The 121,896-nt window shown below is 42.7% G+C and overlaps 1 protein-coding gene across 4 annotated transcripts; it reads right to left on the bottom strand.

The window, feature by feature from the left end:
• Positions 1–35,685: 35,685 nt before the first annotated feature.
• SRPX (sushi repeat containing protein X-linked) lies at positions 35,686–111,968 on the bottom strand (the record flags this gene model as incomplete). Of its 4 annotated transcripts, XM_084870685.1 has the most annotated exons (10): positions 111,857–111,965; positions 65,829–65,888; positions 62,362–62,553; positions 60,682–60,858; positions 56,890–57,016; positions 51,032–51,153; positions 49,636–49,815; positions 45,991–46,124; positions 39,415–39,536; positions 35,686–35,869 (listed from the first exon to the last, which is right to left on the bottom strand). In XM_084870685.1, the coding sequence occupies exons 1-10, from the start codon at positions 111,930–111,932 to the stop codon at positions 35,686–35,688; spliced, it is 1,374 nt and encodes a 457-aa protein (XP_084726811.1). In that variant the 5' UTR covers positions 111,933–111,965. The 4 variants fall into 4 exon arrangements, with proteins under 4 accessions (XP_084726811.1, XP_084726808.1, XP_084726809.1 ...); XM_084870682.1 differs by lacking the exon at positions 65,829–65,888 and having other exon boundaries at positions 111,857–111,968; XM_084870683.1 differs by lacking the exon at positions 60,682–60,858.
• Positions 111,969–121,896: the final 9,928 nt, after the last annotated feature.

Consider the following 121,896-nt stretch of genomic DNA (forward strand, 5'->3'; position numbering starts at 1 on the left):
CAAAGGTGCCAGACGGTAGCAGGCCTAATCAATGAGCTGGCAAAGGTGCCAGACGGTAGCAGGCAGAATCAATGAGCTGGCAAAGGTGCCAGACGGTAGCAGGCCTATTCAATGAGCTGGCCAAGGTGCCAGACAGTAGCAGGCAGAATCAATGAGCTGGCATGCATGCCAGACGGTAGCAGTTCTACACAATGAGCTGGCATGCATGCCAGACGGTAGAAGGCCTAATCAATGAGCTGGCAAAGGTGCCAGACGGTAGCAGGCAGAATCAATGAGCTGGCAAAGGTGCCAGACGGTAGAAGGCAGAATCAATGAGCTGGCAAAGGTGCCAGACGGTAGAAGGCAGAATCAATGAGCTGGCATGCATGCTAGCCGGTAGCAGTTCTACACAATGAGCTGGCAAAGGTGCCAGACGGTAGCAGGCCTAATCAATGAGCTGGCAAAGGTGCCAGACGGTAGCAGGCCTATTCAATGAGCTGGCAAAGGTCCCAAACACTAGCAGGCAGAATCAATGAGCTGGCAAAGGTGCCAAATTGTAGCAGGTCTACACAATCAGCTGGCAAAGGTGCCAGACAGAAACAGGCCTAATTAATGAGCTGGCAAAGGTGCCAGACGGAAGCAGGTCTACACAATGAGCTGGCATGAAGCAGGTCTACACAATGAGCTAGCATGCATGCCAGACAAAAGGAGTATCTCGGACAACTGAGCTAAAAAGCATGGGGGTCCTCACATAAATAGATGGGGTTGTGTATCTGCTGGACACACAAAACACTCATTAAAACAGAGCAAGCGGGACCACTGTAATGAGAGAATACACAAGCACTGATGACACTCATATGTACCTGTCTCCATCCATGGGGTGGGAAGCCTAGGGCATCCATGGGAAACACCATGATTGCGAACAAAGGGAAACATGAAAAGGGTGGAACGCGGCTGACGGCGATAACAAAAACAATGGTGGGGAGGGCACCGTGGAACACGAACCAGCAACACTGGAAAGCGTACCTCTTAGCTACACAAGCCTTCAGGACGACTCTGGGACAACGAGGGAAAACACAAAACTGGACAAAATCTAAATCCACACACCTTGTCCAACGTTTAGTCCAGGCAAGGACGCTCGTAAAATTGGGAAACAGGCATGTGGCCACACACACTTACGTGACATAAAAGTCCATGAGGTGGGTGGAAGTGGCAAGTGCACTAAGGGGAGGAGTGATGGCAGAAGCCTGAGGGGGACACTTTAGTGGAAAACATTGTCCCGGGGATGGGGACGATGAACCAAGGTGGGCACCCTGGACTTTGGTGTTGCGACTCATGCCTTCAAATGACAAGAGTGCGAGTGGTCTTTTACAGGGAGCCCCACTTTTGAAAAGGACTACATGGGCAGGAATGCTGGGGTTGGGGGTGTATGTGATACCAATGCTGGACGTGAATGAGGAATCACACAATAAAACCAGTATTCTGCAAGTGCTCGGACATGGTGGCCTTTCTGTGACGGCAGCAACACAAGGGGTGGAAAGGGGCACTACTTTTGGAAAATTAACCTCTGACAGATTGGAACGGACGCAGACTCGTGCATTGCTGGTCAAACAACATGCACTGTTCAACGCACACTGATAGGCTGAAGTGAAAATGGAAAGTCATGCCATGATTCAAATACTGGATAGCTACAACAGCTATCGATCATGCCTAGGGAGGCAGAGGACTTTGGTTCCCACACTAGGTACCACGGCCAGGTCACGAAATACACTGACCCAAGGCCTGGCAGCTTCACAGCCTTGTGCACCTCCCGCCGTGTGGATACAGGTCAGCCACCACCAGCTGTGCAACTCAGGCTGATGCGGGGCGGGGAGCCTACTAAACTTGTGGAGTATACAATACATTGTGGGGGGGAATAAGCATGACCAACTGCATACAATAAACAGCGTGACTACACAGCATACATACAATAAACCAATAGGATGGAGGGGCTCCTGGGCTTACTGCTGACAACCATGATATCCCATTACAAATGATAATGAGCATCCACAGTATACGGATACTTAACCCTAGGAAATGCCATCCACAAGGGCACACACCATCTCTGAGGTGATGAGTACACACTGCTCCCCAGAAAAATAGCAAATAAATGGTACCTGATGGAGTCAATTAGGGAAAGGGCCAGTACAAATGCAGGGATGGGGGGCTAACAGGACATCCACAGGTTTGAAGTAACAAGTGAGCCCTTTTGCAAATACTCCACAGCACCACAGGAGCTTAAACACATGTGACCAAGGAACGGGGGGATTTGGCCATACATATTACAGAGATTGTCTTCCCCCATGAGGATACAGATCAGCCACCACCAGGCTGTGCTACCCACCCAGGATGATGCAGAAAGGGGGGGGGGGGGGGGCGCGCGAATACAATTCTGTGGATGCTCATTGTGGGTAGGAGGTACCATGACTACATAGAATAAACAGGCTGGAGGACCTCCTGGGGTTACTGCCACATGACCATGGTGGGAATATAACCATGGTAAATGCAGACACCGACAAGGGCACATACCGTCTTTCAGCCAATGAGTACTGACTGCTCCACAGCAAAACAAATAACCTGTTAGTGAGCAGGACAGGGTTCCATGGACTCAATTAGGAAAAGGGGCACTAGATATGCAAGGGGTGCCTACCACCACATCCACAGGATGGTAGCCTGCACTTGGCCCTTTCTCAACTAATCCGTACCACATTGCAGCACGCCATGAGCTCAGAGCAATATGACCGAGGAACAGGGAGTGATATGGGCACACATGGCACAGGGATTCAATGGTTTGTCAGCACATGCACATATACAAAAATATCGCAGACAGGTTTTTGCAGGCAAAGCAGCGGCCCTTTAGGGACCTGGATGAGGCCAACAAGGGTACTGCTACCAGCAAACTCACATATGGTGACACAAGGTCATCTAAGTCCAAGTGCTGGGACACATGGCCCATACGTAGTGCACATCCCCATGAGAAAAAGTGGAAACTAAGACGGGACACCTCAGGATCCAATAATTAGCAGCATAGACTGACAAGAGTGGGCTGCACTTACTTGGCTGCACCAACCAAAGGACTTACAATACCCTAAAAGCTGCATGATTTCTACGCTTGAAAATTCAGACATTGAAGGTGAAAACCTTCATGAGTGCATCACTATATCTATCACATCATGGGATTGGGTGGTAGGGAAGGATGGGTTCATGACAGCAACAGGAATAATGCACCAATCACAGTTACCTATGTGTTCCACATGGGAAGGGAAACACAACCTGGGCACTGGATGTCAAACCCTTTCTCCTAAAATGCACTGAATGCATGATTACTGTCCCTTTAGCAGTTTCACAACGGGCCCACATTTTGACACGCACGTTAGAGCAGTAACCACTATCCAGCAGGAAAGGGGTGGATACAGGACACTATCTACTGGATTTCCCAGACACTAGAGCTGGACATGCATGAGTCAGCACACAACGGAAACGATTCTAGGATGGCTTTCACATGTGGGCCTTGGTGTGAGGGCAGCACCACAAGGAGGTGAGCAAAGGAGCGCTACTTTTTGGAAAAACCGGCCCTGGCACATTGCGAGCCGGACAACGGACCTTTGTCAAAGTACACATGTGGACGCTTGACCGCACACTGATAGGCTGCAGTGAAAACAATGGTACGGGGATGGCATCGTTCAGTTACTGGACAGAGACATCAGCTACCGGTCAGGGAGACGGAGGGCTTTGGTTCCCAAGCTACACAGCACACCCACACGACCAAATAAACATCCCAATCCCTGTTTTGCAATCTTGGGGGACCTCCCCACCGCGAGAAAACAGGTCAGTCACCATCAGGCTGTGCTGCACAGGACAATGCAGTCAGGAACAGGGGCCACCAAACTGACTGCACGAGATGTGAGAGACAGTTGGGAAAAATAACCACATGAAATGAACATAACCTGGACAGGCTCCCAGGGTTGCTGCAGCCAGGCAACCATGACATGGCCAGAACAAAAAACAATGGGCATCCAGGGAATGTGAATGACACAGAACGCAAGGGTACACACCACCTTTGACAGTAATAAGTACTTGCTGCTGCACAACAACCAACAGAAAATAACCTGTCAGTGAACAAGCAAGGGTCTGGTGGAATGAGGTCGGGAAAGGGGCAATAGAAACAAAGGTTGCTTGGAGCATATGCACAGCATCGCATGAGGTATTAAAGTTAGCACTTATTCAAAAACTCTGAAACGTACACTCCACATACTATACATTAAACTTAAAGATGCCTAACCATGGAACAGGGAGGGGTGTGGGCATACATGGTACAGTGATTCCCAAGGACAATAAAGGATGCTCAGAAAATGCACATAGTAAAAAAAAAGAAAGAAAATGCACATAGACAAAAAACTCACAACGAAGTTTTCACATGGAAAAAACAGCATTTAAGGGAACTCAGTGAGGCAACAGAGGTGCTGAAATCAGCCAAATCACAGGATGGGAAGGCTATTGCCAGCCACAGTGCTGCAACGATCTGGTGTGGTGCTGCCTATCAAAGTACAACTTGTGGAATAAATGGGCTATGCATGGTACAGTTCCATGAGATCCCCCATAAAATGAAGTGCACACCGTGGTAAGATAACTTGCAATTCCAATCATCAGGGGCACAGAATGCCAACAGCAGGCTACACACTAATATGTACCTTGTCATTCAGACATTGAATGCTGGCATGCCTGGCAACAACAGATAGGGGACATGAAAAATAACACAATCCACAGACTGTAAAACATATGGCTTTCAGCATGCTGCAGGGCAACACTATTCCAATCTCACATACAATATTCCACGCCCTCTCACAGCTGTCCGTCTCCTGCACTGTCAAACCTTAAAACCTTAAAGCACTGTGGCTGCTAACAAACTCAACGGAACCTGCCACCCACCCACCAAACGATGCGTTCCATACACGGGTGCATTCACATTTCCAATAAACAAGCCACAAAGGAAAGGGAATTCTCCTCACGATTGCAAGGAGCAGGGGCAAGGGCGGTGCCATGGCCTCGAGTGCCCACGGGAACACGTACAGAAGCTCATCATAACACATTCAAAAAGGACATTCGAACATGACCACACACAAGCAATGCTAGCAAGCATAGCCACTGAAAAACAATGGCCACTTTGGGAAATACATTAAATAATACATAGATTCAAAATACAATTTTAAAAAGATGGTTACTTAAAGTTGGTTTGCATCAACATTTCTTTAGATGAAAACCTCACATGACTTAACCTGCCAATGTCGACATACATGGCACAACGTGGCGGAGCAAAATGGGATGCCTCGGTGATGTGTTTTAGAAAGAATATCAGGGCTCATGGACATACACACTCTGACGTTACCTTGTGCTCATCCTATGAACAACAACGGCAGCATTGAAGGGAGCGGAGGCCGCATACAAAGCCAAGGGTCAAGTGGATACTCCGGGACTTTGCAAAGCATCGGAGACCGCAGGTGCGCGGCCTAAACCTTCCTTGTCCTGATGCTACCGCTGTTCCTCCGTCCACAGAAATCTCTCCATCTGCAACACATTGCATCAATAACTATATCAACCATAAACTTCCACAAGCGCTCCAAAAATCAACAGTGGCTTCTGAAAATATCATTCCACAATCACAGTGAAATTTAAATAAATAATAAATACAGAGATACTTTACACACATGTATTTTTTCAAAAAAAAATTTTTTAAATGCGTCAAAAACATTTTTAAATTACCAACCTGAACGAAAAAGAGACGGCAAACACAAACACTTCCTTGAAAATAACTTAAATCTGCAACGTTGAAATCCACGATACTGAAAAACATGGACACCGGTCGTGGAGGGAAAATGGCCAAGGACAACCATCATTATTTTCAAGAACCATTGAGAAAAAAAAATAGGACTGATGACACATCATACGAAAATATGGTTTCTCTTTCTCTCGGGGGCACCATTCGGTGGCTGTGACGGTCACAATTAAAAAATGCACACGGGACCCCTTCCCATAGCCATCCCCTTCCGACACTTCAAAAATCTCAAACTAACTCCAGAAATTTATACACAAACATGTGCCAAAACACAAAATATTGAATACAACAACACTTATAATTACCTTCACGCTGCTATGCACACTCCTTTTCCATGGACAACCTGCAGCTTCATTCTTTTCTGGCTTCACAGAGTCACTACACGGGCCTTGCACAAAACGAGCCATATCCCACCCACGCTCACTTGTCCGGGAAGATGGATGGCCATCCTTTATTGGGAGCAAGTGGCACTTCTGAGGGAGAGAAAACATAGGTGACGTGAAATACTAACAACGAACACATCAACAACATCACCATGCTGTCCTTCGATCACGGACGTACTGCGTACATACACACACACAGAGAAAACACACTTGCTTGGGTTCACGCTCCACACACAAACTTGGCACCTCATCTGCCACTGGAACGATGACAGGGGAAAAATAAGACACGGATACCAATTCATACACCATACAAACACTATGGGCATGCAATACTCTCGGCATGAATGTATGAAAATATAATGGGTGCTCTGCAGGAAATACACATTCACTTACTCAAAAGGATTTGAAAAAAGGGCTCAAAAAATTCATAAGTCCTTAACTAACTCAACTAATCACAAACCATACAGACACCAGGGAAACCGCCAGGAACACCCATGATGCGAAACACACTCAAAACTTTAAAAATCATTGCATGGCCACTACCACGCACAAAAATACATTGCCGACACGGGCAAGGGACATGGCCTCAGATACATTTCTGACACGGGCAAAGAACAAGTCCTCGAATCCAAACTATGGATCACGTGCACACACGATAAACAATCAACAGGTGGCCCTCGCTTATCACACACATCTGATCAAAAGGCAACATCTTCACGCTTCCAGGGCACAACACCCAGGACACACAAACACACTCCATGACAAAAAAAAAAAATAATCAAATCCAAATATCTTACTTTCATACGCCAGTGGACATCGCTCAGGACTTCAACAGACAAAAGCCATTCCACATCCTCCACTATGCACGGGGACTATGTGCTCACCACGATATCCCCTTCCCTATATCCCGCTCCTAACACAAAGAAACCATACCAAACCACTTGGATGACTCGGGGAAACTACAACAAACAAGGAAAAGGACATTCTGCTCAGTTCCCTTTCCTAGATAAAAAACATCCTCAATGAACTAAAAGTCAACGACACACAACATTTCACAGACAGACCTATTGCTAAAAAATAATACAAACTACTACAACAATAGCTGCTAAACTATTACATCCTTTATTCCATGCGGTTCACCCACGAGAAAAACTCTAAAAAAAAAAAAAAAAAAAAAAAAAAAAAAAAAAAACACCGTTTCTCAGGAAATAAAACACTCAATAAGGAACTTCTGGCAGATTTCAGGACGACAACAACAAAATCTATTTTTATTTCACTGACAAACAAAACACGGTTTCTACACCTAACGTGACAAATAACACCTGTGGCTGCAATAAGCAAACAACCAAGCGGCACACAGAGACATTGCAAGCACACTCCGAGACCATACAAAATGTCAATGAGACACTAGGGTACTATGTAACACACAATTCAAAATATACAAGAAAGAAAGCTAGCCCTGCGGGGACCAGGGAACCACATGGGCACAGAACTGTGACCTCATCCCTCCCGCCAACGGGGGGCGCAGTTAGGACATGACTGGCAGCTAGGACAGGACTGGCAGTTAGGACAGGACTGGCAGCTAGGACATGACTGGCAGTTAGGACAGGACTGGCAGTTAGGACATGACTGGCAGTTAGGACATGACTGGCATTGGCCAGACACACCCCAAATACATTCAGCCATCAATCAGCATTTGCTGAAATGCCCTGGAACACACCCACCACTTCCTGTTCTACCCAAGGTCCAACCATTTCCTCTTTCTCCCCTAAAAAACACTCCCCACTCCCCTCACGTGTCCATTCTCTCCATGTCCATTCGGGGAGATGGCCTGGTTGGCTCCTTTCTCCTCTACCCAATCCTTCAATTCCAATTTCTCTACATACTCAATGAGCACGGCTCGTGAATGGAGAATGCACTTTACTTCAACATATCTTGGTGGTCACTCTCCTGTGCCAAACTACTAACGAAAAACCTATCAAAGAAAGAACGAAATGGCATCTTCTTTCCAAATTCAAAACATCTTGCCCATCTCATACAACAGGGACACCACATAATAACCATCAAACACTTGCAAAAATAACATCTTTCACAATTAAGAAAACAACAAAGGCAATGTCACTAGGGATGCATTCTTCTGCCTAGGCTGCAAGACGTCATAACAACATTAAGGGACCAATACCTGGTGGGGGGGATAATCAACACGCTCCCTAAACCATGACACACGCATTCCACCTCATGACAAAAACTGACGCACACAAGACCAAGGAAATAGACATGCTCTACACAAACACCTAGCCACACCTCTTCCTCTCCACCGTACAAAATGGACATGGACCTTCCTCATTCTTCTAACACACACCAAAGCACGGAAGGCCACAACTTGGCGATTATCGCTCACAAACGCACACGTCCACACAAACAGAAAGGGCATAGAACTCAACAAACATGTTCACTAAAACACCCTTTTGATCAACACAATCAAAACACATCAGCATGGCATCACCTTCCACTGGTTCTCAGCATTCGGTGCCATTCTGGCTGGCACAAACATCCGCACACTACACACTTCTCTCAACAGGACAATGCCAACTTAGCATGAACGCATCAACTCGAATCATTACATCACTTTAAGACCATCAGTAAGACTATCTAACCATCAAGCTTGCTTACCTGTGGAAAACAGGAAGATATGGGCACAGGCTCACAATGGGTCGACACGTAGTGAAGCCACAACCCAACAGACAATTCACTTACAAAGACCTCACTTGCATGCAAAAAACAGACCACAACAAATACCAGATGACACTTCACCACACATGATCCAAAGACTCAACAAAAAGCTCACAAAATACACAAACAGACCCTCCCTCACCTACCTGCACAAATTAAACACCATGGGGTTGGACCTTACTGTCCAAAACCACCTCCACGCACCCACTAAAAAGATCCACAATGGCTCCTTCAAACACATGCACACAGCCCACTGCAAGGAATAACACAATTAGGAGGATCTTACCTGGCCAAACAGCGAACGCACAGCACAGGGCCAAAGACGTCAAGGCTGGAACTTTACGGTGGAGACTTCTTCAACCAATTCCAGAGGGAGCGGAGACAATACAATGGACTCACCTCTGGGAACAAGTACTCTTGAACAAAGGGACTACTAGTCATAATGAAATCACTGAAAAGGCCACTTCCCGGGAAAGGGGGGAAAGGGAAAAAAGTACATAGCCCAATCAAACCTTACTAGATGACCATAAAAATTACACACACACACACACACACACACACACACGCATGCACACACAATTCTACAAAGAGCACTTTAACAACACTTCACATAGGCAGCTGCTGACCATCTACACAACCACCATTTCATAAGCCTTAAATATTAAACTATAACAGCCTACAAACATATCTATGCAGATAACAAACACAAATCATCTATCTCTCACTTCACCATTCCCGCCCCCTCTCCATACATCCCGAACACACACTCATTTACAAGCTCCATCACAATCAATGGAAAAAATAGCCACTGGTGCTCACTCAGGAACCAAAAACTCTACAGACAATGCTACCATGTCCCTACTTGAAATACAAGCAAAAACAAATCATAACACAGACAAGGGAACACAAAAATTGCATATCACATCAATGCCAACATCACCTCAAAAATAAAACACATGTACCCTGAAAAAAAATCATTTCAAATAACAGGCTCCACACACTAACGAACATGCTCTCACACCGTGTCCCTGAAGATGAACACAAGCAAAGTCAGCACGCCACTTGCAGAATCAGACTGACAACAGCCAAAAATCATACACACACTACTGGCTCTTCTCACTTGGCCGCTTTGCTACACAATCCCTTAAGATGACCTGCCTGGTTCAGGGACCACTCACAGTCCACTTTCTGCACAAGGACAACACTAAATGAATACATTGCAAAACACTTCATTGGGGAAAATGGGACGGCTGTCTGCTCTGGTCTTTTACCATTCCTTTCAGTGACATTCTCACACTAAGACATCTCTTAAGGGGGAACTTCAAAAAACAGAAAATCAAAAAAATATTAACATAGCATTAACAAATTAAACTGGCCTCAACGACCACTATATCAAGGACAGAATGAGTTAATGACTCCAACCATTCACAGCCATCTAGGTTCCCCAGCTATTTTTACATATTATTAACAATGACAATGTTGGTTTTCTGCAAATTTGCCACAAGAAACCTTACCACAAATCCTGTCTGTCTGCAGGTCTGCCTGCCTGCCTCCCTGCCTGCCTGCCTGAAAACAAAACGCACAAACACCTTCAGAAAAATAACATCACAACTTCCATATGCTCTTGCATTCTTCACTTGCCCGTGACAAAAATCAACAGCAACACAAACTCTCCAGCATGTAAAAATACACAAAAACCACACCCTACCCTCCATTGAAGCCCATTGCAAGACACAAAATAGGCTGCTCAAATTTCCCTTTTGTGAGGAAACCCAATACTGACAATTCCCACCAAACATGGCCCCGGAGAGCCTCACTCGCATTACCAACCATCCCACCTCACTTACACAAACACTGCCATCAACACCTACTGCACCGACGCCACCGCTCAACCTTCTGCTTCCTTACAAAATCAACACAAAACACTCACACCTTGCTTGCCTCCTCATAAATCTGCCTACACTCACGCCTCAAAAACACACACATCCTACCACAACACACACAACGCAAACCATCGTCCACGCTCCTTCACTACCATCAACACGAACCAAAAAAAGACACTGTGCGCACACACACACACACACACACACACACACACACACACACACCTCTCTAAGGAAAGGAGGGCCAGCAGGACACATAAATCCATCCACAAAGCCTAGCAGGACACTTCCTCCCTGTTTCAAAAGCCCTATTATCATGCAAACATCAACAACTTCCAGCCTTTTCAACAGCCCCAGGCCTTTGGTGGCATTAAGCCTCCACCCTGCTTTCCTCAGGATGGCCCATCAGAGACTCTTTCAGGATTGCCCTGGGGAGGGAAAAGCACTAAAAATTCAATAACACCCTACACACACACACACACACACACACACACACACACACACTTTTTCGGGGAAAAATACACAACCATGCCCTGCCTAAAAAATGGACAATTTCTGATTCTCCTTTCAAAGCCACTGCATTGTGCTCAATGAAAAACCACACAGACTCCACAACACGAGCACCAGCATCAATAACAAAAATCAACCATGATGAATGGAATTTAAAAAATCAGCATTTTTAAACAACAAAAACATTCTCAGCAGAAGCTGGTTTGGCTCAGTGGTGGAGTGTCGGTCTGTGGACTGAAAGGTCCCAGGTTCGATTCCGGTCAAGGGCATGTACATTGGTTGTGGGCACATGCCCGGTAGGGGGTGTGCAGGAGGCAGCTGGTTGATGTTTCTCTCTCATCGACTTTTCTAGCTCTCTATCTCTCTCCCTTCCTCTCTGCAAAAAAAAAAAAATAAATAAATAAAATATATTTTAAAAAATCCTTAGACACATGACAATCTAACATTACAAATGCATCCACTGTCTACCATACAGGCCAACTGGGACACCACCTAATCAATCATACTACAAAGGACATGGACAACACTTAAAAATTAAAATGTCACACACAAAATACCACTGTCTCAGGACTCACAAATGCCTCCACCTCCTCAACAAACAAGCTCACCTCACCGGGACCGGTGCCTCACCTCACTTCTCACAACAACACGCTTGCATGCTCGCACTTACATCAACCAGAGCACCACAGGCATGTGGGCTACACCCTCAACACCAAAACATTCCAGGACAAGGGTCCTTTACAAACATACCCTCAGGGAGGTAAAATGGGCACCGAGCAGGATAAATCACTTAGGACACAAGCACAAAGGAACAACAATTTGTTGAATGGAGCAGAGACCACCCAAGAGGCAGAGACCCCTACCGGGGAAACAACTCCAAATAGCCAATTGCGGAGTCAAATAAATTTTATTACAGATTCGAATTTGGGCTGCCGCCGCCAGGATGGAGCAGGCAGGCAAAAAAACAGCAGCAAGCAGTTACAAATCCAGCTTTTTTATACACATTTCAAAAAAGGGGGGTGGAGGTCGTTTCTATGGTTGCATGCATCGGCCAGATGGCCTAATCTCCCTTCTTGGTTTGTTCTGTTCTTTTAGCCTTGACTAACCCAGCCTGCTGATTTGGCCTTCAGCCTTAACTACCCCAGACTGTTGATTTCGCCTTCAGGTCCAGGAGGGGTTAGTAGCAACTTTCTACCCTCCAGGCAAGGTCAGTTATTTTCCATTCCTCACAATTAATCTACACTGAAAACTCATGCATGCACCTACTGACTCAATGCCAATCAATCTCCTCGGACTCTGGTAAACAGGCAAAAAAAATTGCAAGACCTTCCACATCTCCATCTGGAACCTGAGCTAACGACACTATTCGTTAAGCAACTCACTCGCTGCACAAACCACTATAGCGGACCGAAAATTCAAACACCACTTTTCAACTAAGGATCCTTGCTACTGTTAGGTCGAGGCAGGGGGGAGGCACAGGGCCGATGCAAGCATCTGCAAGGTGGATGGTGGCAAACATAGCTGGCTAAATGGGTTGCAAACCTCTCAGCTGAAATCGTATACCATTCAGAACTCAAGAGACTACAACAAACATGGAAAGAGCCTTTCTGCTCCCTTCCCTTGCGTACGTACGTACATCAACAACCGACTAAAAGTCACCTACACACAATACTTAGTATACTGACCTGATGCTAGAAATTAATGCAAACGACTACAACAAAAGCTACTGGACAATGACACCCTTTGTCCCATGCGGTGCATCCAAGGGAGACAAGCGGCAAAGACACACCGGTTCTCCAGGGAGGATACATTCCACAGGTCACTTCGGGCACATTGCAGGACAACAAGAAAATTACTTTCTATTTCAGTGACAAACATAATGCATTTCTTAGACCTACCGTGAAACAATCAATAAAGGACACAAAAAAAAAAAACAACTATGGCTACAATACAGGTATAAGGTTCTCCCTCCTCCAAACTGGTGGGCGGAGTTAAGACATTACTGGCATCTGTCACAGAGACATCTCCAAGACATTGAGCCATCAATCAGCGCCTGCCAAAGTGTCCTGGAGCCCACCCCTTCCTATTCTGCCCTGGGTCCAACCCTCTCCTGTTCCTCCCCTTAAAAAGACCCCCATACCAGCCACGTGCTGCTGATCCTCCATGTCCAGGCGGCAGCCCGGCTGGGTCCATCCCCCCTCCCAACTCCTTCAATTCTGATTTCTCTACCTCCGTAATGAGTCCCGCTCATTACTGGGGAATAAACTTTACTTTAAAACTCCTGGGTGGTCAGTTTCCTGCACCTCAAACCTTACAACAGGAACATGCAGCAGCACACGGGGACATTTCCTGCACACTCCGCTACCACACAGGACGTCAATGAGACACTTCGGTGCTGCACAACATAGAATTCAGAAAATACCAAAAATCATGCAAGCCACGTCGGAACATAACCTATTAAGGCACAACATGGCGTCTTCTTTCCAAATTCAAACGACCTTGGCCATCTCATATACCAAGAGGGCAAGAGGGGCAACACATAACAATCATCAAACAAATACCATCTTTCACTATTCAAAAACCAATCAACACAATTTCAATATGGATAGTCCTGCCTGGGTTGCAAGAAAAACATCTGCCGGGGGAAGGGGTGGAAATTTAGCAGCCTCTCTAACCCCTGACACACCCATTCCACCTCATGCAAAAAAACTGCACTTAAGGGCGACGAACTAACCACACTCCGACAAAGGAATGCCCAGGCCTCTGGCTCTCGGCCATCCAAAACCAACACGGACCTTCCTCACTAACCAAAGCAAGGAAGGACAGTTTGACCGATTCTCAATCTCAAACACACGGTTTTACACAAACCGACAGGAAGGGATTGGACACAACACACAAGATCGATAAAACAGCCTTTTGCTCAACATGTTCACAACACATCAGCATGGCATCAGCTTACTCTGTTTATCAGCATTCTGTGCAATTAAGGCACAAACGTCAGCACACTCAGCACTTCTCTCAACAGCACACTGCCATCTCAGCAAGGAAGCATCATCTCAAATCATTCCATCACTTCAAGTCCATCATTCACACTATCTAACCATCAAGCTTGCTTACCTGCGGAAAACAGGAAAAAATGGGCACAGGCTCACAATGGCTCACCACGTGGGGAAGGCCGAAACACACAAGAGAACATGGACATTGCCGAACAGTCAATTCACTTACAAGGACCTCACTAGCCTGCAAAAAAAGACCACAACAAACATGACCACAGGACATTTCACCACACCACACAGGACACAAACGCACAACACACAGAGCACAAAAAACACAAACGGACCCTCATCTACCTACACAATACACCACAGGGCTGGCCCTGCCCACAACTGCCTCCATGCACCCACTCTTACAAACCGATCCACAACGGCTCCTTCAAACACAAGCACACGGTGCAGTGCAAAAAATGGGATGAGGACGATCTTACCTGGCCCAAGGAGAAACACACAGGGCCAAGGTCATCAAAGCTTAACCATGGATTCTGTCAGCCAGCCACACAACACAGAGCTGAGCCTGGAAGGCTCAGGCAGCCAAAGACGGAACTCACTGACTTTATAAAGGACTTTGGACGGCAAGTTTAGGGGTGGGGACTTCTTCCTGCATATCCGGAACTAACGGAGACAATGCGATGTCATTACTGAAAGGGACAAGTACTCTTATACAAAGGGAATAGCCTGAAAAAATGGCCGAAAAAGCCACTTCCACTTCCCAGGGGAAGGACAGCAGCAACTCCATGGCCCAACCAAATCGAACAACAGAAACCCATGAGAATTACACACTCACACTTCTACAAGGAGACGCTTACTGACACTTCCGATAGGCAGTTGCTGAGCATCAACACAACCAACATTTCATAAGAAACCCACCAAACAGGCCAACAGAACAATACAACCACTAAGGACCTGGGGAGGGGAGCTGGCAGGCTCACAAATGAAAGCTTTAAAAACTAAAGGATACAAGCCTACAAACAGGTCTATGCACATACAACAACACATATATCTATCACAACAGCGTTTCCTATCCCCATCTCTCTAGGGGAGGACTACCCCCTCCTCTGGCCTTTTACCATTCCTTTCAGGGACATTCTCACACAAGCACATCTCTTAGGAGGGAAAATGCAAAAAACAGAAAATAAACAACAATTTACAAAGGATTAACAAATTAAAAGTTGCCTCAACTGCCACTATCTCAGCTACATATTGATTTCATAGCTCCGACCATTGAGGGCCATCAAGGTTGGCCAGCTCATTTCACATATCATTACCAGAGAGAATCTTCACTTTCCAGCACTTCGGCACAGGAAGCCTTACCACAAATCCTGCCTGCCTGCCTGCCTGCCTGCACCAATAAAGCACAAACACCTTCGGCAAAATAACCTCATAACCTCCATGTGCTCTTGCACTCTTCAGTTGGGCATGCACGAAAAATATCAACAGCAATACAAACTCTCTAGCATGGAAAAAGATACTAAAAGCACACCCTCCCCTCCCGGGCCCCCTCCAAGAATTACACAAGCCCATTGCAAGCCACAAAATCATCTGCTGCAAGTACCCTTTCACGTACAAAACCAATACTAACAATTCCAATCAAACGTGTCCCCGAAGAGCCTCACTCACGCTCCCACCCATCCCACCTCCCTTCCACAAACACTACCATCAACACCTAGTGCACCCAGGCCACTGCAACCACTGTCTGCACCTTGGCTCTCCCACCACTCTCAGCAGCAGCAGCAGCAGCAGCAGCAGCAGCAGCAGCAATACAGGCCCTCAGCCATTCAGAAAGGCGCTCACACACTCACACAGTCCCCGATTCGGGACATGAACCTGGACAGCTCAGAAATGCACATTGCCATCAACCCTGCAACATGACCAAAGCTCCATGCTCCACACCAGCAGAACAACACAAACCAACTGCAAAAGGCCCTGTCCCCAAAAAGCCCTACACTCACAAACCCACAACCTGCAATAATAATAATAATAATAATAATAATAATAATAATATTGATAATTACTCTCTCCCGTACCAAAGAGACAACTGTCCTGGCACCTTGCCCACCAGCTCGGATGTTCACCGACTCCGTGACCTCATCTGGACACTGACCGACTCCAAGCCCTATACCCAAACTGCCCTCTCAGCGGTCACGGCCGAAAGCAATGAAGGAAAACACATCACCTGAACCTGACAGCCAGCTTCCGGCTCTTACCAACACTCCTCCCACTATCACCTCACCAAATCCCCTTGCCCTTCTCCAGCTAGGCTACAACATCGATAAAGCACAGGGACGTCACCCCAACAACACATGCCATCCAAGATGCCCTTCAAAACACATGGCACCCACAAACCACCTGTCCTCACACCACACCACTCAACCTTGGCATTCCTTACATCCAAAATCAGCACAAAACACTCACACCTTGCTTGGCTCCTCCTACACCGGCGTACACTCATGCCTCACTTGCACAAACCTGTCCTACAACAACACACACACCGCAAAGCGTCCTCCATGCTCCTTTAAGACCAACAACACAACCCAATGCAAAACACTAGCCACACACACCTACAGGTAAACATTGGCTCACTGGATGATGGATCCACACCCACAAAGCCTGGCCAGGAGACTTCCTCCCCGTTTCAAAAGCCCTATTGTCATGCACACACCAACAACTTCCAGCCTTTTCAACAGCCCAAGGCCTTTTGCATTCAACCTCCACCCAGCTTTCCTCTAAATGGCCCATTGGATACTCCCTTTCCGGAATGCCCTAGGGAGGGAAACAGTGCTTGAATATCAATAACACCCTCCACACAAGAGACTTCTTTTAAAATTCTTAAAATTGGAAAAACTAAATCAACACAAGCACAGGCATCAGAACTCATGGCCTGAACACACAATAGAAAACATCAATGATTAAAACGGCAATGAAAAAAAAATTAACATCTTAACACAACCCCACAGTTAAAGGAAACATTACCATCAAACATCACAAATGCTTCCACTGCCTAGCACACAGGCCATCCGGGACACCACCTAACCAATGACACAACAAAGGACATGGACAACACTTAAAATTAAAACTTGCAGAAAACGGTTTGGCTCAGTGGATAGAGCGTCAGTCTGTGGACTGAAGGGTCCCAGGTTAGATTCCGGTCAAGGACATGGACCTTGGTTGCGGGAACATCCACAGTAGGGGGTGTGCAAGAGGCAGCTGATCCATGATTATGTATCATTGATGGTTATAACTCTCTATCCCTCTCTCTACCTCTCTGTAAGAAATAAATAACATATATTAAAAATATAAAAAACTTAAAACTTGACACAACACATACCACTATCTCAGGACTCAAAAATGCCTCCACCTAAACCCCAAACAACCTCACCTCATGCCACCCTGACCAAGACCCATGGCTCACCTCACCTCTCACCACAACACAACCCTTGTGTGCTCCCCCTTCCAACGGAGCACCACACGCACGTGGGTGGAGTCCACACTAACAAACGCACCGTTCCAGGTGGACAAAGTCCTCTCAGAGGGATCAATAAACACTATTTTTCTTACTTCGAAATTTGAAATGCTGCCAACAGCACGCACGCAGGCTCCTTCATACACACATCCTCATGGACGGAAAATGGGCACCTGCCTTGCCAAACACACACTGAAGACTACACAAGCACAACTCAGCAAATTTCATCTGCACTTTCAACTCATGGAGCTAATGAGTCAATGGCAAGCAATGTCCTCTGCTTATGGCCCACAGCCAAGGAAAATTACCTCACCATACAGGTCTCCAGCTGGAACCTGACTGTTTAAGCAAGCAACTGACTGCACAAGCCACATTGCCAGGCTGAAAATTCAAATACTACTTTTGACCTAAGGATGCTTGCTACCATACTTTCCAGATTAAGAAAAATTTTTAAATGAATCCAAATTTTAAAAACAAACACACACACAAACAAGGAAACGATACAACTTCATCGTTAAAAACAACCATGGACCGACTGGGACGATCGCGGCACTGTGCCTGGGAGAAAAGTCAACAACATGTGGAGATAAAAAAATAAATAAATAAAAATAAAACATAGTGACATACACATAGGACAATTTCATAGCATTGTTTCTGTTGTGGGGTCGAACGCTGGGTTCAAAAATAAGACCACCGGAGGCTGATTAATTAATTTAAAAAAGCAGGCAAGGATTTATTGACTGGCCAGGACAGCCACAAGAGCACCACAAGCAGGTGGACTCCAAATGACTGCACCATTTCAAGGGTAGGCAATTCCTTTTAAAGGTTTAAACCTCAAGAATTTTCCTTTTGTTCCTAAAAGCCTAAAGACTAAATTCTAAAGACTGGGGACAGCCCAGCAGGGTCGGTTCCCAGTCACATCCTGCTAGACATTGGAATGTGGCCCTATCTTGCCCATAATACAAAAGCAGAACTAAAGGTTATCTATAGTTTCTACCCCTGAAGCTACTGAGTCACTGGGAGTCAATCTCCTGTAACTACCCTATTGTTTAAGCAAGTAATCGAAGGTTTAAGTCAGATAGCAAGGTTAAAATTCCAACAGCAGTTTTTACCAAAGTATGGTTCCACTATATTTCAGTTTCTTTAAAAGAAAAATCTAAAAATCACCTGATAAAAATCTAAAAGCTCACTCATACAATGGCCCTGCTGCCACTATAAACATCTCTCCTCAGACCTTCTCGCTAACACGGAGCTTTTACACGACCATGATAACCACACAACAGAAATGAGGCACAAAACAATTTCCACGCGTGGACACACTGCTCTACAAAATGCCGCTTTGCTACACCTGGTGTCACACATTGTCACTCACACAAGGACACGCACATGCACCAGGTGGAAGAAACCCAACCACACAATTCTGGGCACTGGGGTGGCTGGGCTATTTGGCAAAAACAGAACAAGAAAATTAGGTGGCTGCAGAGGACTAAACAGTCACGATTCACAACAAGAAAACCACTTCTCAGCCCACACAGGGGCCCGGTGCTGCGCCCTCAGGGGGACCAAAAACGGAACTTCCAACCCAATACCACCTTTCACAACTAGGTCCTCAAAGATGCAAAACATCAATGGCCCGCTCAAAATGCAAATGGCTTGTCCTCAGAGAACACATTGCCAGCCCCAGGATGCAGATATCCAGGAACTCCTTTGCATTTCAGTCTTTGCATTCAGCCACAGCCTTGGGGGGGCGGGGGAAGGGGGGGGTGACGAATTCTCTTCCTTTGGCAATGTACAGAGCACCACTGCCCTCAAAAGGCCAGAGAAACTGGCCTGAAAACAGCACAGAAAACACAACCACAACTCAACACACAAATAACACCCCAGCTGATTTTTCACTACAAAAAATGTTCAGGGCACTTCCATGCCATCAGGGAATCAAGCCAACTCAACACAAGATCCTCCCACTCATACTGCATCCTAGGGTTTGCCCATGGTGGATGCCAGTAAGCCCAATGCACACCACCGCTTCATCCAGCAAACCTTCCAGGCACCACACATCCCGGAACAGGTACTCAACAAACGGGGCTCAAACAAATGCTGATGGCTGCCTTCACAACGGCAACTCTGTGGGGGAAGGGGGGACATGGGTCCACAGGAGCTGGGACAGGGGAACATAGCCTCCTCATGCCTCAGGGACATCGCCTCCCAAACACAACACTCACTCCACAGAAAAACATTCACATTCTTCACGTGACAATGCAATCTTCTTCGCAAGGAATCCCAATCTACAAATACGCCTCTTACGGATCACACATCACACTATTTCATTTGCAATAAAAATAAAAAATGAAACTTCCGCACAAGTGGCTTTGAACAACATTTAGGAAACCACAGCTAGGTTTGAATACAATTAGAGGAACACAACCTTAACCTAAACCAAAAAATGCACAGGGTCACCACATGCATCGAGGGATGTCACAAATAACAACACACCTTTACCCTTACCGGCACCTCACCTGGGATACCCCCTTGACAAGGCCCCCCACATCGGCCCCATCAACATCCCCACATCACACATCACACGGAAATCTCGACTACAAAACAACACACAAACATGTCTCATCGGCGACACCTGCTGGCGAACACGGGAAACGCCTTTACAACCACAGACCTCTCAGCACCATGGACAGAGACACAAACATGTCTCATCGCCTAGCAGTTGGCGACACCTGCTGGCGAACGCGGGAAACGCCTTTACAACCACAGACCTCTCAGCACCATGGACACAGACACCGGGGCTCGCACCCAGATTCCTGGGAGCTAGTTGACAACAGGATGGTCTTCTGCTCTCCTACATCATTCTATTCCAACAAACATAGCTTCAATACCAGAATATATTGCCTTTAAAAATTCGTAGCTTACTAAAATAACCTTCACACATGGAGTGCAACAAAATACTATACAAAAAGGAAAACCTTCACGTTTCATCACTTCTCTTGCACCACTTCATTTCAAACTATGACTCATTTTGGAATTTCGATGTCACACGATTCACAAAATTCACCAATGATCACGCTGACACATTTCAAAGACGGAAAACGGCACATCAAGCCCAATTTACAAAATCAAAAATTCAACTGAAAGAACTAGGGATCACACGTGCTGCAAACACAAGGACAACACCTTCACTCACACTCAAGGCGCCTGGGACGCAAGGCTTGCAATGCCACATCTTTACCACTCAATAACACCTCCATCCCACTGCTGCTTACTCATCACACCATCAACTTACAACTTGCACAACTCTCCACTTCACTTCAAAAAGGACACGGGGGGGGAGGGACAACATCTCGCTCAGGGTGCCACTCGGTCATCTCACAGGGAACTGCCATACAAAACCCTACGGATAACCCTTGGCAGCCAGCAGGTAAAAGGGGTGCACAACCCACAGCAAGAACGCTCACGAATGCAAATTCTCCCTCATCAGGTATTCTGCAGCAGCATCCATCGATATTTCTCTCTCCTCTCTCTCCCTCCTCTCTCTTCCTTTAACAAATAAGAAAATAACTTTGCAATACATTTTTAAAAACACTAAATTTCAACAACAAATTACTCATCGCAATCTTTTTAAAAGATTCCACAATTCCTTGCTCACCTACTTAAAACACATTAGCATGGAAAAAAAAGCATGTGACTACCATAAACAACCCTCAAAAATAACATGCTCCCCGCCATGGACTATCCCTACATCGGCTGTCTCCAAAGTACACAAGGCCTCATCAGGGACAGCATTGCCTTCCAGAGACAACATAAATAAATACATACAGAAAAAAATACCTACACAATCGTGCCCTCCAGCTTCATGGCTCATGCCTGATTCGCTCAGGACCACCTACAACGGACTGCCTGCCTCAACAAGACCGCCCTCCAGGGCAATCCATGCCTCACTCAAAAATCACCGCCTCTCCGGGACCATCTCTGCGACAACATCTTCTGGCAACACCCCTACCACCCCATCCACTGGCTGCTCCACAATGGAGGCCTCCGGGAACTCCTGGCACCACAGATGCCCACCTCTGGGGAAAAAGCTCACTTCCTCAATGCAACCAAAAGCCATGCCAGTGCACCGATCCGAAAAGCAGCCCTTGGCGTGGCTGGGACGAAAACAGCTCACAAATTCACACCTGCCACTTCAGTCCATTCACCAAACCAACCATTGCACCCCTCGACAACAAACATGATTGCCTACCTTTCCTTGGGGCCTTTTCCCCCCCTATACACATCTTTGCGGACCTCACGTTTCACCACAAAGGACAGAGCACAATGGCTGATTCCAGGATGGCCCACAAAACGCAAGCAGAGGATCGCTTGCAACCACAAAATAACTTACAGCCATTGCACCTTTCCTCAGCCAACCACACTCTCTGGGTGGTCCAAACACAACAAAAACCCTCCAAAATACAAAAACACAAAATAGCAATTCCAACAGGCACAATCACGGCACTTAACACGTAGGGTGCTCCTTACCTTCACGGCCCTCCCTGACATTCACCTTAGCCTGCCTACAACACCCACAGCCTATTGGCTTGACAACAACACTTCTCCCACTCTCACTTCCAAAAATTGTCACATTCACGCACTTAGCTGTGTATCTGCTTCATACTCACACAAACACATTTTCTTCTTTCATCTTTCACAAAAACCGCATGAGAGGCAGGAGCAAGCATCCAGATCAAGGACACGCACCCACAATTCCTTGCTCACCTACTCGCAGGGGATCAAAACAAAAAAACATAAAAGCGGTGCCAGAAAGATGAAGGACATTTGTGTGGCAGTTCTCAATACAGGCATCCAGCTCCTTGAGGACAAGTTACACAAGGCTCGAGAACCACTGGCCACGGCCCTGCACAAGCTAAAAGAAGCACAAACGGCTGCCAATGACAGCGACACAGGAAGGAAGGAAATACAAAACCGGGACAAGAAAGAGGAGGACCACATGGACATCCAAGACTTGCAGCTAAAAGACGCCAAGCACATGGCAAAGGACGCTGACCGCAAATACAAGGAAGTAGCTCAGAAGCTGGCCATCCTGGAGGGCCAGCGGAAAACAGCAGAGGAGTGCCCAGGTGTCTGAACTTACATGTGCTCACCTAGAACAACAACTCAACAATGTCACCGACAACCTCAAATCGCTGAAGGCTGATTCTCAAAAGGATTCTCAAAAGGAAGAGAAATAGGAAGAAGAAATGAAACTTCAGTGTGACAAACTCAAACAGGCCAACACCCATGTGGAATTGGCAAAGACAACACTTGCAAAACTACAAAAACCGACTCACGAGATGCAAGAAAAACTCGCTCAGGACAAAGAAGACAATGTAGGCTTACATCACACATGTGAATCACACAATAAATCAACTTAACTATATAGAACCACAACACAACAATCTGCTTCCAACAGAACCTCCAGACATCTGTTTCTTTCTCTTCTCTTGGAACAACTTTCTTTTCTTACTGCATCAAAAGAAATTAAGACTATGGGACCAAATACTTTGGATCGCAGAAGCTTGGAGCATCACTTAAATTGAATTCCTTCCCCTCTTCCACAAATGGCACCACATTTTTAGCTCTATTTTTGCCTAAAATCCCATGGATTCCTAACATAGGGTGTTTCCTACTAACATTAGTGTCTTAACACTCAGGGCATATGCTTGTTGGGACATTAAACAACCCAACACTTCCAAAACACACACTCTAGTATCTACTCACCTCCCAATTTAAAAGTTTCAACAATACAACCACTGTGCCACCGTGGCACACACTAGAGGATGCCAGGGAATATCACATCACAATGGCTGGGAATTTGCCATCCAGAGAAAAAAAAAGTTGCGGAGAGCCTATTGTTGCGGAGAGCCTAAAGTTGCGGAGAGCCTAAGTCACAAACCATACATACATTCATCGTTCTGCCTCTTTGACACACTCTACTGGGCACAACATCCTTGGAGCAAACAGAATGACAATGCTTGTGAAATACAACATGGACTCTGATTTCAGGACATCCACTCAGCAGCAATTAATTTGGTCCTGTACACAAACCCATACCAAATCCACTGCTAGTCTTCAAGAATTAAACAACAACATTTTTCTTTTTTTCTCTCTCTAAAATATTTTATTCATTTTTTACAGAGAGGAAAGGAGAGAGATAGAGAGCTAGAAACATTGATGAGAGAGAAACATCAAACAGCTGCCTCTTGCACACCCCCTACCAGGGATGTGCCCACAACCAGCGTACATACCCCTGACCAAAATCGAACTGGGACCTTTCAGTCCGCAGACCTACGCTCTACCACTGAGCCAAACCGGTTTCGGCCAACAACATTTTTCTAGTAAAAATGGGCCACAAGGGTCCTCTCTGGCCCAACACAGAATGAAATTGCCATAACTTATCTCCTCTGCACTTTGGAAATGGTAAACTAAACGTTTACTTACTTAAGCCTTTCATTCCTGTGTCAGGAACAAGTTCATAACAGACCAGCAAACTCCTCATTCCACTGGATAGGCAGCATTTTTACAGACAGGGCTGGCTGCAGATTTGGGCTTTCTTATAATTTAGCTTTCTTGCTTAACATGTCACCTGAAACATTTCATATTTCCCAGCAGTGGACACAATAGTGCACACTTCTGCCTAAAAATTACCTGAATGAGAAATGGAAATCAAAACAACAATGCGGTACCATCTCACACCTGTCAAAATGGCCAACATCAACAAATCAACAAACAACAAGTGTTGGCTAGGTTGCAGAGAAAAAGAAACCCTCGTGCACTGCTGGTGGGAATGCAGACTGGTGCAACCACTCTGAAGAACAGTATGGAGCTTCCTCAAAAAACTGAAAATGGAGCTCACATTTGACCCAGTAATCCCTCTCCTAGGAATATATCCCAAGAAGCTAGAAACACCAATCAGAAAGGATATATGCACCCCTATGTTCATAGCAGCACAGTTTACAATAGATAGGATTTGGAAACAGCCTAGGTGCCCATCAGCAGATGACTGGATCCTAAAACTATGGTACATCTACACAATGGAATACTATGCTTCCATAAAAAAGAAAGAATTCTCATCATTTGCAGCAACCTGGATGGAATTAGAGAACATCATGCTGAGTGAAATAAGCCAGTAAATGAAAAAAAAAACCACCTCATAACCTCACTCATTTATGGATGATAAAGAACATTATAAACTGAAGAACCAAAATATAGATATAGAAACAGTAAAGCAACAAGCCAACTGTCAAATTACAGCCAGGAGGTTAGAAAGATCTGGGGGAGATAAGAGATCAATCAAAGGTCTTGTGTACATGCATATAAGTACAACCAATGGACATAAGACTGGGGGGGGGAGGGCATGTACGGGGGGGGCAATGGTATATGTACAAATATAATAATTTACTTAATAAAAATTAAAAAATTAAAATAAAATAAAATATAATAAAAATCACCCTAATTCTTTTTTGACTCCTCTGACTCTCACTCCAATGTATTATGCATCACACTGCCCAGGAGATACACTGGAAAAATGTGCAATTCAATAAAACCCACACCTTTCATTTACATTCTTGCAACTTATCATATGGAATAGGATCACTTTTTCGACATTTGGGTCAAATACATTTTTACATAAACTATAAAAAAATTGTTCCTTTACTGGAAATCACACAAGGGAACCTTCTGCATGCAGGCACACACTCTACACAATCAACCCACTTTCCTGTTTAGACCTCACAACATTCAGGACTCCAACAACCAGCTGCAATGCCCAGGCCCTGCCTACAGACACAATGGAACATGGGACCATGCAGCTAAGGACATGGACACACAACTGCTGCTCCACATGCTGCTCTTCAGCTGCACCACGTGCTCCACAAATGTGCTCGGGACCACAGGAAACGCTTCCTAATCTACACCCCACCTCTACAATCGGCAAAAATGCACAATGCTTCACCTTCACCTGGGACCTACTGTCCGGCTGGGACACTCCCAAAAACAATACTTTTATGTTCACAATTTAGGCAGGCTTTAGCAACATTTACTATAACTTCTATGCTGATCTGTTCATTACCATGCCAATGAATGCAAAAAAGAATACCTCTTAGGGGTTTGGAATACATACATATGTTTTGGGAAATGGACAAGTAGGCTCAGACTGAGAAAAAGGGAAATACACTAAAACCATTAAACGATTTCTAAACACAAAACCACAAGCAATACAACATACACAGCTGGGTGTGCTCAACAGGATCCTCTTAGCAGCCTGAACACAGAAATCTCACACATAGACGCTACAAACAAAAGCAAAGCCTCACCGCCATCACCTGTGCCCCCACACCCAAATCCTCCAGGATGCTGTGGACCCTACCCTCCCGCATCACACCTGGGGGACTGTGCTCACCTTCTGCATGTGCAGTTCACCTCACTCGTAGCTTCACACATGGCCGGCCGGCGCTCTGACCACTGAGGACACACGATAGGACTGTAGCAGCTCCTTTTCTCAGGGATGTGCTGCTTCACTCTTGTCACAACACCATTGATTAAAGAATGCAGTCTTTAGAATGGCCTCAGAAGAAATATTCACCATAAAAAATAAAAATCTTGCTGAGCCGAAATCTGTTTGGCTCAGTGGATAGAGTATCGTCCTGAGGACTGAAGGGTCTCGGGTTCAATTCACAGTCAAGGGCATGTACCTGGGTTGTGGGCACATCCCTCCTGGGGGTGTTCAGGAGGCAGGTGCTCCATGCTTCTCTCTCATCCACGTTTCTGCCTTTATAGCCCTCACCCTTCCTCTACGTAAAAAATAAATAAAATACATTGTAAAAAATAAAACAAATAAATATTTGCATTTCGAGCTCTTCAAAAGCATTCTACTCATTTCTCTAGGAAGCCTCACCAAAGTGGCTCAGGGCTTCATCAACAACCTACAACCACAATGAATCTCGCTTCATTGCTTTGAAACAACAGCAAAAGGATCAAGGGTGGCATGCTCACCTGTTTCTCTGCATATGTGGACACAACTTTTAAAGTGACATACTGGGAACATTCACGAACCGAAATTCTCAATAACAATAAGGAACAAAACTTAGGCGTGGTGGCAGTGAAATACAAGATCTTTTGGTGGGGAGAAGAGGATGAGAATCACATGCCACACATTACCCACAACACTTCACTGGGTACCAAGACACAGTGAGACTTTACAAGTTGACAAACATTTCCCAACTCAAGCATTCAAACGGATCCACTTTTGAACAAGATCATTAAAGTACACTTACAAAGGAAACTTTGGACGACAAATCTCATTCACTCAAGTAAAAAGGATCGACAATACAAATGGTTCACATATCAAACACATCACTGGAGCCTACGATTTAGTACTCAAATAACAACTATAGACAATACATTGGACATCACTTTCCAACCCAATGCTGTGCAAATGCATGTCCAAAGACCTCTGTGTCTTGCACAAAGTCACAGTGAAGTAGGTGGTGTGTGTGAAAAGGAAATACAGGGTTCTGCGGTCCTCAACCAATCACAAGGTACCTATGAGAAGATACAGGAAACCATCGTGGTAGTCACAGGTTCACATAAGTCATCTCTCCAAGACACTGTGGCATACATTGACTATTGTCCCTCTATTTGGCCTTTGTCAAGTATGTCCCTCAAACAGTGACACCAGCTTGGTCTGCTCACATCTCACAGGGGCTGGCTCTGTAGTTTACCCTAACCTAACCCTAAACCTAACCCTAACCCTAACCCTAACCCAAACCCAAAACCTAACCCTAACCCTAGCCATAACCCTAACCCTAACTGTAGTTTTGCTTTGGGATGGCTAAGAAAATAAAAATAAAAAGTTTACACAAAAGACGCAGTTTCATAAATGTCCACAAGACAGCGACAAAACATCACACAAGTGGTGCTACCCTGTTTCCCCGAAAATAAGACAGTGTCTTATATTAATTTTTTTCTCCCAAAGTTGCGCTAGGTCTTATTTTCAGGGGATGTCTTATCTTTCCATGCGCTAGGTCTTATTTTTTTTATTTTTAAAAATATATATTTTATTGATTTTGTACAGAGAGGAAGGGAGAGAGAGAGTTAGAAACATCGATGAGAGAGTCATCGATCAGCTGCCTCTTGCACACCCCCTACTGGGGATATGCCCGCAACCAAGATACATGCCCTTGACTGGAATGGAACCCGGGACCCTTCAGTCCCCAAGCCAACGCTCTATCCATTGAGCCAAACCGGTCTCAGCACGCTAGGTCTTATTTTTGGGGAAACACGGTACCAGGTATATAGATGAATAACGGGGATTTTTCCCACAATAGATGCCGTTATTAGTAATGAAATAAAACTTCCAGCAAATGCTCTTTTTTGGCATAAAACTACACATTTTTAGGCGTTAAAATATCTATGATGTTAACGCCTTCAGAAAATATGACATGAAGTTTTGCAGATTGTTTACTGAAATTAGCATACGTATCAAATCACATATATATCCACATATGTGCACTTGCCATTTTGCTTACCGGGTTTTAAGGAAGTTTTTTTTACAAAAAAAAAAAATGTTATGGATCTCAGAGGGTAAAGGAGACGGAGAGAGAGAGAAATACCAATGATTAGAGAAAACCTTCCATTGGCTGCCTCCTGCACGCCCCACCCTGGGAATGGAGCACACAACCGGGCATGTGCCCTGACCGGGAATGGAACCACATGACCTCCTGGTTCATAGGTCGAAGCTCAACCACAGAGCCACACGGGCCAGAGGGCATCGGTGGATTCAATGGTCTCCTCTGCAGTCAAAGATCCAAAGAACAGACACAAAAAGAACATTTACTCGAGAAGCAGAGGCGAACTTACAAGGCAAACTTACACTGGAAGCTACAGGTCCTTCGGGAGGAACTCTGCTCTCCAACCCTCACCCCCAACCTGTGACCCTGCAGCCACGGTCAGGCGGCCCCAGAGACAGGGTCCTCCTAAGAAACCAATTTCTCTGCCTCCTGAAGTGCCTCCTCCCAGGCCTCCTGCCACCGCCCCCTCACCTGACAGGCAGTCCCACCAGCAGCCATGCAACCTGGCACAGCCGCCACTGTGTTTCCCTTAACAACAACAAAAACAAAATTTAAATTAAATAGATTTCAGGGCGGGAGAGGGATCAAAAGAGAAACATTCATGATGATAACCATTGGCTGGCTGCCTCCTGCACCACCACACCGACGATGGAGCTTCAATCAGTAGGAATCGGACATGGGACCTCCCGGTTCCTAGGTCAAAGCTCAACTACTGAACCACACTGCCCGGGCACACCCACGTGTAATCGTTGTGCTCAGGACAGAAAAACTCCTTGGCTGTGGGCTGTTAAGTCTGTTAACTTAGGGTTAACATCGCATTAACTTAGGGTGAACAATGCATTTGCTCTCAGGTGTCATGGGCTTCATCCACCCCTGCGGAGGGGGGTCACCCCAGCTCCCCATATCTTGCGGTTCCGAGGTCCGGGGCGCCTTGGCTCCATCCACGGTTCTGATTGCCTTCTCAGGGGCGTCTCTGGAGCCTGGGGGGTCCCTGATTCCAAACATTTGTATCCGCTCGTTCAGCAAAGTGTGAAAGCACGCTAGTCTGTAACAGGTTCCAGGAGGAGGACTGGGAGAGATGAACACTCAATGCAAAGGGCGCCTCTCACAGGAAAGGGGTGCCAGCGGGGTCTCTGGCCGCCTACCAGGGCATTCCTGGGACAACGAGTGACATTTCAATCCCCTCAGAGGACTGGACTGCAGAGACGCATCAGCGTGAACACCCCGATGCTGATAGTTGTGCAGGAAAAGGCCCTGGTTTATAGGATAATTGCCCCTGGTATTTGAGAGAAAAAAAAATTTTTTTTAAATATATTTTATTGATTTTTTACAGAGAGGAAGGGAGAGAGATAGAGAGTTAGAAACGTCGATGGGAGAGAAACATCGACCAGCTGCCTCTTGTACACCCCCTACCGGGGATGTGCCCGCAACCAATGTACATGCCCTCGACCGGAATCGAACCTGGGACCTTTCAGTCCGCAGACCGACGCTCTACCACTGAGCCAAACCGGTTCCGGCGAGAGAAAAAAATTTTAATATTTGCGGGAGCCCACAACCAGGGCATGTGCCATGACTGGGAATGGAACCACTCTACTGGGTCAGGGGGTGGGGGTGGGGATGGGGGGAAGGTCCCTGAGGCATACCGGTAAGAAAGCGAAGAGATACCCAAGTGTCCTGGTACAGCAGGGTTTGAGAGGTGTTCTGAACGGGCCAATCAACTAAGGACCATGCCACTGATCAGGGCCAGAGGATTTTCCACGTTCACCCGGGTTTCGGCTCCAGTATGAAAGATGAAATAGAAAGGGGCCAGAGACTGGGATACCAGGACACAGGCTTTAGTGAAGAAAAGAGTACCACTGCTGGCTGCTTCCAGTGAGAGTGGGAGGGCCAGGGTACATGCCCTTCCTCCCCAGAGTTTTGTCCATTGGTTATGCTTATATGCTTGCATATAAGTCCTTCGATTGCTCTCTGATCTCCCCCATATCTCCTTACCTTCCCCGCTATAATTTGACAGTACAGTGGTGCCTCACACAACGAACTTAATTCGTTCCAGGAGCAAGCTTGTTATGCGAAAAGTTCGTTATGTGAAACGCGTTTTTCCATAACAATACATGTTAAAAAAAATAGTTCGTTCTGTAGCATAAAATATGCTAAGATGACATAAAAAAAGATAAATTTTGTTATTATTTTTATTTAGATACATCTAAAAACATAATTTTTTTTAAAAAAAAACAAACACATTTTTTTAATTTTAAGACAGACTAAGTAGAGTCTACCGAATCTTAAAAGGACGACTGCCGTGATATGTGCGTGATTTAATTCGTAATGAAGAACGATTGCCGCGATACGTGCTTACGTTAAGCGCAGTGACTAACGACTGCCTGCAGTGCCTGCGCAGAAGGATGCAATACATCGGCAGCGATCGCGGAAGCTCAGGCGAAGCAGTCGTGGAAGCTCTGGCAAATCGGTCGTGGAAGCTCGGGCGACTTCGTTGTGTGAAACGAAGTTCGTTGTATGAATCATGAAATGAAGTTCGTTGTGTGCAGCGTTCGCTGTGCGAGGCGTTCTTTATGCGAGGCACCACTGTATACTTGTTGCTTTACTGTCTCTATATCTATCTTTTGGTTCATCAGTTTATAATATTCTTTATTATCCATAAATGAGTGAGATCATGTGGTGTTTCTCTTTCATAGACTGGCTTATTTCACTCAGCATAATGTTCTCCAATTCCATTCAGGTTGCTGCAAATGACAAGAATTCATTCTTTTTTTATGGCAGCATAGTATTCCATTGTGTAGATGTACCATGGTGTTTTGATCCGATCATCTGATGATGGGCACCTAGGCTTTTTCCAAATCCTAGCTATTCTTAATTGTGCTGCTATGAACATAAGGGTGGATATATCCTTTCTGATTGGTGTTTCTAGTTTCTTGGGATATATTCCTAGGAGTGGGATTACTGGGTCAAATGGGAGTTCCATTTTCAGTTTTTTAAGGAAACTCCATACTGTTCTCCACAGTGGTTGCATCAGTCTACATTCCCACCAGCAGTGCATGAGGGTTCCTTTTTCTCCGCAAACTCGCCAACACTTGTCGTTTGTTGATTTGTTGATGTTGGCCATTCTGACAGGTGTGAGATGGTACCGCATTGTCATTTTGATTTGCACTCTTGGATAATTAGTGACTTTGAGCATGTTTTTATATACCTCTTGGCCTTCCTTCTGTCTTCTTTTGAAAAGATTCTATTTAGGTCCATTGCCCATTTTTTAATTGAATCATTTATCTTCCTTTTATTAAGTTGTATAAGCTGTCTGTAGATGTTGGAGATTAAACTTTTATCAGTGATAACAGTTGCAAATATGTTCTCCCATACAGTGGGCTTCCTTGTTATTTTGTTGATGGTTTCTTTTGCTGTAAAAAAGCTTTTTATTTTGATGTAGTCCCACTTATTTATTTTCTCTTTAGCTTCCATTGCCCTAGGGGCAGTATCAGTGAAGAAGTTCTTTTGCCATATGTATGAGATTTTGCTGCCTGTGGATACCTCTAGTATTTTTATGGTTTCCCGTCTTATGTTTCAGTCTTGTATCCACTTTGAGTTTATTTTTGTGTATGGTGTAAGTTGGTGATCTAGTTTCATTCTTTTGCATGTATCTGTCCAATTTTCCCAACACGATTTATTGAAGAGACTGTCTTGACTCCATTGTGTGTTCATGCCTCCTTTGTCAGATATTAATTAAGCATAGTGATTTGGATTGATATCTGGATTCTCTATTCTATTCAATTGATCTATATGTCTGTTCTTGTGCCAGTACCAGGCTGTTTTGTGAACAGTGGCTTTGTAATACAGCTTGAAATCAGGTATTGAGATCTCTCCTACTTTATTATTCTTTCTCAGGATTGCTGTGGCTATTCAGGGTCTTTTTTTGTTCCAGAAGAATTTTTGGAGAGATTTTTTCTAGGTCAGTGAACTATGCCGTTGGTATTTTAATGGGGAGTGCATTGAACCTATAAATTGCTTTGGGAAGTATGGACATTTTGATGATATTGATTCTACCAATCCATGAGCCTAGTATGTTCTTGCATCTGTTTACATCATCCTCTATCTCTTTTTTCAGTGTCGCGTAGTTTCCTGCATATGGGTCTTTTACCTCCTTAGTTAAGTTTATTCCTAGGTATCTTAAATTTTTTTTGGTGCAATGGTAAATGGGATTGCTTTTTTAGTCTCTGTTTCTGACATATGTATACCCTTTCTATAATTTTAAGAACGATGAGTACCCCTCGTACTCATGAGAACGTAGAATTAGGCGCAGCTAAGCACCGTGCAGTGCATATCCCCACCAAACTCTGGTGCAATGCGTACCCCCACCAAACTCTTCCCGTGCCCCTGGGAGTATGCGTACCACACTTTGGGAAACACTGGTGTATAGAAATGCCATAGATTTCTTGGCATTAATTTTGTATCCTGCTACATTGCCAAATTCATTTATTAAGTCTATTAGTTTTTTAATAGAGTCTTTTGAGTTTTTTATGTACAATATCATGTCATCTGCAAAAAAAGGACAACTTTACTTCTTCTTTTCCAATTTGGATGCCTATTATTTATTCTTCTTGTATAATTGCAATGGCTAGTACTTCCAGTACTATGGCAAACAGAAGTGGTGATAGTGGGCATCCCTGTCTTGTTCCTGTTCTTAGAGGGAATGGTTTTAGTCTTTGCCCATTGAGTATGATGTTGGCTGTGGGTTTATCATATATAGCTTTTATTATGTTGAGGTATGATCCTTTTATTCCCAACTTGTTGAGAGTTTTTATGAGGAAAGGGTGTTGGATTTTATCAAATGCTTTTTCTGCAGAAATTGATATGACTAAATGACTTTTATCTCTCAATTTGTTTATGTGATGTATCACATTTATTCATTTGCATATATTGTACCATCCTTGCATTCCCGGAATAAATCCTACTTGGTCATGGTGCATGATCTTTCTGATTTTCTGCTGGAGCTGACTGGTTGAACAATTTAAATATTTGGCTTTTATTATATAGGATACTGATCTTCTTTGTCTCTTTTACCATTTTGGCTTGCCATCTATTTTGCCTGATATAAGCATGGTTAAGCTAACCTTTTTAATTTTTTCTTAAATTTATGTTTGTTTGGAATATCATCCATCCCTTCACTTTGAGCCTATGTGTATCTCTAGAGCTGAAAATGAGTCTTATGTAGATATCATATAGTTATATCATTTTAAAAAATCCATCCAGCCACTCTGTGACTTTTAAAGTGAGTTTAATTGATTTACCTTCATGGTGATTGCTAATATGTAAGGATTTACTATTGCCATTCTACATTTTGCCTTCTACTTAGTCTCTCCAATGTTTCTTTTTCCTTTTGTTTCTGTCTACCTTTGTAAGTTGGTGGGTTTTCTTTTTAAAATACATTTTATTGATTGTTTACAGAGAGGAAGGGATGGAATGAAACATTGTTTACAGAGAATTAGAAACATGGATGAGAGAGAAACATCCATCAGCTGTCTTCTGCACACACCATAATGGGGATTGAGCCCACAACCAAGGTACATGCCCTTGACTAGAATTGAACCTGGGACCCTTCAGTCCATAGACCGACGCTCTATCCACTGAGAAAAACCGGTTTCAGCTATCTTGCTTTTTTTCTATTTAATCTAGTCTGCTCTATTTCCAATGCCTTCTAATGCAATTTATCACTTTTATTGAGTTCTTCAGCTCAAGAATTTCTATTTGTTTATTTTTTAGAATTTCATATTCTTTGGTAATGTACTCCTTTTCTTCATTAATTTTATTCCCAAGTTCTTTGAAGAACCTTTTTTAATTTTCTTATAGTTCATTGAATTTCTTCATAATAGCTATGTTGAAATTTTTCTCAGTTAGATTGCAATAGTCCATGTCTTTGGGTTTGGGGGATAGAGATCAGCATTTTTATATTTTAATAACGCATAATCATGATTTTTCAGATTAATTGATATAGTATACCTTTGTTGTCACATTTAAACTAGAGAACATCTTTCTTTTCTTTTTTTGTTTTTTAATCATCACCTGAGGTTATTTTTTCAAATTGCTTTTTAGAGAAAGTGCAAAAGATAGGAAAAGACAGAAACATTGATGTGAAATAAACACAACAATTGCTTGCCTCCTGCACATGCCCTGACCAGGGCCCGGGCCAGGGAGGAGCCTGAACCAAGGTATGTGCGCTATGACTGGAATCTAACCCGGGACCCTTTAGTCTGCAGGCTGATGCTCTATCCACTGAGCCAAACCAGCTAGGGCAAGAACACCTTTCTTATTTAGGTAAAGCTTTGTTTACTTTTATTCAAACAATTCAATAGGTTAGTCATTAGGAGCCTTTTGTTTTCTAGAATGTGGCACTATATTAAAAATTTTTGGTTTTTCTTATGAGAGCTGGCTCAGCACTAAGGTTGGACTATATACATAATAAAGATGGCATGGAAAAGAAAAACACAGGAGGTGCCAGAGCAGGTGGTCGTGGGTGTGTGGCTTTAGGTTTACACAGGGCCTGTTAGGGGCTTCCGTTGAGTGGGAAGTGGGTTCTCAGAGATCAATGGGCAGATCTCTTGCGGGAATCCTGAGGCAGACAGCAGGAAAGGCATTCCTTTGCTCTGTCTGCCTTCTTCCTTTCAATCCTTCCAGTTAGGGAGGCCTCTCTTTAGAAATCTGGGTGCTGCTGAAGAGCAAGGGGGCCATCCAGCTGCAGACAAAGTGGCCTGGCAAATTTTCAGGCCTAAAACCATTGACCACACTAAGTATGGCTGGTACACTTGAAAAATAAAATGAGTTTTAACAAATTTGCTCCAAAATATTTTATTAGTAAAAATTTTATATAAAAAACGATGAAAGAAAAGTTACCTGTCACACTGAATAACATATTAAAAGCATGTATATGATTGTGCTTTCAAAAATGAACCAGCCCATCATGGAGTAAAAAAAGTTAGAAATAGTAAATATAGTCATATCTTTTTTTGGAAAATGTCAAAGTATAAAAAGCATCGTGCTAATTTTTAAATGCAAAGAAAGGTCATAATAAAATAGAATTTCAAAATTACAAATAAAAATCTGTACATCAAGGATATGCTTAAGGACTTTCTGGGTGCTGAGCACTATGTAGAAAAAGAAGATGGACTACACAGAGAGGAACCGTCACATCAGGTGTTGCACATCTGGCCCATTTCCGCTTGCAGGACCATCTCCTCTTTCCTCAGTGGGAATGTGTCAATCAGGTTGAAGAGGGTCACAGGGGTCACCAGAGAGACATAGCGCTCCTTGTCCATGCCATGCTTATCAATCAGCACCATGCTGAAGGAGTAAAGCGGGATTCGCAGCAACAGCCTAGGGCAGAAAAATAGAAGAATATGTCAAGCCCTAGCTGGTTAGGTTCAGTGGATAGAGTGTAGGTATACAGACTGACGGGTCCAAGGTTTGATTCAAGGTCAGGGTACATGCCCTCGTTGCAGGATCAGTTCCCAGTAGGGGGCGTGCAGGAGGAGCCAATCCATTTTTCTGTCTCATTGATGTTTCTCTCTCCCTCTCCTTTCCCCTCTGAAATCAATAATAATATATTTTTTTAAATGAGAGAAGAATACATCAAGCCCTAGCCAGTTTGGCTCAGTGAATAGTGTTGGCCTGTGGAATGACAGGTCCCAGGTTCAATTCTGGTCAAGGGCACATGGCCGGTTGCAGGCTTGATTCCTAGTGTGCAGCATGCAAGAGGCAGCCAATCCATTATTCTTTCTCATCATTGATGTTCTATCTCTCCCTCTTCCTTCCTCTCTGAAATCAACAAAATTATTTTTTTAAAAGGAGAGAGAGAGAGAGAGAGAGAGAGAGAGAGAGAGAGAGAGAGAGAGAAGAGAGAGAGAGAGAGAGAGAGAGAGAGAGAGAGAGAGAGAGAGAGAGAGAGAGAGAAATATGTCAAACCTGACTTCTAAGCTTTCTGGTAAACCAACCAACCACACAACCAGAGCCCTATAATGACACCATGTGCAGAGAAAAACTTCATAACACAAAGGACTGGATCAGCCTTGAGACGTTTGCTACACAAAGTGTGGTCCGTCACATGGAATCTTGTTAGAAATGGAGAATCCCAATCTCAGAGAGAAGATGAGGGAGGGTGGGTGGGAGGTAATCAACCAAAGACCTTGTATGCATATATGTATAACTTATGGACACAGACAATGGGGCAGTGAGAGAGGGGCTGGAGGGGGTCAGTGGGGTGGGGGGAGAGGATATATGTAATACTTTCAACAATAAAGATTTATTTTTAAAAATATTTCCCAAAGTTATGTTTATAAAGTAATATAAGTAGATATGTAAGAGCATCTAAGAGCATCTGACAGACCCAAAGTATCTACTGTGTTTCCCCCAAAATAAGACCTACTTACAGGTTTCCTTCTGAGTGAAATATAAGGCATCCCCCCGAAAATAAGGACCCCCTAGGCTCTGTCTCAGAATGAAAATTAATTTACCGTAAACTGGTCGCTAGGGCCGCCCTGACTGGCGTCTAGCAACCAGTGACATTACGCGGAGTCCTGACGTCACTGCTGTGTGGAGGCAGAGCGGAGGTCGGAATGAGTGGTGAGTGCGGGGCATGAGAGTGGAGGAGACTTTCGCAGATGCGTGTAGAAGAACAGGGGGACACGGCGAAGGTGGTGAGTGCTGGACTGTCTCTGGTGACACTACCTGATTCTCGCAGCCTCCCTCATGATGACTGAAGGTTCTCAGTCAGTGGCAGACCTTGCTCCAGCCCAGATCCAGGCCCCAACAAGCCCAGTGACAGTCCCCAGGCAGGCCCCAGGGGGTAAATGTTTGATAAAGGGGTAGGAGGGATGTCTGGTGAAGGTGTTCAGTGGCACAAAGGTGGGGGGAGGGGGATCACTTAAAATGACACAGGAGGATCAGAGGGGGCAATCAAAATGACACAGGAGGATCAAAAGGGGTTACTGAAATGGTAATCCCCCCTCTGATTCTCCTGTGCCACTTTGATTCCCCCCTCTGAGCCCCCCTGTGTCATTTTAAGTGATCCACCTCCCCCCACCTTGATACCCCAATTCCGTTTTTTTTTTTTTACACCTAGAAATGTGAGCAAAAAGAAAAAGCTACTCCGTGGAGTACAAGAAAGGAATCGTGGGAGACTCTTGGGGCCAAAATCTTACTGCTTACTGCAAAGAGAAGATGTTAAGTGTCCGATTGGTCCGAAAATGGCAAGCAGAGTATGGTAACCTCATTGAACAAGTGGAAAAAGGAAATGCTAAAATGCACATGTGTGGATCAGGTCAGCAACCATTATTTTCCGAGCTGGAAGACCTGATCTGTTAATGGGTTGTTGACAGGAGAGCAAAGGCTTTGGTTGTGAATAGGGCTCAGATTCAAGAATTTGCCCTTGCAATGGCACCACAGTTTTACATAGCCACCGAAGACTTCAAAGCATCACAACTCTGGCTGGATAATTTCCTTCAGCGAAGTGAACTGTCTTTAAGAAGATCTACAACATTGTTTAGGTTGGAAGATACTCAAGTTATTAGGCGAGCACTTGCATTCAAGTCCTTTATTGATGATGCTGACTTCTCTAAATACAATCTTTCCAACATGATTGCTATGGATGAAACTGCAGTGTTTATGGGCCAATCATCTCAAACAACAATTGAACAGTGGGGTGCCTCCTTAGTGTACATTCCCTCCACTGCTTATGAAAGTGCACGTGCTTCCTGTATTTTGGCAATTCGTCTGGATGGCACTAAAATCCCACCTTTAATCATTTCTAAGGGCAAGAAGGAAAAGATTGAACGTGTTTTGGGTGTTTTTATTCTTGAAACTGAAAAAGCCTGGGCCACACAAACAGTTATAAGGAAGTGGGTCGATTTAATGCTGCTGCTTGTTATGCGAGGGAGCCAAAGAGGTCTGCAAGTTTGGGATGCAGCCAGCACTCATCATGCTAAAGACCTGAAGACATTTCTTCATGAAAGAAAAATAGATCAGATAATGATTCCCACAGAAATGATGGCCTATCTCCAGACTCTTGATATTGCAATAAACAAGCCATTCAAAGACAATTTGCGCATGGAAATTAATGACTACATTGAAAATAGAATGGAGAGAAATCAGCGTGGAAACTTTGTGAAACCTAAACTGCAAGAAGTTGTGACTTGGGTGAAGAATTCATGGGAGAAAATCACTGACAGTTGCATTGCAAATGCACTGCGAGCAGGCTACATTGACAAGAAATACTCATTTAAAGACAGTGCTATTGCTAAACATGAGAGATTTTGTCCACTGATTCTGAAAGAAATGGAGTCACAAGAAATTCACCAGGAAATTTAGGAATTGGATTGTTATGATGATGTTCCAGAAGATGATGACATGATTGTCATTGAATAAATGAGTAAATTCTTGATACTGTAGGGTTCTCAGTTTGTCTGATTTGTGTTGACAACTACCGTACTACCGTGCCGTATACAGGTAATAAATTTCCTTTATTTTCATTTAACAATAAATGTGTACCGTATTCTTCTTCATGGAAAAATAAGACATCCCCTGAAAATAAGACCTAGCGCATCTTTGGGAGAAAAAATTAATATAAGACAGTGTCTTATTTTCAGGGATACAGGGTAGTTTTTTTTTTTGGTGGGGTGGGGGAGAGGGAGAAACCTTTTGGGCAGGCTCTCCTCTACCCGTCCTACTCCCAACAACTGGGGAAAAAAGAACAAAGACTTGGTTAGAAGGTAAAAGACTTGGTTGAAAGGTAAAAGAAGATAATAAAAGCAATTACACATTGAAGTTTACCTGGAATCAAGACTGAATAGAAAGAAACCAGGGAACCTGATCAGAAAAATGTACATTTGTAGGGAGAAAATTTTAGAACAGGACATTCCCCCTACCTGAGCTGCAGAGCTAGGGCTGGAGACATAATTTTCACTCCTATCCTGCCAACAAGGGTCGGGAACACGCCTACAAGCTCTACCACAGTGATATGTCGAAGATCCAGGCTGCACTGTGCTTGCTGGAAAAGAAAAAACAAAAACAAAAAAACAAGTAGGGAAGGGGTGAACATGGCTGAAGAAAGAGACATCCATGTCAAATCATAAAATGAAGGAAACAGAATTGGCTTGGCTTTTTCATATATATATATATATATATATATATATATATATATATATATATATATATATATATTAATTTCAGAGAGGAAAGAAGAGGGAGAGATAAACATCGATGATGAGAGAATCATGGATCAGCTGCCTCCTGCACGCCCCCTATTGGGGATGGAGCCCACAACCCAGGCATGTGCCCTTGACCAGAATTGAACCTGGGACACTTTAGTCTACAGGCTGATGTTCTATCCACTGAACCACACTAGCTAAAGAAATTTTTGAAGTTTATTTGCCCACTCCACACTGTCCTGAAAACAGTTGAAAACTAGGGTGAAACCAGTGACTGGAAAATCTTAACACCTTCCTAGAGGAATTATTCAGAAAGGCTTTGGCAATGGAATTTTGAAAATGTAAGCAAAATAGCAGTTTCTGTATTTCCAGATGGGGTAAGATTTTACAGGAGCCAAATTTCCTAGAAAGTGTCCAAGAATACCTTCAGAGGATTCTAAATTTGTCTTTGCAAAGAGACACAATTTTTTCAAGATTCCCTCTACCTGACCTTGTGTCCACCCTATACACCCCCTGCTGAGTCCCCCACATCCCAGAATGCAAGGGAAACAAGGATAAAATGTTTCAGCTCTCTGAGCTGGCCCTTGGCAAGAGCTACAGGAACATGGCCTATTCAGTGCCGTGCCAGGAGATCTCTCATCAGGCCATGTAACATAATGGGTGTGTGTGTGGGGGAAGAGATATGAACCTCCTGAATTATTATTTTAAAAGAAATATATGTTATTGATTTTTTTACAGAGAGAAAGGGAGAGGGAGAGTTAGAAACATTGATGAGAAAGAAACATCGCTCAGCTGCCTCCTGCACACTCCCTACTGTTTAAGTGCCTGCAACCAAGGTAGATGCCCATGACTGGAATCGAACCTGGGATCCTTGAGTTCTCAGGCTGACGCTCCATCCACTAAGTCAAACCAGTTAGGGCATCCTGAATTATTCGAACACCATTAAAAATTTTTAAAATTTATTTCAGAAAGGAAGGAGGGGGAAAGAGAGATAGCAACATCCATGATGAGAGAGAATTGTGGATTGGCTGCCTCCTTCACATCACCCCACTGGGGATCAAGGCCAAAACCCAGGCATGTGCCTTTGACCAGAATTGAAGCCAGGACCCTTCAGTCCACAGGCTGACACTCTATCCACTGAGCAAAACTGACTAGGGCAGAACACCATTTATATAATATATTATTTTTTACATAGAGGAAGGGAGAGAGATAGAGAGCCAGAAACATCCATCAGCTGCCTCCTGCACATCCCCTACTGGGGATATGCTTGCAACCAAGGTAAATGCCCTTGACTGGAATTGAACCCAGGACCCTTCAGCCCACAGGCTGATGCTCTATCTACTGAGCCAAACTGGTTTAAGCTAGAACACCATTTTTTAAATGACAATTCCACTGAAACAACCCTAAATTGCATGACAGAATTGGTAAGACAAAAACAAACAAGCAAAAGACTTAGGAAAGGTAAAAATACACTTCTTTATTATTCTAAATGAAACATGTAAATTGATCAAAACTTCCCTTGAAGGCTCTGGTTTAAATACAAATATAGCCCTAACTGGTTTGGCTCAGTGGATAGAGCATCAGCCGGTAGACTGAAGGGTCCTGGGTTTAATTGCTGTCAAGGACAGATGCCCAGGTTGCAGGCTCCATCCCCAGTAGGGGCCATGCAGGAAGCAACTAATCCTTAATTATCTTTCCTCACGGATATTTCCAGTTCTTTCTCCCTCCCTCTCCCTTCCTCTCTGAAACCAATAAAAATATATTAAAAACAAATATAAATATATTGAGTGGTGGGAGGTCACATAAAAACCTAGATGCTGAACATTTAATCCAAGATGTTGATTGATAATTTGGCTGGTCCCCAAAGTAAAAAAACTAGATTAGGGCAGGGGTCAGCAGATCTTTCCCACAAAGGTCCAAGGAGTCAATATATTAGACTCTGCAGAGCCGGATGGCCTGTTCTAATCCATTGTGCCACAGTGGTTCACAAACAGCTGTAGACAATGCACAGATGAATGTGTGTGCCTGTGTCCCAATAAAGTTTTACTCATAAAAGTCAAAGCTTGCCCACATACAGGAAAAGGAAGTTGTTTTTGCTTAATCATTTTTTTTTTATGTAACAGAAGAGGTCAGAAAATGTATGATCATGGAATATAGACTGGAAAGCCAATTTCTCACACACTGGAGTGGTGTGAGCTTGTGTTACCTGAACAGCAAGTCCTGTAATTGGGACAAGAGAATATGAGGGTGGAGGTAGGGTGTCAGGATTAGGGCTAAAGATACTATGAATTGGGTTCATATTTAAGGAACATGAAAAAAAAATTAAATATATATATTTTACTAGAGGCCCAGTGCATGAAATTTGTGCATGGGTAAGGTCCCTAGGTTTGGCTGGCTATCAGGGCCAATCAGGTTCCCTGCCTCCCCACCTCCTCCTTCCCTTGCTCCCCACTGGTCACCTGCCATGTTCCACACCACCCCCTGTGCATGTGCATGTGGCCAGTGCATGTCATAGCAAGCTATCAAACTCCTGGTAGAACTCCTAAGGGGACAATTTGCATATTAGCCTCTTTTTTTTATATATAGGAGGATTGATTTTAGAGAGTAAAGGAGAGAGAGATAGAAGCATCAATGATGAGAGAGAATCATAGATTGGCTGCCTCCTGCACACCCCCATTGGGGATAGAGCCTGCAACCTGGTCATGTGCCCTGACTGGGGATTGAACCATGACCTCCTGGTTCAATCACTGAGCCACGCCAGCCAGGTGAACCTGAAAAATTTTGAATGGTTGTTCAGAGTTTATGGGAATTTCTTCAAGTACATGAAAAGAATGAAGATTTAGGATTCATTGCATTAATGCTGAACTGAGAAGTAAAATTGTAGCTTTTGATTAAATCAATATTTTTGTAAACACATAGTTGTATTCACTGAAATAAATGAAATATTCATAAGCCGAAACTGGTTTGGCTCAGTGGCTAGAGCGTTGGTCTGTGGACTGAGGGGTCTCAGGTTAGATTCCGGGCAAGGGCATGTACGTTGGTTGTGGACACAACCCCAGTAGGAGGTGTGTAGGAGGCAGCTGGTCAATGATTCTCTCTCATCGGTATCCCTCTCTCTTCTTCTCTGTAAAAAAATCAATAAAATATATTTTTTTAAAAAGGAAGAAATATTCCTAAAAAAAAACCCTCCCCCCAAATATACAGCACTGTGTCCACACCACAATGCACATCCTCTCTCTTTAACATTCAGTCAGGTTAGCCACTCTTTTTTTTTTTTTTTTTTAAAGATATATCCACTGAGCCAAACTGGTTTATCCACTGAGCCAAACTGGTTTCAGCACGTTAGCCACTCTTAATTGCAAAGAAGCTTAAGGACAAAATCAAGCAACTTTCAGTTTAATCTTTTCAGTATCTACTTGTTTGTTAATTCTTACCTGAGGATATTTTCCCATTGATTTCTAGGGAGAGTGGAAGACAGAGGGAAAGACAGAGAGAAACATGATGTGAAGGAAACACATCGATTGATTACCTCCTGCACATGCCCCAACCAGGGCCTGGACTAGGGAGGAGCCTGCAACCAAGTTATGTGCCCTTGACTGGAATGAAACCTGGGACCCTTTGGTCTACAGGTTATGCTCTATACACTGAGCCAAACCAGCTAGGGATCTAGTTGTTTTTTAAATTATTTAAATTATTTTTTAATTTAAATTCTTTTAAAAAATATATTTTATTTTTACAGAGAGGAAGGGAGAGGGATAGAGAGTTAGAAACATTGATGGGAAATAAACATTGATCAGCTGCCTCTTGCACACCTCCGACTGGGGATGTGCCCACAACCAAGGTACATGCCTTTGATTGGAATCAAACCTGGGACCCTTGAGTCCGTATGTACGCTCTATCCACTGAGCCAAACTGGTCAGGGCTTTAATTTAAATTCTTTATAGTTTAAAGTATTACATATGTCTCCTCCCCCCCCCCCCCACCTCTCGTCGGTCGCTCCCACCACTAAGCACAAGCTCTAGTGGTTGTTTTTTAAAAAGACATTGGTTGCCCCTGACTAGATAGGCAGATTAGGCAGATATTTCATGTTTTATAAATTCTTGCCACATACCAGTGTGCCTGCCATGGCACATGGGTGGAAAAATCACTGTCCTTAAGGAAAAGTAACCTTGTAACAACCAGCCTGTTTCTTTGCCTGGTATACTTCCTTGTTCCCGTTCCCTCTGACTTGAAAGTCTTAAAAACATGAATTGTTAAGCCTGGCTAGTGTTGCCCAGTGGTTGAGCACAGACCTGTGAACCAGGAGGTCATAGTTCGATTCCCGGGTTCCATAACTGGTCGGGGCACATACCCCAGGTGTGGGCTCAATTCCCGGTCTGGGGTGTACAGGAGGCAGCCAATCAATGATTCACTCTCATCATTGATATTTCCATTTCTCTCTCCCTCTTTGAAATCAATAAAAATATTTAAAAAAAATATAAAGACATTGGTTGCCTCATTTAGTAGTTACACAATTTGCACAGCTGGGAAAGGCACATTTCCTACAAAAGTGTTCCTCAAATTTCCAGATGCTTAGTGTGAGAATAAACAATATTTTCTGTCAAAGAACAGTTTAGACAGCAGCCATTTTGGACTGAGTGGCTTGGCAGCCACCATGTTGGCCACATGGCTTACAGCTCCCCTGGGGGACGCCATCTTGAAACAGCAAAGGCTAATTTCTCCCTTTGAATTAGCCAATCATGAAAGACTGCACCTGAGCTACAATCAAAAGCAAGGGACAGGTCATGTGTGTCAGGGATTATAAATCCTGAGCAGACCGCCTGCTTGGTATGCACACACTTCCAGACCATGTATGTGCACCCTTCTATGTAGAAGTAAAGATGTTTGCCTTGCTGCCTCGCTCCTGGGTATGTTTTGTGTTCTACCAGGACCCCTGACTTGGGGGACTTGCCTTATTTATAACATTAAGAATCACCTGATTGAATGAAAATGAGGTCTGGAATGGGGCTTGAGAATTTGAATTCCCAGTGAGCTCCCAGGAGAAAGGTAAGGAGGAGGTGGGAAGGGGGATAATGTAGGTAGAATCTGGAGCCTGAGGGCTCCTGGACTCCCCTTATCCCTTGAGCCAAACTTTTGGGAATATGCTGGACAGGTTCAGCAAAGAACCTGGGACAGGTTCCGCAACGAATCTGGGCCTGGACAGCATGTTAGTGACTCTCATTACTGAAGACAAACTAATTTCATTCATTGAAAAAATGATCGGGTTTGTGCTGGGGAGGAATCCATGTTAATCAGGTTATGCTCCAGGACCAGAAAGAAATAGTGATAACTATAATGTACCAGTGCCCAAAGCTCAAGGTAAACAGATCAGGCATTGAAGCTGCCCTTTAATTTTTTTTTTTAACTATATGATTTCATTTATATATGGAACCTATAAAAGGCTAATTCATAGAAACAGAGACTGGAATGGTAGGTACCAGGGGCAGAGGTATGGGAGAAATGGGGAGATGTTGGTCACAAACTTTCAGTTTTAAAATTAATAACTTCTGGGGATTGAATGTATAGCATGGTCATTTTAATTAATAGAACTGTTCAATGTATTTCAAAGTTGCTAAGAGAGTAGGTCTTAAATATTCTTACCGTCACAAAAAAAAATGGCAGTTATGTGACGTGATAAAGATGTTAGCTAACCTATGGTGGTAATCATTTTGCAATATACAAATATATCAAATCAAGGCATTGTACATTTTAAATTTACACAATATCAATTATATCTCAAATAGTTGCCCGGTGCATGGATTCCTGCATATTAAAAGTAAACTAATTAGAAGAAATATTTATGTGGTAATTATATTACTGCAAAAATTACATTTCAAAATAGTATATATAGCATTATAAAATTAAAATACAAAATTAAATTGCCAGTGTGCATCATATGTACCAGTCAGTTGGTTATGAGTGATTGGCTCCAGTGAGAGCTTTATATGTATCATGCATGTGGGAGTCAACATTTATTTTTAAATTGCCAGTCTGTGTCTTATGTACCAGCCAGCTGGTCAGTTGGATGGACGGTTGGTCACTTAGCCATAGATAGATAGATAGATAGATAGATAGATAGATAGATGACAGATAGATAGATAGATAAAGATGGGCACAGTTTTTTAAATAATTTTCTGCTCTTTCCTTCTCTTCCTGTTAGAGTTAAATATCTTGCTGGCCTTTATTTTTCATGAAATAACTGGGACCTTCCTTCCTATTAGAGGTCCCTTCCTTGTCTTTGCCCCAAGAACTCACCTGTAGCATTCCCAGCTGCAGCCTGTAGAGCAGGTTTCGGGCTGTAGGTGTAGACACAATGAGGATTCTCCTTTTCTCATAAAACTGATCCAGAAGTGCCGCAGCTGTTCTGACACCCACATTGATATTCATAGCTGTGATTAAAAAAGGCCATATAACTTAGAAATGGTCTACTCATCCTTGTATGCATATATTCATGGCCCATAGACACAGACCATGGGGTTGTGAGGGTCTGGGGGGCAGGGGGAGACAGGGGAAGAGGCTGGAGGGAGTCAATGGGGGACATATGTAATACTTTCAACAGTAAAAACTTATTTTAAAATATAATAAATGAATAAATTTTATAGGACTCCCCAGATTGCTCATCCAGAGGTGAGACCCAATAGCTTCCACCTCATTAGATTTAGACTCCTGCCTAAATGAAAAGCAAGAAAAACAACTGGATTTCCTTTTTTTAAAATTTTTTTATTAAATTTACTGGGGTGACATTGGTTAATAACATGATATAGGTTTCAGGTGTACAATTCTATACTACATCTTCTATATATTATATTGTGTGTTTACAACCCCAGGTCTTGATTTCCTTTTCAGAGAATCTCTTAGTGTCCTTAAGCCTGTCACAACTTAAAAAGAAAGGAAGAAAGAAATGGTCCATTTGTTCTGGCTCCACCTAGCCTATGATGACACGCAGAACCATTTGTGTAAGAAGTGGGCCCTAAGATAAAGATTCGGTTGCAAGCAGTTATTCACCAGGTGCTCTCAAGAAGCACTGGTAGATTGGGAAAGTATATTAGTTTCCTTTTTTTGAGTTTTTTTTTTAAATAAAGTTTATCTACTTTATTTAGATAGATTGTTTTATCAAGACTTATGAGTATACTAGAATTATTTCTAGTTATAATTTACCAAAATGTACATGAGAGTTATTTTCTGCCATGAAGAAAATGTGATATTTCAAGTGAGAAGGAAAATAGGAGAGGCAACTTTGGGGGTTTACAGCTTAGTTCAGTATCTACACTGTTTTCCCAAAAATAAGACAGTGTCTTATATTAATTTTTTCTCCCAAAGATGCACTAGGTCTTATTTTCAGGGGATGTCTTATTTTTCCATGAAGAAGAATACGGTACACATTTATTGTTAAATGAAAATAAAGGAAATTTATTACCTGTATACGGCACGGTAGTACGGTAGTTGTCAACACAAACTAGACAAACTGTGAATCCTACAGTATCAAGAATTTACTCATTTATTCAATGACAATCATGTCATCATCTTCTGGAACATCATCATAACAATCCAATTCCTGAAATTCCTGGTGAATTTCTTGTTACTCCATTTCTTTCAAAATCAGTGGACCAAATCTCTCATCTTTAGCAATAGCATTCTGAGACAGAGCCTGGGGGGGCATTATTTTCGGGGGGATGTCTTATATTTCACTCAGAAGGAAACCTGTAAGTAGGTCTTATTTTCGGAGGATGTTTTATTTTCGGGGAAACACAGTAGTTACACAGTAATCTTACTGCCCCATTCTAACTGACTTAGACAGAGCTACAAAGCCCACTCTGAAGGGCCTGCCACAATATATATATATATATATATATATATATATATATATATATATATATATATTCTCAAAGCATCCCCCCATTGGCAGTTCAGGCTTTGAATCAGAATGCCCTGGACTAGCAGTGCTGAATAATAAAAATTTTCTTTCTTGATTCCTCTGAGTGCTGACTGATGGTTCTCCTGGGATATTTGAAGAATTGCTGCCACAGCACAAAGAACTTTGGAAACACTAAATATTATTTCAAACACTTAGAACTTGGCAGTAAGATCTAAAATATAATGAAAGTTGGTGTTTTGGTCATTATTTAAGACTAAAAATTTTTGAAACACATTACTATTCCAAACTCCTTAATATTCAATTTTATTTAAGTGGTGAATTCCTCTAACAGTTTATATTCCATGTGTATATTAGATCCTTATGAAAATCTATTCATTGGTGTTGTGTTACACAAATGACCCATAAATAGAACATTGTTTTGAATATTATAAATATTAGCCCCAGTAGAACTGTAAGATGCTGGGCAATAAAAATGTGGATATCTGAAAAAGATTACAAGTGTAATATTCTTTCGCCTTTGGGTGCCTGGTTGAGCTCTAAGCCATATTAGTTTCCTTTTACTGCTGTGACAAATCACTAGGAACTTAGTGGCTTAACACACACCAATTTATCCTCACACAATCCTGACCATCACAAGTCTGAAATGGGTTTCCCTGGCCTTAGTCAAGGTGTTGGCAGAACCCCCAGATTTTTTAAAATATATATTTGAATTGATTTCTGAGAGGAATGGATGGAGAGAGAGATAGAAATATTCATAAACATCCATGATGAGAGAGTATCATGGATCAGCTGCCTCTTGTACTGCCCCCCTCCCACTGGGGATCAAGCTGTGGCCTCCTGGTTCATAGGTTGATGCTCAACCACTGAGCCACACCAGCCGGGCTGTGTCCATCATAATTTTCTCTGGCTCTAACAGCAATTCTGCCTCCCTCTTCTAAAGACCCTAGTGATGACATTGGGCCACTTTGGAGAATACAGTATACTTGGCTCACCTCAAAATCTTTAACACCAAGACTCATGCAATGACCCTTTGGCCATGTCAGGGAACCTATTCACAGGTTCTGAGGATTATCTGTGGACATGGGGAAAAGGGGTCGGAGAGAGTCATTAGGTATTCTTCCCACTTCAGGACATGAAATGGGGAAGCAAAGAGATAACTTCCTTTCTTTTCTTTTTCTTTTTCTTTTTTCTTTCTTCCTTCCTTCCTTTCTTTTTTCTTTCTTTCTTCTTTCTTTCTTCTTTCTCCTTCCTTCCTTCCTTCCTTCCTTCCTTCCTTCCTTCCTTCCTTCCTTCCTTCCTTCCTTCCTTCCTTCCTTTGTTCCTTCGTTCCTTTTCTCTCTCTCTCTCTCTCTCTCTCTCTCTCTCTCTCTCTCTCTCTCTCTCTCTCTCTCTCTCTCCTCTCTTTTCTTTTTAATCGTCATCCGATGATATTTTTCCATTGATTTTCAGAGAGAGTGGAAGAGAGAGGGAATTAGAGGGAAACATTAATTGACAGAAACACATTGATTGGTTGCCTTCTGCATGCACCCCTACCAAGGCCTGGACTTGGGGGAGGAGCCTGTAGTTAAGGTAAGTGCCCTTGACAGGAATAAAATCTGGGACCCTTTGGTTCTCAGGTTGGTATTCTATCCACTGAGCCAAACCGGCCAGGGCTGTAGCCTGGTTTATTTCTTTTTCCCCACCTACCTCAGATACAGCAGTGAAAACATGAAAAATAAAACATGCTTTATAAATACAATGCATTTGCCCAGCTGGCACTGGCATGGCTCAGTGGTTGAACATTCACCTCCATCCTCAGTAGGGGAGTCATGCAGAAGGCAGCCAAGTCATGATTCTCTCTCATCATTGATGTTTCTTTCTCTCTCTCTTCCTTTCTAAAATCAATAAAAATATATTTTAAAAAAGAGGGATTGCATTGAACCTTTCCAAGCATGTAGAATGAAACCCTTCTTCCCTGTACTTGAATCCAGAAGCAAGGGATTTCCAGGTTCTGCTACCAGGGACAGAGTGGGCTGAATACGTACCTGCACATGTGGGCTCTGTGCCAGACCAAGCCAGATTAGACTGACATACTCTGGCAGGGCTACCCTGGAGCTCATAGCCGCCGATGCAGGAGAACTCGCAGGTAGCTCCATAATTATCCCCGTCGCTGGAGCACTTCATGTAGCCATTCTCGGGGGCGTTGAGTTTTCCACAGCGTTTGACTGTAGGAACACAAGCCCAAGTAGTTCTCAATGTTGAGCTCCCCTCCCCAGAGTAACTAGGGAAAGTGATATCTCAGATGCCCCAGCTTTGTCATCAGGCTTCTACATCATGGTGTGAAATGAGTGAGGGGGCAGTCATGGCTATCTGGCCAGGGGGTGGGCCTTGGAATGGTTATTGTTCATGCCAGCAAGACCATTGAGATCAACTAGTTTAGTCCTATGTTTTATATGAAGAAGTTGACACAGAAGACTACAGAGTAAAGATTTTTTGTAATTAGCCCTAGCCAGTTTGGCTCAGTGAATAGAGCATTGGCCTATGGACTGAAGGGTCCTGGGTTTGATTCTGATCAAGGACACATGCCCAGATTGAGGGCTTGATCCCCAGTGGGGGACGTGCAGGAGGCAGCTGGTCCATGATTTTCTCTCATCATTGATGTTTCTAACTCTTCTTCTCCCTCTCTGAAAACAATAAAAAATAATAAATAAATATCTTTACAATTTAAAAAAAGCAGTTAGTAAATTAGCTGCCCAGACCATGAGGCTTAAAATAAACTTGAAAAATAATTTTTTTCCAAATAGACCCAAGGTTTTAGGATACCAAAAATATGGTCCAGTGGCCCAATTTAGAAGGCTTCTTACCTCCAGTCTAGAAGTACTTGAAGGTGGTAGCTGGTCACCCAAGCCCAGGGATGTAAAGGTTATCAAATAATATGTTTCTAGGATGGCCGGAGATGGGCTCATGTAAGACTAGTTCATTGCTCTCTCTTAAGTGGCCAGCCCTGAACCTCATCCATGTTTATATTGTGAAATTCAGGCATTAAGAATTGAATCCCAATAAAAATAACAAAATAAAGGGATGAATGGAGAGAATCCAGAGACATGTAAGCTTGAAACAGAGTGAAGAATCTCAGAGGGAAGACAGGAGATGGTGAGTAGGAGGTAATCAACCAAAGATTTTGTATGCATATATGCATGGCCCATGCACACAGATAATGGAGTGGTGAGGGCCTGGGGCAGGAGGAAAGGGTGGGCTGGGAGGGGGGGTCAATGTGGGGAAAAAGGAGACATATGTGATACTTTCAGCAATAAAGAATTATTTTTAAAAAAGAAAAAAAATGATTCCAAGATGGGACGTATCCATATAATAGTGGGTGCTCACAGAGGGTTCCCTTTGTTGTTGTAAAGAGGGTGGAAAGCCAATAAGCAATAGTCTTACCTCTTACTTTAACTCGAAATTTGCAAGTGCCCTTGTTCTCCGCTCGGTCATAAACTGTGTACTGGATCTTATGGTCTCCTTCTGGAAAATTTGAGCCTGGGGGGAAGCCTTTGAGAATAACACTTAAAGAGGGGAAAAGAACAGAGCAAAGACAATCATTATGGTCCTAGCAACCCTTAGGCCATTGTGGGCCTAATGATCATAGATAATCATGATCAGTATGTGTTGATCACCCAGCAGAGGATGCCAGGACACAGAGAGGCAACCATTAGGCCAGTGTAACTAGAAAAAATATGGAATAAAGATTATATTTTTTGGCCCTAGCTGGAGAGAGTGTCAGCCTGCACACTGAGGAGTCCCAGATTCAATTCTGGTCAAGGGCACATGCCCTAGTTGCAGGATTGATCCCCAGTAGGGGGCATGCAGGAGGCAGACAATCCATGATTCTCTTTCATCATGGATGTTTCCATCTCTCTCTCCCTCTCCATTCCTCTCTGAAATCAATAAAAATATATTTTAACAAAAGATAATATGAAAAATGAGACTAAAGATAGACTCCAAGATTATATATGTGTGTGTGTGTGTGTGTGTGTGTGTGTGTATATATATATATATATATATATATATATATATATATATATATATAATTATATATATATAATTTTCTAAGCTTTGTTTTAGAAGAGCTGTTTAAGACAAGAAAATGGAAATCTCCAATTCCTGGGAATTTTATATTTAATTTTCTCACTGGATGTTAGAACAGAGGATGGAGGAAGCAGAGAATCTAGGGTCTTAGTCTTCAGAGTATATTATAAGCAGTCCTTCACCTGATGGGCCTGCAGAGGGGACTGGAACTTTCTTTTTCTATCAGGGCCAGTAGAGACCTTTCATAGCAAAAGTTATGCTTCATGGTGATTCCTTGGTGATACTACTAATAAGTATACTAATATTGTTCTTTGTAGTCATATATACCTTATATATGTCAGACATTGTTCTAGGCATTTCTCATATAATAGTTTATTTCATCCTCACCACAACCTTATGAGGTATATATTATTATTGCTGCATCCATTTGCAGCAAGGGTTCATGATCTGAAGTAGGGGCCATGCACAAATGAAAACACTAGACAAGAAATATGAATTTAGAAGGCATGGGGGGGCCAGGTGGAAACTTCACTCTGGTGGGAAGCTCTCTGACTTCTGGGTCTGGTCTGCTTTTATTCACTTGAATACACATTTGCCCTTTAGGAATGCATACAGGTATATCAAAGGTGAAGTTTGGTAAACAGTAAAAGGATTATCAGGTTAGGAGATTGCCTTGAGCCATTTGGCCAACAGCTGGGCAATATTATGCTGATTTTCAGCCCTGTGGTTTTAGCCTCTGGCATTTATTTTATTTATTAACATTTTATTTTATCTTTAAATATATTTTTATTGATTTCAGAGAGGAAGAGAGAGATAGAATAACAATGTATGGTGTTACATGGTACTAGATTTATTAGGATGATAACTTTGTAAGTTATATAAATTTCTAATCACTGGGTTGTGCACCTGAAACTATACTGTATTTCAACTCTAAATAAAAAAAATATATATATTTTTTACAAAAGAAACGTCAATGATGAGAGAGGATTGTGGATCAGTTGCCTCCTGCATTTTGAACCCACAACCTGGGCATGTGCCCTTGACCAGAATTGGACCCAGGATCCTTTAGTCTGCAGGCTGGTGCTCTATCCACTGAGCCAAGCCAGCTAGGCTAGGGCTCTTTACAGTTCTTTTTTTTTTTTTTAAATCAATCTTTATTGTTCATATTATTACAAAGGTTCCTCATTTCTTCCCCCCTCCACCAGGTTCCTACCCCACCCTCCGCCCCCTCCCCATCCCCCATTGTCCTCATCCATAGGTGCAGTTTATGTTCAGTCTCTTCCTCCCTCCCTTTCCCCGATAGTAAATCCCTTTTCAGATAGTAAATCAGTTACTTAGCATTTTCTCATATCAATAATACCTCCACATGCCCAATGATACATTTCACACAAAAGACATTTCCAAATAGGTCAACCAGCCTCATCCAGGCCCGACCCAAGGCACTCACAGATCAACATCCCAGCCCTATACTAACTCAACACATCCAGATCTAAGCCTTCATCACTTGATTCAGCAGACCCTCAAGTTCCCACAAAAGTTTCCAGCCATGTCTGAGAGGCAGCCGTGGGGCAGGGGCAGGCAAGGAGCGAGCTGTTCCGGGCCTGGCTGCTCCGGGCCTGGCCTCTGTTGCTCTGGTTCGTTCCACAACCAGCTGCTCCGGGTCTGGTCACTGCCACTCCCGACCTAGTTGCTCTGGACTTGGCTGCTGCTGCTCCGGGCCTGGCCTCACCCGACCCGGCTGCTCCAGGCCTGGCCGCTCCCAGCCTGGGAGCCGCTGCTCCGGGCCTGGCCGCTCCCAGCTTGGCAGCTGCTGCTACAGGCCTGGCTGCACCCGACCCGGCTGCTCCTGGCATGGCCGCTCCCAGCCTGGCAGCCGCTGCTCCGGGCCTGGCCGCTCCCAGCCTGGCAACCGCTGCTTCAGGCCTGGCCGCACCAGACCCGGCTGCTCTGGGCCTGGCCGCTCCCAGCCTGGCAGCTGCTGCTCCGGGCCTGGCTGCACCCGACCCAGCTGTTCCGGGCCTGGCCGCTCCCAGCCTGGCAGCCGCTATTTTGGGCATGGCCGCTCCCAGCCTGGCAGCTGCTGCTCCGGGCCTGGCCGCACCAGACCCGGCTGCTCTGGGCCCGGCTTCCCCGGGCCCGGCCGCTCCGAATCTGGCCGCTCCCAGCCTGGATGCTCCAGGCTTGGCTACTGCTGTTCTGGGCCTGGCTGCTCCCAACCCGGCTGCTCTGGGCCCGGCTTCTCCGGGCCCGGCCACTCCGGGTCTGGGTGTTCCTGGACTGGCCACCCTGGGCTTGGCTGCCTCCGCCTCAGGCCTGGCTTCCATTGCCCCAGGTCTGGCTGCTCCAGTGCTGGCTGTTGTTGCTCTGGTTTTGGCTGCTGATGCTCTGGGGCCTGGCCGTTGCTGCTCCGGGCCCAGTTGCCACTGCCTTGTGCCTGGGCACTCTCGGCCTGGCCGCCGCTGTTCCAACATTCTGTCCTTTTTTTTTTTTTTAAACACATATATGTTGCAATGTTGGCTGGTGAGTTGAGTTCTGACTTAGTCTTTGATTTTTCAAGATCTTCTTTGTATTCTTTCTTAAGTAATTTTACTATCTTTTGCTCTCACTTGATTTCTTCACATTGAGAACTTCTTTGGTTTCTTCCTCCTTGTCCTGGGAGCTCAGCATGTTGGCTTGTGGCACCCCTTTGTTCTCTGCAGGCTCCCGCACTGCTCCAGCCTGTTGCCGGGGTTGGCGCCGTCCAGGAAGCAGCCTAAGGCCTTGGCTCCGTTGCCCGAGCTCAGAGGTCGAAGGCTCAGGGGCACCGCCCCCCCTGGGGGCCCTGTCGCCCGGCTCCCTGCCGGCGCCCGGTTGGCTGGTGTCCGGCAGGGGCTCTTGCTCCCTGTCACATACCTCCAGTCTGGAGCTTTTTTTTCTCTTTCCCGCTAGGGGAGTCTAGGATCAGAGTCAACAGACTGTCCTCTGCGTGCAGTGCGCACGACTCTGGGGGCTCTGCTTTTCGCCACTCCCCTGGGATTCCGCCTCACAGCCCCGTCTCCCCCTGCTCGAGCCTGGGTCCCCAGGGTCTGGTCCAGGACTGGGGTTCAGAGCAGTCGAAACTGGGGCCCAACACAGCCGGGGCTCCCGTTTCCTTCCCTCCAGGGCAATCCCGCATCAGAGTCAACATTCCTTCCCTTGCAAGCAATGTGCGCGACTCTGGGGCTCGGCCTTTCGCCGCTCTCCCAGGACTCGACCTCACAGCCCTGTCTCCCTCTACTTGAGCCTGGGTCCCCAGGGACTGGCCCAGAACTGGGGTTCAGAGCAGTCCGGACTGAGGCTCAGCGCCGCCGGAGGCCCTGTTCCTTCCAGCTAGGGTAATCCAGCATCAGAGTCAACATTCAGTCCTCTGCGAGCAATGTGCACGCGACTCCAGGGGCCCTGATTTTCGCTGCTCGCCTGGGATTCCGCCGCACAGCCCCGTCTCCCCCTGCCGGAGCCTGGGTCCCCAGGGTCTGGCCCATAACTTGGGTCTCAGCGCTGCCGGTTCAGGGGTTCAGCCCAGGCTGGGGGGTTTATTTCCTTCCTGCTAGAAAACGCCGGCAGCACCCAGCCCTCTTCTCCTCTCCGGCTGCGACCTCTTGGCGCTGCGAGCGCGCAGCATGTCTCCGTACCTTAGGCTTTTTTTCAGCTCCTCGGATTTTCCTACTGGTTTTCTCTTTCCTTCTTGTTGTAGAATTTTCAGTCAGTCGACTACCTGTAGCTCTGGGCCATGTCCACTCTACATTTTAGTTGTATTCCATTGAAATTGTTGTGTGCTGCTGCGGTTAGGTGTCTACCTGAGCAGCCATCTTGGATTCTCCTCCTACAGTTCTTAATAATGATGAAAATATTTCCAAATAATGGACACATGAAAGTATCATTGTTACCACTGGGGAGAACCTTATACCTTAGAACCTTGTCTAAGATGGCTGTTTACAAGGTATGAAGAGAGGGGCCTTGGGAAAGTTCCAGAAATCTTACCATGAGAAACATGTCACTTTGGGCCTTAGATGCTTTAAGATCCCCAGGAAGCATGACTGAATTGCAAATAAACCTGGGAGCAATTGTACTTCAAATAGAAGTGGCTGCTAACCTCTTGGAGATATATCTCTTTTGTGATGCACAAATAACAGTTGTGAGAAATAAATCAGGGATCTCACAGGAAGCACTTATTACAGAGCTTGACACAAGAATCCTCCCTGTATAACCATACTGTGCATAAGGCGTGAGGGCCCAGCCAGAGTAGCTCAGCCTTGAGCATTGACCTATGAACCAGGAGGTCAGGGTTCAATTCCCACTCAAGGGCACACGCCTGGGTTGTGGCCTCCATCCCAGTGCAGGGGACACAGGAGGCAGCCAGTCAATGATTCTCTCTCATTATTGATGTTTCTATATTTCTACCCCCTCTTTTCTTCTCTGAAATAAATAGAAATATACTTTTTAAAAGAAATGTATTTTTTGAAGCATTTTAGATGTATGTTAAAGTATAAGTGCAATTGGCCTGAAGAATGTGGTTGAGGTGGGAAAGAAGGCAGGAGACCCTTATGCCTTTTTAAAGAAGACTCTTCTGTAACTGTTTAATGTGGACACAAGTTTAAAAAATAAATTAAAAATAAAATTTTTTGCCCTAGCTGGTTTGGCTCAGTGGATAGAGTGTTGGCCTGTAGACTGAAGGGTCCCAGGTTCAGTTTCCGTGAAAGGCACATGCCGGGGTTGTTGGCTCTATTGACAGTAGGGGGTGTGCAGGAGGCAGCTAAGTTATGATTCTCATCATGGATGTGTCTGTATCTCTCTTCCCCTCTCTTCCTCTCTAAAATCAATAAAAATATATTTATGTACACTAATGAAAGAGAAAGATGCAAATTGACTGTACCTTTGCGATGCCTCACACCAGCCAATTAGGAGTGAGCATGCAAATTAACACAACAAAGATGGCAGGTTAATTTGCATACACAGGCACCGGGGGTAGGACACTTGCATCATCACCATGGCGACAATGCAGGCATTCCGTACTGCCTCAGGTGCTACAGGTCTCTGGGCAGCATGGGAAGGCGGAAAGGCGGCTCCAGCCCAAGGGAAGGCGCTGCCAGCAGCCAGGGAAAGGAAGGCACATTCTTGCATGAATCTTTGTACATCGGGACTCTAGTTTATATATAAAAGAGGTAACATCATTCCATCTGACAAGTTTCACTCACTCGGTTAGAATGCCATCTGCTGTGTCTCTTCCTTCAGGTGTATCCCAGGACACCCGGACTGTCAACTTATTGGGTTCAGCCATACGTTCCTTCACACTTGGGCACTTGATTCTCGGAGGTTCCATATCTGAAAACATACCAGAGTATTCTCACTATCATCAAGAAACTATCTCATCCACTTGGGGTTTGACACCCAGCATTTGACATGCTCAAAGCTCTAGGCACTCCTCATTTATGTTTTTGTTGTTCTTTTAAATACATTTTTATTTATTTCAGAGAGTAAGGGAGAGGGAGAGAGATATATACACATCCATGGTGAGAGAGAATCATGGATCAGCTGCCTCCTGAACACCCCACACTGAGGATTGAGCCAGCAACCTGGGCATGTGCCTTTGACTGGAATAAAATCTGGGACCCTTCAGTCCACAGGCCAAAGCTCTATCCACTGAGCCAAACTGGCTTGGGCAGCACTTCTCATCTTTGAAGGGCTTGTTCACTTCCCTATGTATTTCTCTTTCTTCATCTTGCTCCTTATCTCTTGCTGAGATTTAATATGGTTTGGGTACTCACATGTGCATGGCTAACCCTGCATTCAACTGGCCTTGCTAGGTGTTGTTTGGCATAATTTATTGGCTATAGCTTCTTTTTCCCCATGTTTCTAAATTCTTCCTACTGACTTGGCAATATAGCAGTAACCCAGAAAAAGGTAGAAGGCATTCAGCCATAGTGAGTCTCTCCTACTTTAAAAACAGCATCATAAAACATTACAGAAAGGTACCTTAATTATCACTCAGTTCAATGGAATTCAACACCACAAATATCATTCCAACTCCTAGGGTTGAAGTCCACAAAGGCAAGAGAATCATGTGATTCTCAAAGAGTTTACAGTCCATTAAGGGGATTACGTCAGCACACATAGAGTATGACATGAGGTAGAAATAGCACTGCCTCAGGAGAAGTAAAAGAAAATGCTATGGAGGATTACAGAAGCCACACAATGTTCTCATTTTACAGATATATAAGCTGTGGCACAGAGATTAAGTTACTTATTTAAACCCATGCATATACATAGTGACAGTGTGAATTGTAACCTAAGTATGAGTGATTACCCCTAGAACAAGCCCTGGAACAGCTCAGGGTCTATCAGAAAGACAAGTATACAATATCTGCCCCTTTCTGGTCAAATATAACCAGCAATTTCATAATAGAAAGCAAGCATATTTAAGAATGTAAAGCCCAAGTGTCCATCAGTAGATGAGTGGATAAAAAAACAACAACAACTGTGGTACATTTACACAATGGAATACTTGGGCATAAAAAAGAAGGAAATCTTACCTTTTGTGGCAGTTTAGAGGGACCTTGAGTATATTATGCTAAGTGAAATAAGCCAGTCAGAGAAAGACAAATACCATGGTGTCACTTACATGTGGAATCTACTGAACAAAATAAACTAAAAATAGAAACAGACCCATAGATACAGAAAACAAACTGACAGCTGTCAGAAGGGAGAGGGGTTGCAGAGTTGGGTGTAAAAGGTGAAGGGATTAAGCAACACCCCCCAAAAAATTCATAAACTCATATAACAGTATGGTGATTGATAGAGGGAAAAGGGGTGGAGGGAGGCAGAAGAGGATAAAGGGGAGATAAATGGTGATGGAAGGAGACCTGAATTGGAGTGGTGAACACACAATACAATATACAGATAAGGTATTATAGAATTGTACCCCTGAAACCCATATAATTTTATTAACTAATGTTGCCCTAATAAATTCAATATTTTATAGAAATATATATATATATATATATATATATATATATATATATATATATATATTTCAGAGAGGAAGGGAGAGAAAGATAGAAACATCAATAATGAGAGTGAATCATGGCTGCCTCCTACATACCCCCCTCCCCTGCCCACTAAGGATTAAATGCACAACCCAGGCACATAGCCTTGACTGGAATTGAATAGGACCCTTCAGTCCCCAGGCCAACACTCTATCCACTGAGCCAAACTAGCTATGGCTAAATAGAAAAAATTTAAAGCAGAAGGGGAGGAGATAGATTTCAATGTATAATTACATTGCCCTAATACCTTTTGTTGGAGCAACATTGTTAGAATGAAGAGATTCTCTTAGTCTCTGTGTCATGTATACTAAACATCTGGATGATATGCTATGTTGTTTTCTGTATCATTGAGATATAATTACACTATGAGCTCTAAATTAGGTAATCTGGGTCATGAGTCTCAGAGTTTCACAAAGCCAGTTTATGGATAGCTAACAATGATCCCTCAGAAATGACCTAGTTTTTCTGAAGCAGGGATTTTCAAACAGAGAAATAAGAAGAAATAAATTACTAAAAATAATGGTGAATGTTGACTAGACCCTCATCCATGCCCACCTCATGCTAACTTTCTATCTCTGCATTGTTTCATCGGATTATCACAACTACCCACTTGAGGAAGGATTGTTATTATTATCATTCTCCTCATTTATAAACTGGAAAGCATTTCTTCACATTTGGAGTTTTTATGTGGTCTGGGATTTTAAGACATAATCAAGGATTTTTAAATTATGCTAATAAGTCAAATGCTTCTGTGTATATCTGCCTGCTGCTGACTTAGTATTTCCCTCCAACCTCTGCACACATATTCTCTTTTTTTCTTACCAAGGTGACTATTGACTGTCCAGAATTTGGGACAAGTGTAAAAGAGTGAGAGGGGCTCACCAACCACTATGTAGGCAGCAGTGGGACATCCCTAGATATCAGAGAACACCAGAGTTAGCAAGAACTGTAAGAATACCTGTGTGGAGTAGAGGAGTGAGCATGGCAACCTACACATCCCATCCTAATAATAGGGAGACCTATAATCTGATAGATAGAGCACCTGAGTTAACCTTAAAATTAATATTATTTTATTTTATTTTTAAATATGTCTTTATTGATTTCAGAGAGGAAGGGAAAGGGAGAGAGATAGAATACCCATAACAAGAGAGAATCATGGATTGGCTGCTTCCTGCATGCCACATATTGAGGATCAAGCCTATAACCTGGCCATGTGTCCTTGACCAGAATCTAACCTGGGACCCATCAGCCTGCAGGCCAACACTGCATTCACTGAGAGATTGAGCCCGAAATTCGGGCATATGCCCTGACTGGGAATCAAACCATGACCTCCTGGCTCACAGGTGGATGCTCAACCACCAAGCCACGCCAGCCTGGCTAATCAAATTATTAAAAATCTTAGAACACATATACTTATGTGAATAGGGATTTAAGCTTCTTATATGTGAATAGGAGGTTAAGTTTTTCTTAAGTTTCCTTTTCAAGGCCTGTGTGGAGTGATGGAGGAGATGACTCAGTTGTGAATCCAGTAAGCAGAACCGATAAGCAGGGTCAGGTCAACCCTCGAGGAGTCAAAATATCATCTCATCAACATCATCTCATCTCCTGACAATAGCTGACCATTTGCCAGCCTCCATTCCCCAGCCCACTCCCCTTTATAGCCCTGTTCCCTTCATCTTGCCATAAGGTAAGGCAGGATTTGATGCTTGTAAACACCCTGTTTTCTTGGTTGGCTGGCATACTTAATAAACACTTTATATAATTCTACCTTGCCTTCATTATTGGATACAGTGACAAGCAGCCCGAGTCCAACCAGGGGTTTCCCGGTAACAATATCCCCCTCCCAGGTCAATCCTCCATAGTCAAAATGAGCTTAGGTCTTTGAATGAATTTCTAGATGGTGGACATAGGTTGTGCCTCCTGAGGACTGTGGTAGTTTCTTACCTACACAAGAGGCTGGTTGACCACTCCAGGCCTTGTTGTCCATACACGTGACTGTCCGCTCCCCTTTCAATGTGTATCCTGGTGAACAATAGTACTCACACCTAGAGTTAAAGTAGGCACCATCTACGCACTTGAACCCTCCATTTACTGGCATGGCAAGTGTAGGACATCGCTTCTCTGAAACACAACAAAACAGACATTCAGCATTCCCTTGTCTTTGTCCATAGAATTTCAGTTCAGAAACCATGAGAGCATAGGGTGAAGAGTTAATTTAAATACAATGGACAACTAAACTAGCTGGTTTGGCTCAGTGGTTAAGCCTAGTCCTATGAACCAGGAGGTCACGGTTTGATTCCTGGTCAGAGCACATGCCCAGGTTGTGGGCTCAATCTCCAGTCAGGGGCATGCAGGAGGCAGCTGATCCATGATTCTCTCTCTCCATGGATGTATCTATCTCTTCCTCTTCCTTCCTATCTGAAATCAGTAAAAATATATTTAAAAAATAATAAAATAAATACAATGGACAACCAATTTGTACTTATTAATCCCTTCACCTTTTTCACCCACCACTCCAACCACTCCCCCCATTTGGAAACCATGGAAAAATGTTCTCTGCATATATGAGCTTATTTCTGTTCTTTTTATTTGTTTATTTTGTTTTTTAGTTTTAATTGTTGATAGATATGAATTTATTGCCATTTTATAGTTCACATTACTATCTTTCTTCTTCTTCTTCTTTTTAAAGAAGATCCTTTAACATTTCATATAATCTTGGGATGAAAATTTCAGATAAGGAAATATAATCAATAGCATTCTTTTTTAAAAACATGTTAATGTGTTCTACAGGCAAAGACTGCTGAGACCTGAATAGGACAGAAAGGTGTTTGTGAATGCAGAATATTTTTCCTTTCTTTCTTATTAAATTCTTTATTGCTGAAAGTCTCATATCCCCCCCCCCCCCCCCATTGGCTTCTCCATGCCCGCTACCAACTCCCAGCACAGGCCCTCACCCTCCTACTGTCTGTGTCCATTGGTATCAACAACATTCTAATAACAATTTATGGAGTCAGATAGGTATGAGGTTTATTAGGATAATCACTTAGTTATGTAATGTCTAATAATTGGGGTGTACACCTGAAACTAATGTAATAATGTATGTCAACTGTAATTGAAAATAAAAAATGATGAAATAGTTAAGCTGGATATATATATGCACACACACACAGACATATATATATATATATATATATATATATATATATATATATATATATGATAGATAATAATGCATGGAAACAACGGGTGATTGAAGGTCACACAGAAGAGACATGAAGTTTTGTATCAGACTGGCTTGGGTTGGTATCACAGCTAAGCCATTTTCTTAAGTTAGGTTCCTTAGAAGCAGACACTGAAACAATAATTTGTGTGTAAGGGATTTAGTAAGAAAGTGGTCCCAGGGGAGACCAGGGAGGGGTGGGGGAGGCAGGACAGTAGGGGTGGAAACCATGCAAGGTAGCACCTGACAAAGTCAGCCTCAGTCTGCTCCCTGCAAGAAGATTGGGAGCATGAATGACACCTTGAGTTTTCCTTGCCACAAAACGTTCAACAAATGGCCTGTAAGAGCAAACGAATCTGACCCCAATAGGCCCTGAGGACCCAACATGGGGCTGGGTTACTCACGCTTACAGATGACCTTGTGGGACCATCGTTTGTTCGACTGGCAGATCAGCGGGGAAGAGCCATGCAGTTCATAGCCCTTCTGGCAGCGAATGTCACACCGGGTTCCCAAGGCTGTTGTGTAGTATCCTCCTTGAGGGGCCCTGCAGTACACATCTCCATACTTCACCTTGACAGGGGAGCACCATGGGGCATCTACAGGTGACAGAAACAAAGGAGGGGAGAGATAGGAAAGGACATCTTCAGAAAATGTGTTTTCTTGTTCTAGAAATCTCTGACTGACTGCATTTCAGATATTTTTATATTTTACTTATTTATTTATTTTGCATTCCAGATTTGGGACTTCCAAATAGTGCCTCATGTTTTTTAAGATGTCTCTGGATAGGGAAGTTAGGATCACAAGAGTATGTGTCAGACATACATGAATATGGGTCCAGCTTCCTCCATGACTAGCTGTGTGATCTTGGACATGTTACTTAATCTCTCTGAGTGGATGCCTATGCCTATGTCATAGGGCTCTTCTGAGGACCCCAAAAATAATACATACTAAGTGCCTAGCACAGTGCCTACCACATAGTAAACATTCAAGAAACACTTGTTCTTTTCAAGATTTCCTTTAATGAGACACATAATTTTCTTCAAGGCAATTGATAACATTGTGAACCCAAATCATCCATACATCTTGGCAGGAGAGTAACAGCTGTGAGAGGGGCGGGGTTTTGGGGTGGTTGAGTGAAAAAGGTAAAGGGATTAAACAAAAAAATTCATGGATACAGACAAGAGTAGGATGATTCCCAGAGGAAAGGGGTGTGGAAGTAGAAAAGGGTAAAGGGGGGATAAATGGTGACTTGGGGTGACAAACACAAAGTACAATATATGGATGATGTATTATAGAATTGCACTCCTGAAACTTATGTAATTTGCCCTAGCTGGTTTGGTTTAGTGGATAGAGCGTTGACCTGCAGACCTAAAGGTCCTGGGTTAGTTTCCTGTCAAGGGCACATTAAAATAAAAAATATATATTTAAAAATATATTTTTAAAAATTATTAGGGCAGGACTAGTTCACAGTGGGTACTGTACAATTAATGGGGACTGATGAGCAGCTCCTTCCAACTTGTCAGGCCTTCTTTCCACCTCAGCACCTGAGCTGCCAGGCAGTGGGGTGCATGCGCCATCATGTGGCCAGGAAGGAGAGCAGACCATGTTTGACTATTCCAGGAATCACTAAAATGATTCTTCCTCTATAAGAGACAGTAGATGATTAAATTCTTTTCTTTTTCTTCTCTTTCTTTCTTTCTCTTCCTTCCTTCCTTCCTTCCTTCCTTCCTTCCTTCCTTCCTTCCTTCCTTCCTTCCTTCCTTCCTTCCTTCCTCCCTTCCTTCCCTTCCTTCCCTTCCTTCCCTTCCTTCCCTTCCTTCCCTTCCTTCCCTTCCTTCCTTCCTTCCTTCCTTCCTTCCTTCCTTCCTTCCTTCCTTCCTCCCTCCCTCCCCTTCCTTCCCTCCCTCCCTCCCTCCCTCCCTCCCTCCCTCCCTCCCTCCCTCCCTCCCTCCGTTCCTTCCTTCCTTCCTTCCTTCCTTCCTTCCTTCCTTCCTTCCTTCCTTCCTTCCTTCCTTCCTTCCTTCCTTTCTTTTTTTCTTGGTTAATCCTCACCGAAGGATATTTTTCCATTGATCTTTAGGAAGAGTGAAAGAGAAAGGGAAAGACAGAGAGAAACATCGATGTGAGAGAAACTCATCAATTGATTGTATCCTGCATGAGCCCCAACTGGGGCCAGGCCAGGGAGGATCCTGCAACCAAAGTACGTGCCCTTGACTGGAATTGCACCTGGGACCCTTTGGTCTGCAGTCTGACACCCTATCCACTGAGCAAAACTGGATAGGGCAGATTAAATTATTCTAAAAGCCCCATGATGCATTAAAATTATATGGTTCAGCCCTAACCAGTTTGGCTCAGTGGATAGAGCATCAGCCTGTAGGCTGAAAGGTCCCAGGTTCAATTCTGGGCAAGGGCACATGCCGGTGTTACAGGCTCAATCCTCAGTATGTGTGTGTGTGTGTGGGGGGGGGCGGGGGGGAAAGGGACATGCAGGAGGCAATCAATCACTGATTCTGTCTCATCATTGATGTTTCTATCTCTCTCTCCCTTTCCCTTCATCTCTGAAATCAACAAAAATATATCTTAAAAAAATAAAGTTGTAAGGTTCAAACTATTTCTTCTTTATCTCTGATCTGCTATCCATATTACACCCATGCCCACCTAAGTTACTCCTTTTTATTACTTTGGGTAGTCTCTTGTAACCCTTCCAGCTGAGGGAATTTTTTTTTTTTTTTTTTTGCATTCTGGGTCTTGGTCAAAATGCTATTGATATACAAACTGGAAGAGTGTCCAGTTCTCCACTTGTTTTTTTTTTTTTTTTCCACTCCAATGTTGAAAACCTTCTCATCCTCCAGCTTCTGGACTTTGGCATGAGTTTAAGAGGGACAAAAATTTAGAGTAAAGGAAAATGAGGCAGGATACCTGCCATGGTTAGCACACACATTCTGGTTGTCTTTTCTATTGTACATGACGTATATTTAAGACTAGCAGGTGTGGCTTGGTGGTTGAGCATCGCCTGAGGACTGAAGGGTCCTGAGTTCGATTTCAGTCAGGGGCACATGCCGGAGTTGTGGGCTCGGCCCCCAGTAGGAAGCATGCAGGAGGTAGTTGATCAGTGATTCTCTCTCATCATTGATGTTTCTATCTCTCTTCCCTACCATAAAGGAACCAGATTCAGAAAGAAATCATTTAAACTTACTTTCGCTTTCCCCAAAGTTCCCTAAGCTTCAGAGAATGACTCACAAATATAAATATTTGTGGGCATACTTACCTGAGCCTGAATAGGAAGGTTCTTGACTAGGCTTTTTAAACTTTCTGGGGGAAGGATTGCTGAAAATGTGTAGAGATGGAGTTCTTGATCAAAGTTTCATGGGGCGACAGACTTTCCTCACCATTTCAAGAGCAAAGTTGGACTCAGAAAAAGCACAAGGAAATGAGCTTATGAAAATCAAGTTTTCTCAGTCCCCATTCATCTCAGTACATTAGCAGCTCTAGGTCCAGATTGGACCTTGGATGGTTTGGTCTGGACAATTCTGGCTGCAATGTATGAATCAGGTAGAACTCATAGCTTGATTTTCATTTTTATCAGCTAGAGCTTGGCTTTGCAGAATTAATGACAGTAAAGAAACCTAGGAGAATAAAACGACCACTGGTGTGCTGAAGGTCAGCACTTCAGAGATTTCCAAAAGCTTTTTGTTTTCTTTATTTTTTTTAATGGGAACAAATGTATATTAATTTTAAATATTTATTCTGGACAGATAATTAGAACTTAATGACACTATCTGGTCACTTTATTATAATATGCTCTGCAGGGCAAAAAGGAAAGTTATCCTGGCAACAGCAGTCCTTATTAGCACAGAAGCAAAGCATTCACCTTTATATCTAGGGTGTGAGTACCCCACGTCATGATCTTCTAGCGGTGAATCTCCAGATCCTACAACAAAAAAGAACAGAAACTGCAGCAAGAAGAGCCACATGATACGGACAGATATTTCAAAGCATTGCTTTGGCACAGTCCATGCGAGAGGGGCTATTAGAACGCAGAGCCAGGAGTAAAAGCTTCTATGGTCATTCATGAAGGGACAGGGGGCCTCTCAGAGTGAACCTGGGTGGGCTGCTCTGGCCAGAACCCATCAACATGAGCTTCAGACTGTTTGAGAATCAACATGTGCCAACTGAAATTCTGGGTGCGGGATTGAAAGAAAGTCAACCTCACTCTGAGGAGGTGCCACTGTACACCAATCTCATGCCAGGGAAGACAGTAAAAGGTATGTGACTGATACAGCCCATGGTTTCTTCAGCCATCAAAGACACCCAGTTTAACTGAAAATCAGTCCCTTTTCTTCTTTCTTTCTTTCTTTTTTTTTAATGGTTGAATAGTTTTTTATTTTTTAAAAATTATTTCTAACTGGCTTATTTAGCTTAGCATAACAGCTTTTTTAACCACTTATCAGCTGATGGGCACTTAGGCTGTTTCAAAATCTTACCTATTGTAAATTGTGCTGCTATAAATATAGGGGTGCATATATTTTTTCTGAGTGTTGATTGTGATTTCTTGTGATATATTCCTAGAAGTGGGATCACTGGGTCAAATGGGAGTTCCATTTTTTATTTTTTGAGGAAACTCCACACTGTTTTCCACAGTGGCTGCACCAGTCTGCATTCCCACCAGCAGTGTACAAGGGTTCCCTTTCAGTCCCTCTTCTGAAGTGAATTTGGGTGGAGGATGCAGAATCAAATCAAATTTCTTAGTGACAAAAGAAATACAAAACTGTGTTGGTATAAGGAAATGAGGGCCAAAATCGATAGATGTTTATTAAGAACCTCTCACCAAGGCATAGGTAAAGTAAAATTTCTTTATTTTTTAAATTTTCAACCAAGGATAATTTTTCATTGATTTTTAGTGAGAGGGGAAGAGAACGAAAAGAGAGAGAAACCTCAACATGAGAGAAACATATCAATTAGTTGTCTCCTGCACGTACCCTCAACAGGGCCCAGACTGGGGAGGAGCCTGCAACCAAGGTACATGCCCTTGACTTAAATAGAAACTGGGACTCTTTGGTCTGCAGGCCGACACTTTATCCACTGAGCCAAACTGGGTAGGGCTAAACTAAAATTTCTTGATGAGACTTACTACCCTTGAAAAACCACAGACTCAATAAGAAAGTATGTATTTAATTATAAAATTTTAACTAATTGGAAGTTGGAATGGAAGCATTTTTAAAATAATTAAATATGGAATTTTAGTAAGTGGTAGATCCTTAATCTTTGAAGTGGTACCAGGCCTCAAACTTCAAAAACAGTTATCTTAAATCTAGAGATAGTTCTTTCTAGACTTCCCAGTCTGGTGCTGACTATTGAGTCAGCATCATCATGGTCACACCTTTACATACTGGGAGGGACTTACAGCTGTAGCAGACAAAGACATTCTATAGTATAATAAGGTTATTCAAATTCCTGTACAGAATAAGTAAATGAGTAATGGTCCCTGTGCCACATGATTTCTGGGTGGGAGATAGTGAGGGTGGAAATGGAAAGTGGGGAGGTGAGGAAGGCTGGGCCATGGCCATTTGATAAAGACCACCCCCGACCCCAACTAGAGAAGCCCATTTATGTGTTCTGCTTTGCTCCAGGGTTCTTCACCTGCTTTCTGACCACTCAGACAGGTACAAGCTCTGGCTGGTTTGGCTTAGTGGATAGAGAGTCAGTCTGCAGACTGAAGGGTCCTGGGTTCAATTCTTGTCAAGGGCACATCCCTGGGTTGCAGTCTCGATCCCCAGTACAGGGCATTCAGGAGGCAGCCAATCAATGATTCTCCCTCATTATTGATGCTTCTATCTCTCTTTCCCCTCTCCCTCTCTGAAATCAATAACAAAATATATATCAAAGAATATATTTTTGGCTGAAACCGGTTTGGCTCAATGGATAGAGCGTTGGCTTGGAGACTGAAGGGTCCCGGGTTCGATTCCGGTCAAGGGCATGTACCTTGGTTGCAGGCATATCCCCAGTAGGGGGTGTGCAAGAGGCAGCTGATCGATGACTCTCTCTCATCGATGTTTCTAACTCTCTATCTCTCTCCCTTCCTATCTGTACAAAATCAATAAAATATATTTTTTTAAAAAAAGAAAAAAAAGAATATATTTTTGCCCGTCATGGCTCAGTGTTGAGCAATGATTTTTGAATCATGTGGTCATGATTTGATTCACTCTTAGGGCTCATGCTCAGGTTGTGGGCACATTTCCCAGTGCAGGGCATGCAGGAGGCAGCCAATTAGTGATTCTCTCTCATCATTGATGTTTCTATCTCTCTCCCTCTCCTTTCCTCTCATAAATCAATAAAAATATATATTTTTTAATTACGCACACTCACCAAAACTGGTTTGGCTCAGTGGATAGAGCGTCGGCCTGCGGACTGAAGGGTCCCAGGTTCAATTCTGGTCAAGGGCATGTACCTTGGTTGCGGGCACATCACCAGTAGGGAGTGTGCAAGAGGCAGCTGATCAATGATTCTCTCTCATCAATGTTTCTAACTCTCTATCCCTCTCTCTCTCCCTCTCTGTAAAAAAATCAATAAAATATATTTTTTAGAAATTAAACACTTAAAAAATTAAAAATTTTCATTATTCCATATCAAAAACTGAACATGAAAACCTGTGTAAACCCTTTAGGAAAGCAGGCTAGCAACATGAAGGCAAAGCCTATGTTCCAACCTTCTGATCTAGTCATTCCACTTCTGGGAATCTATCCCAAGGAAATAATATTAAACATAGGGAAAAAATTTATACACAAAGATTTCTTTACAATGTCATTTATAATAGCAAAATACTATAAAATGACCAACTAGCCAATGTATGGTTAAAAAAAAAACCATAGTGCATTCATTGGTCATAACAAAACGTAACTATTATCTAATAAAGATGATATGCAAATTGACCATCACACCATAAAGGTCAAGATGGCTGCACCCACAGCAGAAGCAGAGATTCTGTAACACAAGATGGCTGTGCTCATAGTGGAGGCCGAGCTCCCATAAGGATCCTTAAGGAGCAATCAGCAGGGACCTGAGGCTGTGTGGCACTGGGCTGGGGCAGGGGACCTGATGCTGTGCCCTCTTCCTGCGGGGGCTTGACAAGGGATCTCAGGCTGTGCCACCCCACCCAGTGCCATCCTGGGGGACCTCAGACTGTGCACCTGTCTGGCAGAGCTTGACAGGAGACCTCAGGCCGCACTCCCCCCCTCGCCCATCAGGGCTTGATGGGGAACTTAAGGCCGTGCCCCTCCCCCCCTGTCCCAGTGCCAGGCTGGGGGACATCAGGCTGCACCCCCTGTCCAGCAGGGCCTGACAGGGGACCTCAGGCCACACCCCCAATCCCAGCACCAAGCCAGGGGAACTGAGGCTGCACCCCCCGCCTGGTGGGCTTGATGGGAGACCTCAGACTGTTCCCCCTGCTCTGGCACCAGACCAGGTGACCTGAGGCTGCGTCTGGTTCCTGGCAGGGTTTGACAGTGGTGGTGCCAGCCAGGTATGGATTTATCCCAATGGGGGTGGGGCCGACCAAGTTTGGGTCTTGCGCAATTTCCAGGTGCATGTGGGTGGGCAGGGACTTGACTCTGGTTCTTGTGGTGCATCCCAGACTCTGGCAGGAGGGAGACTTTCACATACATTTTACTAATTTTCTTTCATCTGTGACACTTCTATTATAGAGAAAGGGCAAATAGCAATATTAAAATATCTCCTCTAATTAATTCCCTTTATATGTGCACGAAATTCATGCACCAAGTCAATAGTAAATTAATAATGTTTATAAAAAAAAAGAGAGAATAGCATGGAAAAAGCTTTCTTATAATATTAAGTGAAAATGTACTATAACAAAATTATATAAATTGTGTGATTTATAACAATGTAAAACAATGAAATTCAAAATAAACAACGCATAGAAAAGAATCTATGATAATTGGATTTGTTTTTCTTCTTTCTTCTCTTCTAAATTTTCTACTACAAAGATATATAACTTTCACTCTAGCTGGTTTGGCTCAGTGGATAGAGCATCAGCCTGCAGACTGAAGGGTACCAGGTTCAATTCGGGTTATGGGCACATGCAGGCTCAAACCCCAGTAGAGGGCATACAGGAGGCAGCCGATCCATGATTCTCTCTCAGCATGGATGTTTCTAGCTCTTTCTTCCTCTCCTTCCTCTCTGAAAACAATGAAAATAAAAATATTTTAAAAAAGATATCTATCTCAAAGTGAAGAACATAAAAATAGATTAGGAAGGCCACTTCATAATACTAAAGGGAGCAATCCAAAAATAAGAAATAACTCTGGTAAACATATATGCAGGAGTACCCAAATACATAAAAAAAACCCCAAAAACATCATAGAGGATATAAAGGGAGAGATTGACAGCAATACAATCATAATAGGGTACTTTAATACTCCACTGTCACTATTGGACAAATCCTCTAAACAAAACATCAGCAAAGAAAGAGCAATCCTAAATGACTCACTAGACCAGATTGAATTAATTGACATCTTCAGAACATTTTACCCCAAAGCCACAGAATATACATTCATCTTAAGTGCACATGGTTCATTTTCAAAGATAGACCATATATTGGGTCACAGGCAAAGTCTCCTTAAAATCAAGAAGATAGAAATCTCAGCAAGCATCTTCTCAGATTACAATGGCATAAAACTGGAAATCAACCACAATAAAAACAATTCAAAAAAAAAAATCAAACATAAGGAGACTAAATAGCATGCTATTAAACAATGACTGAGCCGAAACCGAATTGGCTCAGTGGCTAGAGTGTAAGCCTGCAGACTGAAGGGTCCCAGGTTCGATTCTTGTCAAAGGCATGTACCTTGGTTGCAGGCACATTCCCAGTAGGGGCCGTGCAAGAGGCAGCTGATCGATGACTCTCTCATTGATATTTCTAACTCTGTATCTCTTTCCCTTGCTCTCTGTAAAAAATCAATAAAATATATTAAATAAAATGACTGGGTTACCAGAGAGATCAAAGAAGAAACAAAAAACATCATGGCAACAAACGACAATGAAAACACAACAATCCAAAATCTATGGGACACAGTGAAAACAGTCTTGAGAGGGAAGTTCATAGCTCTACAAGCCTACTGCAAAAAACAAAAAACAATGGTAATAAATTACTAACCCTACAAACTCAAAGAGAGAGCAACAAGAGAAGCCCAGTGTAACCAGAAGGAAGGAAATCATAAAGATCAGAACACAGATAAATGACATAGAGACTAAAAATAAATAAATAAATAAAAAAAATACAAAAGATCAACAAAACAAAGAGCTGATTCATTGAAAGGATAAATAAGATTGATGAACCTATAGTCAGGCTCACCAAGAAGCAAAAAGAAAAGACCCAAATAAACAAATAAGAAATGAAAGAGGAGAAATAACAACAGACCCCACCAAAATCAAAGGATTGTTACAAAATACTATGAACAACTCTATTCCAACAAACTGGACAACCTGGACCAAATGGACATATTCCTAGAAAAATACAACCTTCCAAAACTCAATCAGGAAGAATCTAAACATCTCAATAAGCAATAAAACTATGGAAGAAATTGAAGCAGTGATAAAAAAAAAAAAAAAAACTTCCAGCAAACAAAAGCCCAGGGCCAGATGGCTTTACAGGGGAGTGTTGCCAAACATTCAGGAAAGAACTAAAACCTATCCTACTCAGACTATTCAGAAAATTCAAGAGCAAGGAATACTTCCAAGCTCCTTCTATGAGCCAGCATCACCCTAATACCAAAACCAGATAAAGATAACACAATGAAAAAGAATTACAGGCCAATATCCCTCATGAACATAGATGCCAAAATCCTCAACAAAATTCTAGCAAATCGGCTCCAGCAGAACATCAGAAAGATCATACACCTTGCCCAAGTATGTTTATCGCAGGGATGCAAGAATGGTACAATATCCACAAATCAATTAACGTGATACATCACATAAACAAATTGAGAAATAAAAATCATATAGCTCATACCGATTGATGCAGAAAAAGCATTTGACAAAATCCAACACCCTTTCTTGATAAAAACTTTCAGCAAGGTGGGAATAGAAGGATCATACCTCAACATAATAAAAGCCATATATGATAAACCCCCAGCCAACATCATACTCAATGGGCAAAAACTAAAACCATTTCCCCTAAGAACAGGAACAAGACAGGGATGCCCACTCTCACCACTACTGTTCAACATAGAATTGGAAGTATTAGCCATTGTGATAAGACAAGAAGAAGAAATAAAAGGCATCCAAACTGGAAAAGAAGAAGTAAAATTGTCCTTATTTGCAGATGACATGATACTATACATAGAAAACCCTAAAGACTCCATAAAAAAATTATTAGACTTAATAAATTAATTAAGCATTGTATCAGGATACAAAATTAATGCCAAGAAATCTATGGCATTTCTATACACCAATAATGAACTTACAGAAAGAGAGACTAAAAAAGCAATCCCCAAAGGACTTGTATGCATGCATATAAGCATAACCAATGGACAAAAAATTCTGGGGAGGGATGGCATGTATGGGAGTGGGGGGGGGCAATGGTAAGATATGTACACATATAATACCTTAATAAAAAATAAAAAATAAATAAAAAAGCAATCCCAATTACCATTGCACCAAAAAATTAAGATATATACGAATAAATTTAACTAAGGAGATAAAAGACCTATATGTGGAAAACTATAGGACACTGAAAAAAGAAATGAAGGAAGACATAAACAGATGAAAGAACATACCATATTCATGGATTGGTAGAATCAACATAATCAAAATGCCCATACTACCAAAAGCAATCTATAGTTTCAATGCACTATCCATTAAAATACCAAGGGCATATTTCACAGACCTAGAACGAACTTTCCAAAAATTCATCTGGAATAAAAATAGGCCCCAGAGGAGAAACCAAGATGGCGGTCTAGGTAAGCACCTAAGCTGCCGCCTCGCACAACAATTTCAAAACAACAACTAAAATACAGAACGGACATAATCCAAAACAACAGGATAGCTGGCTGAGTGGGAAATCTACAACTAGAAAGAAGGAGAGAGGCTCATGGATCGGACTGGGAGCTGCAAAGCACTGAGGTAGGGAGACGTGCATGCACAGAGGAAGGGAATCCGAGTGCCTGGCTGGTGGGAGGGGAAAGGAAGCCCCAGGCTACACTGAACCCCAGTTCCAACTGCACTGAACCCCAACCCTGGCTGAAACTCCATGGACCCAGGCTCATACGGGTGGAGTGTAGAGAAAGACACACAGAGACTCAGAGACTGGGAGACTCGGGGGGAGCCAGGAGCCACAGCGTGCCAGTGAGTGCGCGCAGTGAAGTCCGACCAGACTGGTAGACCAGGGGAGCCAGAGCCCCAGTGAGTGAGCAAGTGCATGCAGAGAGGTTTGACCAGACTGGGAGACCAGGGGAGCCAGAGCCGCAACACTCGAGCAAGTGTGCACAGAGAGGTCTGACTGCGGATTGCCACAGTGGCTCCATAGGGGAAGGAGTCAGAAGTTCCAGACTACACAGACCCAACCCAATTCCAGGTGAGCCCCTGGGGCACCCATGCTCTTACAAGGGGATTCTGGACTGTCAGGCAGAAACTCACTCAGGGGAGCCACAGAAGGCAGAGGCCTGAGGCTCTCGCAAAAGGGCAGGGCTGACAAGAAGCCAAGACTGTCGGCTCAGCCATGAAACTTTACCCCATCCAAGTTGAGCACAGAGGCTTTGCAATTTTGCAAGTCTGATCCTATAAGACTGTGTCTAATACAGAAGGTATCCTGGAGTAGACACAGCTGATACATCCAATTGGCCTGGAGGTCAATTCCTCCCAGTGATACCAACAACAATCAAGACTTAACTACAATAAAGCTGTACACACAGTCCACAAAGGGGAGCACCAAGAGTGTCTACCTCAGGTAACTGGGGAAGCTGACCCACCAGGCCATATAGGACACCAAACACACAAAGCCAACCTATCAACTCAGGGAAGCAGCAAAATGCCAAGACAAGGAAATAGATCTCAAACAAAAGAAATGGAGAACAAAAGACTGGATATAGAGTTCAAAACCACGGTTATAAGGTTTTTCAAGAATTTCCTAGAAAAGGCCAATAAATTTAATGAGACCCTTGAGGATATGAAAAAGGACCAACTAGAAATTAAACATACACTGACTGAAAAAAAAATATTATACAGAGACCAAACAGCAGACTAGAGGAACACAAGAATCAAGTCAAAGGTTTGGAATACAAAGAGGCAAAGGACACTCCTCTGGAGAAGCAAGAAGAGAAGAGAATCCACAAAGTTGAAGATAGTGTAAGGAGCCTCTGGGACAACTTCAAGCATACCAACATCAGAATTATGGGGGTGCCAGAAGAAGAGAGAGAGCAAGATACTGAAAACCTATTTGAAGAAATAATGACAGAAAACTTCCCCCACCTGGTGAAAGAAATAGACTTACAAGTCCAGGAAGCACACAGAACCCCAAACAAAAGGAATCAAAAGAGGAACACACCAAGACACATCATAATTAAAATGCCAAGGGCAAAAGACAAAGAGAGAATCTTACAAGCAGCAAGAGAAAAACAGTTAGTTACCTATTAGGGAGCACTCATATGATTATCAGCTGATTTCTCAACAGACATTATGCAGGCTAGACGGGAATGGCAAGAAATATTCAAAGTGATGAATAGTGAGAACCTACAACCAAGATTACTCTATCCAGCAAAGTTATCATTCAGAATTGAAGGGCAGATAAAGAGCTGCACAGATAAGAAAAAGCTAAAGGAGTTCATCACCACCAAACCAGTATTATATGAAATGCTGAAAGGTATTCTTTAAGAAGAGGAGGAAGAAGAAAAAAAGTAAAGATAAAAATTATAATCAACAAATACATATATATCAACAAATGAATCTAAAAATCAAGTGAATTCAAAATCTGAGGAACAGAATAGACTGGTGAACATAATAGAATTAGAGGCAAAGAAAGGGAGTGGATTGATAATTATCAGGGGAAAGGGGGGTGTGGGGAGTGCAGGAAGAGACTGGATTAAAATCGTACACCTATGGATGAGGACAATGGGGGGGAGGTAAGGGCAGAGGGTGGGGTGGGAACCGGGTGGAGGGGAGCTAGTGGCGGGGGGGGGGGGAAGGAGAAACAATTGTAATAATCTGAGCAATAAAGATTTATTAAATTTGAAAAAAATAGACCCCAAATAGCTTCAGAAATTCTGATAAAGAAGAACAAAATAGGTGAGATCTCAATATCAAGTTGTATTACAAAGTCACTGTTCTCAAAACTGCCTGGTATTGGCACAAGATCAGACATATAGAACAATGGAATGGAAAATAGAGAACCCAGAAATCGACCCAAACCATTATGCTCAATTAATATTTAACAAAGGAGGCATGAACATACAATGAAGTCAAGACAGTCTCTTCAATAAATGGTGCTGGGAAATTTTGACAGATACATGAAAAAAAAAAAAAGAAAAGAAAAAAAAAAGAAACCAGACAACCAACTTACACCATACACACAAAAAAACTCAAAATGGATCAAGGACTTAAACATACAACAGGAAACCATAAAAATACTAGAGGAATCCACAGGCAGAGAAATCTCAGACATATGCCACAGCAATTTCTTCACTGATACTGCTCTTAGGGCAATAGAAACTAAAAAGAAAATAAACAAATGGGACTAGATCAAAATAAAAATCTTTTGCAAAACAAAGGAAACCATCAATAAAACAACAAGAAAGCCCACTGTATGGGAGAACATATTTGCCAATGATATCAATGATATGGGTTTAATCTCCAGCATTTACAGAGAACTCATACAACTTAACAAAAAGAAGATAAACAACTCTATCAAAAAATGGGCAACTGACCTAAGTAGATACTTTTCGAAAGAAGACAGAAGGAAGTGACATATGAAAACCTGCTCAAAGTCACTAATCATCCAAGAGAAGCAAATCAAAACAGCAACGCTGTACCATCTCATACCTGTCACAATGGCTATCATCAACAAGTCAACAAATGACACGTGCTGGCGAGGATTCAGAGAAAAGAAGTTCTTACCATTTGCAGTAACATGGATGGGGCTGGAGAGCATTATGCTAAGTGAAATAAGCCAGGCAGAGAACGATAAATATCACATGATCTCATTCATTTGTGGAATATAATGAACAACATAAACTGATGAACAAAAACAGATCCAGAGACAGAGAAGCATCGATCAGACCGTCAAACCTCAGAGGGAAGGCAGGGGATGGTTGGTGGTAAAGGGGAGAAATCAACCAAAGGACTTATTGTATATGCATGCATATAAGCCGATTCAATGGACACAGACAACAGGGGGGTAAGGGCACAAATGGGGGGGGTAAGGGATAATGGGGGAATAAGAACATATATGTAGCCAAAACCAGTTTGGCTCAGTGGATAGAGCATCGGTCTGTGACTGAAAGGTCCTAGGTTCGATTCCGGTCAGGGCATGCACATTGGTTGTGGGCACATCCCCAGTAAGGGGTGTGCAGGAGACAGCTGATGGATGTTTCTCTCTCATGGATGTTTCTGGCTCTCTATCTTTCTCCCTTCCTCTCTGTAAAAAATCAATAAAATATATATATAAAAGAACACATATGTAATACCTTAATAAAGAAATTAAAAATAAATAAATAAAGATATCCACATAATAAAATAGTAACATGCTAATTGACCATACCTTCACAATGTCTACCAGTCAATCAGGAGTGAGTATGCAAATCAACCCAACAAAGATGGCATTTCGCACCACCCCAGCCACTCCAGACCTCTGGGCAGTGTGGGAAGGTGGAAAGGCAGCTCAGTGCCTGAGCAGAAAGGTGGCTCTGGGCCAGAGCGGAAAGGCAGTTCCAGCCCGAGGGAAAGTGCTGGGAAAGGCCCATTCTTGCATGAATCTTTGTGCATCAGGGCCTCTAGTATTACTTTCATAATGGAAAATAAACTTTATTATGTATACAGTTCAAAGAAGTTTAGTTTCTAAAATACATTTTAAATATATTAGAAATGCTAAATACTCTACTAGTCCTCCCCTTCCACCCTGTCCCCATTTCTTTCCATATTCAGAGTTGAACTGGAATTCCTCTAAAATTACTGGATTCTCCAACTCCATATGGGAGATCTGCTTCATATTAATGATAGGGGGATTTATAATCTGATAGAGTACCTGAATTAATCTTAAAAATAATCATATTATTTTGAATCTTAGAACACATATACTTATGTGAATAGGGATTTAAGTTTCTTATATGTGAATAGGGGGTTAAGCTTTTCTTTATTTTCTTTTTGAAGGCCTGTGCAAAACAATTGAGGAGGTGACTCAGCTATGAGTTCTTCAAGCAGAACTGATAAGCAGGGTCACACCGACTCACCAGGAGTCAAAACATCATTTCATCAACATCATCTCATCAACATTACCTCATTGCTTGATGACTAAGGACAATAGCTGATGTCTGTAGAACCCCAGAGCTGCACATAGCTGCACTCCATTCCCAGACTCACCTTAGCCCCTTTCCCTTTATAATCCTGTCCCCTGCAACTGCTGTAAGACAGGATTTGAATGCTTATAAGACCCCTGTCTTCTTGTTTGGCAGGCCTTAGTAAACACCTTATATTGGGTCGGCAGCTAAGTAATTGCGGGTTTCACACATATATGGCTTCAGTTGAATTTTTAGGTTTGCAGACGTAGTAAAATGTAAAACACATTTTGTTATTTGATAGTTGGCTATTCAGCTGTTAATCAGTAAAAAAAGTTTTTTGATCTGTTTTGTAGTTTTCGTTTGGCGTTCGTTGAAAAATGGAAAATCAAAAGGAACATTTTCATCATATTTTGATTTTTTATTTCCGCAAAGGGAAAACGCATCGCAAGCTCATAAAAAGTTATGTGCTGTTTATGGTGACGAAGCCTTAAAAGAACGGCAGTGTCAAAATTGGTTTGCCAAATTTCGTTCTGGTGATTTTTCACTCAAAGATGAAAAACGCTCTGGTGGTCCAGTTGAAGTTGATGACGCCCTAATCAAAGCAATAATCAATTCGGACTGTCACAGTACAACACGTGAGATTGCAGAGAAGCTTCATGTATCACATACATGCATTGAAAATCACTTAAAACAACTTGGCTATGTTCAAAAACTCGATACATGGGTTCCTCACGAACTGAAAGAATCACAGTTAACGCAACGCATTAGCAGCTGCGATTTGCTAAAGAAACGTAATGAAAATGATCCATTTTTAAAACGACTGATAACTGGCGATGAAAAATGGGTTGTTTACAACAATATCAAGCGGAAAAGATCGTGGAGCAGGCCAGGTGAACCAACTCAAACAACATCAAAAGCTGATATTCATCAAAAGAAGATTTTGTTATCAGTTTGGTGGGATTACAAAGGAATTGTCTACTTTGAACTCTTACCACCCAACCGAACGATCAATTCTGATGTCTACATTGAACAACTAACGAAATTAAACAATGCAGTTGAAGAAAAGCGGCCCGAATTGACAAATCGAAAAGGTGTTGTATTCCATCATGACAATGCAAGGCCACACACATCTTTGGTCACTCGGCAAAAATTAATGGAGCTTGGTTGGGATGTTTTGCCACATCCACCATATAATCCTGACCTTGCACCATCTGATTACTTTTTGTTTCGATCTTTACAAAACTCCTTGAATGGTAAAAATTTCAATAATGATGATGATGTCAAATCGTACCTGATTCAGTTTTTTGCTAATAAAAACCAGAAGTTTTTTGAACGTGGGATTATGATGCTGCCTGAAAGATGGCAAAAGGTCATTGATCAAAATGGGCAATACATTACAGAATAAAGTTATTTAGTTCCATGAAAAAATTGTCTTTGATTTTCTTTTAAAAATCCGCAATTACTTACTTGCCGACCCAATATGATTCAACCCTGCCTTCGTTAATGGACACAGCCCGAGCTCATGGTGGTTTCTCAGTAACATTAAGAGCAGTTCTCTCTTCCTTCAGGTATTTTTAGCCTCCTTAGACAGTAAGAAGCTCTGCACTTATTCCCATCTCTAAGCAAAGAAGACTACCGTCACAAGTTTCTAATATGGAGTTTAAAACACAGGATGTTATTTAGGGAGCAATACCTGTGAACAGGATAAGATGCAAGCACGTCTGGACAGAAGGAAAAGTTGAACTCTGATGTCAGCCCAAAGACAGCCTCTCCTGTTGGGCTGAAATGGCTTGATCTTTAAGTCCCTACCTCAATTAGCCATTGGATTTGGCCCACCTTGGGAAGGAGGGGATATTGGATGAAGCACTCCCAACAGCTGAAGCAATCTCTGAAGGGATTGAAAGCAGATTGTCTGCAGTTGAACCAATCAGCTTTTTTTTTTTTTCTAAAAGAAAGATCTGGTCAGTACATTGCCATATACTATCACAACACTCACTCTTTGAGAAATAACTTGAGATGACTACATTCCTGAAAGGGGACTCTCCATATAGAATGGGAGGAACTGAGACCAACTAGAGAGACAGGGGTATCTGGTGTGCACAGCCAAATGTTACTGGTACATCAACATTCTAAGACACATTCATTACATATTCTTTATCATGGTGAAAATTAAAGTCTGACAATAGGTGAGTGAGCAAGCAAATGATATCAACAAGCTATTTTATAGCCACTAGTCAAGTTTAGAATGGGAAACGTATATGAAGCAAAGCTAGTCCAAAAAGCAGATACTGCAAACTATATAGATGATGAAGTATGAAATGGAATATATAGATGCATATATACACTTATACTTGTCAAACTTGGAATATAAGATTGGACTACTGATACCTGCTTTGGAAGCTATTGTGTATGGTTGAATGCCTGAAGCTATAGCAGCCATTTTGCAACCATGATGTCTCAAGATTAAAAATTTCCAGCTGAGCCATGGCCTGTTGCTCAGTGGTTAGATCGTCGGCCAGCACATTCAAGCACCGTGGATTCAATTCCTGGTCAAGGTCACCTACCTTGGTTGTAGGCTTGATCCCTGGCTGAGGTTGGGGCACGTGTGGGAGGCAACCAGTTGATGTGTCTCTTACATAGATTCCCTCCCCACTCACTTTCTCTCCCCACTTCCACTCTATATAAAAAAAGCAATGGATAATATCCTCTGGTGAGAATTAAAAAAAAAATATTTTCAGCTGAGGATGGCAGAGTGTAAGGACAAAAAGAACCTGTGGTTCGTGATGACCTTATTAGGATAATAAATGAATCTTAGACACTTTTTTGTTCAACAATCAATGTCCTTTGATTGAAGCCATTTGTGAGTAGCATTATTTCTTACTTGCAGCTGAATCTATTAAAACTGATACACAAATAAATGGAAAATTTACTCCCTATTATTGATAGGAGATAAAAGTAAAAAGAAAATAAATGGATATTATCCAGCCCTCATTTCTAAACTTCCAGTGTATATTCAGTCTAAACCCATATAACAACTTCTATAAAAAATGATGACCAGGCCTAGCCAGTTTGGCTCAGTGGATGCAGCATCGGCCTGCAGACCAAATGGTCCCGGGTTCGATTCTGGTTAAGGGCACATGTCAGGTTGCAGGCTCCTCCATGGCCCAGGCCCTGGTTGAGGCTCATTCAGGAGGCAACCAATCAATGTGCTGTTTCTCTCACATCAATGTTTCTCTCCATCTTTCCCTCTCTCTTCCACTCTCTAAAAATCAATGGAAAAAATATCAAGTGAGGAAAAAAATAAGTAAAATTAAAAAAAAAATGATGACCAGTCAAAAAAATGGACATCCTGAAGGATATGATAATATCAAAGACTGGAGACTTATTTTCAGCAGATTTTACTTACTAAAACTTAATAAAGTCACACAGGAAATTCATACATATTTGGGAAAGATTTTCCATAGGGTTAAAAAAAAAAAGGAAAGATAAGTTGGGAGGTGAGGGATTCTGACAAACTCTTTGTTTACATAAGGTCATCCCTTTAGAATTCTGGTTAACTGAGGTTTTATTATGACAACCATAAAATGCTCATATGGTTTGGATTACCACTATTTGGAAAGAATGCTTCAGTGCTTCTTCCACACAAACACACATTCCACATTGGCTCAGAAATGAGAAACTCCATGCCATGTAGGATTCTGTCCCTCAGCCATACCTAGAGCCAATTCCATTTATAATTGCACTCTCCTTACAGAAACTTCATCTAATTCAACTGATTTTCAAAGAAAGAGTCATAGCTTCCCTAGCCAGTTTTGTTCAGTGGATAGAGTGTCAGCTTGTGGACCGCAGGGTCCCAGGTTCAGTTCTGGTAAAGGGCAAGTATCATGGTTGTAGGCTACGCCCCAGTCCAGGCCCTGGTTGGGGCTCATGCAGGAAGCAAGCAATTACTCTGTCTCTCTCACATCTATATTTCTATCTTTCCCTCTCTCTTCCACTCTCTCTAAAAATTAATGGAGTCCAGCTGGCATGGCTCAGTGGTTGACCAGTGACCTATGAACCAGGAGGTCCCAGATTGAATTCCCGGTCAGGGCACATGCCTGGGTTGCGGGCTCTATTCCCAGTAGGGGGCATGCAGGAGGCAGCTGATCAGTGATTCTCTCTCATTGATGTTTCTTTCTTTCTTTCTTTTTAAAAAAATATATTTTATTGATTTTTTACAGAGAGGAAGGGAGAGAGATAGAGAGTTAGAAACACCGAAGAGAGTCATTGATCAGCTGCCTCTTGCACACCCCCTCCTGGGGATATGCCCGCAACCAAGGTACATGCCCTTGACCGGAATCGAACCCGGGACCCTTCAGTCCCCAAGCCGATGCTCTATTCATTGAGCCAAACCAGTTATAGCTCTCACTGATGTTTCTATCTCTCCCTCTCCTTTCCTCGCTGAAATAAATAAAAATGTATATTAAAAAATAATCAATGGGAAAATATCCTCAGTTGAGGATTAAAGAAAGAGCCATTCCTTTTTCTCCGAAGTTCAAAAAAGGGGTCTGTCTGGCCTACTGAATCCTACCCTTTCATTCTGACTGGCCAGGTGAATAACAACATTGAGACACCAAACTTTACTCTTAAGAAATACCCTGTATAATAAAAGCCTAATATGCTAAGTGTCCAGTTGTCTGGTCAGCCGTTCAACCAATCAAAGTGTAATATGCTAATGATATGCTAAGGGCACTTAACCAATCGCCATGACATGCACTGACCTCCAAGGGGCAGATACTCAATGCAGGAGCTGCCCCCTGGTGGTCAGTGCACTCCCACAGGGGGAGCACTGCTTAGCCAGAAGTCCTGAGCCGGGCTCATGGCTGGTAAGTGCAATGGAGCTGGTGGGAGCCTCTCCTGTATCTGCAGCAGTGCTAAAGATGTCCAACTTAAGGATTAGGCCAGCTCCTGTGGGAAGCGGGCTTAAGCTGTCAGTCAGACATGCCCTGAGGGCTCCCAGACTGCAAGAGGGTGCAAGCCAGAGTGCTCCTTCCATCACCCTAAAGTTTTCTCACTGTGAAATGTGTGTGTACAGAGGGAGAACATTGCATTGGAGACTGATGAAAACTGTCACCAATTTGCTAAAATTATAAAATTCTTTATTGATTTTGACACATTATTTAAAAAGGACAGATTTACTGGGTCTGTGTTATATATATTTTATTTATTTTATATATATATATATATATTTTTTTTCTTTATTAAGTTATTGCATATGTGTCCTTATCTCCCCATTGCTTCCCCCTCCATACTCCCACTGTGTTATATATTTTTTAAATTTATATTTATTAATTTCAGAGAGGAATGAATAGGAGAGAAGAAGAGAAATATCAATGACGAGAGAAAATCATTGATCGGCTGCCTCCTGCATGCCCACCCCCCCGGGGTTCAATCGTACAACCCCAGCATGTGCATTGACTAGAATCAACCCTGGACCCTTCAGACTGCAAGTCAACACTCTATCCACTGAGCCAAACTGGCTAGGGATATTCACATTTTTGAATTAGCACTTTTCTTATGCTGCTTTGAATTTTCAGAAGTCATTTCAGATGTGTTGGTTCTGTATCCCCAAATAGACACTAAACTACTCAGGGACAATGGCTGGCTTTTGTTTCCACTCACTGCCCTCAAAACTTTAGTCTACACACTACTGATCTGCTCAAACAGTTCCACCAGTGTCCAAATGAGACACCCATCTCTCTTCGTGAAGGTTGTACTTACAGAAACAGATACTATATTTATGATTAAAAAAAGCTGCCCAAATAAAGCTGCAACTGGTACATAGTTCTTGGCAGGAAACCAGTGGTATAATTTACAAAATCCTGGCCCATTATGGCAGGACTGAGAATAACAGGATTTATGAAAGAAAATAAAATTGCAGCAAGTATGTACTGAAAATGATAGGCAACAAGCCTTTAAATGCATGGCTGTAGAATGATATTTTAATACAGCAAGTTAATTGGCAGAGAGAGAAAAGAGACTGTGAGAAAAGACACTTCTAGAAAACAGTCTTTAAATGAACATCCTACAATGTCTGTGACAGGCTGCAGACTACTCAGCTGAAACTTGAGTTTCCTTCTGGAACATTCTCTGATTCACTGACAGAGAATAGCACATCAGCATCCAAGGAAGAAAATTTGGATTTCACTTGAAGCCTTTCATGCACAGTTTGGCCAATTTTGCCTGTGATTGGAGGCAGAATGGTTATTGTTGTTTTATGAGTAGCTTATCTCTTTGATTTTGAAAGCATCTATATTCTGTTATTATTACCTTCCTTGGAAGAATCAAGTTCTGGGGGGAAAATAAGGTAAAATGCAACTTATGGCAATTCTGGTATTCAAAATGACAATTTGCAGGCCTTGTGCAAAACCTGTTGGGAGAGGATAACCTGCAATTCACAATGCTTAGTGCTGCCCCTTTTTAGGTTTGATGGACATCTACTTTTTCGGGGACACTTCCAATACCACCCATGTAGTTCTAGTAGAAATGGCTCTATCCTATCCCCTGACCAGAGAATTTTTCTCTGGTGATAAAGTGAAGATGTGAGTCCTATAGTTAAAAAGGACAAAGTTTAAGTCTCACAGAGAATACTAATCCAAGAGAATGAAATCACCAGAGAAAACAACAGAGAAAAAGGGAAAGAGAGCTCTCATAGTATTTGAGCCCTTGGTTTCAGCATTCCTTGGACCCACCAGCATATATCTGCCCTTACATAAAGCAATAAAATTTCCCTTTTGCCAAAGCAAGTTCAAGAAGGTTTTCTGTCATTTTCCATGAAGAGGTCTGATGAGCAGTTGGCCATTGATTAACATCTGAATGAAATGAATTATAAAACATATGACATGGCATCTGGTTTGAGTTTGGAAAAAAATCAGTCTTGGCATATAATCTCCAATTTCTTATTTCAAAACAATACTGTAGTTCATCTTTAAAACACATTAGTGTGCTCCACAACAAATTTGGTAAGACTAACTTTATTCTTAATAAAATATATTAGATATGAATAGGGGGGAAGTAAATCTACCTAATAAAATAGTAATATGATAATTGACAGTACCTTTGCAATGCCCACCAGCCAATTAGGAGTGAGTATGCATATTAACCCAACAAAGATGGTGAGTTAATTTGCATATCCTGAAGCAGCCAGGGATGGGGTGGGATGCTTGCATTGTTGCCATGGCGATGATGCAGGTGTTCCTCACCACCCCAGCTGCTCGGGGCCTCTGGGCAATGTGGGAAGGCCAAAAGGCGGCTCCGAGCCAGAACAAAGGTGGTGCTAGCAGCCAGGGGAAGGAAGGCCCATTCTTGCATGAATCTTTATTCATGAATCGGGCCACTAGTAGTTATATAACACACTGTTCATAATAAAGGGTTATGAAACTTTTATTTTGGTAATATATGTATATTTTATATATATATATATTTCATTGATTCCAAAGAGCACTTTTTTTTTTTTTTTTTTTTTTTTTTTTACATTTCCATTTCTCTGAACTTGTGGTGACTTTTACAATGAATGGAATGAAGTAACTCAGTTGGCATCAGTTTTTTCTGTTAGTGATATCTCTGACAACCAATGGAATCTTAGATTTGATGACATACTTGTGTGCATGTATGTGTGTTCTGGATTGTGATGTAAAATATACAGAGCAATCTTTGCTATACACATCAATGAAGGCATTTATCTGCTCTCATATTTACTGAAAGTATTAACACAACCAATTTTACAAATGTTCTTCAAATGGCTTCCTTCTCACTGTGAAAAAACCCTGATCTTCACAAGAAAGCTTCAAGTAGTCAAATAGGCAAATGGAGTAATATATTTGATCAATAGACTTCTAGTGTTATTGAACAAATACTATATGCAGGCCCCTGCCCAATGAGAGGTCCAAGTTGGTTTGCAACCCTGCTAAGATTTCAAGGCACTATTGGCAGGGGATTCCAAGTGCCTTTCACTTATAGAAGGCAGTGCCCTATGGCAGTGCCCCATGGAATACTACGTGGCAATAAAAAAGAAAGAACTCATCATTTGCAACATCATGGTTGGACCTGGAAACTATTATGCTGAGCGAAATAAGCCAGTCAGAGAAATATTAATATCACATGATCTCACTCATATGTGAAATCTAATGAGCCAAATAAACTGATGATGAAAAATAGACCCAGGGTCATAGAAGCATGAATAGACTGTTGGACATCAGAGGGAAGGCAGGAGAAGGTGGGTGAGAAGAGATCAACCAATGAGCTTGTATGCATATATGCATGACCCATGGACACAGATAATAGGGTGGGGAGGACGTGGGGGGATTGGAGCAGCTGTAAGAGATTAAGGGGAAAAAAAGGAGGACCTATGTAATGCTTTCAATAATAAAGATTAAAAGGAAAAAAACGTATAGAAAAGTAAATAAATAAAAGAAAAAATGAATTTGTAAATCAGATGTTTGTAACACAAACTTGGCTTTCCCTGAGAAACCATATTATAAATGATGATCACATCCCCTGAAGTGTCCACAAAAGCTTTTTTAATTCATAATGTAGTCAAACTCTAGATATGCTTGGAGTGGGGTGTAACTCAATGCCCAATAAAAGGAAATGATGTTTTTCCCTCTCCAGTGCCTGCTACATCCTAGATCTGCTGTTTCCCACCCCTGTTCTGGAACACAGCATTCAGGCTCATTCTATTCCTGGTATAATCATCCTGCTAGTTGGCAATCTTGATTTACTGACCTAGAGTCTAACATATATACTAATACAGATTTGGATATCTATGTGTGTGTCCTGGTTTTCTTTATTGAGAGACTTCTAGTCAAAGAATTCAAAGCTCTGAAATGCCAGATGCAAGCACATATAACCATTTTTATGTCTTGGCTGCTCTCAAGGATGCTGAAACTTGTCAAGTTGAGCCTGAAGGCATATTGTCCCCTTCCAAGCCCCTTACCAGAGAAGGGCCTACTGTGACACATTCCCTTGGTCCTTCCTTCAGCACCTCAAGTCATCAGTAAGCCCCAGGTTCAAGACAAGACTCTTTGCAGGGAGGGAACTGGTGGATCTGGTCAAGTCCCCAGTTGCAGCAATAAGGCAAATTCTCAGAAACCATGGGCCAGGGAAGAAGAAAGTATAAACCTTTAAGGAAAGTAAAAGATTTGCCAAATATGTGTCTTTCTGAGCAATTTCCCAGCACTCTGGTGCATAGATACATGTCCAGAATGAAAAGGAAGCAGCCCAATAGAAGGTAAGTAAACTGTAGTATCAGTGATTCTCCAACTTTTTATTACATGGGAGCAGCTCAATACAGTGCCACCTTAGTCGGCCTTATTGGTCAAAACAGATACCAGTGAGTCTTATGCAGATGTTTGCAGCTTGTGAAGGGGAAGGAGGACCTACTATATTGTGAACAGACACTACCCAGGCATTCCCCTGGGTGATTTAAATTAAGTATTTAGTTTAAGCAATTCACATTAATAAAGCCTATCCAAAAGGAAGGAAAAATGCAAACACATTACTTTGCATCTCCTTACAAAAGTTGTGAATAGTTGCTTTGCTGGTATTATTTATTTTTATTATTATATTTTTATTGATTTTAGCAATGAAGTGAGAGAGAGATAGAAACATAAATGATGAGAGAGAATCATGGATCAGCTGCCTCCTGAATGCCCCCAACTGGGGATGGAGCCCGCAACTCGGGCATGTGCCCTGACCAGGTATCTAACAGTGACCTCCTGGTTTATAGGTTGATGCTCAACAACTGAGCCATGCTGGCTGGGCAGGTATTAGTTTTTGAAAGTTTTTAAAGATGTATGGCAATCATGTCATACTCAAATTCTATACAGCAAAATCAAATTTGGTATAGGATCTTTTTCATTATTAGGGAGTCACCTGGAAAGTAAGACATGGGCATTAGAGCATGAATGCTAATGTCTTTTAGAACCAACACTCTTAAACAAAATGCTGAGCAAGAAATTGCAAATGAAAAATTAAGGCAAGCAGTCAAAAAACGGTTTGGCTCAGTGGTTAGAGCGTCAGCCTATGGACTGAAAGATCCTGGGTTCGATTCCAGTCAAGGGCATGTTCATTGGTTGTGGGCACATCTCCAGTAGGGGGTGTGCAGGAGGCAGCTGATTGATGTTTCTCTCACATCGATGTTTCCAACTCTCTCCCTTTCTCTCTGTAAAAAAAAAAATCAATAAAATATATTTTTAAAAAAAATTAAGGCAACCAGTAAATGGGAAACATCTTAGGCAGGCTTTTCATTTCCTCCCTTGGTAAATACAGCCAAAATTTGAAAATGTTAATCTTTCTGTTGTTGTTGTTGTTTTTGTTTTTTGTTAATCCTCACCCAATGATATTTTTCCATTGTTTTTTAGGGAGAGTAGAAGAGAGAGTAGAGAGAGGGAAAGACAAAGAGAAACATCCATGTGTTGGTTGCCTTCTGCACACACCCAGACCAGGGTTCAGGCTAGGGAGGAGCCTAAAATCAAGGTATGTACCCTTGACCATGTTTGAACCTGAGGACCCTTTGGTCTGAAGGCTGACACTTTGTTCACTGAGTTAGGGTGCAACTCTTTCTTTTATTGTAAAATCTTAAACAAGTAAGTGATGGGGTAGCTTTCTCCACTGAGAATTTTCTAGTTTGTGAATCTGAGGAGGGCAGTTTGAGGAGGTATAAGTATTCTTCAACTCACCAAATTACCTGATTGCTCTGGTCCCATCCCATGAAATACATTTCAAAGTAAATAGGTTGGAAATGGAATTAATTTCGAAGTCAAGAAAGTAGGACTCTAATTCGGGTAGCATGGGCACCATTATGTAGCCTAAGCATGCTCACACAAAAATCAACTGAAAGTTCTGGATAACTTAAAAAAATTTTTTTTTTGAAATCCACTTTGAGTTTGCAAGAAAGAAAGAAATACTCCAAAGCCAAAAACTTTTGCAAAATGGGAAGCTGGTCAGGAGATATTGAGGTGCACCTTTCATTCTGAGGAAAATTGCCCAAAGTGAGCTTTGATATTTATGGGCCAGTTGAAGATTCATGTAAGAAGACAAATTTCAGGGATCATTCAATATTTGCAGTTTCAGAGGAGACTTCTCACTTCCTCTCAACCCTCACATAGAGCCATTTCACCAAAGATCTGCACACTCAGTATAAAGAGTGAACTAGAAATAAATCCATCCCATGTACCAGGGCTACAAGAAAAAAAAATGTGTTTTGTTCCTCAACATAAAGTGGAAGGTGGAAAAACCTTCCTATGAGAATTCATAACCATATTATTATTGCTATCATATTATTACTAAAAAATCTCAGTAAAATTAAAACCACAATGATACTATTTCATACCCAACTAGTCTGCCAAAAATTTAAAAAAAATCAAGTGTTAACAAGGATGTTGAGCAGTGGAAATACACAATGGTGACAAAGGGTTAAATTGGTATGATGTGTTTAGTAAATAATTTTGCATTATTGAACAATGTCAGAGTTATCCATGAACTGTGATCCATCAATTCCACTCCTATGTATTTATTCTAGATAAATCCCTGTAGGTTGTTCCAGGGAAGTGGACAAGAATCTTCCCAACAGCACTGTTTGTGTTAACATAAAGCTAGCAACAACCCAAATGCACTTCAAGAGTAGCATGAATAAATAATGGCATGTTTATACAATGGGATTCTATATAGTAATGTAAGTAAACAAACTATAACCACATGCAAAAAATATGAACAAATCTCTAGAATCTAATGTTGAGAAAAGTTGCAGAAAAATTCAGTTAGTATGAGTCTATTTATACACAGATCACATATATGTGAAAGTTAATAATATGATGTTAAATATATAAACATATTCAGAAATATTCTAAAGAAAGTCAGCATAACAATTAACCAAAAGTTATAATATTTCATATCTCAGGAAATACAAGGGATGGAATCCAGCAGGGGCATAGTGAGGACTTCAAGGTCATGCTTATATTTTTTGTTTTGGGGTTTGTTTGTTTGTTGTTGTTGTTTGTAATGTTCTACTCAATGTTTAATTAAAGTTTTCAGCCAGAACACTTATAATGCTTTTGATGCAAAAAGTTTAAGTTGGCTTCTCATTTTTTTGAAATTTCTAGTATAAGAATGTATTTATCCTAGAAATTCTTAAAGAACGATTATTTGGGCCTCAACTAAAAGGCCAATAAAATTCAAGAGTCTTAGATCTGGAAATGCTCTCAGAAGATAATCTGATGTGGAGACATGTTTCAAAGACAGTGTGTCTCAATGAAAACCCGAAATCTGGAGACAAAGTCATCCCAGCCTACTCTCAAGCAGCTCTTAGTATTTTACCTCTAGAACAGCCTGTAGTATTTATGTCAATATTCTACTGATGCCACTATCAGTTCTCAGGAGACATATCTGTGTGGGTCAGATAAACCTGGGAAAGTGTTGTTCAGAATATATCAGGTGGACAGAGAAAGCCTCTTAGGATTCAGGCAACAAAATTGGGTCAAATGCAGACTAAAGCAGGGGGTACTAATGTCTATACATTTAAAATCTATTAAAAAAAAACTAGACATATTGATGGATGGATAGAGGGATGAATATATATGTAATGAAGCATACATAAATGTTAACAGTAGAATCCAGTCGGCACCATAAGATTGTTCACTATCATATGCCTTCAACTTTTCAGTGCATTTGAAATTTTTGCTAACAAGTTGCTGACAAAAATATTGATTTGGCATGGCTAAGTAGTTGAGCATCAACCTATGAACCAAGAGGTCAAGGTTCGATTCCCGGTCATGGCACATGTCCAGGTTGTAGGCTTCATCCCCAATGTGGGGCATGCAGGAGGCAGCCAATCAATGATTCTCTCTCATTATTGATGTTTCTACCTCTCTCTCACTCTCCTTTTCTCTCTAAAATCAATAAAAATATTTAAAAAAATTGATTTGAATGAAAATGTGTCTACTACAAATTTTAAGTTTACAAAAAAAGAAAAAAAAAAGAAAGAAAGATTTAGCCTCTCCCAAAAACAGATGGAAATAACAGTGTTTTAATTATGTGAATGTTTATATAGAATAGAGCCTAGAAAGATAAACACCAATATTAAAAGTGGTTATCTTTGGCCCTAGACAGTTTGACTCAGTGTGTAGAGCATTGGCTTTCTGACCAAAGGATCCTGGGTTCAATTCTGGTCAAGAGCATGTGGTACCTTGGTTGCAAGCTCCTCCCCATTTCAGGCCCTGGTTGGGGCATGTTCAGGAGGCAACCAATTGATGCATTTCTCTCATATCAATGTTTCCTTCTGACTTTCCCTCTCTTTTCCATACACTTTCTCAGGAGATTTGCTGTGGGGGGTTGTGTAGTTGTAGGACTCAAAGAAGAATTAATTAATGTTCAGAAGAAGGTACAAACCTGGAAAAGATGGATCTTAGTTTTGTTCATTCCAAAGAAGACCCTGAGATGAGTACTTGGGTCAGGTAGGTCATTTGGGAGGTGATCCCAGGAAGCAGAGTGAGAAAGTAGAAGAAGTGATAAAGGAAAAAGAGAAAAAGTCCATAATGGAGTGCTAATGAGCAGGTTACTTCTGGGGGCAACCAGGACTCATTCCCTCTGGGACCCGCTGGTGAACTTGGAAGCTAGGGTATTGATCCACTGACTTCCTGCCCCTCCTTGGATGAGATCTGGCCCCAGGGGTGTTAAATATCTTACTGCTCTAGGATTTCCTGAGCAATCTCCCACAGCACTGGAAAAAGGCTGTAGGCAAAACCTCTGAGTCCCAGGGACAAGGGAGGTGAGAAGCTGTTAGCATGAGTAGGAACTATCTACCTCACTGCAGGTGGACGCAGAGGTAGGCTGAGGAGAGATGGAGCAGGGTATCAACAGAGGTGGCTACTAATGGGCAGAAATGACAAATTAAATCATCGGAGGCAGTACCTGGTTAGAAACCCAGGAGAAAGAATTTAATAGAGATTCTAAATATGACGTCTTGTATTTCTCTTCCTACAGTAAGCTGCAGTTATCCAATGTTAATGTGAAAAACATTCAAACCTCTAAAGAATTTTTGTGATTTTATTTGAGCCAAACTGTGGACAATTGCCAGGAAACAAAATCTCAACATCCTATATACTGTAATAAAAGATTAATATGCAAATTGTTCCCTTGACCAACCAGGAGTTCCATCAGAGGGCGGGACTAGTCTGCCAACCTCCTGTGTTCCCTGACCTCGGCTGCCCCCCCCCCCCCCGATTTACCCCCACCAGCCACTTGTGGCCCCTCCCCCGGCCAGTTCCTCCCTCAATCACCTTTCCCAGCCATGCAAGAAATCATGCACTGGGCCTCTAGTATTGGGATAATGCTTCAGACTCCAGAGAATGGTGTTTTTCACCTCTTTTTATACATTACAATCAGAGGGTCATGTGAAATCCATTGGTGATAGATTCCAGAGGCGGGAGAAAGCAAAGGTTGGAAATCTCTGGGATTGTATAAAAAGTGAAGGTTTTTTGCATTGAGGAGTAAGGTGTTTCTATCTCTCACTCCCTATCCCTTCTTCTCTGAAATCAATAAAATATATTAAAAATAAGAAGATTAAACATTTCATATGACTCATATTCAATGTAAAACGAGAGAAAAACAAAAGATTTTGGTACTGTCATTTAGAAAACAAGCTATGGACACTCTCACACATGTTGGAGCCTTGGAGGACAGATATGTAGGGAAACTATAAATCCAAATGTGTCCTGGCTTGATAGAAGCATTCACAGCTAACATTAAACAAGCAAGTTCTCCGGGGGCGGGGGGGGGGGGTCAAGATCACGGAGTGATTATCACTATGATTTTCAGCTGTGGCAATTGTCTCTTTTTAAGAAGGATTCTGCAGCACTGATGGTACAAAGATTATGCAGGCACCAAGAAGTAAAAGTACCCTGGAGAGAATAAAAGATCTATAAGAGGAAAATGAATTTTTAAGATGGACGAGAGGTGACTGGTTGCATAATAAAGGGCATTAGGAGAATATTAAGGCCTGAGGCCCAAGCAAAAAATCGGGAATCATGCTACATGCCAGCAGTCTCCTCTTCTGCACTTTTCCCAATCGGTCCATCAGAGTCATCCCTCTTCTGTACACTTTATTTTTTTTTAAATATATTTTATTGATTTTGTACAGAGAGGAAGGGAGAGAGATAGAGAGTTAGAAACATCGATGAGAGAGAGTCATCGATCAGCTGCCTCTTGCACACCCCCTACTGGGGATATGCCCGCAACCAAGGTACATGCCCTTGACCAGAATCGAACCCGGGACCCTTTGGTCCCCAAGCCGACGCTCTATCCATTGAGCCAAACCAGTCTCGGCTGTACACTTTATTTTTAAATGTTATTGTTGAAATTATTACAAATATACTCCTTACTCCCCTCCTTGCTCCTGCTCTCTCCCCAGGCCTTCCCTGCTTTATTATGGTTCCATTTCTGTGTCTTAGGATCTATTTTGTTCATAAATTTGTTTTGTTCTTTAGATTCAACCTATGAGTGAGATCATGTGATACTTATCTTTCTCTGCCTGGCTTATTTCACTTACTTTAATACTCTCTAGGTCCCTCCAGGCTGTCTCAAAGGGTAAGATATCCTCTTTTCTTTTTCTTTTCTTTTTTTTTTTTTTTTTTTTTTTTTTTTTTTTTTTTTACAGCTGCATAGTATTGCATGGCATAGATGTACCACAGCTTTTTATACACTCATCTACTGATGGGCACTTGGGCTGTTTCCATATCTTAGCTATTGTAAATTGTGCTGCTATGAACATAGGGGTATATATATTCTTTCTGATTGGTATTTCAGGCTTCTTAGGATATATTCCTAGAAATGGAATCACTGGGTCAAAAGGAGTTCTGTTTTTAATTTTTTGAGGAAACTCCATACTGTTTTTCAGTGGCTGCACCAGTCTGAATTCCTACCAGCAATGTACTAGGGTTCCCTTTTTTCCACATCCTCGTTAGCACTTATCATTTGTTGATTTGTTGATGACAGCCATTCTGATAGATGTGAGATGGTACCTCATTATCGTCTTAATTTGCATCTCTTGGATGGTAAATGACTTTGAGCATTTTTTCATGTGTCACTTGGCCATCTGTATGCCCATATTGGAGAAGTGTGTATTCAGGCCTTTTGCCCATTTTTAAATTGGATTGTTTGTCTTCCTTTTGTTAAGTTGTATGAGTTCCTTATATATTTTGGATATTAATCCTTTATCAGGTGTATCATTGTCAAATATGTTCTCCCATACAGTGGGCTCCCTTTTCATTTTATTGATGGTTTCTTTTGTTGTGTAGAAGCTTTTTATTTTGATGTAGTCCCATTTGTTTATTTTTCTCCTTAGTTTCCTTTGCCATATGAGGTTATCCATAAACATATTGCTAAGAAAGATGTCTGAGATTTTGCTGTATTCTTCTAAGATTTTTATGGTTTCCCATCTTACATTTAAGTCTTTTATCTATTTTAAGATTATTTTTGCATATGGTATAAGTTGTGGAACAGTTTTATTCTTTTTGCATGTATCTATCCAATTTTCCAAACACCATTTATTGACAAGTCTGTATTGATTCCATTGTATGCTCTTGCCTCCTTTGCCAAATATTAATTGAGCATGATGGTGTATATTCTCTTTATATAGTATCCTGACACCTGCAAATAATGACGGTTTTACTTCTCCCTTCCCAATTTGCATGCTTTTTATTTCTTCTTATTGTTTTACTAGAGGCCCAGTGCACAAAATTTGTGCATGGGGCAGGGGGTGTCCCTCAGCCCAGCCTGCACCCTCTCCAATCTGGGACCTCTTGAGGGATATTAAACTGCCCATTTAGGCCTGATCCCTGGTGGTCATCCCTCTCACAATCCAGGACTGCTGGTTCCCAACTGCTCACCTGCCTGCCTTCCTGATTGCCCCTAACCACTTCTGCCTGCCAGCCTGATCACCCCCTAACCACTCCTATGCCAGCCTGATTGATGTCTAATTGCTCCCCTGCCAGCCTGTTTGCCCCCAACTTCCCTCCTCTGCCGGCCTGGTCACCCCTAACTGCCCTCCCCTGCAGGATTGATTGCCTCCAACTACCCTCCTTTGCAGGCCTGGTCCCTCCCAACTGCCCTCCCCTGCTGACCATCTTGTGTCCACATAGGGGCAGGATCTTTGACCATATGGGGGCAGCCATCTTGTGTATTGGAGTGATGGCCAATCTGCATATTACTCTTTTATTAGATAGGATAGAGGCCTAGTGCATGGGTGGGGGCCAGCTGGTTTTCCCTGAAGGGTGTTCTGGATCAAGGTGGGGATTCCCTTGGAGTGTGGGGAGGCCTGAGTGAGGGGCCTGTGGTGATTTGCAGGTTGGCCATGTCCCCTGGTGACCCAAGCAGAGGCCCTGGTATCTGGAATTTATTTACCTTCTACAATACAATTGAAACTTTGTGGCCTGGAATAGAGCCAAGCCTCCTGCTTGCTCCATGGCTGCTGCCATTTCTGTTTGAATTTGTTTACATTCTATAATTGAAACTGTATCCTTGAGTGGAGGCCTGGGCCCTCCAGGGTGTGTGGAAAGCTTGGCTTCCTCTGTTGCTGGGGAAACCCAAGCCTCTCAACTGCCCTCTGTGGCTGCAGTCATCTTGGTCAGGGTTAATTTGCATACTCGCTCTGATTGGCTGGTGGGCATGGCATGAGTGGAGTGATGGTTAATTTGCATATTACTCTTTTATAAGGTAGGACTGCTGTGGCTAGGACTTCCAGTACTATGTTGACTAAGAGTGGTGAGAGTGGGCAACCCTGTTTTGTTCCCAATCTTAAAGAAATGGTTTCCACTTTTGCCCATTGAGTATGATGTTGGCTATAGGCTTGTCATATATGGCCTTTATTATGTTGAGATGTGCTCCCTCTATTCCCATTTTGTGAGAGTTTTTATCAAAAAAGGGTGTTGGATTTTGTCAAATGCTTTTTCTGCATTTATTGATATGCTTATGTGATTTTTGTCATTCAATTTGTTTATATGATGTATCACAATTATAGATTTGTGAATATTGTACCAGCCTTGCATCCCTGAAATAAATTCCACTTGGTCATGGTGTATGATCTTTTAAATATACTGCTGGATCTGATTTGTTAATATTTTGTTGAGGATTTTAGCATTTATGTTCATCAGGGATATTGTCCTGTAACTCTTTCATTGTAGGGTCTTTATCTGGTTTTGGAATTAGGATAATGTTGACCTCATGAAAAGAGCTTGGAAATATTCCTTCTTCTTAGATTGTGAGAATAGTTTGAGGAGTATAGCTGTTAATTTTTCTTTGAATGTTTGATAAAACTCCCCTTTGAAGCCTTTTGTTTGCTGGGAGTTTTTATCAGTTGTTGTTGGCATATTCAAATTTTCTGATTTGTCCTGATTCAGTTTTTTCATTGATTTTTAGAGAGAATTAAAGGGAAGGGGACAGACAGAAAGAGAAACATTGATGTGAAAGAGACACATCGATTGATTTGCCTACCACACACCCAGACCAGGGCCAGGGATCAAGCCTGTAACCAAGGTAAGTGCCCTTGACCAGAATAGAATCCAGGACCCTTCAATCCATGGGCCGATGCTCTATCCACTGAGCAAAATCAGGTAGGGCATAAAAAAGCATTTGATAAAATTTAACATCCATTCACAACAAAGCTCACAGCAAACTAGGAAGAGAGGGAACTTCCTCACCCTTATGAAGAGGATCTACCAAAAGCCTGCAATTAACATTACATTTCATGGTGAAAGATGAGTGCTTTCCTCTATGATTGAGAATAAATGAAAGACATCCATTCTCACCACTCATTTTCAACATTATATTAAAAATCCTAGCTATTGCAATAAGAAAGAAGAAAGGCATGAAGGTTAGAAAAGAAAGCCTGATTATCCTAAAGAATCTACAAATAACTTCTGAGGTTAGGAAGATTGCTATATACAAAGTCATAAAACAAAAATCAGTTGTATTTCTACATCCAATAGCTCTAGAAAATGATATGCTTAAGTATAAATCAAACAAAACATGTAGCAACTCTATATACCGAAAAGTTCCAAAATGCTAATCAAAGAAATAAAAAAAGATCTCCAAAATAGAGATATACAGTGTTTGTGGATTAGAAGATTCAAATAGTAAAGAAGTTAATTTTTCCCAAATTGATAAACAGATTTAACATAATTCTAATGAGGATACCAGCATGCAATTTTGGTAGACAAGTTCATACTAAAATGTATGTGGAATTTATATCCAAAACAATTTTGGAGAAAAAAAATAAAGTTGGAGGAAGTGCAGTGCCCAATTTTCAGACTATTTACAAAACTATAGTAATCAAAATAATGGGGCATTGGCAAAGACATAAACACATAGATCAATGGCTCAGAATAAGAACATAGAAAAAGACTGGCAAAAAGCTGCTAATTAATTTTTGAAAAAGGTGCAAAGGCAATTCAGTGGAGTTTACTGTATGTCAAATATACCTTAATAAAGCTGTTTTTTTTAAACCAACCAACCAAACAAACAAAAAACCTGTGTGTTCTTTTTGCAGTATTTTTTTTTTAATTTCAGGAATTTTGGGAATGCTAAATGCATGAAGAGGGGCCTTTGGGATTCACAGAAATGGAAAAATATTTGGGATACTGCAGCTGTTCATCCAAGTTTCTTTTTCTAGCATCTTGTAGACGCTATGTGAAAAATGTTTTGTTACTTATGCCTCATATAATCAGTGCCTTTAGATCCTAAGTTAAAAATAATTTATGAGAATATAAAATAATACATTTTAGATTTTACCACTGATTACAAATGAATTCAAAGAAAAAAAAATCAAGGTGAAAGGAAATATCTTTGTTACTGATAGTACTAAGGAAACCAAAGCCCTTTGTTACAAAGCACAAATGATGCAAGTTCCTTAAAATGAAAGGACATTAGGACACTTGAGGGCAGTGAGAGATTTTTTTTTATGAAACCCTAAAAACCATTCTGGCTTGGAAAAGCATAGTAAGAGACACCCACGTCCACTTGAGCTTACAGTAAATGATCTGCTTCTAATTGCTAGTGGCCAATGGTTACCTAACTGTCATAGCCAGTAATTTGTGGGTGTCTGTCACATCAAGTCCAGTGAGAGAGACAGAGAAAATAGCTAGTCAGCCCTCTACAAGGCACAGAAATGTATGCAAGTTGTTTTTTTGGGGGCGTTATAACCATGCCTTACATTTGCACTGTACATTACAAATCACTTCCCTAGGAGACCAGGTGGCATTGTTCATATTTGGTAGATGAAAGCAAAAGTTAAGTTGGTCAAGTTCATCCAGCTAGTAGACAGATAATGATGGTTACCATCTTTTTGTATAAACTTCTTTAGTAAAATGTCTGTTAAAAAATTTTGCCCACTCTTTAAATTGGGTTACTTGCTTTCTCAAAGGGTAAGAGATTCTTCTTTTTTACTTCAGACACTAAGTTTTAGAATAGTTTCTTACACAGCAATTGATAACTAAAACATTCCTCAACCTTCCTTCCATCATAGAAGTCAGTATAGTTCACTTACTAACCTAGATAGCTCTATTCAGCAAGAATCAATTTAGCAGCCCAGTGGCTTGGCTCAATGGTTGAGCATCGATCTATGAACCAGGAGGTCATGGTTGTATTCCCAGTAAGGGCACATGCCAGGATTGTGGGCTCAATCCCTGGTGTGGGGTGTGCAGGAGGAAGCCAATCCATGATTCTCTCTCATCATTGATATTTCTATCTTTATCCCTCTTCCTTCCTCTCTGAAATCAATAAAAATATTTTTTTTAAAAAGAATCAATTCAGCAGTAGAAAGAACGCTAAACCAGGAACCAAAATTATGGGTTAAGTTCCACTTTAGCCATTGTGTGTGTTAGGTCCCCCAAATGCACATTCTAAGACCAGGTACAAGTGCTTTTTTAGAACGAGACCCCACGAAGCATTATGATGGACTGGGGAAGAGAGATAGGGAAGGGTGGAAAGGCAGTAAGTGTATTGTTTACTGGTCAATGGCGTTGGGCAACTGGGGCTCCATCCCTCCTTCACTTTGATTCCAACACCGCCCTTATGTAAGTTGTTTCCCCATTAAATCTATTCTTAAATGTCAGTTTTACCTTTATTTTATCCAGAAAGAATAATGCTGTCAATGTGGGAGGGGGTGCACTGGTGAGAGGATGATCCCTGCCAGACATGAGCTCTCAGATAGCCTTGTTTCTACAGCTGCTTCACCTCAGAGAATGTTCTTCCTCTATTCAAACTCTTCTGCACAAGACTCCAAAGGAAACTTCAGTCAGAGCCAATGGTACCCAGAGTCCCCAGGCACTTAGCCTTTAACTAGCAAAGATAAGACTGCATGTGGCTTGTGAAATTTTAATTGTGGCCATATATTTTACACAGCTAACAACAACAACAACAACAAAAGTTAAAAAGAATAATCTTATAAAATGAAGGCATTACTCTCATTCAAAGGAAACATTTTTTTCCAATTTAGTCTCCCTCTATTGTTTCATATTATGAAGGGCCAACGTGTCTTTCTGCCCATCACCTAAAGCTGGAAGAGAAAATAAATTGGAAATGAACAGACACCTTAATCTGAAGGGGTCATCCCAAAACAGGGGCCCTCAATTAATGTCAACTCTTGTTCCCACCAAGGGGCATTCCCAAAGCCCTGGAATCTGACTCTTCACATCAACATACAGACAAAAGGAGATCTGGCTTTCAAACTAAAACCAGACAACAGAACAAAAACATTGGCATATGGTCCTCTGAAGGCTTAACTGTTCCCCACAGAGGTCAACTCAGACACAGTAAAAATCCAAGAAATGAGGAAGGCCACATCACACCAGAGAGCTATAGAGCATGCTAGGGAGATGCTGAGCTGGAGAAGAGCTCACTCTTACACCATGTTCATATTTTGGGGCATCAAATAGCCTCTGTTTTCTGGAACACGAGGCAATCCTTCTTTTCAGTTATGTTTAGAAGGCAAAAACAAATCTATAACTCACCCACCCACCTCAGCTCTTGAGGTCTTAAGGCCTCACCATCATTTAAATGAAGACAGAGTAAAGATCTGGGCAAGGAAACTTAGGGGTTCCTCTCACTTTACCTGCAAGCCTGAATGTTGCTAGGATTTTCAAACTAAGTGACAACACAGTATTTACAAACATAGCACAGAATGAAAACAGTTCACATTCAGAGCCATGACTGGGACACCGCTGGCCACTATATGGAGTGGTGCAGGAGGAAACTTTGGAATGAGAGGGAATGAGCTGAGTTCTGAGAAGGAATGCAAAGATGTCCTGCACTGAGAAGCACTGTCTGGGGACAGGCCACAGCCTCAGATCTGAAAACTTCCAGAGGCTTTTCCATGTCAAGGGTACCAGCGAAAGCAATTTGGATCTGGCTGGCCTGGAAAAAAATGGGTTAGGGATTTGGATGAAGAACTTTTTGTGGGGGAAGAAAAGAGAATATTCTAAAGGGAGGTAATGTGCACCGGGTAAGAGAAATACATTCCAAAAGCTGTTCCCAGCTTTCTTCACATGTTAATACACAAAAACACATGTTAAAGAACACGTTTGTAACAGCCAAATGTGGGTGGCTTTCAACTGGAGAAAACTTCTAACCAAGTGTGCTCACAACTATTTAGCAGGATAGACATGGAGCAGATGATGGTTCTCAAAGGTTTTTTTTTTTTTTTTTTTTTTTTTTAATTCTTTCCTTTTTTACCCCTTGAGCCTGCAATGGTCATTACCACCATAAATGCTTCAGAAAATCTAATGTCATCCTCTCAAATGTCTTGTCCTGAAACAAACAAAACAAACAGTTTCCTTTAAAAACAACAAATGCGGCCCTGTCCAGTTTAGCTCAGTGGATAGAGCACTGGCCTGTGGACTGAAGGGTCACAGGTTCTATTCCAGTCAAGAGCACATGTCCGGGTTGTGGGCTCAATCCTCAGTAGGGGGCATGCAAGAGGCAGCCCATCAATGATTCTCTGTCATCATTGATGTTTCTATCTCTGTCTCCCTCCCCTTTCCTCCCTGAAAGGAATAAAAATATATTAAAAAATAAAAACAACAAATTGGAAACACTAGTCTAATGAGATGTTCTGAGAAAATTTGGAAATGTTCACACTGGTGGTTCTCACATTGGAGCATGCCCCAGATTACTTAGAAGGATTGTTAAATCACATTGCTGGGCCACTTTCCCTCCTATCCAGACTCAGTAGCTCTGGGGTGGAACCCAAGAATTTACATATCTAATAAGTTTCAATGTGCTGCTGCAGGTCTGAGGACCATACTTTGAAAGTAGAGGAAGGGAGAGAGAGATATAGAAACATTAACGATAAGAAAGAAACATCATCTATAGGCTGCCTCCTGAAAGTCCCCTACTGGAAATTGAACCCATAACTCCAGTATGTGCCCTTGACTGGAATTGATCCCAGAGGGTAACATGGTACATTAGCATATCAATGACCCTGCACAATCCTGCAAATCCAGAAACTTACTTAATCCAGCACAATTTATTTAGAATGCATTTTGCTTCCCATAGAATATCTGTGAATCTCTCTGGGAAGCAGTGCTTCAAGGAAGCCAGTTTGGAAAATGTTCTACTAGGGATGTTCCTGATCATCAGTAAGATTACAGTCTTCTGAGGGAAAAACAACCTGTGAAAGACAGATATCCAAGTCAAGCCTTCAGCCATGATCCAGGATCAGGGCAGTAGAGGGCTGTGGGCCATACCACCTAGCAGAAACTTGGCAGGGCAGCAGATATGGAGAGACCCAAGCCTGCTGCCCAGCAATCAGGCAGCATCAAGGAAGTTTGTTCAGCAGGTAGCAAAGGCCCATCCACCTTCAGCTTTGTATTAGGGTACCAGGTCTTTTTATAGAGACAGGAGCAGCTCTAAATCACACTAGTGTGGATTTCTGAAGAGCTGAAGTTTTTCTAAGGGACAGCTTAGCTGCACGACAAAACCCTGCAAGGACCCTGTTACCAATCACTAGAGGTATGCTTGGCTGCTGCTGGCAGAGGGACTTAATAAGAGATGAAGTCAGAAGCCCTCTAAGGGTGGGATTTGTGTTTTCGTAGAGGGGAAGTAGGGACCTAAAGGATGCACATGCTTATCTCAGGAATATCGGAGATGGGAAAGAAAGTCTAGAGGATGCAGCGATGAAAGTAAAGCCAACAGGAAAAGGGAGAAAAGGAGAGGAAGGGAGCTATTGCATGGTAGTTTTTAAACAAGCAAGCCATCCTATTTTTGCAAAGGGCTAAACTTATTTTTTTAATATATTTTTATTGATTTCAGAGAGGAAGGAAGAGTGAGAGAGATATATAAACATCAATGATGACAGAGAATCATGGATTGTCTGCCTCAAGCCTTCAATATGGGCATGTGCCCTTGACTAGAATAGAACCAAGGACCCTTCAGTGCTCAGGTTGACACTCTATCTACTGAACCAAATCAGCTAGGGCTGTGGGGTTTGTTTTGATGGAAATGCTTTAAAATTGTGGTGACAGATACACCACAATTTCAGAGCATTTCCATCAAAATAAATCTGTGAATGTACTAAAAATCCTCGAATTAGTTTAAATGAGCATTATGGGATGTCTCTATAAAGCTGTTAAAATGTTATTATATATTGTTGGGGAACTCAAAGCAAGTGTCATAGGGAGGGAGCATTGGAGGGACTTTGACAAAATGGAGCAAGAACTGGCTATGGGTCAGAATGTCTCAGAACCATTGAGGAATATCCAAGCAGCCCCAGGTTGAGACCCTGAGATTGCAACCAAGTGTCAATATGCTGGAATGTACCCAGCATATTGGCTCAGTGAATACTCAATGTCATTAATTCTTGTCTGCCTAACCTTGGTGCCATGCATCATGCCCAACATGTAATGGCCACTCAAAAGTTGCATTCAATAACTGCCAATGGGAGTCACTAGAATGAGTTCTAAACCCAGGTCTTCTAACTTTCTGTGTGACCCCAGAGAAATTCCTTCATCAAGCTAAGTCTTGGGAGTGGGGAATGTCATCATTAGGAAGCAAAGTGTTGCATCTCAAGTGCACCTCCCAGTCTGAAGTTCCACAGTTCCATGAATTAGATGGCCAATGCAGGGGAGATTGGATGCGGGTGAGAAACACCTGAGGGAAATTAGATAGAGCCTAAGACAACCAACCAGAAGGTCAGGGCCATCCAGAGGCATGCTCCCCAGCAGATTTCATTCCACAGATCTACTGAGAGCCTTCCATGAGCCAAGTCTCTGCTGGACCATGAAGATACAAAATGAACAAGATTCTAGTACCTGCTCACATGGTAGGGGCATCAGATTCATCAGAGTAGCTAGTGGTGAAACAACCCATTGGAAAGCTGAGTTAAAATCTAAGTGGAAAGAAAATTTCAACATTGGATATTTAAAGGAATCGGAGCCTTTGTCTGACAAATGTTGAGTCAGTGGCAACAAGTTAGAGTTCCTACACAGATGGCCACTGTGGGGGCAGAGTCTCAGAGGGTGGACCACACCAACACTTGCCCTGGTCCAAAAGGTTTCAAAAGGGAGTTTTACCACTCCACAATGAGCCTGTCAAACCTTGGCTCAATAATCAATCTGTGGCCTTAATTTAAACAGTGTTTTTGAACATTCTTGGATCCTGGAACTGGCAGGGTCATTCAGCTCTGTTACCCAACAGTACCCTTCTGTCCAAGGGTCCTGGGGTGCAATCAGCATTGAAAAGATAGATGTTCACAAGGCACTACTGGACAGACACTGCAAACAGCCAGTGGCAGCAGGGGAAACAAGTCCCTGATGCATGTGAGCCATCACATTGCAGGTCACTGTAAGAGCAAGGAAGAAGAAATAGTGCAGTTATATTTTAAGTCTAAGGCAGAAAGTCCTCCCTCAAATTCTATGTTTGGATCTGTCTATTACTCATAAAAATAGTTTTAAACCCAATATACTCAATTTACAACCCCAAACCTCTGGGAGAATCCAAGCTATTATGTCCAAACCCATATATCATCTCCCTGGAGGATAATACATAAAGAGGCATCCAGTATGAGCTAAGGATTATGGGTGAGTGAATCATTCAGCCTGAGCATGAGTGATCCAGAGGTTTCTGAGGCCAGAGCGCCACGCAACCGTAAGATCCAGGTGCAAACAATTATCATCTGGAAAATTTGGGAGCTTAGTAATGCTACCAATGAGTTTTCTCTTGCACAGACTTTATCCTTAAATCTTTATCTGAAAATCCTATCCCTAGAACTCCCCAGAGCCTCTAAGTCTCCAAGAATAGTGTCCTAGAGTGATAGGAAATCCAAGAGCCTCAGCAACTTGCTATGCCCTGAATTGTTGCCTGCTCAAATGGATCTTTTGTTCAGAGTACGGCAAATTTCCTGACATTTTGCTACATAGCATTCCTTTTTCTTTGGGAAATATCCTCTTGGAAATTCTGGTTAAACCCTGTAGGAATATTTTACATATAAATGTGTTGATTCCCTGTCACACTTATTTCAATCACTCAATCACTCAATTTACAGATATTGACTAAATATTTCCTCCAATGCCCTATACACTATGCTAACTGGCGGGGAGGGGTAAGAGAAGGGGTGTACAACCAGTTGCCAGCCCAAGCCTGAAGGCAATTCCAGTCTATGAATATGTCTGCTTTGTTTGCTGTTACTTTTTATATGAGGAGAACAGGAAATCTTACCATTGGTTATAACTCAAGACTACCTGCCCATTAATTCAATTAAAGTTTCACTATTCTAGCAATTTCATCTTACTTTGTATGCTGATTTTTGTGCCCATTAAGTGCACATTCTCTCATAGAATTCATTAAGACAATCTAGTGAACAGTGGTTTTGAATCAGGTTGGCAAAAGAACACCCACACAGATTTTTGTTTCCAATTTCAAAAAATTCTTAGAGAGGCCCACAGGTCTCCTACTTTATCCTTCTATGTGCCTGTAGTGCCATTATCTTTGGCAGCAGTATCTATCAGCTTCATTCTTCAATATCCAAGCCCAATATCCCTCCATGGCTTATCTCTGCACTCCTAGGCCTGTCAACCCATCTGTGTTATAACATTGATCACCTTAGATAACCCAGTGTCTATTTCTCCTTACGACAGAAAGCGACTGACAAAGGAATTCCTTCCATTATTCATCCTGGTATCCTAAACACTCCATTATTCAGTGTCCACTTTGAAAAGTAAATTTCTGGACAGAGCCCAGGTTTCATTGGAGAAGGGAGAAACTGGTTCTCTTTCAAAACTAAGATCAAATATCCAAGAGAAAGATTCAGGCCTAAAACCCCTGAAACAATGGCCCATAAAAGATGACAGTCACGAGGTCATACAATCAAGAACCAAGGAGCTGGCCAGAGAAACTCCTTATAAACTGGAACTCAAGAGAGGTTATTATTCACACTGCTTTTTGTATATATTTTTATTGATTTCAGAGAGGAAGAGATAGAAACATCAATGCTGAGAGAGAATCAGGAATCAGCTGCCTCCTGCATGCCCCCTAGTGGGATTGAGCCTGCAACCTGGGCATGTGCCCCAACTGGGACTCGAACTGTGACCTCCTGGTTCATATTACTAAGCCACACTGACCAGGCCACACTGCTTTTGGGGAAGTGAATCTTTAATCTGATTATTAATCAGAACTTGGCTTCTACAATTCCATACTTTGCTATAGCCTGGCAAAAGTAAACCTTCTGTTTAAACTCAATCTTCATTTTCAATTACTCATTTCAGTTGTGTTCTCTGAAAGGGTAATTGATGTAGCACACATTTGCATTTACTAAGGAAACCATTCAACTGCTTTGGAAGGGGCCAGAGCAAAGTGGCCAACAAAAATAATAAATGCAAACTCCAGCTTGTGGTTGTAGTCAGTCTCTCATCTTACAGCCCCCAATAGAGAAAGTTATGGCCTCAACAGAGGGTGTTCGTGGATTTAAACACAACCTCTAATGCCAGTAAGCCTTACTCCCTATGTATCTAGATTCATTGTGGCACAAAGTCCTGTTTACCTGCACATGTGTTTCTCTCAGCTCCTTTTCGTTCCAATAGTCAAGCACCCAAACTACAGGAAATTATTAACTCAATAAGCACAAATATTCACCTGGCTCAAGGTGCTCAAGTAGGCACGGTGGGAAATAGGGAAGAAGGGTAAGACATAGTATTACTCTGCCTTCAAGAGCTCAGAATCTAGAAGTATAGGCATACCTCGTTTTATTCCACTTCACTTTATTGTGCTTTACAGATGTTTTGGGTTTTAAAAAATCTTTATTGTTGAAAGTGTTACATAGGTCCTTCCCCCTCCCCCATTAACCTCTTCCAGCCTGCTCCCCTCCCGCCCAGGCCCTCACCACCCCATTGTCTGTGTCCATGTATTATGTATATATGCATAAAAGTTCATTGGTTGATTTCTTCTCAACCTCCCCTGCCTTCCCTCTGAGGTTCAACAGCCTGTTCATGCTTCTATGACTCTGGGTTTATTTTTGATCATCAGTTTATTGGATTCATTAGATTCCATATATGAATGAGATCGTGCGATACTTATCTTTCTCTGAGTGGTTCATTTTGCTCAGCATAATAGTATCCAGGTCCTATCATGCTGTTGCAAATGGTAAGAGTTCTTTCTTTTTTATAGCTGCATAGTGTTCCATTGTGCAGATGTACCACAGTTTTTTTTTTTAATCTACTCATCTGCTGATGGGCACTTAAGCTGTTTATAAATTTTAGCTATTGTAAATTGAGGGTGCATATATCCTTTCTGACTGGTGTTTCAGGATTCTTATTCCTAGAAGTGGCATGAATGGGTCAAATGGGAGTTCCACTTTTAATTTTTTGAGGAATCTCTATACTGTTCTCCATAATGGCTGCATCAGTCTGCACTTCCACCAGCAGTGTATCAGAGTTCCCTTTCAGCCCCTCTTCTGAAGTGTGGGTATCACTGGACGATGGGCAGAATTTGAACAGACTAGAAGGGGAAAGCAGTCCAGGTTCAGGAAACTATAATACCAAGAAGTGGCAGAATGTCACTCAAGTTCTATAAAAACAGGTAATCTATTTTGGTCAGACTTTAGGAAATCAGGTGAGAAGGAATGTAAAATTAGGCTAGAAGCAAATTGTATAGCCCCCTGAGAACATCTGAGGACTTTCTAGTTAACTTTAGAGAGAACATGGAGCTGCTACTCTCCATCTTTGAGTAGGAAAGTGAAATTATAAAAAATGGTACTAGCCTGGCTGTCATGGCTCAGTGGTTGAGCACCAACCTATGAACCAGAAGGTCACAATTTAATTTCTGGTCAGGGAACATGCTTGAGTTGTGGGCTCAATCCCCAGTAGAGGGGTGTGCAGGAGGCAGGCGATCCATGATTATCTCTCATCATGGATGTTTCTATCTCTCTCTCACTCTCCCTTCCTCTCTGAAATCAATACAAATATATTTTTTCAAATGGCACTAAAGTAAAATTGTACTTAAAAGATCAGAAGCTGGCAAAAGACAGTAGAGTGAGTTAGAGTGACAGAGACTAAAAGTGATACTGTTATAATAATATTTAAAAAAGAGAGGGGTGTATTTCAATTGTGAGGATTGATGAGATGGGAAGGTTTGAAGATAGTGCTTTAACAATGGTCTCCAATATCTCTTAGAGCGCACAATACTGTGAAGTGAGAAGCAGTGTTATCAGTAAAGAAAATGCCAGATGAAAATGTCCTGCTCTCCCCTCCCCAGCATTCCACTTTTTAATGCAGAGTGATTTTGTCAGCTGATTACAGGTTTTAAATCCAAATAGAAATTTCTAGCCTAGCCTGCCTGAGACTTTAATTGTATATCCTGAGCCAGGTGTTCTGTTCCTAAAACATATATCCAAATGTGGCATTTCAGAAGACTCATTTGGCTGGTCTGGTATGGGATGGCATTTAACAAACTTCACTCAGCTTTCCTGATTGGCCAACACACACTACATTAACCAGCTTTCTCCAGGTGTAAGGTTCATGGAGTCTTTTAGTGGCCATATCACTCATTTCCACCTTCAGCCTTGCTGATAGAAGTAGGTGCAGTAATTCTCCAAACTCTCATATATATATAAGGTTTCAAGAGTTTATTTAGCCCTAACCAGTTTGGCTCAGTGGATAGAGCGTCGGCCTTCAGACTTAGGGGTCCCAGGTTCAATTCTAGTCAAGTGCATGCACCTTGGTTGTGGCCACATCCCTAGTAGGAGGTGTGCAGGAGGTAGCTGATCTATGTTTCTCTCTCATCGATGTTTCTAACTCTCTATCTCTCTCCCTTCCTCTCTGTAAAAAATCAACAAAATATATATTTTAAAAAAAGAGTTCATTTAACAACAGAATCAAAACTCTTCCCCTTATACATGTGCAAAAACAATGCAGATAACTTGACTATAGGAACTTTCCACACATGTGTTTTTTTTTGTTTGTTTTTACACTAGATGCTTGGTGCACGAATTTGTGCACATTGAAAGGAAATTAATTAGAAGATGGCTGATGGGGCTGGGTGAGACAGGCTGTACATGACCTGGAGCCAATCTCCCTCAGTCCCTCCCCTGGGGTGGCACCTGGACTCCAAGGGTGTCTGAGGAGTGAGTGTGGTCCCTCCAGCAGGTGGGATCCCTTGGCCTGGCCTATGGGAATCAGGCCAAAACCAGCAGTCCGACATCCCCTGAGTGATCCCAGAGTGTGAGAGGGCACTCTGCAAAGTTGCTGTGGTTCAGCAGCTCCTGTGTTGAGCATCTTCCCCCTGGTGGTCAGTGTGTGTCATACCTTCCGGCTGGTTGGCTGGTCACTTAGCCTTTTATACATATACTAGAGGCCCAGTGCACAAAATTTGTGCACGGGGCAGGGGGGTATCTCTCAGCCCAGCCTGCACCCTCTCCAATCTGGGACCTCTTGAGGGATGTTAAACTACCCATTTAGGCCTGATCCCTGGTGGTAATCCCTCTCACAATCAAGGACTGCTGGCTCCCAACTGCTCGCCTGCCTGCCTTCCTGATTACCCCTAACCACTTCTGCCTGCCAGCCTGATCACCCCCTAACCACTCCCATGCCAGCCTGATTGATGTCTAACTGCTCCCCTGCCAGCCTGTTTGCCCCCAACTTCCCTCCTCTGCAGGCCTGGTCAACCCTAACTGCCCTCCCCTGCAGGATTGATTGCCTCCAACTACCTTCCCTTGCAGGCATGGTCCCTCTCAACTGCCCTCCCCTGCTGGCCATCTTGTAGTGGCCATCTTGTGTCCACATAGGGGCAGGATCTTTGACCACATGGGGGCAACCATATTGGGGAAACAGGGTACTATGTCTATGTTAGGCTGCAAAGAAGCCTAACCTTCTAGGAGTGGGAATGGGAAGGATTTACTCTAGCTTGGATAGATTTGCTGTGAAATTGCAGCTGGTTATATAACTAGGAGGCTAATGGGGCCCTACATCTCATCTCCCTCTTTCAGAGGTTCTTGATTGTGGGCCTCTTACCTTCTCTTTTACTGGAAACATGATGTCCACTTGTTAAGACGGTGCCTCTGAAATGATCTGCAAAATCTTGCCCCCCGCACACAGGGTGATTTTTCTCAGGACATGCTGGCCTAGAGTATATACCCTCCCCAGCTTTCCAAAACTTTGGGCTCAGAGTGAAACCCCCATCTTTGGATTCAATAGTCCCAGCCAAGCACATTTCCTGAGAGACCCTGTGGAGAGGAGCCAAGGAAGGGCTTTGAAAGGTTCTTCAATTGGTTTCTGCTCATGTGGGATCTGAGCAGAGACTGAGGGCAGGTGAGGAATCAGGATAGGGGTTAGCAATGAGGAGAGCTGTAGCTTCTAGTAGAGGGAAGCCTGCTTGCTGGCTGGAGGAGCCAGGGCAGCCAGGGAGAGTGGTGAGTGCCCAGCATGGGAAACCCATGATTCTGTGGGTGGCTGGACCCTGGCATCAATCCACACTATACAAGTGTGGAAACTGAGAGAAAACAGAGTGGAGGGCACAGAAAAGGAGTGATGGCAGTCAGATGGTAAAAGAGAAGAGGGCCCTTGGCTGAGAAAGGCTCCACCAGATGTACAGGCAGCTCAAAGAAGCCTCCCAAATTAGAGTACAATGGCCTCAACTTCTCCCCCTGCTTTCCCTTCCCCTCTGGGTTAATTTTTAACCTGACTCCTGCTAAAGGGGATGGGAATGGCACTAGTGTGGCACTGAGGATAAAGTTTCCTTTCCACTTTGCCCAGAATCAGTTCCTAACAAATGGCTTAAACTTGCAAGAGTCAGCTCAAAACACAAATGTTCCTCTTTATCACTTCATACATTTGTTTGACTCATTCATTTGCACAAGTGCTGAGAATTTCCAGCAGCCATTCATACATCTCCCAAGCACATATTGGGGAAACCCTGTCCCTGCCTCCCCATCCTCCATGATATCCTTCATCTATAACTCAGTGGGTTTGTTTCTCAGACCCCAGATTTAAACTGCCCACTGTGTGGATCACAAAGCCAAATATTGGCACACCCTATCTACGTCAACCACTTTCCCAGGGATTTATTCTCAGTTTCATGGACACAAGGGTGCATCCATGTTGCCCTGCTCCTCTGAAACTCTGCTAACCTAAGAGTCCCAGATGAAGAAATAAGCTTGAGGTTTTTATTTTTTATTCTATCTTTAAAAAATATTTTTATTCATTTCAGAGAGGCATGGAGAGGGAGAGAGAGAAACATCGATGATAAGAATCACTGATTGGCTGCCTCCTGTTTGCCCCTTACTGGGGATCGAGCCTGAAACCTGGGCATGTTCCCTGATAGGGAATCAAACTGTTACCTCCTGGTTCATAGGTAATGATCAACCACTGAACCACGCCCCTTGGGCAAGCTTTAGGTTTTTAAGAGGCATCTCTAAAGAAGGTTTTGCCACCTAGCTAGCATGTTTCAGTTGTTGAGTGCGGACCTATGAACCAGAAGATCACAGTTCATTTCCCGGTCAGGGCACATGCCCAGGTTTCAGGCTCGATCCCCAATAGGGGGTGTGTAGGAGGCAGCTGATCAGTGATTTTCTCTTATCATTTATGTTTCTCTCTCCCTCTCTTTTTCTGAAATCAATAAAAATATATTTTAAAAAATAAAGTTTTTCCCAATACCAGAAGAACTCTAATAAATACCAGGTTTCCTTTAGAATCTACAGACCACGCCTTCAAGAAGCTACATCCTCTTTTCCTGGGGCTAATGGAGTGCATGCCACATGTCACCATGCTCAGTGGGCGCCTCTCTCCCAGATGCTCAGATTTTCTCAGAATCTCCAGCTAAAGGGATTGGGAGCAGTAGGCAAGGCCCCACTTGTGCTGTCCAAAAGAATCCGCAAGTGACCCAGCATACAGCTTCAGGGGAGGGCTTAAAACCTCTGTGGTAGTTTCAGGACTACCTTCCAGACTGCTGAGACCAGGCCCTGAGCAACCCCTTGTAAGGAGTCAAAATTCTGGGTAGTGAGAAACTGATAGTGGGGAAAGGCACGTAATAAGAATAGAGCTACTGTTGTCTAATAATTATTTACCACATACTCACTATAGATGAGAGCTTTTCTTACAGACCCTGGGACACTGGAGGATGAAAGGAGGCTGTAAAATGATAAGATGCCTCAATGGGTCCATGACTCAGTAAGGAAATATCTTTGAGAACAGACCAAGGACAGGATACACTTTGATTTGATGGCTGCGCCTGGACCCTGACCCCCTCTGGGAGTTTTTCTCAGAAACGCTGACTGTCCTCTGGTCCCAGGAACAGGCTGAGCTGTTTGTAACATCACAGATTAGCCACCATATTATTGGGCTTTGAGCTCCTGAAGGCCTGACTGCGGACTTTCCCTTCCCCTTTTCCTTTCTCCTTACACTGCAGCTGGCAGTTGCAAGTAGCTGTCTTCTCCCTCGTGTGTATATAACCAGCCAGCTGGCAAGGGAGTCAGAGCAGATTCTTGTGGGTGATCTGCTGCTTTCCCCTTGCTGCCAGTAGGATTGGAATAAACGCTTATATAGGATTCAACCCTGCTTCTGCTGAATTGGCTCATGTAGTGACAGGCAGCGCAGACGCATTGGCTGTCTGGCTACAAAAAGAGCCCGCACCCAAACTTCTTAGAGTCGCCTTCTGTTCCAATATGGTTCTACTTGGACTCCTGGAACACCAGACACAGAGGGGACTCCGGATCCCGGCCCCACTGGTTGCCTAGCTAGGGGCTGGCAATCCTGCCCAAACCGGAGGAGGCTCCCTCCGCCTCCTCCCCTCCCAGGGCGCCGAGAAAGGCTTCAGACACAAACAAAGAACACTCTCTGCACCTCCCTCTGTCCCCTCCTCAGCTGAGAGGAGGTTACCCCTGCCCTACCTGGGAAGCCGAGGGTAAACGAGATTGGAAACAGCAGCAGCAGCAGCAACAGCAGCAGCAGCGCGGGTCCCCTCATGGTGCTCCAGCCCTCAGCTTCGCTCTGCAGCGCCGCGCGTTTCCCTGTAGAAGGACCAGACCAAGGGGCTGAGCTGCAAAACTCCTCCTCTCTTTCCCTCCCTCAGGCTTGGGGCCTGCCCTCCTTCCTTGGCCTCCCTGGAATGCTGGAGCCGTTTGGGGCTCCCACACACCCTCTTCTTCAGGGCCAAGCACTTCTTCTGACCCCCCAGGACCAGAGCGGGCCAGGGATATCTTTCTGTTCTCCAAGTTCGAGCCTGAATACACACAGGTGGACCAACTGCCTTCCAAAGCAAGGGTCCCCGGCACAATGTCATCAATGTAGGAAACTGCAGGAGTCTTATAGAAAGAGAAGGGGCAGCACTAGCGGGTTGGCTCAGTGAATGGAGTGTTGGCCTGTGGACTGAAGGCTCTTGGGTTCAGTTTTGGTCAGGACACATGCTGGGGTTGTGTGCTCGGTCCCCAGTGTGGGGTGTGCAGGGGGCAGCTTATCAAAGATTCTCTCTCATCATTGATGTTTCTATTTCTCCCTCTCCTTCTCCCTTCCTCTACAAGGGGAAAGCCTTCACCACAGCCTTATCTCACCTAGGAAGACATTTTCCTTACTAGTCTTGATGATAAATTCCCAGAAAAACATCGTTTGGGGAACTAGTTTTGGAGAGGGGCTTCCAACAACAGACACCCCAAATCTTGGTCATAGGTGTGGTTACATAAATCAGGCTGGATCAATAGAACTTTCCCCCAAAGGTACTGTCATTAGAGGGATGAGAGTAAGTTCCATGCAGTCCAATCAGAGGTTTGCTCAGAGATTTTTAAAACAGAATCTGGTTGAAAGAATCCTCTTAATTTCTTCTTTGGTTAGGCATTGTATAAATGTGACCTAAGAAGTGCCAGTTTGTTTTGGGCTCAGAACAAGATAAGACTCTGCAATATGTCTAGGCTTCTGTGCAAGCTGCTTTGCCACCTGGGCCATGTGATTAGGGCTGTTGCCAACTGGTGGTCCATGAGGTCCGAAAGGTTGGTGATGCTGGTTTAAGGAAACCTTTGGAGCAATGGTCACCAACCAAATGGTGCTCAAATGTCAGTGGCAGGCAACGATGCATTTTTATAAACTTTTCTCTCTATTTTATACTTTGTTGTTGAGAGTATTGCAGATGTCTCCCCTTTTATTCTCCCATGACCCCTACCACTCAGTTCCCTCCCTGTCTCAGGCCTTCACCACACCATTGTCTGTGTCCATGGACAATGCATATATGCATATAAATTCTTTGTTTAATCTTTTCTCTGATTTTTAAAAATACATCTTTATTGTTCAGATTATTACAATTGTTCCTCTTTTTCCCCCCATAGCTCCCCTCCACCCTATGCACTTAGGCCCGCCCCCCATTGTTCTCATCCATAGGTGTAAGATTTTTGTCCAATCTCTTCCTGCACCCCACACCCCCTTTCTCCCGAGAATTGTCAGTCTACTCCCCTTCTATGCCCCTGATTCTATTATATTCACCAGTTTATTCTATTTCTCAGATTTTTTTTTTTATTCACTTGATGTTTAGATTCACTTGTTCATAGATATGTATTTGTGGTTCATAATTTTTATCTTTACCTTTTTTTTTCTTCTTCTTCCTCTTCTTAAAGAATAACCTTCAGCATTTCATATAATACTGGTTTGGTGGTGATAAACTCCTTTATTTATTTATTTTTTTTGTCTGTGAAGCTCTTTATCTGACCTTCAATTCTGAATGATAGCTTTGCTGGGTAGAGTAATCTTGGTTGTAGGTTCTTGCTGTTCATTACTTTAATATTTCTTGCCACTCCCTTCTGGCCTGCAAAGTTTCTGTTGAGAAATCAGCAGTCATATGGGTACTCCCTTGTAGGTAACTAACTGTTTTTCTCTTGCTGCTTTTTAGATTCTTTGTCTTTTGCCCTTGGCATTTTAATTATGATGTGTCTTGGTGTGGTCCTCTTTAGATTCCTCTTGTTTGGGGTTCTCTGTGCTTCCTGGACTTGTAAGTCTATTTCTTTCACCAGGTGGGGGAAATTTTCTGTCATTATTTCTTCAAATAGGTTTTCAATATCTTGCTCTCTCTCTTCTTCTGGCACCCCCATAATTTGGATGTTGATATGCTTAAAGTTGCCCCAGAGGCTCCTTATACTGTCTTCATATTTTTGGATTCTTTTTGCTTTTTGCTTTTCCAGTTGGGTGTTTTTTGCTTCTTCATATTTTATTTAATTTTTAAAATAAATCTTGATTGTTTATATTATTACAAATGTTCCTTATTTCCCCCCATCTCCATTGCTCCCCTCCACCAGGTTCCCACCCCACCCTCTGCCTTTTCCCCACCCCCCCATGTCCTCATCCATAGGTGCACAGTTTATGTTCAGTCTCTTCCCACACACCCCTCTCCCCTTTTCCCCGAGAATCGTCAGTTCACTCCCCTTCCATACCTCTGATTTTATTATATTCACCAGTTAATATTGTTCATCAGATTTTTTTTAATTCCCTTGGTTTTTAGATTCACTTGTTGATAGTTATGTATTTGTTGTTCATAGTTTTTAATCTTTATTTACTTTCTTTTCCAAAAGAACCCCCTTCAGCAATTCATATAATTCTGGTTTGGTGGTGATGAACTCCCTTAGCTTTTTATTTTTTATTTTATTTTATTTTTTTTTTTTAGTGAAGCTTTTTATCTGGCCTTCGATCCTGAGTGATAGCTTTGCTGAGTAGATTATTTTTGGCTGTAGGTTCTTGCTATTCATCACCTTGAATATTTCTTGCCATTCCCGTCTGGCCTGCATGGTTTCTGTTGAGAAATCAGCTGACAATCATATGGATGCTCCTTTATAGGTAACTACCTGCTTTGCTCTTGCTGCTTTTAATATTCTTTCTTTGTCTTTTGCTCTTGGAATTTTAATTATGATGTGTCTTGATGTGGTCTTCTTTGGATTCCTTTTGTTTGGAGTTCTGTGCACTTCCTGGACTTGTAAGTCTAATTCTTTCACCAGGTGGGGGAAGTTTTTTGTCACTATTTCTTTCAGTATGTTTTCGATATCTTGCTCTCTCTCATCTTCTGGGACCCCCATAATTCTGAAGTTGTCCCAGAGGTTTCTTACATTATCTTCAACTTTCTGGATTCTCTTGTCTTCTTGCTTCTGCAGAGGAGTGTCTTCTGGCTCTTTATGTTCCAAATCTTTGACTTGATTCTTGCGATCTTCTATTCTGTTTTTAGGACTCTGTATAATATTTTTTATTTCAGACAATGTATTCTTTATTTCTTGTTGATCCCTTATTATTTCTTGTTGATCCCTTATTATTTCTTGTTGATCCCTTTTCATCTCCTCATAGGTCTTATCGACCTTTTCTAGGAAATTCTTGAAAAACCTTATAAGTGTGGTTTTGAACTTTATATCCAGTCTCTTCTTTTCCTCCATTTCTTTTGTTTATGATCTATTTCCTTGTCTCGGCATTTTCACAGCTTCCCTGAGTTGGTAGGGTGGCTCTGTGTGCTAAGGTGTCCTATATGGTTCAGTGAGTCAGCCTCCCAGTTACCTGAGGTGGACAGTCTTGATGTAGCCCTTTGTGGGCTGTGTGTGCAGTCTTGTTGTTAAGCCTTGCTTATTGTTGGTATCACTGGGAAGCGTTGATCTCCAAGCCATTTGGCTATGAGGATCAGAAGTGTCTCAGCTAGGAGGGTTTCTGTATTCCGCTTGAATGGAGCGTAGTCTCGGGGTGGCACAGACAAACTTTGTTGAATCCTGCACAATTGGTTGCAGACAAGCTTTAGATTCCTGTCTGCCCCTACCTAGGAGAGTCCTATTGGCAGCGAACGAGGAAGCTAGCCACTGGAAGGGCTTCTGTGCTCCTCTTGGATGGGGCGGAGTCTTGGGTAGTGCAGACAAGCTTTATTCAGCCCCTCCTACAAGGGTCTGCTTTCTGAGACCTGCAGTAATGGCCACTGGCTTCACACACCTCCTAGAGATCTCTGCCCACTGCCTGACAGTCTGGTCTCTCCCTGTCTGGGGCCGTCTATCAGCGCAATAGGGTGGTTCTGTTTTCCTCCCGAACAAGAATGCCAGCTGAGCATTAGCTGTCTGCCCTCTCCGCGTGCAGGGAGCAAGCCAGCAGCGAAGTCGAGTGGCCGCTTTTTCGCGCACACAGTTCTTCACACCTTCACAGTTCCTGAGGTTCAGTGTGCCTTCTTTCTCCTTCCCAGATGGTAGAGCCTCCTCTTAGCCAGCCGTCTGGCACTTCAGGGTGATGTTTCCCCTGCTTTTCAGTTCTAAATTCAAATTTGTTGTGGTAGGCTGCATTCAGGTGTCTACCCTATGCCGCCATCTTGGTTTTCTCTCTGCTTCTTCATATTTTAAATCTTTGACTTGATTCTTGGGATCCTCTAGTCTGCTCTTGGATTTCTGTATATTATTCTTTATTTCGGTCAGTGTATTATTAATTTTTGATTGGGCCTTTTTCATATCCTTGAAAGCCTCACTAAATTTCTCAGAGGTTTATAGAAGATTTAAAAAAAAATATATTTTATTGATTTTGTACAGAGAGGAAGGGAGAGAGATAGTTAGAAACATCGATGAGAGAGAGTCATTGATCAGCTGCCTCCTGCACACCCCCTACTGGGGATATGCCCTCAACCAAGGTACATGCCTTTGACCGGAATCGAACCCGGGACCCTTCAGTCCCCAAGCCGACACTCTATCCATTGAGCCAAACCGGTCTCAGCTATAGAAGATTTTTTGAGTAACGTTATAACCATGGTTTTGAACTCTATAGCCAGTATTTTTCTTTTATCTATTTCTTTCATTTGTGACTTGTTTCTCTTTCTCTGCATTTTGGCTGCTTCTTTGTGTTTGCTTCTATGTACTGGGTAGCTGCTAAGACTCCTTGAGTTGATAGAGTGGCTTTGTGTGGTTTGTGTCCTACAGGGCCCAGTGGTTCAGCCTCCACAGTCACCTGAGGTGGATGTTCTTGGTACACCCCTTTGTGGGTTGTTTGCACAGTCTTGTTGTAGTTAACCCTTGACTGCTGTTGGTATCACTGGGAGGAATTTACCTCCAGGCCAATTGGCTGTGATGACCAGCTGTGTCTACACTGGAAGATGCGTTGTGCAGGAGACAACTTTAGGGGGCAGGCCTTGCTTCAGTTGGGCTTTGGTGCTCACTGAGTCTTCCCCTTGAGTGTGTCTCTTATGGATGTGAAGAGTTGTAATCTGGTATGGTTTCACTCTGACCACTGGATACACTTGCTCTTGAATCTCCAAGGAGGTGCAAGGTCAGCCACTGTCTGGGATCACCCAGTAGGATCTACAGAGAGATCTGCAGATTCCTCCTCTTTGATGGGGTTTGGAAGTGCCCAGATGATGCCCAGCTGTGAAGCAAGGCTGGCTGCTGCTGTCAGGCAGTGGGCCTTCTTTTGGAATCTCTGAGGCTCTCTAACCCAGCAGCAGTTTGTTTTAGGCAAAAGGACATGCCATTCATATGCAAAAGCCTCTGCACACAGCTTGGGTGGGGTTGTAAATTGGGTGGAGTTGTAAATTGGGTGGGGTAAGGTTTTTGGGAATCACCAGGGAGAAGGAAACAACAGTGGCTGCCCTGAACCAGAAGAGTTCCAGGTTCTCTGCATTCTGTGCCCCCATGCAGGAACAATGATCGCTGTGAGCATCTCTAAGAGTAAACCGCCCTCACGTTCCTGTCCTGATTCCAGTCAGTCCAGTTTCACCCTGTATGTGCCTGGCTCCCCCAGAATCTAGCCTAGAACTGGAGTTCAGAACAAGTAGGAGTTTGTATCTCCCTTACGGTTTAAATAGCAGCACATCCAAGTGCCAGCACTTTCTGCGTCTCCACACCTCTTACCAGTCTCAATGCACTTTCTTCACCTCTCTAGTTATGGAACTTCCACTCAGCCAGCTTTTCTGGGGTTTTGCGTGGTATCTGTTCTGCCATTTAGTTGTGGTTTTGATGTGTTTGTGAGAGGCAGCAAATATAGGTGATTACCTATGCTGCCATCTTGGTTTCTTCTGATTTTTGAAGTCCTTGGCAAAATCCTATAGGTGAAGGAAAACCTGACCCTTAGAATTTTGTAGTCAATTTCTTCCATCCTTTGTGAATAATGACTCTCCTTTAAAGAAACAACTTTTGGATTGACACTGGACCTTAATAGATGAAATACTTAATTATGGGCCACCATGTTGCCATGTAACCTGGCTGTCCATCATAAACGGAATGATTTCTAACAGGCTGAGCCATAAAGTTGGGTGTGTCCAGTGGCACTCCATCATGTAATCAAGATTAGGCAAGTCTTGAACACACAAGTAAGTTGTATTAGGAAGTGGCCCAAATGCCCATAGCCTCTATTTCTGCTACATTGCCTTCTCTCTTCCAGCCTAGAACTCTGTCCTGATGGAGCATTCTCTATGATCAATTGACTGAGGATGAAAAAATCTAGGCCTAGTTTATAGATATCTCTGCATGGCATGCAAACACCACCTGAAAGTAGAGAGTGGTAATACTACAGCCCTATCCTATGAGAGCAGAGAGGGGAAATCCTCCCAGTAGGCAAGGCTTTGAGTGGTCTACCTGGTTACTTGAACAGACACATTGGATATAGTTTTTCCTTCTCTGTCCATATGCTTCTACCAAAATTACTATTCACAGTCTTACAGAAACCCTTATCCACCATCATGGTATTCCACAAAATATTGCTTCCAATCAATAAACTCATTTCATAGCAAATAAAGTTAAGCAAAGGGCCCATGGTCAGAGAATCGACATTCCCCATCATCCTGACACAGGTTAATAGAAGTGGGATGGCCTTTTGAAGACAAAGTTATGGCACTAGTTAAAGGGCAACACCTTATGGGACTAGGCAAAGTCTTCCTGGATGCTGTATATGCTGAATCAGCATTAGATATATAGCACTACTCTCATAGACAATATTCTGTGAGTATAATGGTTCACTATAACCTCAAGTGATCTATTAGCAAAATGTTCCTTCATATTCCTGTGATACATAGGCTCTGCTGGTGTAGAGTTCTTTCTTCCAAAGGCAGGGATGATTTCATGAGGGACCCAATCATGATTCCACTGAAATGGAAGTTGAGACACTGCTGCATGGACATTTGTGCCACTGAATGAATAGGAGGAGAAGGGGCTACTGTTTGGCTAGGGTGATTAATTCTGACAATGAAAAGAAATAGTGTCACTACTATCACACAGTGGGGGTAAGAATGATAACATCTAGAAAGCAGGACTTCTTCGAGGATGCCTCTTAATAGTCCCATGTCCTGGAGTTATAGTCAACAGAAAATTACAAGAACCAAACTTAGGCAGGGCTGCTAATATCCCAGAGCCTTCAAGAATGAAAATTAGTGCCCTAGCTGACTTGGCTCAGTGGATAGAGTGTCAGCCTTTGGACTGAAGGGTCTCAGATTTGATTCTGGCTAGGAGCACATGCCTGGGTTGTGGGCTTGATCCCCAGTAAGAGGTATGCAGGAGGCAGCTGATCAATGATTCTCATCATTGGTGTTTCTATATCTCTCTCCTTCTCCCTTCCTCTTTGACATCAATAAATAAAATATTTTTTTTAAAGGATGAAAATTAGTATCACTCCACCAAGCAAAGAACCATGACCATTAGTTGAGGTACCTGCTGACAGGAGAAAGAATATGGAATGGGATATTACTTAGCCAGTGAAAAAGAACAAAACCTTACCATTTGCAAAAGCATGGACTGACCTAGAGGGTATTATGCTAAGTGAAATAAGTCAGTCAGAGAAAGGCAAATACCATATGATTTTATTTATGTGTGGAATCTAAAAAACAATATAAATGAAAAAACAAAATAGAAACCAAGAACATACTGATAGTTGCCAGAGGGGAGGGGGGATTGGTGAAGAGATTGATAAGTACAGATTGGTAGTTACAAAATAGTTATGATGTACAATAGTAAGGTACATCACAGAAATTTAGTCAATAATATTATAAAACTCTGTATGGTGCCAGGTGGGTACTGGATATATCAGGAAGGACTACTTTGTAAAGAATATGATTGTCTAACCACTATGCTGCACACCTGAAACTAATACAAAAGATATTTAACATAAACTGTACTTGAAAAAATAAAAAAATAAAAAAATATAAAAAAAGATATATAATGGTAGACTATGAGAAGGTATTATAAATGTCAACTATGATCATGTGACCATTGCAGCGATAAAGCATGTAATAGTTATGAACATTTTTCCTAGTTTTAATCCTATCTAATAAAAGAGTAATATACAAATTACCATCACTCTGAGACACAAGATGGCTGCCCCCATGTGGTCAAAGATGGCTACCCCCCATGTGGACATAAGATGGCCGCTATAAGATGGCCTGCAGGGGAGGGCAGTTGTGGGCAGTTAGGGGTGACCAGGCCAGCAGAGGAGGGCAGTTAGGGGAGACCAGGCCTGCAGGGGAGGACAGTTAGGGGCAATCAGGCCAGCTGGGAGAAGTTAGGCATCAATCAGGCTGGCAGGGGAGTGGTTAGGAGGTGATCAGGCTGGCAGGAAAAAGCTGTTGGAGGCAATCAGGCAGAGCAGGACAAGTAGTTGGGAGCTAGCAGTCCTGGATTGTGAGAGGGATGTCTGACTGCCAGTTTAGGCCCAATTCCTGTGGGCCTAAACAAGCAGTTGGTCATCCCTAAGGGATCTCAGATTGAAGAGGGTACAGGCTGAACTAAGGGACATTCCCCGCATGCACAAATTTTATGCACCGGGCCTCTAGTACAAATATATTTATACTAGAGGCCCAGTGCACAAAATTTGTGCAAGGGTAGGGTTCCTAGACTTGGCTGGCAATCAGGGCCGATCGGGTTCCCTACCTCCCCATCCCTCCTTCCCTTACCACTGATCTGGGTCTGCTGGCCTGGGGGAGGGTCTGGGGGAGGTTTTGATACACAGTTTTGGAACGTGCAGGAGGTAGCCAATCAGTGATTCTCTAACATCATTGATGATTCTGTCTCTATTTCCTTCTCTGAAATCAATCAAATATATCATTTTAAAATGCAAGGTTTTTAAAGAAAGGTAGGGCAAGATAGATATTGAAAAAGAAGGACTGGGGGGCATTTGAGATCTTGCTCACATTTCAGATAGGGTAACATAAGGTGGTCCTCAGGTGGTGGCAGGTGAGGTGTGGTAGTGGGTGGAGCAGGGCACTGCAGGCTGAGGAACAGGCTGTAATGACTGGGAATGTGTGTGACAGTGACACTGAGCGTGTGTTGGGATCATCTTTGGGATAATTCATCCCCAAGAAGTTTTGATTCAAAATGGGAGGAGAAACACGAGGATTAGTGGGTCTTTCTTAACCTAGAAGGTGACATGGGCAGTAGGAGCAGGCTTCCCTGCTTCCCTACAAATGTAAACAGTGTAACTGGACATGGATATCAGTCACATGGCCAAATCAATGGCCAGCTAGTCCTGGCAGCTGTGTCCAGCCACTCTCTGGCTGTGGTGCCATTGGCCGAGGAGGCTGAAGCCATGCCCCTGAGCACACATAGTATACAAAGGAGAGGGCAGGAAGCTGGAAGCTGAAGCTGATGCAGCATGGCCCAACAGTGCTGTGTCCAACATGGAGCAGGATAGGGAGCAGCTGTTGGCCCAACTGGCTTTGGAGTTGGAGGGGCTGCACTTCCTGCATGTCACAGGTGAGTCACCACTAGCTGCAGGACCAAGGGGCAGCAGAATGTGGGCCACACCAAGGTTAGTGTGTGGATCTTTGCAATGAACCAGCTGAGCCAGGCAGGGCCTGGGGAGGCTTTTTCCCCCTGGAGCTACTCTTCCCAAGGTGGTGGCATCCGGCTGCTTTTTCTCCCATTTTTATTTTTATTTTTATTTTTATTGGAAAGCAAGCTCTAGCCTTGCAGTTCCTGGGATCCCTTGGCCATAGTGTGCACCTCCAGGCCTTGCTGCACCCCTTCCCTCT

Source organism: Pipistrellus hanaki (genome assembly GCF_964339955.1).
Source record: "Pipistrellus hanaki genome assembly, chromosome: X".
Lineage (NCBI taxonomy): Eukaryota > Metazoa > Chordata > Mammalia > Chiroptera > Vespertilionidae > Pipistrellus > Pipistrellus hanaki.